The 144,179-nt window shown below is 37.4% G+C and overlaps 7 protein-coding genes across 16 annotated transcripts; 1 reads left to right on the forward strand and 6 right to left on the reverse strand.

The window, feature by feature from the left end:
- Window positions 1-4,359: 4,359 nt before the first annotated feature.
- On the reverse strand, window positions 4,360-19,345 carry BckdhB (Branched chain keto acid dehydrogenase E1 subunit beta). 2 transcript variants are annotated; one of them, XM_031978586.2, is made up of 8 exons: window positions 19,017-19,345; window positions 18,301-18,378; window positions 17,869-18,071; window positions 17,539-17,694; window positions 14,185-14,356; window positions 11,704-11,849; window positions 6,647-6,733; window positions 4,360-4,741 (listed from the first exon to the last, which is right to left on the reverse strand). In XM_031978586.2, the coding sequence occupies exons 1-8, from the start codon at window positions 19,156-19,158 to the stop codon at window positions 4,601-4,603; spliced, it is 1,125 nt and encodes a 374-aa protein (XP_031834446.1). In that variant the 5' UTR covers window positions 19,159-19,345; the 3' UTR covers window positions 4,360-4,600. The 2 variants fall into 2 exon arrangements, with proteins under 2 accessions (XP_031834446.1, XP_031834447.1); XM_031978587.2 differs by lacking the exons at window positions 4,360-4,741; window positions 6,647-6,733 and adding an exon at window positions 6,798-6,818 and having other exon boundaries at window positions 19,017-19,343.
- A 1,117-nt stretch (window positions 19,346-20,462) lies between these two features.
- Window positions 20,463-26,290, reverse strand: LOC116427815 (uncharacterized). The gene is made up of 9 exons (XM_031978595.2): window positions 26,052-26,290; window positions 25,604-25,726; window positions 25,402-25,519; window positions 25,031-25,274; window positions 24,835-24,933; window positions 24,613-24,703; window positions 23,544-23,689; window positions 22,813-22,945; window positions 20,463-22,726 (listed from the first exon to the last, which is right to left on the reverse strand). Exons 1-9 carry the CDS (start codon window positions 26,181-26,183, stop codon window positions 22,673-22,675), a joined length of 1,140 nt encoding a protein of 379 aa, XP_031834455.2. The 5' UTR covers window positions 26,184-26,290; the 3' UTR covers window positions 20,463-22,672.
- Window positions 26,291-26,621: 331 nt separating this feature from the next.
- On the forward strand, window positions 26,622-72,585 carry Cep290 (Centrosomal protein 290kDa). Of its 7 annotated transcripts, XM_076371131.1 has the most exons (26): window positions 26,622-27,665; window positions 27,983-28,077; window positions 33,146-33,454; window positions 33,666-33,750; window positions 33,875-33,921; window positions 34,000-34,074; window positions 34,140-34,275; window positions 34,348-34,484; window positions 34,561-34,799; window positions 34,883-35,015; window positions 35,084-35,274; window positions 35,338-35,479; window positions 35,561-35,801; window positions 36,226-36,391; window positions 36,768-38,108; window positions 38,518-38,815; window positions 39,146-40,281; window positions 40,830-41,028; window positions 41,645-41,859; window positions 42,193-42,340; window positions 42,446-42,832; window positions 43,346-43,512; window positions 43,594-43,795; window positions 44,394-44,651; window positions 44,738-44,822; window positions 72,426-72,585. In XM_076371131.1, the coding sequence occupies exons 3-25, from the start codon at window positions 33,275-33,277 to the stop codon at window positions 44,810-44,812; spliced, it is 6,198 nt and encodes a 2,065-aa protein (XP_076227246.1). In that variant the 5' UTR covers window positions 26,622-27,665; window positions 27,983-28,077; window positions 33,146-33,274; the 3' UTR covers window positions 44,813-44,822; window positions 72,426-72,585. The 7 variants fall into 7 exon arrangements, with proteins under 7 accessions (XP_076227246.1, XP_076227251.1, XP_076227249.1 ...); XM_076371134.1 differs by lacking the exons at window positions 26,622-27,665; window positions 72,426-72,585 and adding an exon at window positions 44,919-45,662 and having other exon boundaries at window positions 27,688-28,077; XM_031978482.2 differs by lacking the exon at window positions 26,622-27,665 and having other exon boundaries at window positions 27,689-28,077.
- Window positions 28,072-32,662, reverse strand: LOC143174944 (uncharacterized). Of its 2 annotated transcripts, XM_076371138.1 has the most exons (9): window positions 32,229-32,662; window positions 31,800-31,919; window positions 31,568-31,685; window positions 31,159-31,402; window positions 30,495-30,593; window positions 30,274-30,364; window positions 30,048-30,193; window positions 28,741-28,873; window positions 28,072-28,669 (listed from the first exon to the last, which is right to left on the reverse strand). In XM_076371138.1, exons 1-9 carry the CDS (start codon window positions 32,367-32,369, stop codon window positions 28,619-28,621), a joined length of 1,143 nt encoding a protein of 380 aa, XP_076227253.1. In that variant the 5' UTR covers window positions 32,370-32,662; the 3' UTR covers window positions 28,072-28,618. The 2 variants fall into 2 exon arrangements, with proteins under 2 accessions (XP_076227253.1, XP_076227252.1); XM_076371137.1 differs by having other exon boundaries at window positions 28,072-28,873.
- Window positions 44,589-49,648, reverse strand: Eh (Eclosion hormone). The gene is made up of 3 exons (XM_031978486.2): window positions 49,451-49,648; window positions 46,509-46,607; window positions 44,589-45,871 (listed from the first exon to the last, which is right to left on the reverse strand). Exons 1-3 carry the CDS (start codon window positions 49,566-49,568, stop codon window positions 45,705-45,707), a joined length of 384 nt encoding a protein of 127 aa, XP_031834346.2. The 5' UTR covers window positions 49,569-49,648; the 3' UTR covers window positions 44,589-45,704.
- On the reverse strand, window positions 55,059-87,846 carry cysu (peroxidase homolog). Of its 2 annotated transcripts, none has more exons than XM_031978484.2 (17): window positions 87,394-87,846; window positions 77,829-78,014; window positions 71,503-71,582; window positions 70,569-70,662; window positions 69,993-70,184; window positions 69,399-69,595; window positions 67,036-67,288; window positions 65,358-65,503; window positions 62,934-63,175; window positions 62,541-62,673; window positions 62,188-62,315; window positions 62,004-62,113; window positions 61,834-61,926; window positions 60,899-61,068; window positions 60,659-60,767; window positions 60,111-60,201; window positions 55,059-56,841 (listed from the first exon to the last, which is right to left on the reverse strand). In XM_031978484.2, the coding sequence occupies exons 1-17, from the start codon at window positions 87,399-87,401 to the stop codon at window positions 56,695-56,697; spliced, it is 2,379 nt and encodes a 792-aa protein (XP_031834344.1). In that variant the 5' UTR covers window positions 87,402-87,846; the 3' UTR covers window positions 55,059-56,694. The 2 variants fall into 2 exon arrangements, with proteins under 2 accessions (XP_031834344.1, XP_031834345.1); XM_031978485.2 differs by lacking the exon at window positions 55,059-56,841 and adding an exon at window positions 56,895-60,052.
- Window positions 87,847-113,776: 25,930 nt separating this feature from the next.
- LOC143174855 (uncharacterized) lies at window positions 113,777-117,005 on the reverse strand. The gene is made up of 2 exons (XM_076370420.1): window positions 116,865-117,005; window positions 113,777-115,988 (listed from the first exon to the last, which is right to left on the reverse strand). The coding sequence occupies exons 1-2, from the start codon at window positions 116,922-116,924 to the stop codon at window positions 115,767-115,769; spliced, it is 282 nt and encodes a 93-aa protein (XP_076226535.1). The 5' UTR covers window positions 116,925-117,005; the 3' UTR covers window positions 113,777-115,766.
- Between the last annotated feature and the right edge of the window lie 27,174 nt (window positions 117,006-144,179).

Raw genomic sequence — 144,179 nt, forward strand, 5'->3', positions numbered from 1 at the left:
TCTCGCGGGCGCATCGGTTCACCGTCGCCGTCGGATTAACGCGTCCGAGAATACATCAGGTTTCGACGGCCGCGAGCGCATCGGTGCCATATGTTAGCGTGCACAGAACCGTTGCTCTATTCCCGCAAAAATCGACTAATAAAAAGGCAACTCGTCGACCTTCGATATAGTCTATGCCTTCGCGGCGATTGGCTCTCGCTCTCTTTCCCTCTGTTCCTTTCCGCGCCGTTCTATCTCTCGTCCTTTCTCTTTCCAGCTTGCCCGGACTGCAACGATCCGTCCCTCTCTTTCTTCTTCTTCGTCGCTCGACCGGTTGTCTCGCTCCTGCTCACCCTCTTCGTTCCTGCGGCCGGTGTGTGTTCCGCCGGTGTGTGCGCGTCGTTTGCCAACTTTCACGTATCATAATACACAGTGAAAGAATGTAGTTTCCCTTTCAAATTACAAAATACAGCACGGAGTTGACCGCGTGCTGCACACCTCGCTCCCACCCCCGTTTATTTGGTACCTCTCCTTGTCCACCGCCATTTTGGAAGCTATACGGCCCATCGTCGATCGGAGCTTTTACTCGATCTTCCATTCCGCTGCACCTGTGCTCGGGCTCCAACGAGTTCCAGCCCACGCTGTAACGCCAATTTACGAGTCGACCCGTTATCAAACGTTCGACGACGTTTCGTTAACCCTTTCGTCACACAGTACGCCCGCATGTGGACAAAACCCCGAAATTCGACTATTCACATAACTAAAGTTGAAGGTTACCAATGTGTTGCTAAGTAGTCCCCGCTATACAAAATGATTTTCATTTGAAAAGTAAAAATGTTATGCATATAAATTCCGTTTCTTTATTTATATAACGTTACCATTGATACGCGAAGTATCCATTGTCATTTGAAAAACTTCTTAATATCTCTGTAATGTAAAAGAAAGTATAACCACCATATGTTTAGCTCTATACCCTACAACTTTTGTTTGAAGCATTTGTCTGTATCACTCATACTTTTTAAGTTATTGAGTGTTGTCCAACAAACGGCCGTTTGGCACCCTCGGTCGTAGGAAATGTTTTGTTCCGTGTGAATCTGTGCATGTGTGTTTTAGTGTTGTTTGTTTTAACCATTTGTGAATGATATAGATATTTTTAAGGTATTCGCATTTGTAACTGAAAGAAGTAACCGAATAATTTAATTATTTAAAGAAGAAGAAAGTATCTGTGGATCTTCCCTTTATTGAAATGTTCCATGCAATAGGTGGAATAATATTTTCATGTTGAGTTGATCATAGTTCGTTTTACTATTAAGAAATTATCGAGGAAAATGGAAGGGGAATTTGTAACTTAATGACTCGCCATGTTGATATTGTTTTATATGAATTATGTATTTCAGTTCGAGTTACTACTAATGCTTAGTAATAAGCATAGGGATTAAGAATATTCTTGCTTTCCTTGTTTGAGTCCTCCCTGAGTACAATCATTCGCCAATGGTTTCGACGTTTATTGGAAAGTACTCCCTTAACCCTTTACCTTATACTATCTTATGAATTCAAATTAAATATTATTCTTCAGTTATCAATTATTATACTTCTTTAGCGCAAATATTCCTAGAATTTGTCTCTTTTTTAACGAAAAAGTGGTGGTATCAATCACAATTGAAAAAGAAATCACAAGGAAAGGCTTAAGAAGACAGTTTCATCTGTATAGAATTCTGATGTGTGATGATACTACAATCAACACGTTAACCTCTTACCCTATAATTTCTTTCACGACCATACTCGGTAGAATTATTTTGTCGTTAATAATTTGCTAAAGAAAAAGGAAGAATTCTTTGTTTGCCTACGTCTATCCACATTTACTCCAACAACTAACAGTTAATAACAGGAAAACAATATCTCATTTCAATCCACTTGAGTATAATGACAGTTACATTCGCTAACCCCCGTTCGAAATTTTCGTCACGAGTCTTACATAATGTTATAAAGCAAGGGGTTAATTGGACCATTTAGAATCGGTCGGAGTAAAATCGGTCTGTCAGCTTCGTCTCGCCTCCGCCAAGGATACGCGGGACCCGACCAGGCCCGCGCAACACCTGAGCCTGAAGCCTTGATTAAGATATTACGTTGCCACGCATGGTCCGCGCCGATCGGTCGCTGGATTTTACTGCTAAGGACAGACTTGACCCAGTTGCCCCGTAAAAACCGGCAGACACGTCCGTTCTAATTGCGAGTATCGATTCGTCGGGACTACTTGTTGCCGCGTCCGATGCCACGCTGTTGTCTACGACTACCATTGAAAGATGGGCCTGATTGGTCAATTTTCATCTCATCTACAGTACTAATTTGCCATTTATTAATACGGTTATGCGTAACCAATCGCAGCTAGGAACAAAACACAGCGAAATACCCATGTCACCCCTGTTCCATCTTGCTAGACATAAAGACATCATCCAATGGTACTCTTAGAAGGTCACTTGATGGCTAGGCTGAAGAATTCCGGTCTGATTAGTTGGTTTTGATTTGTTCTCATCTCATTTTCGGTGGTAATTTAATTTTCGTTAATATAGTTACACGTAACCGATCAGAACTATAAATAGAACACTCTTGTTGGCAAAAAACGCCTTTTGTTCCTATGTCGTCCTGCTAAACATCAAACATCATCAAATAGTATTATTGGGAGATGACAAGGTTAAAGAATACGAGCTTAATTAGTCAGTTTTTATCTTATTTTCAATGCTAGTTTGCTATTCAATAATAAAGTTTTCTAGCCAGCCTGCTAGACGTCGAGTCATTGTCCAATGGCACATCGACGACGACGACGATGCATGTCATCTTTTGGCCGATTAATTCCAAACGGGAAAGTATTTCACGCAACTGGTGAATTGGGACAGGGACACGGGTTCCACGCCAACGCCAGCGAGTCGAACAATGAAAAGCTGGGCCACCTTTCATCTCGCCGACAAAGAGGAACCGTGTAACGCCTAGGCGAGAATTTATTGTGACAAATCGACGTACCGGTGAGAGAACACTATTGTTCGCGGCACCGAAAATGTCGGCGAATTGCATTTAGATGGTATTTTTAGAAATTAGTTGTGGCGGCACCTTCCTACTCTGCCAATAGAGGGCTACTGACAGCTAAGCGCCTTTCTCGCTCAAGTCCTTTCCGATTTGTATATAAACCTCAAATACTCGTCCGCGCCGAACAACAATGTAAAAATTTGTTGAGTTTTAAGTTTGTATGTTACTGTAATAAGACGACAAATAATATTACAATAATAAAATACAAGTTATTTAGGGATTGTAATTCAAAGGAAAACAAAGAAAAACGGAGAGAAAAGAAAAAGGTTTTTCATTTCTAGATATGTGCTACAACATGCATACGGTTTCATTCAAAAACAGATTTTTATGTCTGGCCCTCTCCTTGTAAGACAAGTCTACTAGGATGCCTTAATGAGAAATCCACCGCTAGATCCCGGACGAAATGTTTTTTCCCTCTTTCCTGATCTTTCAAAATTCGTTCTTCCTTCAATAGTGTTACAGGCCTATTTCTGCTGAGGATTTGGAGACTATGTTTGTATTTGTTTGAATGTTGTGGTTGGTGGGATGAATGCACGTGGGTGACTCGAGAAAATTAAGAAATTGAAATATTTCTAGTTTGTAGATGCTGTCTGATTTGTTGAGATAAAAAAATTGTTTTAATTATTTGGTATTCGAGCAGGACAGTGTAATATTGAAGAAAGGCCACTTTAAAATAAAACTAGTTTTCTCTACATAACGAAGTTCCGTTGAAAAGTGTCATTTTACAATCGTTATATATCTTCATGATATAAACAAGTGTTTTTCATTCATTCATGTCCAATAACAAATTATACAACGTGTAAAACGCAAAATAGAATTTTACTTGTCATATTATTATATTAAAATTCACTGATTGAAACTGTAAAAGGTTTGTCTAACACAGACGGGTTAGATCTCGCAGGAAGTAGAAAGAATAAGTTATGGACAGACACGTAGCCGCTACCTATCGAACAGCACACCGGGCAAATTTTCAAACGAGATTACTTCAAAAACGAAGTATCTTACTATAAAATGTTATACTATATTTTTTACTGAGTTTTTTATACAGAATATTTTATATTTAATGTAAAACATAAATACAAGAAAAGAACATTATTTTTACGAAAAAATATCGGTCCTCTGAAGGTTAATTACAAACGAAGCAAAAAAATGTTTCAATTTCATTTTGAATGTTCAAAAATATTTAACATTTCTCTATCTGCCATTTTAAGCAAACAATTCCACAGTCTGTATTTATAAAAAATGGAAGTGCCTTCAGGAAGCAATTTGAAATAGTGAACAGTAAAAAGCATAAATATCTCGTGTCAATTGCATAATTTATTTTAAAATAAAATCTGAACCTCATGGGATAAACAATCCATACAACTATTTTGGTTCAGTCCAGGGACACGCGATACGGTGTCAGTATATCCAGAATGACAAAGATCAATGTTGTAGCTGGTGCATGGTCGTCTCGTGTGGGCTCTGTCCGACGAGGCAACAGGTTTCTGGTATATTTCACTGCACCGTGACCCAAGTGGAGAACATCCGCAGTCCAGTTTCAATAATTTAGGACGTTTCTGACAGCGGCAAAGCACCGCCACTTATCGGGCAGGTAAAATGGCTCGTAGACACGTGGGAAGGGAGAGTCCCAACCCGTCACTCTTTGTATAGGGGCTTCCAGATTCAAGAAACATTCCTCCTGTTTCGGAATATTAAGAAAAAAATATTTTAAAAAATATTTAAGGAAAGAATATTTAAAGAAATTATTGTTTCTTTCAAAATTTGTAAAAAAGGATTGCACATTACCATGAAATATCTCAATTATTGAATAAATTGAACCATTTATTTTTAAATTGGCTTAAATCCTGTTTCGGGATATTCAAAGAAATATTTTTAAAAATATTTAAGAACAGAATATTTAGAGAAATTATTGTTGTTTAAAAGATCTGTAAAAAGAGATTGTAAAATTATTACAGTAGGTACAATCCTATATTATCTTCATGTTTTTAAACAATTTTTTTTAACGGACTTAAGTCACTTTCAAAATAAACGGCTCGATGATAAATTGCAGTACGAATTCATAATTGGATCCGTTACAATTATGCAACGTTACATTAAAACTGCTATAATTAAACGCACGAATCCAGAAATAATTCCTTCTAAATCTGACTCAAATATATCTCGTTAATCTCATGACTTTGAACCCTAGTTATCGAAATTGATGACATTAACTTTTGAGATGAAACAAATAAATGTTTCGCTTTTTGTTCATAATCGTTTCGATAACCAAAATTGATGACGTTAACTTTTATAAGAAAAATACTGTTCGACTCATGTTTTGCTCATAATTATTTCAGTAATTAAATTACATTCATCGAAATGTTCGAAGCTTCAATTTTTTTAACAAGAAACTGTGCTGTTTATTTTGAATATCTTTATTGAAATCGTAATATCGCCGTGATTGTTACTTTCATTCACTTGTAAAGGTTTTTTGGTCGTTGGCGATGGTATCGAAAATAATTTCGATTCGAGATTCAAAATTTTGCAAGGGGCGCGTTTGCACATCTGAAACAACCCGGAGCGTATCGAACCGTCACGAAGTGTGCGCGGTGACGTAACAGAAACGCGTATAATGATATCCTGCCACATTCCGACGATGCATTCAACATGCATGTAATGCATTTTAGGCAGGGAACTAGCTCACGCTTAATACGTGTAAATAATTTCGTAACAAGGATACTTAAAATTTCGTTCGGTCATTAGACATACCAACGTGTCGATAGTCGGACTGAATTATTATACCAATGCATGCATGCTTCAATTAAGTCCAGTTATTCCGTGTTACAAGATATAATTGCTTCGATATTTCAAATATTTTTGTTCCCGTTTTTTCTCCCAACTTTGCTCACTGTTTATGCACTTCAATCGAAGTGTAAAAGTCCTTGAAATATATTATCATTTTGCTAGAGAGACGTCGTTTGAAGATCGAAGTCAATCAATCATTGTCGGCTGTATTATCAAAACAACAAATTAATTTGAAACCATTTGTAACGTGTTTCTGTGTGGGAAGCAATGTTGAGTATTATTTGAATGTAACTTTATACAAGTAACAATGACGATATAATTAATCGTTATTCGGTAATTTGTTGTTTAAGTTATTCTACGTGGACAACCTTTATTCGTTATTTATCATTCGCCGTTTCTCATTCGAGTTTATAAATTCGGTTAATAACGAGCCAAAAAAGGGACGAATAAATTCAATTTATTCATTATTTATGAACTATGAATATATATTATATATATTTATTATTAATAATTATATATATATATATAATTATTGGTTACTCGGAGATAACAACCAAATTAAATTTATTTGTTACTTTAAATAACTTTCGATACTGGTGAGAACTGTCGACGGGAGAAATGTAAATTATACACAGGCTTGTTGAAGACGTAACCGATCGAAACGAACGATCTCAGAAAAGTTTGTGGTCAAATGGAAAAAACCAAACAGAAGCATATATGAGAGACTCGGTTAAACGCGATGGCGTCCTTTATGGTTTGCATTTAAAATTGAGATGTCGGCCGTGAAAAAGATATTTACCTGAATGGTCGACGCTATTTCCGCTCCGAATCCGTTCGTTAGCGGTGCTTCGTGTGCAATCACAACTCGTCCCGTTTTCTTCGCTGACTGCAACATTATGCGTTACATTAAAGCGTTTGCATAATGAGATCCTTCCCGAGACTTCTACCCTGCTATATAAACTGCGTTATAACTGAAAGAGGAGGATCAGTAAATGTATCTCAAGGAATGTATCATTCCTTAAACGCTTATAACCGCAATAACGGTGCTTCGTCGATATTGAAAGTTCGAAGAACTGTTTGCATTCGTCGATAAAAATCTTAGAAATGAATGATCAGGCAGCTAGAATTAAATACACTCGATGACCACTTCGTAAATGGTATTCGAGAAAGAAACGAGTGGTTTCTCACTTATGTTATTCAAAATACACAAATCTTGTACATGTAATATAGAAATAATATTCTAGAATAATTTCAACCCATTTCAACGAACTAAATTATATAACTCATCTCGAATTTATCTGTGAAATTCGAATCTTCTATCCAAATATTCTTTAAGACCACATTTGTTGTAAAACTCAGACAAAACGATTGAACTGAATACGAAACCTAAATAAATGAAAATTCCATTGAACAAGTATTAAACTTAAAAACAGCCTAACCTCTCTCGCCGAGACTAATTCTCGCTATGAACAATTACAATAATTTTTCACCATCATTTCGTAACAATCCTTCTTTCTCAATATTTCGTTTATTCGCTATTTCTCCTGGTCTCTAATCTAACGTGCAATAAAGCCATTGATTAATTAGTTTTACGTTTCATCGATCCAGTTTTAATAACAATATCCCACAGTTCTAAACCTCAGTCTTCATGACCATCTTTAGAAATCCGTGAACCGTCAGTCTCGATTCGCGAGTGTCTCGAGGTGTAGAATAAAGAAGTATTATTATCATCATTTTATCCAACGTTGCTCGACGATTTAACATAATTGAAGCTGCCGTATTTTCGAACTGGATCGTAAACGGTTGCTGCGTTCGGGTACCCTAACACGTGTCACGAGGAAGCTAATTCGTTGAACGGGCCACGGGCACGGATCAATTCGTGAATGATTTATGCGCCGTCCCATACGGGCCAGCATAATAATAATTTATACGCGGCTCGATGCTAAGCGATGCATTAATACAAACCGGCCGGCCGAACGGATCGTTTTGCGGCGAGCCTCGATTCCGCGGGCGGCGATAGACATTAGAAACGAGCGATCGGTGCTCTGTAATTAAGACACGTAGGCGCACCTGCGTGCGTGTCCCGTTGTAAATCATTAGGAACGGTAACCCGATAGCACGCATGACTGTGCGCCGACACCGTACAGGTTTCTGTGACATTTCAGATTTCAGCTGACCTTCCCCGTCATTTTATGAAGTCACCGTTGCGGTTCGACCTCTCCTTCATCCCCCATCCGGTTCCGTTCTTCTCGATCTTCATCTGCTAACCCTTTGCCCTATGATATCGTGCCGGATACCTGCTCGAGATTTTCAACTGGATTAGAGGAATCAAAATGTTATATGGGTTTTTGGTATATTGGTTAAATGTCACTGTTTTGTTGTCAATCGGTAGCTTCTGGAGTAAACGTATACGTAGAACAAATTGAATTATTTTCTTTTGCTTAGAAATTATTAATGACAATGTACTACCTACCAGAGTAAACCTGGACATAGTAAGTTGAATTATTTTCTTACTCTGATAAACTATGAACGATAGAGTATTAGCTTTATCAAGCATAATTGCGAAAGATATCATAGGAGAAGGGGGTAACCATCGGACAAGGAATTCCGGATTGTTTTACTTAATCTCTCGTCTCGATGACTGGTTATGTCTATTTATATCCACGGAACACACGTTTATTTTGTTGAATGTAGCTTAATGATCTAGGGTTAAATATATTCAGAATTTGATAATTCTGGAGTGTGGTAGTGCCTTAACATTTTGACACATATGCACATATAATCAAAGATAAATAAAAAACTCGGAAAGATGTCGATATAATACGGATGTTTAACGAAGAAACTAAACATACTGGACGTTTCAAATATCTGCTGAAATAGAGTTAAATTAGAATATTCCTCCATCTTACACATACAAAAATATAAGATTATTAATATTATTCTATATACACGTTAATGTTATTCCTTATAATATAATATTATTCTTTACACACATTTCCCTCGAAAAATTGTAGTTTTCTCTAGAAAAAGTTCCCCAGTAGCAATCAATTTGTTTAACATTCTCACGAAAACACCATAATTATTAACAGTCCGGCTCTACCGTTTGTTTTTTCGTCGATCGTTTTTCAAGATCAAGACGTTTCGTAATCGGAAAACATTCAGGATTCCCCGAAGACGATTCGGCTCGACTTTCCTCGTTCGACGATTCCGACGCGGCGGGGACGTCGACCGGCCACGGGGGATCCGTGAACGTATCGAAATTACGCGAAACGGGTTTCCAATTACGCTCGCCACCTCGAGCGCGCATTCGCGGCTCGCCTGTGTGTTGCACGCGCGAGAATAATGTTACGGCGTGTAAGCCGCGAGCGCATACCGTACAATCGGCATATCATTAAGCGGCTAAAGATCGATTAGCATAAATCAGCGCGATATTTAGTGTCCACGCTGTATCCACGGGTATCGTAATTCGGACGAGTGAATGTCGGTTCAGTTTGCTTTTTCGCCGCCGGCTAGGACGGAACGGCATCGGCCTCTAACATTTAGATAGCAGACCTTTACCAATAAGCGAACAAGCTTATCGAGTAAGGTACTGTTCGATACTATTTGATAGTATTTATCTGAGAACTTTATTTTAGCACTGTTGGGTACAGTCTATTTTTAAACTTCGTTTTAATGCTATTTCAGAGACTATTTGATACTATTTACTTGAGGATTTCATTTAAATACTGTTAGATATTAACTAATAATATTTATTATTAAAGGAATTACTTATTCTATTATTTATTATCGACTAGTATCATTTGAAAACTTCTTTCTAATGCTGTTTGATATGAATTGTTTAGTTGACACTAGTTGATAAGATCTATTTGAAGACTTTATTTTGATACTATTTGATGCGATTCATTTGAAAATATTATTTTGAATACTTTCTATAACGAGATCAAAACAAAATTTACGACATTTTAATGGGCGTTCTTCTGCCATTTTGTGAGCGAAGCTTTTTCCCGTTGGTATTTACGGTTTCCGGTTTAAAGAAGTTTTTCAAGTAATTTCTGCGGTCTATCGATGATGGCGAATTGTATTTAACCCTTTTTTTAATTTAAGTGAATGGTCATTAAACAACGTTAAGTCTTCCTGTTCGTCAATTCTGTTTCCTTCCTCTCGGTTGTTTATGTTTGTCGCATTTATTACGAATAATAGTTTTAACCGATGGTTTCGAAATAGGAACACATTCACGCGATTGGTCAATGTTGACGGGTAAGAATTCTTTGCCAACAGCTTAACGTCAAAAAGAAATGTAATGAAAATACTGTTGTGTTACTAATTGAACGTTTCATTAGCGACAAAGATTAAGAGAAGTTTTAGTAATCGATTAATCGATAAGGAGAGGTGTATAATGAAGCCCCGCGCGTTTATCTCGTTTCATAATTATTTAACAATCCCCCGGTCGGCGTTTAATCCTTTCCGCGGATTTCAAAATTTTTCGACGAGATTTGGAAATCGCCGCGAAAGAAAGCCGATCCGCTATCGTTGCCGGATTTATAAAAATTCACCCACGGAACCGCTTCATTTTTTGTTCCAATGTTTTTGCGACGATACTTTTACAAGAGCATTATTTCGTCACCTCGTTTTACGCTCGGACGTATTGTGCATCGTTTCTGCCCGCTCGGCAATAAAAAGCATTATCCGGGTACTAACCGATTGTTCGACGTCTCGTGCAGATATTATTGTGAAAAAGTCGTAAAATATAATATCCTTTCACGCGATTCTATTATTCTGTTGCGCGCCGCATGAAACGGCACCTTTGAGGACGACGGAACAGAGTTGTTATACCGACATAAACATTCTTTTTTCGCTGTAATTGATACACCACGGGAATTATTGACCTGTAACGACTGGTTGACCTCAGCCAGCGAAATTACTTTATCGTTACGACAGCGACAAATTATTGTTTTCGCGAATAACTGTGTTGCTGGGCCTTACTTATTAAAGCCAAAGAAACACGGTGTTTTCGTTGTTCGTTCGACGGAGTTCCTTTGCTTCGTCTATTGAAATTCTTTAAGTATTATTCCATGTTTAAATTATACCACCGTTCTTATAAACAACAATGGAACCATTTAAAAACAGGCATTTTTTGAATCGATCAAGACAAAAATTAGCTTATCGATCTGTTCTTAGCACTAGTATTAGTACTTGGTACTTAGTATTCTGGTACTTTCCTTTTTGTACTTTCATTATCGGGACAACTATTCCACAAAATTCATCTCACAGAACTACGAGTTTCCATATCTTCAATTTTATGCATTTTCCATTGAATACGGAAGAAAATGCTTGAGAAAAAGATCTTTTGGGAAATATTCTTCCATTAATTCAATACTAATATTCCAATGTTATTGACAATACTAATTATTATGAATGATTAATGTTAATAATTGTAATAATATTAACTATTACTAATCATTAATATTAGCAACCGTACGAATATTAATCATTATTAATTATTAATATTATCAATTATAACAAGAGTATTCAATCTATCGAGATCATTTCACAGAATCTTTCGTTCCGAGAGCTCAGATATAAAAGTTAGGCTAATATTATACCGAGCCACTCATGCACGGCCCTTTTGAATATTCTGTCGCGTGTCCCTAATTAAACAAAACCGTTCTTCCCCAATAAACGGTGCGCACCAAGTGAAATGCCGGGTGTAGCCGCCTCTCTCCGTCTTTGTTACGCGAAGGACACAGGCCCACGTAATACGCGCGAGCGTAACGCACGCGCTTTAAACGTAATGCATGCAAACGATCCGGTTACATTAACGCATGAAAACAGAGCAAATTATAATGACGAAATTACCTTGCAAACGAGTTCCGCGTCCCAAGGTAGGATAGAAACGAGGTCTATCACCTCACAGGATACGCCGAGCTTCTCCTGGACGAGATCGGCCACCTCCAGCAGTACGTGCACCTGAGTGCCCCAGCCCACGAGTGTCACTGCATCACCTACGTGGAAATTGCACACGTGTAAATACACGGCCTCGCTCGTTTCACCTTACACCGTCGTACGGCCGGCGTATCGCTCTCTGACAACTCTGTGACGCTTGTCCCCCTCGGACGGGGTATCCTGTTTCGGTACCGGTCATCGCGTGCACCGCTCGGCCGATTGGATAATGAAAGAACGATTGCGACCGATATGGATTATAGAGAGTGTCCAGTGACTTCGGTGACACTGTTGAATCAATTTGAATATTCCGTTTAACCGATTAATTGTTGCGAGCTTTTTGAAGTGCGCCTTGTTCTAACATGTGTACGTGTTCGTATCTACGAATAATTTTGTCAAAAATTTTCATTCGAGTATCGTATACCTATAAAATTGGTTGTTTCGAAAATGAATATTCCCTTGACCAGTTAGATATTTTTGGACGAGAATACTCGTAATGAAAAATTATGTTGACAACGTTGAAATATTTTCTGTTCTTTGTTTCATGTCGAGTGGTGGTCCTATATGAACATTTCATTAAGGTGGTTACGTCGAAAAATTATATTGACAACGTTGAAATATTCTTTGTTCTTTGTTTCGTGACGAGTGATTGTTTGATACGAAAATCTCATTTAGTTGACTTTAGATGAAACATTAAGTTGACAACGTTCAATTATTTTTCGTTTGTTTTAAAGGAAACTTCAAGTGATACAATGTAATTTAACATTTTAGCAAAGGATTGAAAACTTACTCGAGATTGTACTGGTTGTACACTCGATGTATCGCTAAAAAATGCTTAGATTCCTCATCCATGGAAATAATAATCAGCCGGAGGACTGTCACTTGGATAAAGTCCGTCCGAGTGATAGCTTCATCAGTGAAAATCACTCGTCACCAGTAATGCCAGCAGGATTGACGTTTACGGACGCGTAACGCATTATTTACATGTTCAATTCACTGGCAAGAAACCGGACTGTAAATGTCACTGATCCATCATCAACGATGAACACGTGAAACTTAGAGCCCAACAGGTAAAAGCTGTTACGACGAACGCACGTTACGTGTACGTGAAAAAATGTAAATAATTTACGTCGATATTACACGCGTATACTGCCGTTCAATTGTTTCTAATCACTTTTGCAAAACATGAAATGAAAAATCTTGTTCGTTAACTGTTCCGCTGCAGCGGACGTTGTTTAGTTGGACAGCGCTAAAATTACGACACAATGAAAGGTGAAATCACTTTTATGCATATATAAGTATAGCACTCGGCACAATGTAATTGCCGGACTCAGAACGTTCGTACCTGCGGGCGCCAATTTTCATGAGCTATTTTACAAGAAACGAGAATTACAGACAGAAAATCATTTCAGCTATTAAGTGATCCATTAAGTGACAGACAAAATGTGACATTACTAGATAATTCGTCAAATTAGCCAACGGTTTTACTTCAAGATTTTCCCTACACGTTCACCGAACGCTCCGTTACCTAAAAATACCGAGTATGTCAACGACTGTATCAGGAACATGATCTGGTCCATTTGAAACGCAAGTCGAATCGAATATCACGTACGTAAAACTTCCTGGATACTGTTGTATTTATGTGTACGAAGATATTTTATTTTCGTCATCTTATCCGGCACTACTCGCGTTTTTCGAATCTGACACGGAATTTGAGTATTTAACGCGAGAATTTAATCTTCAACTCGACATTTTCAGATCGACTCGACCAGTAATCTCATGAACATTCATGTTCAATGGAAAAAGTTAAAATCAGATGTGGTTTAAAAAGACTTGGAACTTCGTAATTATTTTAGCGCTGTTGCTAAATTATAATAGCTGTTCGTTAAGGGTCTTTAACAATATAAATGTCATGTCTCTCGAATTCGGAAAACACGAGTAAGCCTAAAACCTCATTAACGACAAAGTAAGATCTATCCAGCATAATTCTAATAATAATCATAAGACAAGAGGATAATAATTGTCTCAGAAAGTATCAGGTCCTCCCCTAAGTAACGTCGTTTCTTACGAACTTTTTAATGGAAAACCACATTGTCTTCGGAAATGTCATTTAAAAATTAATGGAAAAATGGGGAAAGGTCGTGCGTAACGGTAATCCATACATCGACAATGAGAAAGAAGGAACTTAAGTATTATTAATCCGGTATATTAAAAGTTAGCATCAAGAAACGACATTACTCGGGATTTAATATTATTTCCGGAACAAACGAAAATTCGTTAGCGAGGTATAATTTAACGGAACCACTGAATCTGAAACAGTTGGCCGGTAGTGTACATTACACGGGCACGAAAGTGAAAACTTATACCGTGGTCCCGTCTATCTTTCCGTACGCCCACCTTCTCTCACAACCTCAGCTTTGCCGATCTCTATCGTGTAATGGGCTGTCGGCACCTCGTCGATCGCCATGCGGTACAATATTTTTGGCTCGAACATGATGCAGGGGTCCGGCTCCTCTATGCAGCTCAACAAAAGACCTTTCGCCTGTCTTGCTCCGCGGGGTATAACGACCTGCAAAAAGGACGGTGAATTACAGATTATCGCCATCGAGCTTTTCCGTGTTATCCGCGCTCGTTACCTATCGAACGCTGAGAGGGACGACTGGCGCGAGGGGGGAAGTGGGAGGTCGAACGATGACTGACCTTTTACATGTTCGAAAGTATTCGTGTCATAAGAGCGATCGTAGTTACGGTTAATGCGTAAGGAAAATGGCATCTTCGCCGGTGACGTAATACGTTGCACGGCTGTTAGGCCTTTCGTATTAGGAATGAACATTATGGAAGAAAGTGTAATCCCTGACGTAAGGTGATTATTCGGAAAGTATTGTGGTCGAGGCAGATTCTGGATAAAAGGACTTCAGCTCTTCCGCCTGTAATCTGCGAATTCGTATAATTTCCATTGAAGAATTAATCGGAGTGATGAAATATAAAATAACTGGAAGGTATGAAATAAGAAAAAAAATATTTGGTTTTACTGGTTAGGTATGAATATGGTTACGGAAATTTTAGTCCACAATATTCTATGGAAGGCAGATTTTATATTTTGCGTAGAAACTGTGTTTGTCCATTTCTGTTTAAAGAATTTTCTGAATTAATGTAAGTGTGAAACAAGTGAACTTTCTGTATTTTTCTTACTCTTGTGCATTACAAGTTTATGAACACTCCGTATGCAGATATTTAACCGAATAGAATTTATGCGAATCGTGGTAGAATACTTTCGAAATGGCCGTGTCTCAGCAAGGGGCAGTAGAAAATTCATTTTTTAGGCGTCCCGTATCCGGTTAAACTTGTCACGCGGTGTTCTAGGAGCGACCACCTCAAGAAATTCGTAGGTTCCGACTAGAAGAAACGAATTGAACGTCACGAACTTTGCTTGGCCTGGAAACGTTTATCAAATACCATCGTTTTTGTCATTTAGTCGATGAACAGAGAATGTACCTCTTTAAAAGTCCGCGAAAGAGAATCTTTCATGTAGGTATTTCCACAGTTACTATAATATAAATGAAAAGCTCCTACCCTTGCTTTCATTCACAGTATTAACAATATTTTTCTACTAATCTTCCAACAATTCATTATTCCTAACTTCACAATACACGCACTTTTCAAGATGTCAAATTTTCTCGTCAATCGAGAGACTGGTTATTAGATCTTCCAAAACTATCAAGAATCTAATATTTCTTCTCTAACGATTTTAGAATCAGTAACTTTACATCTAAAAGCTAAATTTAATAACAATGTTATGAACAATATTATCAACCAAACGTAAATATCAGAAGACATAAGTAAGATAGCTTTAGAATAAAGCAATGTGACTAGATCTATTAAAATCGCAAACTATGAATACCGTTTGAAGTTAGGTTCCTTTCTAATTACCATCGTTTTATTGCATCAGTCTCTAAGCTTTTACAAATTATTCTGAATAGAGAATATATATACATTATCACTAAAATTTTATTATATTCCTTAACATCTCGTCAGCTGTAAGCACTCGTGACCGCGGAAAGACGAATGGGGGTGGTTGAGAGAAATATGAGGGAGTGCTCGCTCCAGCGAATAAGGCTGCAAGTTTCGGGAAAATGGCCGCGAGCTTTCGTTGCGCCTGACACGGCTGATGAATAAACGCGTAGCCGGGTTTCGTTAGGTTCTATCTTTGTTTCCATGCCAGGTGTGCTCTATTGAAGAGGACCGTGCGATCTTTTAGCTTCAGGAAATGTCGGCGCAATGTTGCGCGGCGGGCTGTTCGCGTAATCGGGATGTATAGTGGCCGGCGCGGCGCGATGGCGCTTTGTGTACGTGAGGCAAAACTTTCTTCATGCATACGCGGAGTACATGTGTCGTACAATATTCATGGAATCTCTTCCAGAAAGTTATGAGCCGGTGACTATAGACGACACGCAACCTAGCGCCGCGAAGTGTATCCTTGGGCGTAGAAATGCGCTCGTCATTGCACACTGACTTCTTTTTACTCGCATTCTTTAGCTTCACTTCGCCGTGCGCTCAATTTGGGAGTAAATGGTCGTGTAAAGAAAAATAATGAAAATTCCTAGAATATGATAAAATAGGTATTTAGAAGAGAAGAATTTAAAATGATGGATATTATTATGAAGTGTATGTTATAAAGTGTAGTAGAATAAAGTGACGATTGTATACTGCAGGTAAAGGATATACCTGGACAGATTAAAATTGTTGTTAAATTAGTTTTTTTTTAATTAACCCGACGACAAACTGTTTTATTGTCTATCGAGCAGAAATAATATATACGAACTTTTAACCGAACGTTCGACTAGGAAAGTAGTTAAATTTGGAATATAAAATATTCGTTTATTTCCCTCTATTTTATCGTCTATGAACGTTTTGAAAAATTTCTAACTGATTGTAGATACTAAAGAACATTTCTGCAAATTTTTTCTACATTTTTTGTTGAACACGATAATAATAAAAGTTACTGTGAAAGTCTAATTAATATTATTTTAATACATTAATAAGAAATATTCACTTTAAACATTTTTTCATAATCAGAATTTTTTATAGAAAAATAGGGAAATTTTTAATAATTTTTTATTATATTGGAAGCATCAATCAGTAGTGAAATGGACTTATATTGCCATCTATGATAAAACACCTGAACTAAAATTTCATTTCCAAATTTGAAGGGGTTGAAACTGATTTTAATGAACTAAAATTCAAATCTGTGGAAGATAAAAGATATGAAATGTAGCCATGGTTACACTTCATTCGAATTGACATTTAATTGTAATTAATTTCTCAATGATACGTGTTCCCGAAAGATCAGGTGGTGCCATCTAGCAATAGAATATGTCTAATACCAGTTTGGTAGCTTTTACCACAGATGACTCCAATTCTTTTCTCCACGTGTTTCAGAATTTGCAATAAATATGAATATTTACAATAAGGAATGTTTTTAATAATCCTTAATTACTGTACTGCGATAAGAGTTATAATTTAAATAAAATCTTTAATATGGTGTAGAAAATATCAAGTTAAAAATTTTTATCTTTCCCGCAGACGTTTATGCATTTAGGTTATACTGACATATGTAAAATACAAATTGCTAAACTTATTTCACTTATAATACATATTTTACCATTTTCATAAATTTCATCAAATAATGTATGGAAATAAAAATTTACTGAGAATTTAAATAAAATTATCATTGCAGTGATTATTGCGCACCTTTAAGCCTGGCGTGTGTGCGAAATATGCTTCTGGACTTTGCGAGTGATAAAGTCCACCATGACCGACAGCTCCGGAAGGTGTACGAATGGTCAATTTGCCGCAGTCGAATTCACCGCCGCTTCTATATCTATATTTGGCAGCTTCGTTTACCAACTGATAGTAAAGTATGAATTAATCAACGGAACTATCAACAATCGTATTTAATTTTCATTTCAAAATTTTAACATTAAATATTACACTAGACTATAAATCAAATAACAATATGATAGAACACTTATGAATTTCTTATACTTTGAACGAAAAAAGAATAATGAAGATATTATATACCTGATCGAATGCGGGATATATGTAATCAGCGAACTGAATCTCGGCAATCGCTGTTACACCGATTGTAGCTAAGCCAATTCCAAACCCAGCGATGCCTTGTTCGCAAAGAGGCGTGTTGAAAACGCGCCCTTTGCCGAATTCGTTTTGAAGATCGACCGTGCATCGAAAAACGCCACCGAATGCTACATCCTCTCCAAATATCACTGGTCATGAATCAAAATTGATGAAATATTATTTCATATTTAGCAAGATATCTATCATATAAGACACAATAACGCAAATATTAATTTTTCATATTTTTAAATGATAAGAGAAAGAGTAAAGTTTAATATTTTCGTTATGACCTTATAAAACCACTACAGGATTTATTGCAAATAAATTTTGTATTTCTCTAAGTAAAGTTGGAACATATGGCTGCAATGAAAAAATTACCTGCCGTAGGATCCTTTGTTAACACAAGTCGAAGACCGTCATTGATAGCTTGACACATATTCATTTTTTTAGTTTCACCTGAAATAAAATCGTTGATACTTTATGTACCTACGTATAAAATTTTGTACACCTACATTACGTACAACATCTTTAAAGTCGCCGTGATTATATGTATAGTATTTAACAGACTCAAAGAAATTATAAACAAAGTCCAAATTGATGTCTATAAAATTTACCAATCGAATATCAGATATAATAGACGCACACAGATTTATTGTCAAAAAAATGAGTAGTAAGAGACAAAAGAAAAGATTATTTTATATGTACCTAATTTCTAAACTTACCAAATACCAATTAAATAACAACAGGAAAATCATCATTAAACTTAGCAATGATATTCAATTTAATCATTTCAAAACGTCCAGTGAACACTAAAGAAACAATATCAGCGTTAAAATAAATGGATCCATAAAAATGAGAGCAGAAAATTCTATGAAGCATTCAAATAACATTAAATACACTTCGTGACATAATCGACCAACTAATAAATAGTCTTCCATTATTTTCTGATATCTCCAAATATTTTCGTCAGCACAAGTATATTATCTTGTGATGTAGTATTGCAACATTGATTCGAATTAAACAACCTTCTGCCATTATGTTGGTTTCCATAATCACGACACATTACGGTCGAAAGACATTTTATTTACACTTACCGTTGCCGTTCCCATTTTTCTCCTCGTGATACGTAAAGTGTAAACAACGCCCATTTTTTATCCACGTGTTTCCGTTCACTGCATTCGAAATGAAAGATACACTAGTGATTCCCGATCGTGCCGACAATTTACTGAGTATCATCGTGAATAAGTGTCGCTCGTAAGACCGTCACGATAATGTACGACATTATCTACAGTCTGTTATTTACATACAATATGATATTCTAGAGCTCGCGAGCATCCGAGTGCTCGACCCAGCAATGAATTTCGTAATGAGCTCGAGATATGGGACGTACACTACTATACACAACGTTCTCTTGATTTTTGCCGTTCACAACTGCAAAGATTAGGCCTCGAACGGCAAGTATTATCTGTTCATTAATCGTGAATAGACATTCGCATTTTTTTTTCGTTTATATTTACATATATTTTCAGTGGTCTTTACTATGCAATGCTTAATGGATTCAAGCTATTCCGTATTAAGTGATCGCCGTTGGTTATAAAAATTTCGGTTAAATTTTTCTGTTATTGCTGTTCTTAATTTTAATTGAATCTTAATTTTTACTGTAACAATTTCTTCACCAGCTTCTCCATCTTCCACTTCTGTTCCATTTATTTCAACATGAATTCGGATTGAATTTATTCGCAGATTTACTTTAACTTTATTTCAGCGTAATCTTATTCTAACTTAAATTTATTATCATTTTAGTTTAATTTTAATGTAATATTGATTTCTTATTAATTTAATTTTTATTCAATTTTAATGCGATTAATTACCATTATCCTATAATCACTTTAGAAATCTGTTACAGTCATAAGTCAGCCTTAGGAAAGAAAATATTCACCAAGTGATTTAATATTAATTGCAAGTACGTTATTAATAAGATCCAGAATAAGAATAGGAGATCGATGGAATTCAGTTTCCATTTACCTTTCTTGGTATCCCTCGTGGTAAGCTCGACTAAGGTACTAAAAGACGTAAGGTATTAAAAGGTGTATTCTTATTGAAAAATTAAGAGTAATACCGAGCTAGTGGTTGCGAATTTTAAATTTGTTTCGTCTGTTGTATGACATAATGCAAAGTAAAATATTTAGAAAGAATGTTCCATCTTGCACAGTGCAAGACTACAAACTTAGGGAAGTATTAATCACAGTTTTATTTTTAATACAAGAACTTTAAACAATTATAAATGTTATTATAGTGACATGCCTGACGACAAATCTTTTGAATACGATCAAGTTTGGTCTTATTATGATTATTGAAACTACAAAAAATACAATCTTTCATTTGAATAGAATTCAATAAAAATCAGCTTTTTACGTTTTCAAATTTTACTAACTTTTATTTTCACTTACTGTAAACTTACTGCTACACTGTGTATTATTTACTGGCATCGCAATTTATATGAAATCATACCATCCGTGTAAAGACGCGTAACCTTTGATTAGAAAATATCCCGTTATAAAAAGAGTTTTTATTATTTGTTCTATCAGGCTTCATTGCAAACTTCATTGCAAGGACAGGATGACCCATCCTTTCAATTTTCGATAGAAGGTCGTCGTGGAATGGCCAATGTAGCCCATTGTACTTTAATAAAGAGTATCAAGTTTTTTATACTCGTCAAGTAGATGAAAAACGTCTGCACGGTAGACTCTGAGACACTTTGAAAGTGCGTTTAGTCGACCTATTTTATTCGTGTTATTTGATTTAACTACCGTGCGCGGTAGAAGACAGCTGCCTCACCTGAATACTTGATTATACGACTGCAATACAGAAAAATCAGTTATTCTCACTCAACTCTCGGTTATTAGCGCCTATGAAAGACAGAAAAAGTCCTGTAATGTCGAGGAGCACACTGTCTATATAATAAAAGGAACAAAGAATACTGTGTCACAAAAAATCAAAATACACGCGATGTCTTTACTTTCCTCCTGGCAACCAATATCGTTCACAATTATAGTGAATAATTGTTACCAATTTTCATCTCACGATTTTTTTCACTGTATAATTTGCATTTGAAGTAATTTTTAGCATTTATTATTTTGATTCTATTAGTACTACAAAATAATAATGTAAAATTTCTGCATGCACCAATTTCGAAACTGTCTATATTCAAATGGTCAAAATGATGTTAGTTATTTGGATTGTGACATTTTGTAGATGATTTGTTTAAGAAAGTACGACACAGTCAATTTGATCGTTGGGTAAACCTAACATCAAGAATTGAAGTTGAATTAAGGAAAAAATTTTAGTTACTAAATATCCTAGGTTCTCGGGTTTGCTAGAAGATCTATTGACATTCTGTAGTGTTATTTGACAAGTAATTTTAACGAATCCTCTGTTACGTTTTCTGCTAAGAAATTCTTTCAGAATATTTCATTGGCAAATACAGTTTGATCATTAGCTATTTTCTCGACAAGAATAATCATAAAACAAAATGCGTAACATTATGCTTTCTGTTTATTGAATTTGACTAAACATTTATGGTGACGAGATCTTAAATTTGTCTCTTACTATGTACACATAAGAAGAAGATTTTTATCTCAGACATAACACTGTATTATATTATCATACACTATCTACCATGCACCGATAGAATATTGGCTTTGGCAGAACATTGGTGTTGAATGATTCCCTTTGTTATTGTGCCTCTCTAGCTCTTAGTAATCGGCCGATACTTGATCCATGCATGGAATTTTAATTCACGTTTTTATTTGCGCGGGTGACACTAATGTACCTAAATACATACTCGAGTAATGTAGAGTCTAACATGGGTAATAAGACAGATCGGAAGTACAGTGATGACTCTAGATTAGCTTCAATTAATTACATTCCTAGTAGCTACTAGGGTAAGTCAAGGAGAGATGGCCTACTTTTTTTGAGACAACTATTACATCATAAATATCATTGGTATTGTTACGGCGTGAGCAAAGTTTCGCGACGCGATATGAGCTCTACGTTCTCTAATGCTCACCTCCAACGCAAATTTAATTGTAATAGAAGAATTTTATTCGTAGGAGAGGAAGACGTGACTTCAGAATATATAATTTAATGATGTTTAATGCAAACTTTAATATTCGTAGTCGGTTACAGATGAATGAATGTTTCTCGGATTTCGCTGTCTCGTTGCGCTCTGCCGGTTTCTGAATTTTTCTGGTCCTTCTCGGTGGCGTTTTTGGTATACCGCTCTTGGGAAAAATTTGAATGGGGGTGTGCTGCATACTCCCTTACAATGATAACGTGACGTGTAACGGAAAAACCCAAGGCCTGCATAAATCCAGAGGTCTGGACATCGTTTTTTTAAGTTAACTAGATCCTATACTATGTACATATGTCCAGAACCCCTGGTTTATAGAATGTCAGACGCTAAGGGACCTTCTGTTGAGCTCGCTTGAAAAATGTTATATTTTTTACTGCGTCATAACAGAAAAAAATTATATTTATAAAACTACATATGTATAAGAAGAATAATTGACCTCTATGCCTGATTCAGTACGCCACTGAAAACAATCGAAAATATAGATATTTGACAGTCTAAATAAGATCGAGCCATCTCACCCGGAATTACCCTATATTAATAAGAAGAATATAGTCTGTAAGTGCAGCAAAATCCAAGGTACTATGATAGTTACTGTCTCAAGAGATGTTTCATAATTTACGAACGGGTCGAATAAAGAACTGTGAAATATGAAAATGAGGAACTGAGCATCTGAAACAAAGAGAACATTGTTTTATCTAGAAAAATGCTTCAAAAAGGATCAGTATTTAGAGGACAGTGTCGTAGCAATAAATTACCATCGAAAATCCTTCGTAACCTGCGATGTACAAACCGGCGATATCAATTTGCAATACGTCCGAAGTCTTCATCATAAGGAACAGTAGCAACTTCTGCGATTTCACTGGCACGTAGTACCATAATGCATTGTATCTGTGTTAATTATAGGTTTTGTTGTATTAGCTCCTTATAATGAATGATTATCCATGTATTGGAAGTGCAACTTTGAATTCACTTTTCAATTGAAATTAACTGGTTCACTATTGAATTCCAATTTCAATTAATTGATTAATGTAATCGATTAAATGAATTTTGATTGATTAATTAATCGATATGAAATTATCTCCCAATATGTAAATTGATTTCAAATTATCAGTAATGTTACCTTATTCAATTAATATAAAACTGTGAATTATAATTCTACATCTATTGGACCGATTTGATTGATTACTAACTAGCTCTGTAGTATAAACTTCTACTTTTCGTTAATTCCTTGATTTATAGTATCGCGTGAGATTCGCGTGACGAAGATTTTAAATTTAATTTAACAAACCTGAATATCGTTAATTTTATTGCGATTAAAGTGCAGTACCATATTCTTGTTACCAATATTCAATGACTACCGTGTGGATTTACAAGGACAGTCGAATTCCTTTCTCTTCGTGTAAATTATTAATGATAAAAATATTCTGATGAGTGCAGTTATGAAAGAAGTCTTAAGACAGGTGGCTGAATGAAAATGTAGACTTACATGTCTCGAGAAACCTCAGTACTAGTATCAATCACTACCTGTCCACAGTGATTAGTCATGAACGCCAATATAAAGTGTGCTATCAGAATTAACGTAGGAACTACTGCTTCGTCCAGTTTATTTCCTTCCGTGACCACGGAAAAAACCTACAAACAGAGTGTAACTTCCTTTCGAATTGCACAGTACATTCAATTAAATAAAACTGGATGTTACTGATCCACTCCAACCCAATTTACTTATAATTCTCTAGGAGAATTGATTGTATTACGCATTAAAATGAAGAAAAGGAATATTGTCACACTTAATTCGACAGAAGGAAGTATTAGAATTGTCAAATTCGATTTATTGATATACCAGATGAGTTACGGTGAACCATTTATGTTTTTTGTTACCAGGTTTACTCAAATTTCAAAATATATAGACTAAATAAACTATTGTCATCTAAAGATGTTTTTATATATATGCAGACCATTTTGTACAAATTTATACTATTTTTTACAAATTTATTAAAGAGGTTTATCAATTAATATACTTATAATCAAATTCACGCAATATTTTAATAAAAAAACTCTTGTAAGTTTGACAAAACATTACAAGGTAATTATTTACACCACATTTTTTAATTATATTTAAAATATGTCATGGGGGACTTGATTCTGAACAACTTTTTCCTATACATGTTATCGGCGCTCTTATTTACAAACCGCTTTCGTTCTTATTTACGAAAAGAATAACCTTCATATGACCTTGATCTTGACATATATTGTTAAGACCATTGTTCTGTATATACAAAACTTTATAATTTTGGGAAGTGATTGTTAGTTTGAATATTTTCATCTTCATTTTGATTATTTTAAAGTTGTTCCGAATATTTGGAAAACTAAGGCCGAGCGGCGGTCACATATCTAGGGAAAAGTTGTTCAGAATGATGACTTTGACAACATGTTTTAAAGTCATCATTCTCGATGAGGAATTAGTATTGTAAATAATCACCCATTACAAATCTGTCGCATTCAGTTGGCGGTATCTTTAATATTAACCTTTCCCATTGAATTACAGCGATACTTACACGGCACAAATTCAGAGCGAAGGAAACGACAACAGCTGATATTGTGAACGTATACGACATTGCTAAGTCATCTATAATAGTGTCGCACATTCTTCGTCGGCATATTCATATTGTTTTCGTATATTCACAGTTGATAGACGCAAGATAAATGAAACACGCAATAAAGCAATAATGAGATACACACTACCGATATTGCCTCAATATTTGAATGAAGATACCAACTCGATAGCACGCAGGTGTAGTTCTGTAGCTGGACGAATGTTTATTAGATTCGACTTAACTGATTTCGCCTGATTCTCAACTGTGGTTTTCACACGGTAACTGGAAATATAAACGTCAATCGACATTGGAATCTTTATCATATATCGAATTTTCTATAGTAGAACAAAGAAGTTCGTAATAATGATTTCAAACGTACCCACTGATTTTCAATAGTCCGCTTGCGTGGTAGGAAACAACGCCGAACGCTGTTTCCGTTCCTAATACGGAGAATATGCCAAACACAAACACAAATAGAACATGTAAGCAGATCCAAGTGGTCATTAATCCTGATTCTTGGTAATAAAATCCGAAGTATCGAAGGTAACTAGCTTGATATTTATTTTGTACTATTATAGGGAGCATAGCTATGGCCATTAACCCAGCTACTAGAGACACTAGGCCTAAAATCGATAATCTTTGCAGGAAATGAATGAATAAAACGCAACAAATGTTATTGCTAATAGATTGAATTAGGATAAAATTAAATTTGAACTATATTTAGTTATGTTCCTTCTTATATGTCCTTACGTATATAATACATCAGCAATTGTTTCGCTCCATTCGTGAACTCCATTAACAAATCCACTTCTATGGTGTCTTTTATCTTATCATAATCGTCTTGTATCATTAGAAACAAATTGTGCATCTGAAGCCACATGTAAGGAAATCCATATGGTTATAACGGTGCCATAAAACGGCTACAATCAATTTGCTAGTGTTCATCTATTACCGTCCGGATTTTAATAACAAAACTGACGTATCGAATAAGGAATATCACCATTGGACCGCTAAATGATACTGTCTTAAGTATATTTTCCATTGATTTCTCATCTCCCATAATCAAAGACGAATACTGAAAAATATTTCAAATTCAAATTCAATGGTACGTTGAGTTCAATTGAAAATGATAAAGTACGTAAAAAACCGATGGTATTTTCAAACCATATCTACATATAATATTTCACAGCATTTCGTTTATGATGGTATTTTAATCTATAAATTCTTGAATTTTTCCGACACATCGCAGTTGAAATAGAAGCAACTTTCTGTGCACTATTAAAAACAATACTTCGTTTTGAAAAATAAAAGAATATTACAAAACTGTTGTTGATATTGAATATACTATTGTGAACATTAAAACTTTAAAAATCAAATTTTCTAAATAAAATATTCGGTACCTGAAACGCCATACAGCTGCTTATCACAATAGGAAAGCCGATTCTCTTAATTATATCGTTGTGGAAAGGCCAGATGCCAGTGATGTACATCAACTTATAAAAGGTATCATAGACATTTTGAAACTCGTCCATCTTGAGAACACCGGTGAGCGTTTGCCAGAAATGGCCGAGATACCGTTAGAGTACACCTCGATACAATATTTTATTCAAGTTGGTCTGTCAGCATTGGCAGGTGATACGACAGCTGTCTATTGTCCAATTTGACTATAATATGTTACACACAAATTTCACATATCATATGGATAATGAAAAGACTATGGTTTATATGATGCCTTTATTGTCATCTCACGTGACAGGATAATGACGTACTACGCAATCATTCTTTCAGTTCAAGCCCTTTCGTCTTCCCGTCTATAGCGCGATAGACAGAAAGAAAATTGTACGAGCGTGAAGTGAACCACGCGGAATTCCTTTTCAGTCCATCTGGAGGTTCTGACTGTTTGTTCGCTCCGCAATACCTTTTCGTGTGAAAAGCCACATGAATTCTAATGTAATATCGCTTCGCGATCGATTAACCTGTTAATCGTGGAATTTAGTTTCAAGAATCTCTTATTGTGGCCTGTGGGTGGCCGGTGTCGCCTTGCAACAGGATAGCGCCGGTTTGTTTGGAAATATGGGTGACTGTGTGTGGAAAAATCGAGTGCTTGGAAAAGCACGAGAGAAGAGTGTCTGGGACAGAGCAATTGGAACGGTGAAAATGAAGCGTGTACGTGATCGCGTGAATTTTGATCTTGGACGAAAGATTGGGGTGCAAGTGAGAAGGGTGTAAGTTTATTGATAAACTGTTTTGTTGCCGTTTCTGTTATCGACTTTGAGTGTTCTGAACATTAATTATCACCAACAATACCAAACTTCCTACAATATTCGAACGACAAATTGAAGCAAAACAAAGGAGAATTACGTATTTATCTGAAAGAATAAAAGTAAAAAAGAAAAGTTTTGTAAGGTGACGTTTATATTCGTCAAACGCAGTTAACTGTTTAAGAATTTATCGAACGAGACGAGCCTGCGAACGAATATTCCTGGATGCTTATTAATCAGTGTTTTCAAATACAATTTGAAATTTCAATTCACGAGTTCTCGTAGGTTGTTCGGTGATTCGTTTGTTGTCGATTGATCGTTAGTGAACATAGGGCGTTGAACAGTCGAAGATTGATTATAAGGAAATGGCAAAAGTGATTGTTAAATTTCGTCGTGAGTGATAGTTTTGGAAGTGAAAAATTGTACAAAATGCACGCAATACAAAGAAATATATGAAATATTCAAACTGCAACGCTTTTCATAGTAGTTTTTCAAGAAAAACTATTTTCCACCGTAATTCTATTTTTCTAATTATGTCTTTAAATATTTGAATTTGCATAAAGATTCGCAGTAAATTTGTATCACAGTGATATGAAGTTGAATGAACCGACACGAACAAGCATATAATTTTCTGAAAGGCATGACATCCCTTTGAAAAATCATGGAGAAGATCAGCTGTGATTATGGCTGTCAATGAAATTATCACTTTATAAGTGACTGTAATGTTTTCATCGTATGAGCAATGTTTCTATGGTAACGTTTCAAGGAACTGATATTAAATTGAAAGTACATTAAAATCGTATTAAAGTTTATTATAATTTCTATTTTATAAATCGTTGAAATATAAACCATATATATATGGTCTTAACATATATGTATTACATTTGTATTTAAATACAAGTGAAATAGAAATCTCTCTTAGGTGTACACGTTTTATTATGTTTAATGAATCGATTGAAGAAAAACAGAACAAACAATGATTGCATTAAATTTACCGATGCTTACTTTCTTTTAATTCAATGATTAGTGGTATATTAATATATAATGAAGTACGTATGATTATTTAATAGGATACTGTTCCAAAGAACTCCTCTTGCCGATTAACAGGAAATTCTGAGGGGTTGTAGCAGATAGTGGGAAGACTCCAAATTTAATTTCCCTTCAGGTAATTTTTTACTTTCTGAGATATCAATAAATAACTTTCGGTGCCATGCATTGAACTCTGCTTACTATATAAACGTGACTATTAGTTTGTTGAAAATTATGACGTAAAAGTATAGAATTTTATGTGGTTCGGTAGCTGACAGTTTAATTTGGATAGAGTCTACCAGTGTACTGGAGCATTTCTTATAGATGTCGGTATTTAAGAACAATGGCCAGAGGGTCATTGCCGTAGAGTTATACCTCGTATGTCTAATGGTGCACATTACCCACTTCAATCTTAGAGTATCTTCTGATAAATAGAGTGAATCTCTAGTAGAGTAATATAGGTGAATATATTGATTCACATAGAAAATAGAGCAATCGCGGGTACAAGCTCACGAATGATTTCAGCAAATTAAAACTAAATCAAAATAGTATCAAATACTAATCGTATTTCTACTTTTGTTTTCTGATGTATTTTTTGGAAATTCTCATACTTCATAAGTGTAAAAAATTGTAAATTATTGTTGGGATTGTACTCTCAAACATTGCTTCATTACGTTCTACTGGGTCGAGTAAAGTACAGTGAAATATGAAAATGATGAACTGATGATCTGAAACAAAAAACTTCTTTATTCTGTGATCGGTGGACTCGTATCGAAATGCATTGATCGTGATTAATTACCATCGAGAATCCTTCGAAACCTGCAACGTATAAATTGGAAAAGTTAATTTCCAGTACACTCAAAGTTTTCATTAAAATGAATAATACCATTTTCTGCATCTTCACTGGTACGGAGTACCATATTGAACTGTATCTGCATCATTTAACAGTTTTGTCTCATTAGTTCCATATGATACGTGCTACGTTTGGGATTTCATACATCATAATTAGCCATTAACAGGTTCCGTGCCACGTGGAGCGTATACGATTCACGCTGGACTTTCCGTTCAGGCCGCTTGGAATTCTCATTGAAAAACGAAGAATTTTAAAAAAATTTATTGTTGAGTCAAATATAGGCATCTTAATATCATGTATACTGCATTTATTTAATTTCATTTGATTGTAAGAGTGTGGGTCGTATACGCCCCACGCGGCCTGAACAGAAAGTCTTAAAAAAACGGTACAGCACGTGCTAATGGACTATTAAATTGGACTAATATAACGGAACTATTAAATTAATCGGATTTAATCTATTAAATTGAGTATGAAGCGGTCTGTGAAAAGTTCTTAAGGCAGAGGGAGAGAGCGTTTCGTCCGTGATCTACGAGGAAAATTTGTCGCGTGCTAATAAATAACCATGCGTCGAAAGCCGAGAAGACCGGCCTAAGCATCGTGAGTGAAAGAGGTCCTCTTTGCCCGTGCACTTTTATACTTATGGTCGTCGGCTTGGCTAACGTGAGAGCAGGACACTCTATATATACCACCAGTGGGGGGACTCGTCCAGTAAAGACATTCTCTCTCTCTCTTCTAGTAACTAACTACCACCACACCATCTGTTGCAGCGAACCTGGCACTCTCGTCCGAATGGTCAGATTCAAACGCGCTCCGCCTTCCCCACACGAATGTTCTGTTTCTGGTATATGATTTTGACCGTGGCGCTACGCACACTAATTCGGTTCGCGCGAGAAAAAATGGGGAGAGCCGTTTACGGACTCACAATTGGTTATCTCGGAGCGACTGTTATCCGCCCCTATGACGTCACGAGTGCCAGTTTCCTATCAGCTGACGGTACCGTCCCTTAGACAGTGAGACGAATGTTAGAGGTTTATAGATAGTATATATGCAAGTCATGAAGCACTGGGCAGAAGCGAGAAAGGCTCTTAGCTCTACGTAGCCCTCTATTGGCGGAGTGTGGGAAGCTACCTTCACAAATAATTAAATCGAATAATTGAATAATTCCATTTTTGCGAATCAATCCAATTTCGTTTCTGTCGAGATCCGCAGTTTTTGAATTTCCATTCCTCGTTAAACGAAAATGCAGAGCTTACGTGTCATAAAAGAGCTCGTTGCTAGTGTCAATCACTATCTGCCCGCAATAATTGCTCAAAAATAAAATTGTTATATGCGATATCAGAATTAGTAGTGGAACTATTACTCCGGCCAGCTGCTGGCTTTTCGTAAGTATCACACAAACCTGTTGAACATAAAAGAAAAGTAGAATAATTATCAAGTCTGATTCATGGATGTTTCTTAATGAATTGTAGTAACACTCACATTGCACAAATTCAGGGAGAACGAAATGATAACTGTTATGATTGTTACTAAATAATGTATCTTCGTAGTGGTTATGAAAGTGTCGTTAATCCTTTGTTGGTGAATTTGTAATGTTTCCGTGCGTTCACGAACGTTAAAACGAAATTAATGAAATACATTGTATAACAATTATGAAATACGCTTTGTCGATACAGTCCTCATTTTTAAATGAATATACTAACCTAATGGCGCGCTGGTGTATGTCCATAGTTGTACGAATATTTAATAGTTGGGACGTAACTGATGTCGTTACATTGTGAAGTTTGGTTTGTAGTTGGTAACTGGAGATGTAAGAAATAGCTGATACTTTATTTTATTGTTGAAAGTTCAAACAAGACAGTTTTAAAATATAGACAACCACTGATAATAAACTGCTACAGTATTATACTTGCAGGCTTTCTTAAAAAAAATTTTTTAACTTGCTACTTAGTTAGAAAATTAGGACGTATCGAAGTACATGTATAAATTTGATAAAAGGCAATTTATTTAGATTATATTTATGCATAATGTTATATTCAGTACTTCGACATGAAAATGGTGAAACAAGATTTCTATGTGATTTTCATACTATAAATATGATTATTCAGCTGTGAGAAAAACGTCAGTATAAGGGCAATTAAAATCAAATATATCGAATAAAGTTTATCTAAAAGTGTCCGAAATATATTCTAATTTATACAAACCGTTTTTGTAGAAACGAACAAAGTTCCTATATACATCTATTTATCGAATCGTTAAAATAATGTCACACATCAATGTTATGAAATATAATGTAAGATTCATAGATGTAAGTATGATATACAAATTTTTACCAACGTAAATTTGCGAACAGTATGTTGAACATACGCTGTAATTTTTAATAATCCGCTTATGTAGTAGGCAGTGACGTTGACCAGTGATTCTGATGCTAACACACAAAATGCACCAACCACAAATACAATTAAAATCTGCATTAACATCCCAACGGTTATTAAGCCTGCCTCGTTATGATAAAATCCACAATATCGAAGATATTCGACGTGATATTTCTGTACTGCCATTATAGGAATCACTGTTATTATCATTGTTATCGATACTGCAGACAATATATCTAAAATCGGGAATCATTGTAGGAAATGAATTGGCACGAAAACTGTGGAATAAAACATGTTATTTTTTGCATATTAATTTCTAAATTATTTGTGTGCAGAAATTACAATTTAATTTGCCATTTCATTATGATCGTTTTAAACAGGTATTTGTTAAACGTCCTTACATAAGTAACACTTAAACAAATCTCTCGACTTTCCCATGCGTTCTATTAAAAAATCTATTTCGATTGTATCTTTAAATGTCTTCAAATCATTTTCTATAGATGTAAATATCATTTTTATCTAAAACCAAATGAAAAGAAATTCATAAGGTTATAATGTTACAATTTAATAGCTATAGCATTTGTGGTACGCACGATTATCGCGCAACCGAAAAAACTACCACGCGTAACTTACCATTGGGAATCCTCGAATTAAAGCAAAGTATCGCAAAGCGAATAGAATCATCGGACAGCTAAATGATAGTGTCTTAAGTACATTTTCTAAAGTCTTTTCTGCGTTTGTCAGAGATGAATACTGAAAAATATTTCATTTATTTTTAAAAAAAAACGATATCTGTCAGTACAGTTGGTCAGAAATGTGCAACAAGGAGAAATGTTATGGTTCCTCGAGTAAAAACAAATTGGTAATCTTCACTGAAGCACAATGTTTCATATGCAATATTTTACAGAATTTGTCGCCCTCGTTTACTATTGTTTTTGAGTTTTTCTACTAACTATATTACGTAGAAACAGACAAATTTATTCTAGACAATAAATTTTTCTATCTTTCATTGTTTATTTTCAAACCACTAAATCTACCGATATAAGTATAAATATTTATCACCTGAATCACTATACAGCTGATCGTAAGTATCAAAATAACGAGTCTTTTAATCTTGGATCGAATAGTATCGTGATAGGGCCAGAGGCCAAGAATGTACAATAATTTAAAGTAGGTGTAGTGCACATTTTGAAACTCTTCCATTTTGCCGGGTACCAAAGAACATCTGCAAGGGAAACCAAGGCAATGTCATAGTATGTACACTCCGATACCATATTTTATTCATGGCTAATTATCGCTACTGAAAGGTTACAAGACAGGTGTCTAAGCCATGATCGTTGATAATACGTTAAGGAATAATTGTAAATGTTATACGAATGCTTAATGTTAAGGCTATGTTCCAGAAGGTAGTTGTTTGTCATTTCATGTAACAGACAGGTCTACAAATTTACTTACTTTTAAATGTTCTTTCTACTTTTTTTTCCTATTACAGTCTTCCTGTCTTTATTCTATTTCCATTTTTATTCTGGTAGTTACAGTTCGTTGTTTCATGGGGTAGCACATTGACCAACGTTGTATGAAAATTCAAATGAATTCTAGTTTGATATCGTTTCAAATTTTCCTGAATTGTTTGATAGCTGAACTATGTATGTATGTATGTATATCGTTTTTCATTTGCAAAATATCTATCGTTGAATGTGAATTAAATTGTGAGTTCATGAATCTATAATTCATTGATGAATCGTTTATACACTTTTTTTTTACATTATCTATTTGATCTTTTTTAGATCTTATCCTGATTCTGCTACTTCGTTTTTTAAAAATACGTGTAAAACATAGTTTTATTTTTCATTTTTAGTATAGCTTTGAAAGCTCCCTTCATTAATTAATAAAAAGTTTATTTCTGCAGTATTATGTACCATAAACGCCATTTCCAACGTTTAAATATGCGCGCTTTATAAGTTTGTAACTGATCACAGGTATCTTCAGTGTCACAACAGAGTTACCATGACAACCGTGAGTTGTCTTCAATAGCAAACGTCAAACAATTCATTTGGGTACAAGTTGTGTGGTTATAACAGTGGCAATTGATAAGATAAAGTGGAAAAATGGGTCGGACGGATTGGGAACGAATATTAACTGCAGATCCATCGTCATTGACGGATGATGATATGGAGGATTTATATCCTACTATAATCAGTTGCGACGTCGATGAGATTGGTGATGTACATAACCTACGAACGCTGATGAAACTTTCTCAAGAAATTCTGCAGTATAAAGATAATCAAGTAAGAATAAGTATTCAATATTTTCCTTGATTAAAATAATATTGATTGATTATTTTTTCTGATATTCGTGTACTACTTGCTTATTAATAGAAAATTTATCCCTAATTTTCTTGTGATATTTTCTTATTGACTGTAGTAGACTGCTTTAATAGTTTACATGAATTCATTTTTGAGTAAAACTATGTTTCAAATATTAATATTTTCCTGTTAGGTAGAATCGTTACTTTTAGAATGCAGTGAATTAAAACAAAGTATTTCTTCTATGAAACCTGAACCTGCTAAGCGTAAAAAGAAAGGTAATATTTATATTGCATTTCAAACGAAAATGAATATTTGGTTATTGCTTTTACCAAGTATTCAATAATTATATTAATTGTCAATTAAAATATTATAAAAATGATTTGATGTTTCATCATATAGAATGGGATACAGCTAGTATACAACATGAAACCAATGATTTATCTAAAGTAAGACATTCCATTAATTGTGTAATAAGTGTTTACTGATAATATTTTTAATACAAAGGTTTATGTAATCATTTTAAGCATTTGGATACACCAGATAACAGTGAATTGCAAGGGAAAAATAAAAAAATAAAAATTCTAATGTTAGAATTAGAGGTAAGTGTAGGTGATAAGGGAGTATTAGTAAAATGGTTAGTGCATTTTATTTGTACCGCTTGTAGAATTTAGAAAAGGACAATGTTATTTTGAAAGAACAATTGACAACATTAACTAGAGAGATGGAGGATGCTACACAAAAAATGAACGAAATGACAGAAGAGTTGTCTTCTGCACGAATTAAATCTGTAGAATATAAAGGTTGCTAAATATGATTCTGTTTAATCGTAGTGATAGTATGTATAGTAAAATTATAAGAAATTCTCTTTTTAGATAGGATATCTTACTTAGAACATGAAAATGCTGCATTAGTTATTCAAATTGAGGAGGTGACTGCTCAACAAATAGATAGGGATAGAGTGATAGATGAATTTGGTACTGCGATTGATGCTAGAATTAATGAATGGAAGGTATAAGATGTGATTTTTTAAATGAGTAGTCAATGGAAGTTAATAGCCTTCATATGCTCATAAGAAAATTAATTAGGCTGTACTAGATGAGAAAGATGCAGAAATTCAACGACTGCAAGAAAATATATCACAAACATTTATGCAATCAGTGGTCTCCGCTCAAGAGCAGAATAAATCTGAAATAGTTCATTTAAATGAGGAAATAGACTGTCGTGATAAAATTATAACTGAATTAAAAGCAAAGCTTTCAGAAGCTGTTGTGGAAATTAACGAAAGTGCCACACTGATTGAAAAATTAAAAGTAGATGCCCAAAAGTATGTACATAATTTTTAACGAAAAATAAAAATAATAATAGTAGAGATTCATTTATAGATATCTTATTAATCTTTTTATATAGAGTTGGAAAGAATAGCAAAAGAAAAGAGGTCAAAGATTTATTAAAAAGACTGCAAGATGCAAACGAACAAGTATCCAAACTGCAAATGAAATTAATAGAGACAGAGGAAGATGCTAATTCAAAGAGTAGTAAAGTCAGTTTCTTATGTATTTAATACTTGACAATTACTATCACAATTTGTTTACTAACATTTCGATATAGTTGTGTGAGGTATTAGCAACATTAAAAAAATATGAGGACGAAAATGAAGGATTAACAGATGCCTTAAACGAAATAAAAGAGTTGAAAACTGATCTGAGGGATAAAAATGAACATATAAGGGAATTAATAAATATCGTCAACAAATTAGGAATGTTAAATTCTTATCAAGAAATGGAAATTATAACTCTTAGGTAAATGTATAGTGTCCCTTCCCGTTATCGAACTTTATTATATTTTAACGATACGATCTTTAGAGAAAAGCTAGGAATCCCAGAAGACGAATCAGTATCGATACAGCATATTTTAGAGAAACGAAAGCGTGAAGCTAAAAAATTAGAGGAGCTCATGCAACAGAATAAAATGCTCGTCGAAGAAAATTTAGAATTGAAGTCAGACGTAAGAATTCAATATGTATAATTAGTGAATTTTTATCTTCCAATCAAAATATATGATCTATGCAAGGCTTCCTTTTTCTAGATAAGAGTGTTAAAGTACAAACTAAGTAAAACTTCCAAAGATTTCGATTTTTCGTGTAGTGAAGTCGATGGTAGCACCGAGTTTCTCCATTCGACGAAACTGCTGGAGTCTGATTCTAAATTACCGTATAATAAGACAAAACTGTCTGCGTTGCAACAGAACTTGGAACTGGTTATAGAAGAAAACGAAGCTCTTAGAACGGGCATGCACGAAATTTTGGACTGTATCCGTAACCAAGACGGTGAATTTCCGCTAATTTTAACGGTACTTTATCGATGCACTGTTTTCTTCTTTCTGTTCACCCAAACAATTCATTCTCCAATTTCTGACTATCTTTAATTCACACAAAAACTATGAAACACACGTATACTAACCACGTTTGCGTTTTATTAAGCTTGTCGGAAAATTCTGTCTATATTTTCTCTGGATCGTGAATACTTATATCAATTTCGAATTACATAGACTATTTTATATATGTCATATTTTTAAAAAATTGTGATACTTAATATTATAATATTAATTTTGTTTTCTCATCACCTACAATCAAGCATTGTAAGTGACAGGACATTCCCTCAGTCCTCGTACATTAAATCGATATAAATACTCATCGCTAGATTCGTACATAAGCAGTTTACAGTCCAACACTTAATTATTTAATACCTCAGGTAAAAGCTTAGTCGAAATACAATCTAGTACATTAGAAAGACTACTGGAAGCATTAGATGTGAGACATTTGGCTGGCTGGTACCATCCAGCAATGAGATTACAGGAACACCTAAACGTTGTGCAAGGCACTAACTCAGAATTAAGAGTGCAACTCAAATTGCTGAGGTATACAAATGAAATATTAAATATTTCCAGTAACTATCCCCATTTCTAGCTCCACTTTATAGATTATTGTAATTTGTACAGTTTATTACTCTAGTTTCTAAACTGAAATTAAAACAGTTATTGTTTCAACATACTAACTCTCTTTATTATACAAATAATTTCACAACATCTGTAGTTACCAAAGTTTCGTTCAAAATTGTCGTAACTCTCGAAAACTGTTGAAAATTTGCAATCTTAATTTATGCAAGAGGTTTTAATGACAAATCCTATGTAACAAGAGAAATAAAAATAAAGTTAATAAAAATAATGTTGCGTACCCAAAATATTTAATCGAACTGTCAAATGGATTCAAGTGAAAGGATCGAACTAATTGCAGAAAGGAACTGCAAAGGAAGGACAGCATACTGCAAACCTTAGCATTGAACAAAGACACGAGCATCGAGAAAATATACGCGGAGGAGTTGGATAATGAAAAGATAGCGGTGTATCTAAACGAGACGAAGCAGTTGCAGGAGGCTTATGAAAACGAAGCTGAAGAATGGAGCAGACAAAAAGACTCGTTGACTCAGCAGAACGAGGAATTAACGAGTGAGATCGAGAAGTTAAAATTACAGCTCGAAGTTTATGAACAGACTATGAAGGTTTTGGAGGAAGGGGAAGACGAGATTCGAAAAGCATTCGTTGTTAAAACCAGAGAATACGTTGAAGCTGCCGGCGAGTTAATTGTCGTGCAAAGAAAAAACAACGCTTTTCAGCAGCTGCTAAACAAAGAGACTGCGAAAGTGTATCGGGAGCAAAAAGAAGCCATAAAGAACGAAACCAACTTAAGAAAATCTCTCGCAGATGCTAGTAAGCACAATAAGATCCTCGAACGTGAGATTTCGACGTTGCAGAGTAATCTATCGAACTCTATCAGCAAGGCGGCATACAACGAGTTGAACGAGAAGCACGAGGAACTGAGTATACGATTGCGAGATTTACTAGAAAATAGCATTGTGTTGCAAAACGATAAAGAAGTGCAAGTCTTGAGAAAAGAATTAGACCTGATGAAGCAAGAGAAGGATCAGATCATCGAGCTTCTGAAGAAGGAAGTTGTTTTCGAGAACGAGGAAGATTTGACCAGTCAGTTGAAGGAAGCTAAGGCAAATGAGTTGCTAGAGAAGCAACGCGCTGACCATGTGACTAGTTTGCACGAGATCTTGCAAGTCCAGTTGTCGAAGTGCGAAGAGAATGTTAAAGAGCTGGCTACGGCGAAGTCTGAACTACAGGAGCAGTTAATTATACTTCACAAGAGGCTGTCGAAAGAGATGTCTTTCGAGAATTCTGAAACATTAAGCGACAATAGAGTACAGGAATTGAAGGATAATAACGAAGAACTGAAGCTGGAGATCGAGAACCTGAAGAAGTTGCTTCAGATTTCTCAAGACGAGGCTGAGAAGCAATACTCGCTGAACTCGTTGAAGATCCTGGAGTTGGACAGTCTGAGGCATCAGATTCTGGACTTGCAAGCGATCAGCGAGGACAAAGCGACCATTTCAAGGCTGGACTTCGAATTGTCGAGCAAAAAAGTGATGGAGATGGAATTGAACGCGCAGAAAGTACAGCTCGAGAACGAAGTGACGTGTATGCAGGTGGAATTGGAGAAATTGAGAAAGACGTGTGAAGGATTGCGTAGTTATGTTCAAGATTGCCGGAAACAGTGCGAAAGTCGATGCAGGTGATGATAGCTTTACAGAATTTCAGCTCCCTCTAAGCAGTGTTTGATCCAATTGCAATCAAGTTCGTTTTTTTTGTAATGTTTATTCTTGGTAGATTATGTTCGCAAATTTCATGGTAAATTTTAGTAAAATTGATATCATTGGGTTGCAAAATGAAAGCTTAAATAATATCCTGCAATTATATTAATTCGAATAAAATTTAACGTAAAAATGTTTTTATTAAATAATGAGGATTACTTTCCAGTAATTTTGAACAATAAATTATCTTTTGCCAATTTAGTATTTTTCAATTAGCGAAGCATATTCCACTATTTAATGTTTACAATTTTTGAATCGCTGAGGAGTTATTATTAGAAATGAAACTTGAGATTTTAAACTCTCAAGGTAACAATTAGAATTTATTTGCAGAATGTATATAGATGTTATGGGATTCCTGCAGAATCAATATGCAGGTTGCACTTCAATCAGTGCTCTCGACAGAATAACATTGTTATCCTCCAAATTGAAGGACGAGCGACAGACTATTGATTCTGAATTAGCGAACGCGAAAGAGTGCCACGAGAACGCTAAATTGCAACAGGAAATGCTAATAAACCGTTTGCAGATTGTCGAAAGCTTGAAAGATATTTTGGAACAACAAATCGGAAGTAACAGTGTTCAGGATATTATGCAGCATTTTTCAGAGTATTCGCAGTACACTTTGAACGTACGTTCCAAACTTTATATTCTTATTGAGAATATTCTGCAATCATTAAAGATCGTTAATGTTACTATTTCATATTATTTTTGGTCAACTTTTTTAACAACTAGTTAAAAAGTTAATTAGATTTTTATATATTTTAAAAATTAAAAAAACTGTCTTCCCCAAAACAAATTTTATATGACAATACGTTAATCCATTTTCTAATCTAGTTTTATATATAAAACTATGTTATACGTCATTGAAATTCATTTTAAGACTATACTCTTCTTTCTTTTTCTTTCACTGTAAAGAATTACTTTTAAATTACAAGTACTCAATCGAATAATTCATCAGGATTTCAAGTACAAACGAAAAATAACTCGACTAGAGAACCAGTTACAAGTTGCCAGAAATAAATTCACGGAATACGAGTCTCTTATAACTAGCATGGAACACGAAATGATACGAATTCAAAGAGCTTGGGGTAAGACTCAAGATCAGCAATTGAAAATCGATACGCACAACACGGGAACGAGTCCGGTATCACCCGAGAACAAGCATGAATCGGTACAAGCAACGACAGTTACCAAATCAGACGAAGTACAAACAGATCCGTACACGTGTTGCTTGGAAAAGAAGACCACTAGTGAGATGGAGGTACAAACAACTCCGCCAAGAAACATCGATCTCGAAGAAGAACCGCATTCACAGAAAAACAAACTTGACCAGACTGAGAAAACCAATCATACAGATCCAGAAATGGACCAAAAGGAAACAAAAGAGAAAAGGCAAACCATAGGAGAATCTAAAGAAGAAATCGAAAATGAACAAGAAATATCCTCGCTCCGTGGTCAATTGAATCAAGCTCTAAAATTAGCTTCCGATCGATCTGCGGAAATAGTGAAATGCGAATTGCAAATAGCAGAGTATCGGGCGAAGGTAGAATCATTTACCAGGACAATAGAGAACAAGGATCTACAATTGAAGCAAAAAGAAAAGCTACTGGAGGAGTGTAGCAAGCAAGCCCCTCAACTGGAGCTCACTAGTACGGAGAGCAGCGACAAGCTAGCTTTAAAGTCGACGATAAATAGTCTGCAGCAGTTGATAGGAAAGAAAGAGGAGACCATAGCCAGGTACCAGAGCCTACTGAAAGAGGACAGAGACGAGCATAGCAAAGCTGCGGCCCGCTTGCAGGAGGAAATCAGGAGCTTGCATTGTCGTGTCCAGTCCATGCAGGCGGAGGCTCATAAGGTTGCAACGCGAAATGGTAGCGGAGCCACCGAGTCGGAGAAGTTGACTAATGGTAACGTGGAAGATACTGTGCCAAGAGTCGAAGTCAAGAGCAACGTTATGCAGACGGAGGAGATCGCGCGGCTGAGTGAAAAAGTCTCGACTCTCGAAGCGGATCTGAACACCACGAGAGAGTTGAGCGATCGGTGGCATTTATTGGCCGAGGAAAGACTGAAGCACATGGACCGCATGAGGGAGAGGTGAGTTGCAACTTTATAGAAGCGTTATGTAGATTAGGTCAATTCAGACTTGGGCTAAGTTTGTAAAATAAGGTAATATACCAAGCATTTTTTGCTATGGTCTACTAGAGGTAGCTATCTATTTTTCTATCAAGGCTTTGAAAGATGAAACAAGATAAGAGATATTATAAATATTTATGTATCTATTTATTTTGATTTTTCTTTGTTTATTTGTTTCATTGTATTGCACATAAAAGTTCTTTCACGTGTATGCTCATATTATGGTGTTAATGGAACTGTTGAGCATGTTATTTAAAATAAATAAAATAGTTCGAAGATATGCAAACAAATTATTTGTTTGGAATTTCTTTTGAGGGAATTCAATTTGAAAGTTTGTTGGCTATATTTGCTAATAGGTTTATTGTCAGTAGTTAATGTACAGAGATTATTCGTATAAGATTGTAATTCAATGTATAAGAATGATAAAAGTGAAGGTACGACTTTACGCGGTTCGATGCAACGTTCCTCTCGTATCAGAACGCTTCCTAAGTATCGTTGCTCCTTACCAGACTCGAAGAGCAACACAAAAGTGAATTGGAAAGTTACCGTGGTGAACTAAAAAAGTGGCAATCCGAAGCTGACATGCTGCGCAAACAGTTGTCCGAGAATCGCATGTTGCTGACGAAGGGAAACATTTCTTTGATGAAGGAACTACAGGAAAAGGAAGACAAGATTCACGAACTGAGTCTCACCTGTCAGCAGCTCCAGGTATTGCAGCCATTACGGAGGAATAGATAGATAGTTATGGTGGGATATACATCGGGAGAGACCAAAAAGTTGAACATTTGTAGAATTTCTTTTATAGAAACTGTAAACACTATTGTATTCATAACTTTTTCATTAATTTGATTATGTCGTTGTATATAATAATTGATTAAATAATAATGGTAATTAGAGTTATTTTCAAGTGCATTGTCTTCTATATTCACACTTTTGTAATTTCGTTGACAATGACAATTCAGTTCGTTTTTGAAAATGTATGAATAAATGGCAGTTTTAGAGTGATAGATTTCATCGACCCTTTCACTTGAAATTTCGTCCCTTTGTCCTTTTCATACGTTAAAAGAAGTACTAATTTATAGTGAAAATTCAGTTCGAATCTTTCCTCTGATTCTCTTTACTATGCTTTGAAAATTAATTGTTAATTAATTAATTCCTTCATATTTCTGCAAATTTCCGTCCCAAATTATGGGATAACCTTTTTAACATATCAAACATTGGAAATGTCTATAAAGTTTTCAATTTTTACATATTGAGATATATATTCTTCTTGAATCACAGCGTAAATGAATTTGTAAACATATTGTGTTATTTTTGCACTAAGAATGAAGTTGAATTAATGGAGTCGGCGTCCAGATCGCAACGAGCAATAACACAGGCAGAATCGGAATCTAAGGTGCACGAAATTACACAGACAATAAATCTTAGAGAGCAATCGCAACACGTAGATGCGGTACGCAAACAATTGCAGTCGTCGTTGGAAAAGGAGAAAGCCTATAAACAAGAAATTTGCGACTTAAAGCAGCAACTTAGTCGCAGGTATTTTTCTGTTGTAAGAATGTAATTATCCAATTCAGGAAAGTGTACTCGTCGGAATTTCTGAATAATACATAGCACATTATTATTAAAAAGGAAGAATAAGTACGTTACAGAAAACTAGAACATATATTTCTAAATTGTGTCTATCGCTTGGATAAAAATTTATCAAAATAAATAACGTAAAACAGTTTCATATTTAAAGAACTCTAAAGTATTATAAAATATATGAACCAATTTACTCATAGAATTTCTAATTTGCGATTAAACTTTCAAAATACAGCGTTCACTGCAACTCTTTAGGTTTTAAATATTTCTTATTAACTTATATCCCAGATACATGGCCGTAAAAGCTCAAGAAAGAAAAGCTTCGCAACGAGAAACGCAACTAGAAAATAAAGTAAAAACTTTAGAGACGGAGCTGGAAAAGGCGAAGGCTCAATTAGATCGCGAGTATTTGGCCCAAGAGGCGAAAAAGGTTAAGGTACGCGTAAAACGTTAGTGTACAATCTAAAACAAAGTGAGATATCCATTCGTTCGTCTGGTTTCGATGAATAAATACAATAAAATCGGGATCATTTTTCCTCAGACCGCAGAAGAACTCTCGCTATGGGAGAAACAGAAAAAATGGCAACAAACCGCCGAGAAATTGAAAGAGAAACTCAAAGACAAAACAGAGGAATACAAAAAGTTGCTTTCTAATTATGAAAAACTTCGATCGGTGGTGACCTGTATGGAAAGGGAGAAATGGTACTTAAAGAGCAAATTGAAAATGGAACATGGCATCATTGCCGGAGGTTTGTCCGCTAGACCTCCGCAGCAAAACGTGATGGAAGATCTGCAAAAAGAATGTCACATCCTTCGTGATCGTATCAAAGAGTTAACTGACCGGTTAGAAAATGAAGACAATGAAAAACTTCTGCTAAAAATCGAGGAGCAAAAGAGACGTATCGCTGCTTTAGAAGTTATTTCTCAGGTTAGTCATAACAACGGTGTATTTTCTTCGGTAAATTTCGAGGACATACTGTTGGATTGTTTAACATTCTTTAAACCTTTTGAACATAATCTTGTTGCGGATTATTCCTATTCCGGCATTCGAATATTATTACCCGAATACTTGCACGGGATATTCATGACAAAAATATGCATAATTTTTTACACACCTGTAATCAGCGAACGAAAGAACATGTAAATTGCAGTTTATGCGTTTTAAACGAGCCATAAGGTAATAAAACTTTGTGAACGTTCCTCTTGCGAAATTGAAGGGCACTTTGAGATTACCTCGGGATTATTTATAAATTCTTTGTTACGTATACAAGAGAAAACAATTAAGATTAAAACATGCTTATTATATTTTCCATGTTTATAAGTATAGGTTGAAAAGTATGTGGCAATAGAGGGCGAATTAATTTTTGAATACTCGCGTAATTGAACGAATAATTAAGTGGGTATTGCTTAACAATAGATTTTTCCGTTTATAAACATGTAGGGCAGCAATTGCGTTGCAACGCCATTAGAAAAACTAGAAATGACCAAGGATATACTCGAGAAAATGAACCTGGCCTTGGAAAGCGAGAATTTCGAGTTGCGACTTGAGCTAGAAAAGGCGAATGCTGATACGCCGAGGTTGCGAGAGAAAGTTGAGCATTTAGAGAAGTAGGTTCCCGAATTGATTTATATAAATCAGATGGTCGAGGTGCGTATGTATCTACTTATCAAATTCTTATTTCCGTTTAGATATATAAAACTATTGAAAGTGGAACAATCGTCAGATTCGACTCCTAGGTTATTAGACAAAGAGTTACAAGAGTACAGTGCGAAGAAATCCAATTTGGAAATGGAAAAAACCATTTTCACGTTGAAACGAATTATCGAGAAATTGCAAATGGAGAACAAACGTCTTAGGGTCGGCTCGAAAAAGAATCACGTCATACATCAGGCACGGAAATAATATTCTAGTAATGCCTCCCTAGTAGCTCGTGATTCAGGAATATGAACGAGTCTTTATAAAGCCAGAATACCTAATAGTCTCACTCTTCCATAATCTTCCATATCTTCAGAAGAATTTTAAAAAATTGCCTAATTGTAGAAATAGAAATTCAATTCCTACGTTAAAGTTTTATTTTGATTAAAAATAAAATGAATGTTGTATTGTACATGATTCAAGTGTCTTTATTATTTAGTGTTGTACATTAAGAAATTCTCTCGTCGTTTAAAATTTATAATCTATTAATATTTGGTAATATCTAATCATTTTTCATTTAATCCTAATATAATCTTCATTTTTTAATAAACAAGTCTAATATATGCTTCGAATCTTTTTCCAAAACTTAAAACGAAAATTTCAGATTCTCATTTTCCCTCTCCATCCAATTGAAAATTATTGCATTTATTTCATTGTTACTTTTTTCCTATTTCTAACGTGACGTATGAGTATGAAACGGACTAATAGGGAGGCTATGCAATATTATTAAACTGATTATAATAATTTTACTCAGCGTCCACAAAAGTGACCATTCTATTGATTCTATTTCCAGGGTAAATTATCGGGCAGGCAGAGCGATAGTTTGTTACAGAAACAATACGAGGAAGCGCAGAAGCGCGTGGTTGCATTGGAAGCGGATTTGCAGTTGGCTGAGCAAAGATTAGCCGCGCTGCAAGCCGTCCAGAGGGAGGACGAAAACGGGGAGGTTAAGGTGTTGAGGGAACAATTGAGCCACAAGTCGGAGCTCTTAGACAAAATGAAACATTTATTATCGAGAGCAGCTCTGAACGAGAAGACCCTCCGACAACGTGTAAATATGCGCTTAAACGAAACGAAACAAGATCGTAGCGGTAGCAACGATGCGACAAAGTTCACGTGACTCTTTCTCTCCTTCAGGTACAACAACTGGAATCGAGGCAAGCATTGTCGACAATACCGGAATGCTACGTAGCGCCTCCTTCTCCTGAGTAGTCCACTTCCGGTGAGTGAAATTATTGTACTTTAAACGTTGCTGCCTCAAAAGATGTTCGATTTCAATATAAACATCTGTCGAGGTTCGGTACTTTTTACTTTTCAGGTATCTTTCGTAACTAGAATGAGTAGGTCGTTTCAATGAACTCTCAAAGTTGACGATCATAATAGTGAATGTTAGTTTCGACGCTTTGTTAGCGAGAACATTTCGGACACTGTATTTATTGACTGAAAATTAACGTGTATAATATCATGATTATGTAAACTTGGTCGGTTCTTGTGTTTCCTTTTCTTTTCTATCCTACAGGTTATCTTTTACCCTATTTTCTCCGCATCGTGTTCTCTTCTTCTGTTGCCTTATTCATTAAGTAATACCTTAAATATATAAATGTTTTGAGTATATTCGAATACTGGACATTGAGATGCAAAATACAAAGAATCCCTCGGAACGCTTATAGTTCTCGATTATTGAAAAAAAGAATCCTCGCAACGCGGAATGTCTTACAGGTATCAGACCTGTAATTATAATCTCTTATCGCACGCACGCGTACACACTCATTCAAACGGTTCGAGTCTGTCACAGTCACGTGTGAACGTCGATCACAGTGTTTCGTGTCACCGAAATTTCATCTAAATATCCCTCTGCGTTTGTATAAAAAAAATATATGTATATGTATATGTATATGTATATACGTGTATATATCATTAAAAAGAAAAATTAATAAGAGAATACTGTAAACATTGATCACGTGGAATTACAGGCGAATCGCGTCAGATCTTAAATTCCTTCCATTGTGGATTACACGCACACGCAACACATACATTTAGCGGACGTTACAAAAATATCGACGCGAACATAAATTGCTAGGAACTTTACGCAAGCGGTAGATAGTTAATAGTCGCTATCAAGTGCTTGGAGGAACGGCTGAATCGAACCCTCGTCCTCACAGTCGGGGATGAGCTTTCCTTTGTACTTAACGCAAGAGTCAGCGCACTTCTGGCCCAAGAAATATGGTCCGAACATTTTCTTGCATTGGGCGCAGTTCCTTATGCACACCCCTGGAAATCACAGTGACAAATTAATTGAATAGAACAGTCGAACGAACCTTCTGCGCACTTCATTTCTCTTGACTTTCACTTGCTCCCGTTTTCTATTTCTTTTTCACAAGACGAAAATTGAGCACCGTTGACAAATAGCTTGTTGCAAACTTGTCGTTAGTGCTATTTGATCGTAGGGATTATTAAACGATCCAATTATCGGAAATATGAGAACGAGATCGTTTAAGAATAGATATTTTTGCCTGTTATGTAGAGGTATTTGCATGAGGTATCGATTATTAAGATTGCTGGCCTTTCTAACTGTCTAATTGCATTGATTTGGAAGTGTAATACGGGTACTTATATGAAATTTATAGTGAACGTTATATTCCTGTTATATCTCTGTTTACGCCTTATACCGATCATGTGATATCTCAATTACTGTATGGTCATTTCTGTTCTTACGTTCGTATTCGTTAATATTATCAAGGATTTATATTTATTATGCTCGTCAATTAATATTTTGGTAAGGAAGTGATTGAAGCAATATGTAAAGAAGTTCACTGAATTAACGTATAGGATTAATAATATAAACATTTTGGTAAATATATACTTATAAACGTCTTCAAACATATAAGTTATAAAATGATAAGCTTACCAATGGCTCGATCAAATGGAGAACTTCCAGCGGTAAGCACGAAGATCATAGTAGAAGCTACGAGGAGTACCAAGAAGATGCGAGTATATGCGTTCATGGCTGCAAAAGATATAAATATAGAATTAATCTCTCGAAGATATCAATAAGAATTATCAATAAAAAAATCAATAAATCAATGGAAAAAATAATTTCAATTAAGAGGAGAAAAAAAATAAGTAACGATTAAACATTCTTTCGAAATCTTTTACGACAGTCATGCGGCTGGTAAACAGTTGACATCAAGTATATAAACAAAACCATAAAGTTCAGTCTCCAAATGAACAACGGAAAAATGAGAACACTTGTTGTAAAGCGTTCGAAGTTTCCAACACAGATCGAAACACTTTCATTCACAGTTAGTCTCGGTTTACGATTATGTAACTTCCAAGGAAGAATAAAAACGTAAAGGAGAAAAGGAATGATTGATCGTACGACGATTAAGTAGTCTCGTCACCGGACCGATCGACGGATGTAACAAGATCTATCACCGACAAGATAACGAATCCCGATAACCGTACCGTCAATCGGCTGTAAAAATTTACCGGTACGTTTCCAGTAGAACGCGAGTCCTAGTGAAGGCAGTGCTAACAGGATACAAGTATACCTGACTAGCCTCCGGCAGGATGTATACGGCTGAGAGCCGCATCGATATCATATTCACTTTCCTCGATTAATTACCGGTCCCGTGCGGCAGATAAGGCGGACTGAGAGGCGAGGAAAGAGACGGTGAGAGAAATCCATGAACTTTCAGGGATAACTCGGATGTCGATGCCATCGAGCCGGTCGATTGCGATACACGTTAATTATACTTTCGGTGCACGCCGGTTGCAACCCCTGGCGAAAAGTATTCTTTAAACGAATCCATCAGTTTACTACGCGAGCCTATCGAAAGTCGTGTGAAAAGAAATTTTGTAGATAGGTTTGTGGATGTTTATATAAATAGATGACTCTGTCGATTCTTGGAAATACGTTTGAAAACGAAATTCGTTATTCTCGATATGAACCTTGTTAAGTGGGATGAGTATGTTCATTGCAGATTAAGATTTGGAGATTCCTATTATTAAGATTTCTTTTTACATTAACGAAACAATCACTTGACTTAGCGTGCTCAAACTATGAATCTGTCTAAATCAATCAGTCTAAACTATTAAGCAAAACGTTAAATTCTATTCATTATTTTATGTATTCTACTACCCTAAATTCAACGTACTGATACTAAAGCAAAATTTGTTTCTACTACTATTTCACTTGGTGTACCAAACAAACGTACGAAGTTCACTCTATATTAAACCAATCTACAGTCTCGTCTTCAAAAAAAGAACCCAGATACCTCTATATTCACTATACCTATCTACTCCACCCCAGCCACGCGATTGCTATCAACTTAAAACCTGATAAAACGATTATATAATCCATACTACACCCACGATAAATACATCTAAGTAACTTCCCCGATCACTGTATTAAAACGAGTCTTTCCAAAATGTTCTCACAGAAAACTGCTGAGTGCCTTGTCTGTTCATATTTGCATTCATCACTTACGAATCGTATCACTGAGTACCGGTCATCCTATCGCCAATAACACTGTCACCAGTTTTCACCCGAATATTTCTCGCCAGGGGTTGCCCGGTGTTACGATGCACGCAACGTCGCCGGACAGAGGTGTAGCTTCTGTCAATAAGTCCGAATTATCCTTCCGTTCCCGCGGACGTCGGGCATATATCGCCCGAAGGCGGCCGTGTCACTCCGAGCGGTCCAGCGTGTCCGCTACGTCGGTGGCCACCGTCGTTTTTTCATCGTCTCTCCACTATACCCGTCGCTTACGTCCCGTCCGTGTTTTACGCGCGTATTCGCCTTCCTTTTCCTTCCTTTTTCCCCTGTCCCCGCTCCGATCCCCGTCCCTCGCTCCGTCTCTCTTTCTCAAATACACCGTGTCATTTATAACCGGAATCCCCGACATATCGCGTGCTTCCGCGTTCTCCTTAACGGCCGCATTGTGAACACATAAAGATAATAAATATGGATGGTAGGTGTCTCTTTGTCCGGCGCCTCTCGCCGTCTCTCTTCCTCTCCCTCCGTCTCTCAGGCTGGCCTCTCCAGGAAGCACTTGAAGATTCAAGACCAAGGATCGATCGATTCGATCGTGCGAGCGCTCGCGAGAGTAAGCGGCGCGGTTCGGTGTGGTTGTTAAACGCATGATCGCGGATCATGGAAACGCCATTGCGGATCAATGGACCTGGCAGCCCAGCTTGATACTCGGCGGACGTGATCTCTCGGCAGGCGAGACCGATCGCCGCGATCGAGCACGTATCGCGTGTTCATGGAAAGTTGGCGCTAGTGGCGGGGTTACAGGAGGGTCTTTCCCTGCGCATTTTCCTCGCGGTATTGGTTAATTACCTTGTGATCGTATCGATGAATAGCATGTTACTGCTGAAAACGCTTGCGAGAACAGGCGTGCCCCCTTCCAGTCCGACCAATTGAACTTGAATTCTTTTCAGGTGACTTCTTTCCGTCGACGCAAGGCACGCCTCTTCTCACACGCGTTTTCGAAGATATGCCGCGTTACCGTGGAACCTCGATTATCCGAACCTTAGTTATCCGAGATCATCTGAATCGGTGATGTGTCGTTTTCCATTTCTTTTAATATTCAATTGTGTGAACTATTTGTTCATTGATCCGAACCACCCTGGTTCTAGTTACTAATAACCGAAGTTCTACTGTATTTGTTGATGATCACACGGTAATTAATCGGTACCGCGAACAAAACACAGTGCAAAACTCCTGTTGCCTCTTTGTCAGTTGCAAACTTTCTGTCAACGCACGGTAATCAGTCCGTATCGGCGTCCGTTCACGAAAAATCGTCCGTCTTTTAGGCCGGTCGCGACGCGTCTTGGTGTGTTTACCTGGTCGTTCACGATCGGATCGAGCCGAGGCTGCTGGGAATTGATAAAGCCAGACGAGTGACACTGAGCACTGGTACGATGACGGCCTTATATATGTATCCGTTGAGGCCAGATTCATCCCTCGGACGAGGGAAACCCCGCTGCCTATCTTACCTTAATTCGATTTCTTCGATTTCCTGCACTCAGAATCGCTCGAAACGCCTCCGATGGGATTACGCGTGGAAATTTCGTTCGATCGATCGATACGCCGGCTCCGCCGTTTCTAATTGGTTAAAGGGGGAGCGCTGTTACCGCCGGGTGCGTTACCGTCAACGTGGAAATCGGTTCTGGTTGCTTTGCCGTCGCCTGCTGACTCAATCCGCGGAGATTTCATTTCGCCACTGGGTTATACGACATTATTGTTTAGCTTGATTTGTTCATCGATTTTAACGAGTTTATTGGGCGGCCTTCTTCATTACTCGGTGGTGCGTAGTAAGCAGAGGCGGGTATTTGCACGTTCATGATATGCGATTTATCCAAGATTTAGTATAGCGGGAGGATCGAGGCATTTTGATAATGTTTTTGGCTTGATCGAAGATTAGCGATGCTTGTGACAGGTAAAACAAATGTTTGATTAGCTACAATTTCTTGAAGATAGTTTAACATATCTGTAAATTTGATTATAGAAATAATTTTGAAAAAGCTACTTTTAATTTAAGACTGGTTCTTGGCTCTTGGTTCTTCAAATTTCCTAAAAAGGGAACTGATTTTATAAACTTGTCGTCGCAAATTTTTCGTCTCATTGAAAATAATTACGCTATTTACTACAATGCGATGATCGCGAAATTCTGAAAAAAATTCATCATGGATGCATTGATTCAGGGAATTCCCTGCGCGCACGCGATCCTTTTAATGCGCTGTTCTTTTCCTACGTGATGTTGCACATCAACTTTACGTGTTGTTATAGGATCAGATAAGAATTCGAAATGTCATGATTAATTGGAAATATCATGGAACTTGCGTATCGTATTTCATAAACGTCAATAAGGGTTAGTCATAACGAATAGTTTGCATCTTTTATCTCAGTAACATTTAATATGATACTTTATTCCAACCGAACACATTTTAACAGTCTTTTCTAATAATTGTTGAACATCTTTCCTAACAATCAACTTATCGATTAGTTCTTATTACTTAATTAATTTGAAATAATATAATGAAACAATGGTTACATTTTTTTCAATTTCCTCTTCGAGACTTTCATAATTATTTTAACAATAATTCTTTTGTATCGGCTCGTATATTGTCCGAGTAACAGTAATCATCCGTGCGTCGCGTATAGCAATAACATCTGCCATTTTCTCGTTCTTACACTTCCACGTCGAATTTCTTGCGCGGAAATTCGTACTCCCAGGCGCAGAACTTTTTGCAATCGAGCTCCTGTCCACCTCCAGCTTTGATCCTTTCATCGACGTTCTCATTCAACTGTAGAACACCCTTTTTCTCGTGCAAGATAGTGGACAATGGGCGGTACCAGTCTTCTTTGCTTCGATCGTTTCTTCTATGATTTTCTTGGACGTCCGTATCTTGCGAATTCCTGGCGTCACCGAAGAAATACTACGACAGAAATTCTTCCTTTTTACATCGAGATGTTGTATCAACCTTCTATTCTTTACCTCCAGCCCACGGAACCTGGAAAATTTTCGTCGCTGCCATTTCTGTTGGAAACTTTACGATCTCCTGTTTCTCTGTTTTACGCGTTATCTTTCATTTCCTTTCGTATCTGTGCATCGTAGCACAAGAAACTTGTATGTTCCATTAGATTAATATTTTTAACTCTTAAATGGAACTTGCTTTTAAATAGGAAAATCATTCAACAATTAACAAGTCAAACATAGTTCCTAATGGATATCCATTTAAACTTATTTTTACAGTTCATTTCATTCGCAATTAATGAACTTATATTAAACTTTCCAAAGATAGAAAAACAACGTACAGATATCTGATTTCCCTTCGTAAACCTAACCTCACATTCTTTATTGCATAACTACTCCAAAGTTAAATATCATAACAAGACTCTGTTCGCCAGTGTGATCAACAAAATTATTCACAGAATAAATATCTCTATACATTATAATTAACTTAAAATTAAATAACGAATAATCCCGTAGGTTCCCAAAACCGACGTAATGGCCGTCAGCCTTCATCTCCCAATTACATCCACCCCAGACCGCCGAAACCCCTGTAACGACGCGATTTCCGAAAATAATCGTCTCGATCCTCGTCTGAGTCTTCCCTCGCCTCAACCGATTCCCCAGAAGCATTATCACTCTCGGATTCATTAAAGAGGCTCGTAACGCGTTTCCTGTTCTCTCCGTACATGGCCGGCGTCTCCTTTCCAAGCGACTCCAGCTTTTTCATTATCGGATCGTCCTTAAGAAATTCGTCTAAATTGAACGGCTTTCTGTACTCGTTTACATCGAAAATCGTTTGCTCGAACTGCGCCGTCGTATTCCCGCCCTCTGCCCTTTCGACCGAGTCATCCGGCGATCCGTCATCCTCGCGTTTTAATTCCACCCCAGGCCCTTCGAAACTGTAAATCCGCGAATCTCTTCGCTCTTTCCAGTCTCCCACATCCGACACCTCTTTTGCTTCGTTCATTTCCTTCGAATCAACTTCAGAACCACCGTACGACTTCACCTGACCCGATATTTCCGGGTCAACGGTCTCCGTGTCCGTTTCTTTCATTTTTTTCCTGCTCAGCCGGCGATCTTCTTCGTCCAAACTTTCTTCTCTAATGTCCGAGTAATCCGGTACGTCCACGTAAGGGATTTTTCCCGGATCGTATTCTAGGATATCAGAGGACGTCGTCGTCTCGGTGATCGTCTTTTGATGATCCTGTATATTAATGTACGTTTTCGCCTTTTTTTCATCCTCCGCCGAGCTCGATGTAATTGAGCGATCTTTATTTACTGATATTGCTGGTCGAATAATATTTCTTGATTTTCCCCGGGGATTTTTGTCGGTTTTCGACGTTTCTGACCACGTGGAATTAAGGTTTTCGTTTTTCAGATTGTTAGGTGGATTCATCGGATTTTCTGTAACGGGTTTGTTGAGGTCATCCACTTCGGAGAATGCAGCGTTCGGTTTCGGATTATCTGGAATTTGTTCGTGTTTCTTTGGTTCTCCAGATGAAAATTGGAATTTGTAGGAATTACGTGATGGGGTTAACGTGTTTAGAACTCGTTCTTTTAATGCATCTCCGAGGTTTAGGTTGATTGCTTCTTGTTGTAGCGTGTCGCGAAGTTTCTTTTGTTCGTAACTGAGATTTGGGTGACGATAGAAACTGTTTATCGAGGTACTTCTTATTCTGGGATTCGTGTAACTTGAATTTTTGTCCGTGGAACGCTTTGAGTGTCTAATGGCAACTTGATTATTTAATATTTGATTTGTTTCGACAGTTTCTTTATCTTTCTGTGTTTTGAAATTTGTAACAGGAGTCATTTTTGAGTACTTCGTCGATGAACTTGAATTACTATTTATATCCTTCGAATCGTTTAACTTTCGAGATATGCTTTTAGCCAGGATATATTTAACAATATTTGTATCAATTTTCTTATTTGCTGCGATCAACATTCTCTCAGCTACGTTATTTGCAGGTAATAGTTTGCGATCTTTTTTCTGTACGTTTTTCATTTCCTTCAGATTTTTCTTAATTTCGTTTAGGGAGCCCCGATTGGATAGTAAATCGGCTTTTCTTGAATCGGAAATCGATGGATAAACTTCAGTATTCTGAAAATTGTTAACCTCTGGTGAAGAATTGTACCTTATTACATTTACGTGAGAATTTTTGAACGTTTCTAATGAAAATAAAATTACGTTTTAATTAATGAAATACGTCTAATGAAACAATATATTTATTCTTTCATTTGTCGACAAAATATAATTTTGGTCTAAGAGAAAAGAAACTGTACACGATCTCTCTATATTTTCAAAAATTCCCGAATTACAAGATTAAAAATAACCTCGCAGAATGTTGCGTGATATCGATTGAACGATCCAGTGAAGGAGATATACACCCGCGTGCCCCGTAACTACCTTGTAAATCATTCTTTCCGACATTGCTAGTAAATTTCACGCGGGTTAGATAACTTACCGCGGTGAAATATTTACACTGCCATTGCATAGAACACTGAACAACTCCCGTTCAATGTACAACCTCGATGCATCTTCTCTTCCATTTCGAGGTGCGGATTAACCATCAAACACCGGATGCTTTTAGCTATTGAGCGGTTGCCGTGTCTGGGTCACCAGAGACCCGTACCTATCATTCATTTTTTACCATTCACGAAAGTTTTTGTTTATAATCACTGATGATTTATAATATAGCATTTGTTGTTTTTATTAGCATAAAAAATAATGAAATGTAAAGAGAAATGTCAAGAATGTGTAAAAAAAGATGGAGAATATAAATATTAAGCATTTATGTTTGATATGATTTTCATTGACGATTTAAATTATCATTTAACTTCGGGTAAAATAAGTCCAGACACGGCTACCAAAGGGTTAATCAATGCGAAGGAGGGTGAATTCAAAATAATTAATAGAGGTTCCATAAATGGCACTCTTGTTAATGTGACTTTATTCGTTGTCGGTACTTATGTACAAAATACAACATATAAACAGGGACTGGGTGTATAGTGGCTCGGGAAATACGTAGTCACTCTGTCTTCATCTTTTATGGAGAACTTATAGCATTGGTCAAAATAATTGGAGGATCACTGACAACTGTGGTTATTAAATTGTAAATTTTTACACAGAAATATATTTTCATACTGAAGTATAGGTAATACGAGTTAAAATAGCATGCTACTTGTTATATTAATTTTATTTCTTACACTAACGGTTTAAATAAGTTAAAAGCAGTATAAAAAAATCATAATTTCTGTTTTACTTTTTGTTTACCGATTAAAATATTACTTCTTATCTTGTGGAATCGAAGTAAACTTCATATTACGAAAATTATTTAATGTTGTATCTTACACTAATCATACGTCTCATGGTCTATGCACAGCGTGACCATGAGAGTTTATGATACAATCTAAAAGAAATGAATCGAAAATACTGTAGTAATTTAAATATAAATTAACTTATAGTTTAAAAATTTACAATTTAAGGTTATCAAATACTTGATTTTAAACCTAGAAATAAAATCATTGGATCCTGCAATTATTTTGAATGCAACACGATGAGAGATAGAAACTTGGAGTCATTTAGCCGCAACCACCATGCACACGTATATACATAATACAATATAATAATACTCGAAGCGATTTAAAGTGCTGTTCCCGTATGCCAGACTCACACTCCACACCGTCAGGCTTCTTCCTCTTATTTGATAGTCCTCAATTAAGGTAAATGTACTAATAATCAACTAATCAAGACTACAAAGATAATATATTTATATTATAAATGTGAATATGCAATATAACTATAAATGTTCTTGTATATAAATGTAAATATTTATATTAAATATTAAATTTTGAATATTGAATATTGAATATTAAATATTAAATATTAAATTTTGAATATTGAATATTGAATATTAAATATTAAATATTAAATATTAAATTTTGAATATTGAATATTAAATATTAAATATTAAATATTAAATATTAAACATTAAATATTAAATATTAAATTTTGAATATAAAATGTTTATATGACCTTCACTGGTTAGTTATTGGTACATTTACCTGAAAAAGGAGGAAAGTGGTCTAACAACAACGACAAAGTGGCGTGCCGTTTTGATAAGTGTACGGGGAAAATAGTCACACCATGTTACATACGTAAATGTATTGCATAAATTACTACATGTATTTAGTACTATTTTATAGTTGTTACTGTATGGGGATTTCCGCGGCTCATAAAGGGATAATTTATGGCTCAACGGTCGATCAACTTAACACTGTAAGATCCACTGTTTAAAAATTCAACATTTGACTTCAACTTTTGATAAAGATTGAGTCGAAACGATGCTTAAATGACATTATTAATTGTTTCACTTGACAAGGCATTCGAGTGGCTACTTTTATAACACTTGGCTGAGATAATTGTTCATTTAATAGATTATTTTTACTTACGATATATCCTGTAAATTCGTATGGATTACCAACAGAATTTAATTAATTAAACAGAAGTTAATTAATTCTTTTCGTTCGATTAATTATTTTTCTTTCCGGTGTATCTGATGTTCCGTAACTTGTGACAAAATAAGTAAGAAACCACTTTCTCTTAATAGAAAAGTAAACGAGACTTTCATTAATTTTTAGAAATCAACTTTTTCATACTGACTGCTTTTCAAAAAATATATATCTTTTTAATTAAAACGTTTTATCATAAATTACGGAGACAGTCTACCTTGTCCACCTTAATCACAAGAAACATTATACAATCATCCCTTTCTAACCTCGACAAAACTTCCTAAGCCTATAGAATATCCAAAAATAAGGGACACGCATCTTCTTTTATTGCCAGTACCACAAATTTCATGGATAAAATCACTTTTCACGAATGACCGCTTACAAACTGATCTCAAAAACTGTTCAAGCTAGGAGTATACCTTAAACAACCAAATTCTACACCTCCTCTCATATAACAACACAACAAAAACAATTTCTCGAAAAATCAACGAACCGCGCTTATCTCAAATTCCATCTCTACCTCCCACATTCTTCAAACTTTCCCCAAAAAATGTCGTCTTGACACTATTATCCATAAAAGAAACAACTTGCCTCGCCATTCAAACTACATTTTTACCTTACACACTTTCCAGAACGCCATAAAAAATATCAATCTTAAAAAGAATGCTTTCATCTGACTCGCATATTCATCGATAAAAAGTACATATACGCGTCACTTATTTTCGTTGTTCCACCGCGGAATTTTCATCAAAATCAGAAGGGGATTGTCAACGTTCCTTGTCAGTGTTGAAACACATGCTGCGCGATGCGCGGTTGAGAGAAGCGATGCGCATCCTTCATCGCGCTTCGACGGTGACGGAAATGAAATAGAGAGACGGATACGTTGCGCTGTTTATTCAACCATGGATATAAAAGGTGTTCGTGTGTGTATGTTTGTGTGTATGGTTCGAGCATGGGGCTCTCAAGCTGCGTTTCTATCTACTGGGGTGGGGGGGGGACAAATCTCTGGAGTATTCACCCTCGTGCACTCGATGCTCCGAATACCTGCTCGTGGGTGCGGGATTACTTTCTCAATCCCAGATACGCGGCAACGCCGTTAATACTCTCAAAGAAGAGGCGCAAGATCTCCTCTCTGTTGTAGTTGTTCCGCACCTTCTTCGGCCTCGCCTGGCGTCTTCGCGGGTCAAGCAAGTGCTCCTCCACCAATCGCTACAGTACAATAGTTATACATTGTTTGGTGCTGTACGGTGTCGTCGAATCGTCCTGCCGCGATACTTTGTCGGTACCGTGTGATTTCGCTCGAGATTTCATGTTGGCTGTGTACTATGGAACTGTCTGGTACTTCGTGTAATTTTATTTACTGTCCATAGGTTGCGGATTTTATACGTTTCAGGGTAATAGGTTTCGAGAGATTTTGTATCGGTTTTCATTGAATTATTGGTGTAGGAATGTAGGAAGGTTGTGACTGTTTACATGAAACATTATTGTGTTATATGTGCGTGTGGTTTTATTTTGTTCTGAGTTTCGTAGATTGGCGTAGTTTTTGGTTTGTTCCGAGTCTTGTAGATCGGTTTATGAACATTTGTTGCTGTGTGAATATCCGCAGGCTAATTGTTAAGGGAAGAGTATAAATTAGGACGTTTCGTAAATCTGTGTGCTTAGTGTGGGATCTGATTCATTGCACGATGGTGTACAGTGAATTGTATTCTGTCAAAATTAGAGTTCAATGTGGTTTGCTGCCTTGATTGCGATAATGTTAACAATTGTTTTTTACAGACACGTAGCTTAACCCTTTACAGGGTAGAATTCCTGAGAAATAAACGAAATTCGTTTGCTATCGAACATTCTTTTAAGAGCTAAACAAAATTAATTGTTTATTTTCCATTTTTGAAAATTCCATTTTGATTGCGCATCAATTTAATTGAGAACTAGCAGAACATTACTTCGAATGAAAGCTGTGTTCATAAATATGTCTGTCGACAATTTAAACTTAAGTTGTACTTCGTGTGCGCGTTCTTTCAATAGATTCGTCTAAGTTAAATAAAACTCAGACTTACGAAACGATTCGATGTTTGCTATGACAGAGGCGAAGACTAGACGTTGCTTCAAGGGAAATTCGATGAAGGAAATTATCGTTAGCTACGTGCTACTATATACATCGTGTGCGTGTTCTTAATATCTGTTATGATTAACGTCTACCACGTACGAGTAATAAATTAAAAGTTCGACGTATAAAAGTGTGCGAAAAAGGGCGAAACTTGAATGTATTGTAAGGGTTGCACGTCAGTAAACATGTTCTTTTCTTTACTCAGCGTTTTCGCAAAGTAATATATTGATACTGGAGAATTATGCAAAATCGTATGCATCAATGTTGACGATTAAAAAATTCCTACATTGACCTAACGCAAAAGAGGGCGTTCAACAAATAATTTCACCTTCCACAATTTCGTAGAACAAACAAAGAAGTTATATTATACATATATCAACTTAGTATACTGCATTGAAATTATTTTTGCATCCTCCGAATTAATCTCCGCGATAATCACAACGGGCTGTAAAAACTTCTAATTCATTGAAATCGATTGATCTTTCGTGGATTGAAGATTGTTTGAATCGAATTTGAAATTAATCGTGTCTCTATCGAGTGTAATGTAAATAACAATTGTAGCAATCGTGTCCGAGAGAGAAATATAATGATTTCCCGACGTTTAAGGTCCGTTGTATTTCCCAGATTAGTGATCACAGAATGGAATTCACGAGGGAAGGGGCAAACGAAGAAGTGTTTGCCTGGCGGTATAAATATTCGAGTATTTATCAGGTAATCGAACGCTATATAACGCACGACGTTCTACCATCGGGTAGGTACACATTTATCTACGTGCACTATCTACTAGCTAACACTAACTAGCAATAACGAGTGATCCTGTATGCAAGAGTATCGATCGCCTCGCGACCTGTTAACCCATGCAAATATTCGCAACGTTTCAACTGCGATGCGACACGGGAGCAACTAAACTGTTCTACTGTATCAACTAAACTACATTGTCGGCCAAAAGTATTAGGCCTCTGTATAATGAATCCTTTCCAAAAAAAAAACAATACCGCCAGTTTTATAAAGTAAATTACTTTTTAAACGACCACATAAAAATGTGCGTTGTAAGGATGATTGTTTGTGTTACGATATAAATGTTATTTATCATTAATAACTGAATCATGTTTCATTTACTAATAGCGATGAAGAGGTAAACTGCAGAATTTGTAAAATGTAAATGAATTTGTACGAAGATGTTTGTTACTCGGTAACTAGAATTATTTAGATTATGCTAGATTGTTCTCTGTGATTGTTATGTATGATAAAGTATATCGTGTGACTGGATCTTACTTTGCATAGAAGCAATTTAAGCAAACAAATTTTTCATCGAGCCTTTAAGAATTTTTCTAGATACTTGATGGATAGCATTTCCTATTTTCAATTACTACAAGTCTCGGTCTTATACTTTTGGTCGATGCTGTACTTTCAAAGCGATTATTAAAAGCAGTCAACGCGGAATGTTGTTTTACGTAAATGCATTCTGGTTACGCAATGGTCGCGATTGCAACTTATACTACGTCCTTGCTATTTCGGTAATAATCACTAGCAAATATACACGAAGAAATTCATACCATTTCAAGTTTGATGTGTGTATACTGTTTTCCGTGTTGGAAATTGTTTACCATTCGAATTTCTTTTGCCTCTGTTCATGAAATGCAGCATTTCTGCCATCGATGCAGAAAACATTTAATTTATTCTACAATCTGTTTTAATATCAGAAGTTTAAATATACGACAATCATCTAGGTATTAACGATTGGTCAAAATAATTCAAATATGAATATTTCTGCTTACATTCATTGCATATATTAAAAATCTCCTCCGATTCTTATTGATTGATCCCCTAAACGATTTCCAACGGGAGCAACAATATAAAAGATAATTGCAGCAATTTCGAATCAAATTTGCCTTGAAACATCTTGAGACTTCTTAACTGTCTACTTTGACACACACACAGTATATACGTATAAAAATTAAGGATAAAAAAAAACTGCAATAGAAACTACAATTGAATTATAATTCATATTCAGGCAGTAATCGCCGAATGTAAATTATAATCCGGTTTCTAAATAATAAATTAAGGCTACGGTGTTTCTAATAAGTATCCGAGGTTTATAATTACTCAAGGCCGCTATGGGGTCTATCCGTCCGTCTGCTATGTGTCCCTAAGGTGATCCGAAATGCAACGTGCAGACGCAACTAGGGCTTAGCTATGCTACAGTACCGTAATGTGTCTCGAGTAAAGGGGTGCCTAAGGGTCGTGCTTCTCGGCTCGTGACTGTTGTTGACTACGTGGTGGTGTTCGTCTAGGCGGTTCTATACTTTATGTCTAAAAAACAGCCTGTTTACTTTCCGTATGGTTCGTACTGGCCCTCTAGATTACTCACATATTGCGCTTGACTCGACGTAGGATAATCGGCCCATTTGGTCAGGTCCATGCTAGGTAGAATGCCGCTTCGACACGGAACTCGGGGATTTCTGTGAAAAAAGCAATATCCAGTAAAATGTTTATCCTGCAATTAATATACAATTCACTCTTGCTACACGAATATTCCTTAACATCACTTTCTTTCGAAACATAGGATGCGACAGTTTTGTTTCAATGAAAATATATTTCGAATATTCATTAGAAATTATGTTTATAGAGGTATATCAATTTTATGAAAGAAGTCCTTACTTTTGAAATTCTAATAACAAGGTATTACTAAAGGACTCAAAGAAGGATGCAAAGTTCAACGATAGATAATACTCATCAAAACTTCTTTCATTTAACAATGATCACCTACCAAACTTCTAAATCCGCCTATATCAATTACCTGTGTTAAATTCATTCACACATCTCCATAATAAAAGATTACAATTAAAACCGAAAGGTCAACTATCGTTTCAAATCAACCTCAATAGTGTCCAAGATTTAGCTACCAAAGTCACGTACATTTCGTGGTCGGGCAAGACCATAGGGTAGATCTGTATGGTATCGATCAGATCGGTGTTGTCGCAGATCACTCTGGCGAGCTTCACTTTCCGAATCTCGTTCAGTTGTTCTAGGGGCAAAAAGAGGAAAGTGAAAGTGGATCCGTTCGTGAACAGAATTTCCGGGCATTACACTTGTCCCACGATCGGCGATCACGGCCTTGGATCGGATCGTGATCCCCGATTGGAAAGGTTCTTTTACCGAGAGTGAAGGACGATGGCTGGTTCGGCAGCTCATACCAAAATCGGTCGCCGCGACGGGAATAGCTGAATTGCGTGGCAATTATACAGGCGAAGGTTGGTCCGAGCATGCTACCCGGAAGCGGCCTCTCGGACACACCGCCGGACCACAGATCGACGTCAGCGGGATGTCTGAAAAGATCGAGTTGAATCGCACCGTTAGTTCCGGGAATTCTGTACGGGCAGTCCGCGGAAACCGATTCGTTGATGCGTAATCCTTCGCGCATAGGTCGAAAACCGGTGACACTTTAAATTTAACACGGCTTGAATTATTAATAAGGCATGATTGATGAGTTTCGCTCAATGTATCTTCGTCGAGCGGTTGCCCGGAACTTTCCGAGTTCTTTTTTTTTTTTCATTCGTTCGGTTGAAACGTTTCGCAGTTGGATATACCTACGACTAGACCGCGGAAGTTCATGCAAATATACACCGTTCCACGCAATTTCAAGGATTTGACATTGAATAAAATTGAATTTTTTTTTTGCTAAGTTCTTTTGGTGGATTCACAGTTATAGAAGTAAGTTTTTATTTAGTTTTTACTGTACTCAATTGCACCCCCTGCTTTAAGTATGATTCTATTTATCATTTTTATAAATATGTAGATCACTTTCTCTGTAAAAACAAGTTAAAGTTCATTGTGCTTTTGAAAAAAGTAGACAGTGAAGAGTAGATAGAATAAATTGGGACAGTTATATTTGAATAATTTATAATCAGTGCACCGTCACCGGTTCACGAGATTATTCTAATCGTGTTAGTACTACGATCTCGATTCAATTTTGCATTCTATACTAATTGGCATTTCAATTTGCCTTGTGCATTAATTTCACGTGAAAATGAAAAATGGTGTATTCCAGAGAAGCTGAATCGTTATTTCGTTAGTTCGGTTCGTCTACTCACTCGAAGATGGAGCTGTAGCGACTGATAGTCTCGTTCGGCATTGAACCGAATAGTTCCTCGAAGGTGTCTGCCCAGGGAAGGCCACAGAATTTTCTACAATGCAATTACCGAGATACATACATGTATTATCTTGTTGCCAGTTTATCATGTGTCACGTAAAATTTACTAACCTGAATTCCATGTAACTGGGTATTCCGAATTCACGACCGCGTTGCATATTAAAAGAAACCAGGTCTAGACCAAACTTAGCTCCAGCCTTTTTGAATAAATGATTGGTAACCTGGAATCACGATGAATTACAGTAGTACGTGTCTTTAGATCTTAATAGGAAATTCTACTAGAACGTGTCAATACTTCTTGCGTGATGGAATCATCCATAGCTTGGGCAACCTGGTTCATCAATCCCATAATGTATTCGTCGAAGACGCCAGCTCGATACAAGTCGTAGGGTCTTCTGATTAAATCTGACAGTCTCTTGGATGCTGGATTGAAATTAATAGTAGATTGATTTTATTAAAATTTGTGAAATATAAGAAAATTAAATGTTATTTTTAACTTCAAAATTTTGTTTTTCATATTCATGTTTCATACGGTCATATAAAAGTGTGCATAAAAATAATTGTAACAAATCTTGACTCCTTAATTACTGTTTCATTAGATAAATCGCTTTAACTGTATGGAATTTTAGAGAGTAAAAAATAGATTACCTATGAATTTATGAGCTTTGCTCCATCTTTCTACCGCAGTCGGTAACAACGAGTGGCCAAACCTAAACGCCGCGGACGCGAAAGCATCAATCACTGCTGGATTCACACTTTCATCGTAGCCGTCCCAGTATGCCTTTGGAAGTTCATTTAAATTGATTAATACAATTATTTAAAAAAGTTCTGGTTGTAGAATATAGTATGATTCGTTTAATTTGAAAGTAGTTTAAGTCCATTAAAAAAAGAACCGTATAAAATATAAATAGATAATATAGAATTATAATTATTATTGCTGTTAACTTGATTTCCTTGAATAATTGTTTGAAAAATAATCTACTTTCAACATAAATGACATACATTCTTTATTTTTTAAATTTCGTGCTAACATCTTCTTACATTTTTCTCGAGTATAAGTCCAAATTTCTGCATTACGTCCTTTCCAAGCAGAATAGGCAAGAATTCATTGTAAGTGATGTGCTGTATTTGTGCGATGATAATCCGCCTAGCTTCCTGGAACAGTGTTTCGTCGTCCCAATGCGGATTAATTTGGTTCAGGCTCTTGGCAATCCTGTTGTGCTCCCTCGCCATTAAAGTGTGCATACAAGTCAGCACTAACTGTTCATTCACTCGTATCTCACCTGTAGACAAAAGTCGCGGTACGTTCAGCAAGAATGTTGACCAGTATCTTTTAAAAGTGCGTTATATTTTTTCCACGAGGGAAAAGTGGGGCAACCGCATTCCTCGGTTAAAAAACATTGTGAATCGAATCGAATATCGAGAGATTGAATTCCAATAATTATATTTAAACTATCAATATTCTGATCCTGATCTCAGTGTTTCAATCGTAACACTAGAAATTTTTTATTTTTTCAACATTAAAAATCTTTAATTAATTCAAAACTATAAATTATTAGTCGTTTCAACATTAGAACTGTTTAATCATTTCAAAATTCAATATTTTTAATCGCTTTAATATTAGAAATTTTTAATTATGTCCTCATCAGAAATTGTTAATCGTATTCTTAATATAAAGGTAGGCAATAAGCCGGTACTTCGAAAGGAGCGAAAGAAGCGTGTCGAATAATTGATTGCAGTCTCCCATTAATCAAATAAGATGCATTTATTTATCTCGGCAGAGGCGTTTATCCGAGCATGTTTCCTGAATTAATTGCCCCGATAAATGATGCATGAATGAGTATGGTCTTTTTGCCGATTATTCTGGCAACTTCACCGATGAAGCTGTCGACCTTGGTTCCGGGCCACTCCCTTTCTACGCCGATAATCGACCGATCGAACGGCTATCAACGTTCTTCGGCTCAACGGTGCAGAATGCGACCGTTCTGAAAGTAAATTTCGACACTGCCACCGGTAGATAACGCGACGATTATTATCGTTTATCCGGTAGCAACGCGTAACTCCGTACACGGTTATTAGTTAATTACGACATGCGAGTAGTTCCGTCGTGCGACGATCGATTCCTTCTTATGTTCTTCTACAGTGGGATTAATCGACGCCGAGCGTTTCGTCGTTCCAAGAACCGACGTATGTAAAGTGAACGCAAATATTAATACCACGATCGAGCAATCAACTTTCAATGCCTCGAACAGCGTTGTTTTTACGTACATGAAAAAGCTTTATTCGCAGGAATTCTACAGTATTGATGCAAACCGTAACATGCATAATTTTAGAAAATATAATGTTGAAAGAGGATTATTTTGCTACTGTATTTTATACTTTGATATGTTGACCGATTCGGATTTATTACGATTATTCATTTAATCTCCTTGTTTCTTATAAGTTTTAATGATATTTAGTTCATTCGATGCACAATCGTAAAGACTAGTATTTATTATAGCAATATAAAATTATAACAGACATTTTTACTGAAGAGGTACGCTACGTTTTTGTGTCGTTATAAACAACGGAGATATTTCAGATTCTAGTGTTAGTTGATTCTTTCATCGATGAAATAAAATAGTAGATAAAGTCATCGTTGCAATTGAGAAATTGTAACAAAACTTCATTTTCCAACCGAGATTAAGCATTTACGACCGCTAACTATTAACTGCGGCTAGGTAACTACAGGTTACTGTGCTCGAGCGTATTATGATTGAATTGTTTCTTAGGTACGCGTGATTATCACGTAGGATAAACGTGATTTTCCTTTAACCGGCTGAACAGAACGTGGGAAAAGTTGCTGCTCTGTTAGCGAACGTTGACGGGGTTGCGATAACATCATGAACGGTAATGACTTTTTTTTGCCGCTTACAATATAACTGTCTGATCGAATCAGGAACGTAGAAAATTTTGATTTGTACGTTGTTTGTACGTTTTATCAGCGTGCCTCTTAGATAGTATCACGTTTGACCATTGCAAACAGGTTTTAATGTATCGAGAAAACTTTCTTCTCTTTAAGAAAATTATTACAGTTCAATATTAATAATATTAATAATATAAGAATAAAATTATTACACCTTTTCATATCTGTGCATGAATTTTAACTGTACGAAATGAAAGGTAGTCGCTTGCAGTTCACTTAACACTAGGATTACCGTACCAGTCAAAATGACTAATTCCGGTTTTTTTGTTTCGCAATTATTGAATATTCGAAATAATTTTGAAAATAAATAGTTTCATTTGAATACTATAATAAATTTCTGGACAAACTGAAAATAATCTATTGTTACAATTTTTATAGGGATTACGTATGAATCGTATTAAATGCTCGGTAGATCTAGTGTCAACGAATAATTAAAGTCTTGTTATATTACCATTGCCGCAGAAGATTAAAAAATACCCACTTGGGGAAAATAGATTTACCTGCTTCGAAGCAGTACATCGATCGGTTTGGTCTCGTGCAACCCTCGTCCGGGATGTCTAGTTTCAACGGCAGTAGATCTTTCAGACCGTACTCGGAGAAGACCGGATTCATACGTAATAGTCCGCCATATCCAGTTCGAAGTTTCCTAAAACACGAGAAGATTTGAGTAAATTTCATAAAGTACAGACCTGCTTAAACCTTTAAAATCATTATAGATAAAACCTCATCCTATGTGAATTTTATTTTAATATCATTAATATATCGCAATGGATAATAAGATTAGTTTCTACAATATTCATTAAGTGTCTCTCTTTAACGACGAGTTCCAAGAATAATTGTTACATTCAGAAGTTCCATGATGTTGACTTAATATCGAGTCGAGTTTGAATATTTAGAGATATAACCGAAAGTATCCGTATTTTAAGTCAAAAAGATGGAACTTAAAAATTAATTTCTGTCAGTAGCATGAAAATTATTCGTCAAGCATTTCCCAGGGACATCAACTATCAGAGTCCATTAGATGGACCTGTCTGTTCGTTAAGTGACGTCCAGTTCACAGACGCGTGAAATTTCGTGTTGTGGAACGCCTTAAGCGTCGGAGAAAGACCGCGGGTGCCCGATTGGGAAACCGTGGATCTCATAATGCGAGCGGACTAGAAAGTGCGAGAAGTATAGAATGTATGTGTATCCTAACGTTAGAAAATATAGAACAAACGTAATGCTGATTTATTGTCGCGGATGACGTAACGGACGTGCGCCTCGTTCTGGAGCCGCATCGAAGGGACTAAGGAGGCAGCCAGCCGCCACTTTGGCAGCAGTGTTGCAAGTGTGTTCAATAACCGAACGCCCGGCTATTATTGTTCCGACTATTATTACGTTGTTCGTTTTTCCCTTAAGAGACGCATATTATGAGGCAACCGAGACACTTTGTACCGTGTTCCCATTATATCTTTAAGGCAGGATTTATTGGGAACAGTTACGTATGATAGCGACGATTGAAGACTGAGCTTGTCAGCCTGCGTTCTCTCCGCTGGTAATCCCACAGTTTATAAGGGAAATCGGGAAGTGATTCAAAAATAACTTTGTTGATGTCTCTAATATGACTTGTCTGGATATAACGGATGATAGGCTTGAGGTATTTATAAGAAATGTAATTAACATGTAGTTCGTTGGATACTTATTACAGGAGAGGAACTAAATCTGTTGATTTTAGCTTCGTCTCACGAGAGAATGTACAATTATTTGAACAAGCAATTGGTGCTTACCGTAGTACAAACGGTAAACCGTGAATAGAAAATAGATTTCTATTGAGTAGTAGATTTTTGAATTTAGTGTTGTTGAAAGAAAAGCATTATACAAAAGAATTCTGTTCTTGCGACTTATGTTCCTATATGAAAGAACTTATTATCCTACTGTACCTTCTCATATATTACTAGTCTTCAAAAATGATTAATTATAACTTAAACTGTTATTAAATTGCTGCTAAAAATAACTTAAATAGTTTAAGTAGAATTTACCGGTAGATTTAACTTAGAATAATTTTGTTCAAGCTATTTTTGAGTAACTCTCGATGAGTACCAAGTGTAGATAGACATCGTTAATTATAGGTCCATATGAACTTTGAAATCAATGGGCAGAGCAGAGTAAATTGAATTTGAGTTTCCAACGGACTATTACCTGCCAAACGTTTCCGTGACTCCGTAGACAGTATTTCCGTCCAATACTCCCGTGAGAAGATTAAAAGGCACGCGAGATCCGAGACGGCAACCGGGTCGAACGGCTGGAAACGCGCGAACGAAATCCATGCATTTCACGTTGAACAACCTGTAGAAGTAATCGTCTTCCGGTATGTAGATCTCGTTGCAGTAAGGATTCTTTAGGTGCGGAGGTCGATGGCAACATTCCTCGGGGTCGTTTCGGTTCAGGGGATCTGAAACAGCGAGATCATTGATCACATGAAAATTCCCGGCATTCCGTTTCCTGATAGCATTATTTATTTAATTCCAGCCCCATAGGCGTCATTAACTTTCCCTGTCGATCTATCTAGATACAGGCGTATGTGCGGCTCCGTTGTTGTTACGTAGAAAGATTTTATAAAGAGCGAAGGTGCGAAGATTAACGAATGATCGCTTTATGCGGTACTCAGTAATATTTACTTGGTCGGTACTAACTAGGAAAGTAATCGAACCCGATAATTCAAACAATTATGGAACCTTGTGTAAGTAGAATAAGTCAAGCCTAACACATTGCAATATTTTTTGTACTGAATTTCACTTCGATGGGCCGGTTTCACATTTCAAAGTGAAATTCGTAAAGTAGTAAATACTCGATTTACACGCAAAGTTTCATAATTTGTTGTATTCCCAAGTCCGATAACTTCTTTCGTAAGTTATGTTTAAGTTTTGAATTCATGTAATAAAACATACAATTCCAAGTAGCCTAAGATCGAACGAAATTCATTTATCAACTATCCACGAATATCAATTCAATTATATCATCCTATCATTCGCAAATCCTCTAGTTTTCAGTTCCCTTCGTAAACAAGAACTTATTTACGCCGCCATCTCCGACACGCCCCGTAAACCACGATTCTCTTAAATGATCGGTATCTTCAGATTCCCATTCCCTGGGTAAACACGAAATCCCGTTGATAAACACGATTCTCATGTCGTATATCATTTTTAATGTACCTCCGGTGACACTTTTCTCCCAGAAGTATGCACATAATGAATTTTTCTGCGGTATCGCGTAACAACTGCCACCCTCCTCCTCCCCCTCCTCCTCCTCCTCCGGCTCCCCCCTCCCCCTCTGCCCCCGCCCAGCTCGCCAATGTGTTCCTGCGGTTAATTACCGAGTTCCAGGATAAATGTGTGGACGCGTGCGATTTTGGCGTGGATCGCACGGTCCGTGGAAACGGTAGTCACATGATCGGCCCCCCGGTTATCCGTACGGCGATCGTTCGCTTTCTCTGGCAGTTACCCTAGTTTCGATAGGCGGTAAATATTCGACGTAGAAGGGCTTGGGAGCTGTCTACGACGCTTACTATATATGAACCTCCCCGACACCGCTGATGTAATTGAACTGACGTCGGTTGCATAATTTGCTATTGACTGAAAATTAGGACTCGGCTGGTTTCCCCGTCCGCGCGTCAAGAATTCTCGGTCGCCGGATCCATTCCAGGCTACCGAGCCCCCCATTCTTTTCCCGCTTTTGTCATTCTGATCGGCTTTTTCGAACCTCCGCCGGTTGTTTCAAGGTTGCTCATCTGAGCCGCGTATTTAATTACCATGACGAATTTATGACCAGACAACCATTTTAACTTTCCAATAACTGGTTTAGCATTTTACATAAGTCCGTTGTGCCTTCATTTTGTCCGCCGGGCGACGAATCATTAAGTTTTAATGACTCATGATTTGTCGGTTTAGCGCCTCGTTAATGTTAATTCATCGTACGCTCGTAGGCAGATCGTACGTTTCTCGTAATGGTCCTTTTTCAGAAGTTTTCTTTCATTTGAAATGGATTTGTGGTAAGTTGTGGTTAGCAATGTTTTTATCCCTAGTTTTTGTGAATACGTTTGCATTGCGATTCGTTTCTCGCTCGAGCTCTTGAAATTCATTAAAATTAATCGAAATTTTCGTCACGTGTTTAGCTTGATTGTATAAAGATTGAATAATACCATTGATACTATCTAATTTGGCTGTAGCAGTCTTGAACTCCTAATTTCAAGTTTCACAAATTTTCTATCAAACTCAAAAGATCTAAATTATAGGGAACGAAAACGTTCTTCTGTTGCATTATTCGTTAATTTTGCAACCTGTTGCTCTATGCCGTGCAAGCGTGAAATAAACATTCCATCCATCCGTTTAATCGCTGATCCTACCGCACGTCTTGTGTAACGAATATTTCACTTTTACCAGCCAGAGGTTAATTCATCTATTCTTTTTTTCGGTGCGTTATCAATTCCTACGATCAATCTCGATAAATCGTATGCGTGTAAACTTTACTTCACGTCTCGAGGATTATCGGTGTTGCGATCGTACCTAGAGGCGTTCCTGTCAGCGTATAGTCGTGGTCCATGAACTGTCCCCAGGCGATCACCATAACCGTGCCCGCGTGATCGTGATAACCCTCGTCCGGATGCATCGTGCGGGACACGATGCGCGACAATGGCAGATCTCGGCCGGTCGTTGATATCCTCGGCGCTGTTAAACCATCCGAGAACCGTGGAGGCATCAGTCTGTGAAAAATAGAAAGATTCGCCGTTGAAACACTGTAGAATTATGCTGCCAACAGATCAAATTAATTCTTTTCAAGGAATACACTGAGAAAGTATCCAGAAATTTTGGCGAATGTTTAGCTGAATGTAATTCTAAAAATATTTCATACGTATTTCCCTTTATCGACCTTAGTTCAAATTAAAAGGGTGAACAGACCTCAAAGTTTAGAAGAGTGGAAGTGAAAATCATATTTGGAAACTACTCGTGCTAGAAGAATGTTGTAGAGAAGAATATTGAAAAGTATATTTTCAAATTCCAAATAGGAATGAAATGGAACCTCGATATTTATTTCATAGAAAAAGTTATTATAATTGAGCTTTTTGAATACAGTACTTCTTATGTAGACTAATAATTCACCTCTGGAATGGTGACAGCGTGGAACCCCAGGTTGGGTTCCTCAGGTTCGTGCAGAGAGCATCATTTCGTCGATACTTTCCTGGTCGACACTCCACCTCGCTCAGGAAAGCTGGGCATACGTCCTGGATCAGCGTCTTCGAGGTGTCGATCAGGGGCAGACTTTTCTCGATTTCTTCGACGGTTAGCCCGTACCTAACATAATTCAATTTAGTAACCATAATCTATTTTTCAATTTTTACGTAACATACTATTTGTTTCTATCATAAGAATATTTAAAAATTGCTTAAAATTGAATAATTAAAAGTTTTTAGTCACATTTAAAGTGCAGTTGTAAATTCTAGTAGGGCTACTTAACGAATGGTTCGATAAAAAATATTTGCAAGAAAAATAGATGAAGGAAGTCGAGGCTCAAATTCTAGTCTAGATATTTAATCCACCAACTTTCACTTCTATATTTCATACGTTCCAGTAATGTAAGGTAATCACTAACGATTAAAGAGTCATTCTACATCGGCAAGGATCTATATATAATAAATAAATTAAAATAGAGAACACAATTAGAATGAAGGTTCTTACGTTTTCACAAGGTTCGCGGTAATGTCCAGAAGAAGTTCACCGACCGTAGCCAAGTCTTCAGGTCGCCACATTTTAGCTTTCGGTTGCGCTACATCTGTGTCAATCATCGGGACATAGAAATATCGAACATGTGAAATATTAATGTTGGTAGTTAAGTTTGCAACAATCGAATTTTAAAAGGATTTGACTCTATAATTAAATCATCACCTCCAGCATGTATAAGAAAGACTAGGGCAATAATGTATATGGAAAAGTTTTATAGCCATGGTGGTTAAAGCAGGGCTAGCATGCTCGGCAAATCTGAAAAGCACGGATTCGAACCCCCCATAATGATACGGTGTTCCAATTTTTCTCGAAATTTTACTATTATTTACATTGTTTAGTTATAATACCTTCATTCTTCACAAGTTTTCCCTGATATAATTAACTAATATAATAATAATAGTTTACGAATTTCGAATAAATTTCTATTCAATTAACTCGCAATTAAAAGTTGTATGTAATATTATAAAGTTAAATAAATATTAAATAAATAAATATATACAACATAATTCGAAAAATTCCTCCAAAGGAGTCCATAAAAATAAATATAAAAATATGAATGATTGAATATTTGGTTTAAATCCAAGCGGAATATCTCAATATATCGAATGAAATAATAAAGCAAAAGTAGTTATCTTCTTCGGATAATTTTAAGTCAAAATGAGTATCCGCCATAGTATTCGGTTTCCAATCCAGCGAGTATTCAAATGGAATTCAGGTTTTAAATCAAATGAATATCTAGGTATATTTGAATTCAATCGAATGGGAAACTTATTTGTTATATAATCGGAGTAATTAAAATTCATTCCGAAATTCCGCACACACTCAAATAATTACAGAAGATTCGGAAGTATTTAAGTGTATTATTCTGTCACTAACTGAATATACTCACTGATACGTTTCCTTGCTTCAAGGTATGCGCGATTAATGGCATCATAAGTGATGCACGTCTGCGATCCGCCGGTCGTCGGGCTGAAAGATGAAAAAAACGGGAATGAAAGTTTATACCACGTGCTCCCGATCTTCGAATACGATCATATTATTTATAGCTTCCCATTCTCTTCATCCCCTACCCCCATGTTCCTTTCGCATTTTTCACATTTGAGTTAATTGCCTAACCCTGTAGCCTACTTTCGTGAGAAGCCAGGTGACCATGCCTTCGCGAGCCACGCATTTACCGTCTCTCAGCGCTCTCGGATATTCTGTATCAAGGTAACCCGAAACTATCATACGAACCGTGGCTTGTGCACTAGCGAGCGCACATGAATTGACATATCCTGTTTCTTGCAACGAAATAATACTGGCATTGACGTGCCGCTCGTGGCTTTTACCTTCGAAGGTTGACCCGGCGGTTTCGTCGCCTTGTCACCTTGCTTTCGGTTTAGCCAGTCCCCGATCATTTCCTCGTTTAGCTTCTGGCACGGTCGATTGCCGATGCCGTTAACGTCGGGCAACTATTTTTATACCTTTTCAGGAAACCTCTACATTGTTTTTATACAGGCATTCACTAATCATGCGGTTCAAATAAATTGTAGTATTACCTATCAATAGAAAGAAAGCTAGTCCTAATTGGTAATGGTGTTATGAATTAAATTTTTGCTCTTCTTAACACAACACACATTTTATTTATCGAAATAAATTCTTCTTTTCCTATTTTCAACGAGTTGTAACGTACATTAATTAATATGTAACGTAAGACATGTAACGCATAAAGATTTTAAATATTTATATTGCATACTATTCTAACAACGGATCATTTAATTGTCAACGAGCGTCTTCCATTATTAGTGAAATCGAATTTTCTTTTGATTTCAGTTCTTCATCCCTTGAAGAATGTTGCAGTGTCAGCTATCGAAGATTTAGAATAAATAAACTATTATAGCAGAGTGCCTTTTCAGACTCGATGAGAAATATGCTTTTTTTTATTCATTGATTCTTGTATTTTATTATTTATAGTAAAGAAATGTATTTTTAATCGAGTATTGTTCGGATTTATGAATGTTTATGGTAAGTGTGAGTGAAAATGTGAAAGTGTCAGAAATATGTGGTTATGAAAGATGACGCCAGGACGTATGAATGAATGTTTCCAGATGTGTTCTACTCTCTGCGCCTTGGAAAAATACGAACCACAAAACGGTGAGTACCTTTTGTTATCTGTTTGCAATGTCATCGAAAAATTTATAATAGAAAGTTGTGTAATATTTTCAGTGAAATTTTTGTACACAATTTGAGTTACTCAATAGTTTTTTATCGCCCTCTATATGGATATTATTTTTTATGATTTTGAGACTATTTATAATTAAGAACTGAATGTTTGAATAATATTTAAGAGCATAAAAAGTATACTATATCGAAATCAATTTTTTTTAACTTTTTATTTCATTGTATTCTAAAAATACATAGTACAGTATTAATGATTCTCAACGATAAAAAGTATTTAAGCATGTACAGCCTTTTTAGGATGAATTTTATTGACTTCGAAATATGTTAGAAATTTTATGAATCTTAAAACTTTGAACATTGACGCGAGTATCAAATTAAACACAATTTAGAAGTATGAAAATGTTCGCAAATCGTGTGGACAACTAGATAAGCAGTCCCTGTGTTTTAATATCATTAGTATTACCGCACATTTATTCTGTTCGATTGCGTGGAGCCATAGATGGAAACGTCACGTTCAAAACAAGTTTCCCTCCACAGCCATTTACATGGACCGCATTGCGAGTAACGTAACAAAATCGACTGAGGGCAATTTCAAAATGGGTAGAAGCTGTTCTTAGTTGCAATTTCACAGTAACACTTTTAACGACATGTGAGTTATATAAATTGTTACAAAATTCCACAATAATGACATTAAAATTTTAAATATCCTGTTCTAGAACTATTCAATGAATTTCGTGCTTCAATAACAAACCGATGAAACCTTACTGTTTTCAACAACTTTAAAGTATTCATAAATACTGCCTTAATAGATTCTTATCGAAGTATAACTAATAATTATTTTAATCATAAATATAAAAGTCCAAAAAAAGGTTACTAATAATCGATCCATATAATCAGCAATAAAAAGATACAAGAACCTTAAAAGATCTGAAAACTACATTTCCATTTACGCGACTCGAGCTCTATAAATAATAGGAAATTACACATTTAATTATCGATTTTACACGGGCTGGAGTATATCCAGTAATACAAAAAAATCGCATCCATATATGAAACATATCTAAAGCAACACTACATTGCAGAATGTTCAGTAGACGTTGCTGAAGTAAAGAGCACTCGATCTCTCCGTTAATTGCATAAGTTATAGATTTCCCGTTTCATTCAGTATCAGCTGTCAGTGTATCGATACACAAGGCTGCATTGTAACGGTAGTAACGACACGCGAACATTTTTTCCGCAGCAATAACAAGCATAAATTCGAGAATTTGTTACCCCTCTGCCGCGTAAAATAGAAACTTTCATTACATAGAGACTTGTTAATAAAGTATTCATTAATCCAATCAAATTTCAACAATTGCGTATTGCCGATGCTCGCGGGCGATTCATCGCGGTCAGCCTACCGTAAACACAGAAAACTCTATGGGAAATTCTTCGATCGGTTCGCTAGGCCAGTTGCGAAAATATGCGAAGTGCACTTTAGCCGCATAAATGCACGCTGATCTGGCTTTCACTGTGATTGGAAACGCAATGTCTATAACGCATGGGTCACTTGTTTCGTCTCGGTGAATTCTGAGGTGTATACCATTATGCCTTATCCCCTGGGCAGTTCTAAACTTCTTTTTCATCCTGCGTTTTTCCATGTTTCAAGTAAAATCATTGGTAAATAAGCAATTCAGAATATACAGAAAAATCTAATTTCCATTGATTTACATAAATGTTCGTACGTTGAACTGGATCTATTGCGAGGTTACTTTGTGCAGATTGAAATACATTGCATGTAACTATAAACTATACTTTTTTTTCGTCGTTAATAACAGAACCGTGCATTTTAACGAACTCTTGAATGTATACTGAATTTTCAAATAATATGCATGGTAAACGAATAGAACCCACAGTTCAATTATGACAGAATCTAATGCACCGCTTCAAAAATGTCAAGAATTATCGGTATTTTTCATTTAAAAGAGTAAAATAATATCTTTAATTGACACAGGTTGATCAAAATCGGTAGTGTATTATCGTTTCTCTCAAAGAATGTTGGCGTGACCACGTGACAGATCCGTTTTGAACGTTTGCCCGACAAAGGAATCGATCGTGAGAGACAAAAAAGTCCGCGCGGTGAAGTAAATTCTCATCGGCCCAATTATCGGACGCATTTTCGCGAGTAATTTTCTCGTTATCCTCGTTAGATTCCTTGGTTTTCGAAATTCTCGATGATTGTTGCAGCTCCATTTATCCCTCACGTTTCGCTGGGCTTCGCGCCGCAAAGGGATCACGACTAACCGTGACGGCTCCTTTTTCTCTTTATCTTCTCGCCGATTATAAGCTTAATCGTGACTTCACGGCCCGCTGACAAGAACACACGTCCGACCGCGCGAACGTGGAACAATATTTACGCGGACACGTAAGCCAGCTCGGATCTCGTAATTACGAGGAAACGACGACGCAATCGCGTTACGCCTTGTCATGAACTAACCGGTACATACCTTGCCCTGGCGAATCGAAATCTTCTCAAGGAATTATTAGGTTGTGACGGAAACAAATTAGGTTACATACAATATTTCTTGAATATTCCAATAGATTTGATTTATAATTATGTTTCGATATTTTTGGTAGTATTCTTACGAAACAGCGAATGGATTAAACATGAAGATAAGTTCTTTTTGATCGTAGTTATACACATTTGTAATGAGTCTGAGTGAAATTCTTAACATTAGATAATGTTTATAGTTGAAACTACACTTATTTATGCTGAAATTTAATAATTACTGCGGTACTGATTGAATTTTGTGATATGTTTCGGATTTAATTTCATTAAGTTTGTTTCAATTTCCTGGTTAAGGAATTGGACTAATTAATAATAGATGAAGGATAAGATTGAATTATTTAACTCCTTACACTCGGAAATATTATTTTGAATTTATAATAATATTGCGCAAGGTATTTTATTTTCACGTGTACAGTAAAACTACGGACGAACGCTGTGAATCATAATTACTCATACGTCTGTAGGAATTTTTACATGAATCGTAATGTTTCCATTTAAAGTAATTGCAGTGATTAAGGAAAATAACTTCGAGATGCATTTCTCATAATATCTTTTAAAAGTTAAAATATTATTCTCGATAATAAAAGCAAATTTAGGTATGTTAAAGAATTATCAATAACATATAAATCTAGAAATTTGTATCTGGTACATTTTTTAATGTTTTAATTTTACCAGTAATTCTGTAATTGGTTAATGCACTTCTTAGAGCTCTAAGCTACACAAAGTCGCGATTTGTTTCAAGGTTTTGAACTCAGGAATTACAACAGTTCTCCATTGTCTTATCCGCGATGATAAACAAAAGGAGACCTGGTTTTCCAGCGGCGCAGTCTCATTATACGAACGTTCTCACGATCCGTTATTCAGATGCAGTTTTATTCAACCATGATAATTTATCATTGGTCGTACAATGTCCCTGACGAGCTACGGAAATACGCGGCTAACTGTGAAGTTTATTTCTGGCTTCAACTTTTGAACCCTGAAATGTTTAAGATTGATCGAAAGAATGCGACGAAGTATTTGAAACATGAGATAACCGCCATAAATATTACGCGTGCATTATCATTTACCGATTAATCTTAAACTGCAGTAAACCCCTTAAACACTTTGTACATCTGATCGAAAGAATTTTCACGCGAACTTGATTGGATTGTTAATAATTTCACAATATCTTTCCTTTTATATCGTGTAACATAACTTATAATTTGTACTAATAAGGTTTCAGCATTCTCTGAAATCAGATTACAATGAAAAAGAAAAATATTGTTTTGTAACAATTTAATGACATTTATAGACCACGTTTTAAGCTTTTTCTTCAGCTTCTCTGCTTCGTTGGGTAAGCTGAACTAATTTATCTAATTTTCAACCTAATTTATACGACTCAAAAAGAACCACATGGAACAAACGTTTCACATAAATCGAGGGATGAGTGTAATATCTTTCTCCATCAATTACAACAACAGGACTCTTTGGATAGTTAAAAAGGACATACATACATTTGGTATTAGTGAAATTTATTAACAGATTATAACGTCAGCTGCACAAGCTTATATTTTGTTATGTAAAAGTCTCGCATTTTCTTCCGGCAGTGCATATCTCACATATTCGAATTTGATATCGTTACCTAAACGTATTCGACTCCCCGTATTCGATTTTCTGAAACTTATCTTTCGCAACGAGAATTTTAAAATGAAATATATCATAAGTAATTTATAGTGAATTTTAAATTTATATTTCCTCTGAGAAGTAGTATAAATAAAAAAGTAGTCCTGTTTCCCAAAGCAAATGTCGCAGGAACAAAGGTTAGATGGCAGTGAAAGTACCGATCAGTGCTTCTGACCAGAGTTCCTGCTTTCTCTACACTTTGAAAACGCTGAAGGAGGTCTTGCCCCGGTTGTGTAAGATTACGCTTCGTTTCGGTTCTTTTATTTTTTCCCATAGTTCCAGACTTGATAAAAATGCCAAATTACACGGTGCACGTGGCTATTGAATTGATCGGCGCCGATCGAGGCGGAAGATTGACACAGCGGATAAAAGGATTACGGGGACAAATAAGAATTGTCATTACAATCTTTAAGGATTACTATAGTAGGCGTATTACTCGAATAAATGTTTAAGCAAATGAATATTCAGGATTGCCTGATTTAAAATGTCTAAAAACTTCTAAAAATTATAGGCAAAGCACAAGCTTTGAATTTTTCATAATAAATATTTATATAGAATTAGTTACTTGTAACAAACTTTCGCACACAATAGATTAGAGAATTATTAAATTTACTTGAAAAATAACAATAAACTTTTCTATTCGTGCTTTCCGTTAAATTTCTGTAATAATATATATAGCAGATTACCGCAAGGATCTTCTAAATGTATAATATAATATAAATAAAAAAGCTATCATCAATATTCAGCTACGAAGTGTCTTCTATAATAAAGAAACATTCTAAGACACAGACGCATAACTTCATTACCGGTCTCGAACGTGTCAATTAAAAAATATGTCCACTTACAAGGAGCGAAGTACATTATAGTTGTAGTCGTATGAGTTCGTCCTTCCTGGCCCGTTCAGAATCAGAGCGCAGTCGTCGCCGTTCGCGTAAGCCTCGACCGACTGATATTGCAGTCCATTGCATTTCCACGCGACCAGTAGCAGCAGGAGTCCGGTTATCGCGGATCGTATCCGACCTATCGCGGATCTGCAACATTATAATAGGAACGATTATCTTCACCGGCCATCGTGGTACCGCGCCGGAATATTCGATCCAGCAGTGTTGCTTATAGTAATACCGGTGTATCTGTCACGAATTACTTTCGGCCGATCGTGTAAGATCAATTTCTCGGTTCAACAGACTTCTAGATCGTTTCTCACACTCGACCGATTGATTCCTGAATCTTGTCAGCTGAGAGAATGCAATTTTTCTAACTTTCGTCATTCTGCTGATTTTTTCTATAAACCAAGTTCCCACAGTTCCCGTTAAACGATTCTCTGTCACGTTCTAGCCTTGAACGGTTTTCATTTTCCCTATATTGAAAAGGATTGAAGCGATTGAATTTCAATGTTTACCATTTCTTCTGCGCTTATCGAACTGTCAGAAGACTGCGTTGATTTTATTAGTGTCAATAATATTGTTTGTAATATCGTTATTCCCAGTTAAGTAATGGTGGGCAACAAGAAAATGGTTCATCTTCGAGTTAAGATTAACCTTGAGTTTACAAACTTAAAGTAGACTTAACGAAAAGTAGCGTGAAATATTTCTAAATAATTTAAAGACTGAATACATCTGTATTATCTCTATGCATCATTTGTACCAATGAATTTTAAAAAACTGAAAAAAGTCAGGACGCCAAATGATGTTATCCGCCTTCAATGCGTTAAACACATGTCCTTAAACTGCCCACGTTTGTATAGGTTAGGGTCGAGTCTATTGTGCCATAAATAACGTCTTTCATGTTGTACAATATTTTACAAATTACGTAGGGACGATTTTCTCTCGGCTTTTCTCTCGATCTGAATTTCTACGGGGTATTTTTCATGACTTTCACCAAGCTTGCAATGATGAAATAATAGATGTAATCGAAGTTTTATTTAAATTTACGTACTGATGCTTAATAATCAAAGTAATTGCTGTTGTTACTGTTGACATTCTTTTATTTTTTGGAAGCCTATGAATACGATAGCGACAAAAATTAGGTGTCCATGGTAAAATGAATTCTAGTGATTGCATGAATTAACTAGTGAATTGGCTATGTACCAATTGATATGTACTATCAATTACATAATATTGGTATATACTATTAGTATATAATTGACTATATACTGATTAACTTTTAATTCTATTCAACTGGCTATATACTAATCAACTAGAAATTCTAATCGATTGACTATATATTGTACTAATCAACTAGAAATTCTAGTCGATTGACTATATACTAATCAACTAAGAATTCCGTTGAATTGACTATATACTAATTAACTATAAATTCTAATCAACTGAAGTTCACCGGAGAGTACTTTTTACTACTAAAAGGACAATGCCTTCGGGCTAGCCGTGGGCGCACGACAAAAATGATCATCAGCTATCACTGAACGCGTTAGAGAATGTAATTATCGGTGTCCGTGGTTAGGGTAATCTGCATTGCAAAGCGCATGCTAATGGATATTTTCCACGTCTTTCCAATATCGCTAGCTTCGTTTGTTGACCGAGAGAATGTCCACCTTGATGCGAGGTTCGAGCCGATTGAATGTCGATTTGTTAGCGCGCAGTGATTCGTAGGAATATTTTCTGGTTCGTTCACAGGGAAAATTATACATACGGGAGCGCATGGCGTTCCAATGGCCGCACGGCCGTTCACCTTTATTTTAAACCGCGACAATTACTGGCCGGATTAGAATATATTTACTGCTCGAGTGTTGAACGGGTGCAAGACTGGATGATATTACAATTTGTTTCCTCTACGCAGGTTTGTCGCTTCATCCACTTCATTTATAGATCGGACCGTAATATCGGTGGAATGGTGGTGCGTATTATGTAACACTTCGCTTTTGAAATACAATTGCACTTTTTGTCGACACGAGTTCACACTTACGTTGGTCGTTCTGTAGAAATTGGAATGTAAAAATGAACTTTCATTGAAAACGTCATATTGTTTATGCAACAAGTGCTTCGAAAATATTCTGTAGACACACTTTCAGGTACTTCAATAAATTCATATCAATTGTTAAAAATCGTTACTGAAAGTATGGAACTTTTGTGTTACAATAATTTATCGAAAGAATTGCAGTCTGTTAAAATTATTTTAATTGGAGTAGCAACCAAAATTATAAGCATATGTTTCCATAAATTATATTATTTCAAGAATGAAGAATATTTTCCGATCATTACGAATGAAAATATTTTATCCGAATAAAATAAACGATATTCGTGGCAACATTAAACGTTCGCGTATAAATGAATTAGAACTTTCAACGCACCAGATTAGCAAATTATGTAGTAACAAACATATTGATAGCATAATCACGTTCGTAACGCTTCAATCTTTTTTATCGTTACCATACGTTCGTTCTCGATCTATAAAATACCGCGTTCTGGATTCCGCTCGTAGAACTGGTATATTTTCAAATCGATTTCCAATTTGAACGTTACCGTTTCGAATGGTTTGCGTAATTCCTCGAGTGCCAACCCGATCGCAACGCTCAATTAAACCTTCAAATTTTACAGCATATTTTGAACGGCCTTCAAGATCGATCCTTTCGATTTCACGTCGACTTATCTCGATGAACAATGTTCACGGATTTACGAGGAGGATGTGAATGAAAGCAAGCGCGTTCCACATATTAATCAGATAAGAAAGGCGATGGACATTTGAAACGGTTTCGATTTCTTTTTTTCTCTTTTTTCGTTTCTTTCGATTTCTTGTTTCACTCTGGTCACCTTGTGCATTCTGCACACCGCTCACGGACGGAACGCACCGGCAAACCGGTCGCCGGCACGGTTTCATAAGTCCTATTAAAACGACTGCTTTCCGTCAACGGCTCCGGCCGGCATTCGATCGATACAATTTAAGGAATCCTTCGTGGCATGCGTAAAAAACATCGTAAAACAGCTTTCATGAGAGGATAGTTTATTGTTCGCTTCAAGCATTTACGATCCATCCTACGTTAAGAATTATAGGCACTTTATGCCTGCTTATAATGGGCATAAATTTATATATCCATAAATTAATTTAAATAATTAATTGTAAATTAATGAATAGCATTAATATAAGGTGTGTTTGTAATTGGTTGAACCAATTGAATTGAGATTTTGGAAATTTCGTAAATTAAATCTTCTATGTTTCCGATTTATTTCTAACAGAAATAATCGAAACTCACTGTTTTGCCGAATAAATAAGGGAAAGTCTTTTGGAACTTTAACGTTCAGTGTGCCACTGGAATAATATATTAATTGGCCACTTTGTATTAATAGAGAATTATTTATTTCTATGGAAATTCGTAGATCTATCGCAGAAAACTGGATTCATATGTTATTTCGCTCTTGACATGTTCATAAGTATTACAAATAGATCATGGTCCACTAATATTACGAATATATAACATAAGTATGAATATAAATTATTTTTAATCTTTATTCGATGTTTAAACCAATCTAACATTAATTATGCTAAATTCCTCAATTCTTGTGCTCCATAGAAACTTAAGATTTTATGAAATATTTACACATTGAACACAACCATGAACGATCACGTTTCACCAGTTTAGTTTAATGTCAAATGCGAAAACATACAGTTAACATTTCACCAGTTAAATTAAAAACACTCTAGACAGACAAATTTCTTCAGTTCCCTGATCATAAACAAACCCATAAAACTAAAACATTGCATAAACATCCGCAATCCGCTTGCCGCTTTCGTCTAAAACCAAAATCAAACAAAATATTCGAAGCGCGGTCATTAAAATCGTTATTCATTAGTCTCGAATACAATTTAAAGCGAAGCGAATCGTTCAGCCGCGACGTAAAGCTGCGTTTACATTGCAACTGCATTGCAGAAGCATAGAAATATATTCCGTCGTTTCACTCTGGAAACATTTACGTTAACTGAACAACTGAAACCATGCCATTATCACAGCTCCACTATAAACACGCCGGAGAAAATCATTTTAAACGGTGTTTGACGAATATATTCGTCATCGTTTATTTTCAATTAAACGCGCAAATAAAGAATATTAAAATGAATTTCCACCGTTAAAAGATTACAAAAATTTCAATGTTTATAGAAAAGGTAATTAGTTTTTTTTATGACGAGTATACTCGTCTTCGCTAAAAAACTATTCATTTTCTCATGACGAATATACTCCTCATTACGCAAATTAGTCGTTTTCTCATGGAAAATACAGTTATTCTTGCTCGAAAATTCATCATTTTTCCGTGACGAGTATACTCGTCAAACACCGTTAAAGGGTTAAACAACTTTTATCAGCAGTACGATCAATGCTGCGATGTAAACGGAGCCTAACGCGCCGGGGCGTCCGGTAGAAAATGAAGTCATGGAGACTTGAACGAGCGTTTCGAGTCACGTGCTGCGAGTCACGCGCACGCATCCCGTGTTTTTACGCGCGCGGACGCTTCTTTGTTACCCCCTGTGGCAGTCGGAGTTATTCCGCGTTTTGCAATTTTAGTTTCTCTCCGCCTTATTCGCGCCGCCGACGAAAGGAGTAAGGTAACGCCGCGGACACGTTCGCTCCGCGATAAAATCCAAGGCGGACTTGATCTTGATTGTTTCCACGGTAAATTGTTGCTCCGACGTCCCTTCAACCCTCTAGCCGACAAATTGCGCCATTTTCTTGCGCGTCCGGATTTTCTCGACGGTTTTCTTCGTTTCGGAATTGTGCAACGGATGATCGACGGTGGAAAGTGTAGCGGCAATTATATAAATTCAACGCAAGCGACGCTACCTCTGATCTGTACGATGATAAATCTGTGTTTCCGATGTACGGGCAAACCGAATTAACACGCTCACTACCAGCGTCGCATATTCGCGACGATCAGTGTTTCATATTTTGTGCGGGGAAGAGTAAATTATATTTACGTGTGTTCTCATTTAATATTGTAACGCATGGTATAATGTGCAGAAAGTCGAGGAGATTTCTTCTCTTGATTATTATTTGTATTTTGTAAAGGCGATATGTTCTATTTAGTAAAATTATTGAAAGATACGATGGTAGAGAATGGTTGAATATCACTGATCGATTAAACACTTTCGTACACGCGTTTCCGCATGTGGCTTTCTTTTTACGTGCGTGACGATTGTAATGCAGTACAAATTGCGATAACACTTTCAAATTTTCGTTTCGAGCAGCAAACGTGAAACTCTTATTTATGTTATGTTATACAATATTGACCGTTATATAAAGCATTGATTGTGCAACGGTAATTACGTGCCCGACTGTTCTTTTGGTACTTGCATCTTTTAATTATAATACCACGAATCGGTACTTAACGTTGCGTTCCAAGATTTTTTGGGAATTCTCGCACGATATTAACTCTTTTCTGGCAAAAAGAATTCTACGTGAAACGAAGTGTCAGGAAATTAAACGAAATGTATCGTCGGAAATAAAGAATGTTCGAATCAGAGCAATATACATTTGCAAGGTATACGAATTTTTAAAATCGGGTAAAATCACTAATTTTATTTCAATGGTACAGCTTTATTAATAAAAGTATTATAAATACATATTTTTAAGAGTATTTTTATGAAGAAGCATCTATAAAAAAATGTTTTATGCGTAAATTCGAAATTTTATTCTGATGGTAACGGGACCAATCTTTGCCACCATCGTCAATATAATTTGAATAACTTTCCACGGAGTACCGCGTCCGGCACGTCGATGATTTGGCGGTAAGCCAATCTCATTATCCGTCGATCCCTTTTTTCCCCGTTGAAAGTGGCGGGCCTCTTATTCTTACGAATCACCTGAGTTGGCCCGATATTCTAACCGCGTGACAGCGAGAAATCGGATCATGGGAACATAGGAAGTCTTTCGCCGTACCGGAAACCAACGCGAGGTCGGTGAAAACTCGAAAAGAAGTTACCCGAAAAAAATACGAAACCGCAGCTACTCGAAGCGAATCGATTACGACGCGCAGCGTGACTCGATTATGCATTATGTATCTCGCCCACTTCCAGCGCATGACAATTAAAAGCCAGTTACATGTTATTACAATTTATACCATTCATTCATAATGAAGTACACTTTATTCGGAACCTCAAAAGATATTTTTATCATAATTACAAAAGTTTTCATTTAAAAATTGAATATTAAGATAAGAAGCTTCAAAAACATACAATGTTAATGTTTTTAATATTATGTTATTCCTACAGTAAAAATCACTGGTTTATCATTTATTTACTCAATTTCAATTGTAACTAACTCTTTAACTTCTCAGAGTGTATAGTTCCAAATGAAATAGCGATATAAAACCATTTGTTTAACCCGTCAATTATTTCTAGTATCTCTTCATCGCAGCAATCTAGTATGCTATTCGCAAACAAATACAATTACCACTAATCAATAAATCTCCTGCAAATATCTAATTCCAAGTTCCCGAGAACTTCCGGTTAATTGCATCGATAAAAGTAAAAGGCGCTATAAATACATTTCCATGGGAAGACTCGATCAAAAAAGATCCGTCGATTTCTTCGTAATTTGATCTCCGTTCCATCCGTAATTTCATAGTGCACGTCGGTTTCGGTAATTAATGAAGAAAACGAATTTCCAGCAATTGTCGCCGGTGAAAGTTAAAAAAAAAAGTGCATCGAATTCGAGAGTTACGAAACCGGATCGTCGCTAATTGTTAATTAACCGGGGAAAGAATCGGCACGTGATAACGTTCTCAGGCCGCGGATACGCGTAACATTGCGATTCAGATAAGAGTCGGCGGCAGGCTGATCGGAATAAAAGATCACAAGTGGATTACTTTCTCGTTGCGTCTACCCGCGGATTCTCCTTTCACTTTCCTTCGCTACACGATGTAAATGCGTCTCTCGGCCCAATAGAACTCATTTTGCAGCTTTTCGACAGGCAATATATTATACATTCGATCCGGTTTCGCGATAACAGGAAACAGCCTCGATAGTTTCAAGTTTCCCAGATAATATAGATCCTTACGACACTTCGATTAATACCGATTCTTGCGATTTTCCGGTAAACATTAGTTGCTGCTATCGTTTCGATTTTTCATTTTGTAGTCAACATTGATCTCTGTGATTATTTAGTTAATATTGATTCTTACTAGTGTTTCGACATTAATCAATATTGATCCTTGAGATTGTCTAAGAAATATCCTTACTATCATATTACCACGTAATTTGATCCAGAGGAATTCATAAAGTTTATAGAATTACCTAATTGTTGAAGAGATTTTTATTAATTTGGTAAATTAAAAATATGGAGCTCATTGTGATAATTTTGATTAAGGATTTTATGGTTTACGCTAGTCTTGGTATTATTTAAGAAATAAAAAACTGTGAAGCTAAATCTTTAATAAATGGTTTGAGAAAGATTTCTTAATAGTTTCTTATAAAACTTGAATAATACAAATATTAGGACACTTTAGTGGTTCAATTATATAATGGAATTAATCTTAAAAATGCATCGGAACGCATAGCGTTTATTCAATGTGAAATCTCATATGTTTATGGGTTCTACTTATTCGGATTGGAGATACTAAATTGAGTATAACTTCTTCAACGATCTAAGTATTATATCATCGATGAATGTATCATTAAAGTTCGTTATATTTCTTTTAGCAGCGAGTTACGAGTGCGTGAAGCAATTGTTGGACTGAGGGTATAACGATCCTTTGGAATAATTGTGGCACTCGTTGTAATCGTGTCTTACATCAGTGCTTTAAAACCGTGCTCTTAAATACGGTAATAAAAGCATTGCGTTGTAATAGTTGAGTTAGTTAATTGTGTTGTTAGGTTTAGTACTTGAATGTAATTATAAGTGTACATTTGTTACTCGTCCGGATGCACGGTATGGTAAAATGGGTTAATAAAATGACTTCTTCATGAATTTTTACGAAACATCGAAACAATTAGACATTCCTTGGAAATCAACTGGATTATTCAGTTTTTGCCACGTTGGTTCAAACAATTATAGTAATTTCTGTGTAATTTTGTAATTATGCACATTTCTTGCAGCACTTTCTCCGCTAGGAAGTAGTCTAATTGCGAAATTCTGTTCTCGTTTCAATTTAATTATTAAACTGACGAATTCAAATCTAATATGGATTAACTTTAAATAAAATGTGTTATAAAAGTTATATTAATAACAATCTATAATGGTACATTCGTCAGAGGTTTAATTTCATAAAAAAAGCTTCTTCGATATACTTTTATCTTTGTTTAATGAAACATTAAGAAATTTTATGTACTTACGCAGCAACTAAATATCAGAGCATTGAAAGTATCGAATACCCGTACAAGGTAATAAAGAGTCTGTACTAATCTTAAGTAGCAGGCAATGACGTTAACTATCCATTGTATCAAGTCGTTATTAATACCTAACATAATCACTTCGTTCCCTAAACAAACGAGCCTTCTATAAGAATATTAAACATCCGTTCTTAACACTATCCAAGAACTTCGTTCTTTCTTTCCATTAATATTTTTACTGTAAACATCAATTTTTATTTGTACCCAATAAAGTTTACATCAATGGTCTAGCTGTTAAATTATATAACTTTTAGTTAGTGAAGATTTAAATTGTTAATGGACAATTGTACTATTCGTAAATAGGATGTTTTGTTCACAAAATAAAATAATAACATACAATTAAAAGTTTACAGTACCTAAAATTTCGACTTCAATATAATTTTTACTTTTCGAAAATAGAACTTCCGCATTTTACATTTTTAACATAATCTAATGTCATACACCGTAACATATCTTATTACAGTAATTTTATTAGTTAGAAAATATTTCCTATCGCGATATGGCAACCATCACTATTATCTTTTTAGTTCTTCAAGATTATTTAATTTCACCCCATGCCAATTTCATTTTATCATCATACATTACATCAAAAACATCATTTCCCCTATTTATCAAGAAAAATACACAACGTTTTTAACTAAAACAGTTGCTTATAATTCGTGGTTTCAATTAACTCATTCCCTTACAATTTCTTCTGAAATTGGATTCATCAATAACACGTTGTCGTGAAAAGTTTATTACAAGCAAAATAACTTTCTATTCATTCTAAACACAGCTATAGATCTATCTATATTCGTTCAACATAAAAGACGTCCAAAATAAAACCCACATTTACCAAATCCAATCCCAATTTCCACCACAATCGTGCCATAACGGTATAAAACAAACATTGGAAAACAGAGCAACATTTTGACACAGCTCCATTCAAAGTTCACCTTCAAAATCCAAAATGTAAATTACAAATTGTCCCGTCATGCAATCTCCATCGACATTTCCTACAAACCCACAGAATCGACGATCTACCAGACCCCAACCCCCGAAACAGCCATGAGAAACGATCCCGATCAATGAACTCACCGGTGCATTCTGCAATAGCGCAGTCCGCGTCGCTGCGGCAAGGATCCAACAAGCAGGCAGGATCAGTCAGAGATCGTCGCGGATCGATACGGAACGTCCGTCGCGATGCACTTCCGATACACTTTCCCGCGTCGTCCGGTCGCGAGAACAAACGTACAACGAATCAGTCCCGATGTCTCGAGCGACGAAAATTAAACGAAAGAAACTCAGAAAAGAGAGAAGAGATGAGGATCGGAAAACGATGGTCGGGTCGATATGGCTGGCCACCACAGTCCCAGGAGCGAAACTCAAAGAGGGTGCGTCAAAAGTCGGCCACTTGTCGAGTATACTTGTTGCTGGCGGTGTCCGGCGCAGTTGTCCAGTGACCACTGAACTGACTTTCGGCGGTGCACCGGTTGTGTTAGGCGATTCCTCAGTTAGATGCTTACTGGCCGAGTGTCTCGCATAATGCGAGTAACTTCACTCCGCGTCCTGTCGTCGTCCGCCGCGTGTATAGTTCTTTATCGCGGAGGCTAACCCGGCCTCTCCACATGGTGGTGGAAAGCTCCCCAAAACCCGTGGCTGCCGGGGAAGGGGAAACGTTAAGCTGCCTTACCTCGAGGTAACAACCTCCAGGTGAGAGAGAAGTAAACGGCCGATGAAGAGGAAAAAGTGGCAGAGCGATAGAGACCGAGCGAGAGGCACCACAGAGGAGGGAGTGGAGGTGGAGGAGGCGTAAACTCCCGTCTACGTTTTACTTTCCTTTCTCTAAACGAGCCGCGGCGGCTGCTGCCCTCGATTCGACACATCGATTGTGTCTCCGCGCTCACCGAAACACATTTTTTTCGCTGTGACCGGCCGGAGCGGTTTCTAATCGATCATGATTGTTTGTTTAATCGAAGGTTGCTGGTCCGTCCGTGTGAAGACGGAGAGCTAGTTCGGTTACGTGACTCTGGGGCTTGGGGTTGATCGGTCATGGTACTGGCGCTCATAATAGCGGTTAGGCCTGTTTCCTTGCAGATTTTTGGAGTTGTTTGGTTGGCTTCCGGTGGCTACTTTTTTTGGATTATTTTTTCTTTGTATTTTTGGTTAATTACTCTTCACGCGGATATGAATCAGTCTCAGACTTTATTTTTGGCTGTATCCAAATGCTTTACTGAAAATTCTGGCGTGTGTGTTTTTTTAATGAAGACTTTGTTAATGGAAATTTATTAGATTGGGCAATAAAACTTTCCCTTTAATCTTATTTTTATAGAATATGTTATGAATATCGTTTTTGGAATGAAAAGGGTAATATACATAAAGTTTCAAAATGAAGTATTTAGCTAGTATTTGTGATAATATGATAACTGCTCTCATTCTTAGATTTTTTGTACTCTTATTGATAACTTAATTTAAGCAACTACTTCATTATTAAATTGTTTGACGTGAGGAAACTAATTTAACAGAAAACTTATCCTAGATACTTCACTCAGATTTAATAACTTAACCGAACAAACTACTTAATTACTCGGCTTAAATGACACAAGATGAAACTAAACTCAGACACTTAACAAACAAAGCATTTTTCGCGGATGGTAGCTCGATAGACAACTGAACATTATCAGCGTCTGCAATCACGGCGGGTACGAGCAAAGTGAAACAGTATGCGTGGCAGGTTAATTACTCGGAGACACTAAGCGAGGGGGTCTCGTTAATGGACGATCTTTCGAGCGAGACGCTCAATAATTTAACTTGATTATATAATCAATTACAATATTCTATACCCTGTGCTCAAATTCATATGGCTTTCATAACCTTGCGCAATGAAGTTTGAGTGCCGCTTATGCAACGGGGACTCAAGGTAGATTTAATGTCGTGAAAAGCTCGTGTAAGGGTTCTGTAGATTTTGATCCAAATTGCTGCCATAATAATCTAAGGCACACTGTGAAGTGTAGAATCGTATAACTAGAAATAGAATTACGCGTACATAAATATTGTTTCATATTTTGAATAGATTGAAAACACAAAAGTCTATAAACATGGAGCTTATTTAAGCAATTGTTTTCATATTATTTAAAAGTTTGACTAGTTCAGCAATTATTTAAAATACAGCATTTAGCAATTATTTAAGTGATAAATTAGTAATTATAAAAATATAAATTTATAATAATGAAAATTATACATTATTACAAGAATGTATACATTTGTATCATCACTGAAGGAAACAATATCTTGTTTACTATCAAAAACTGTGAAAGTTAGGAATGGAATTAATAAGCTTCCTAAGAATGTGTCCTCGAAATACGACGACCAGACGGTGAACGTGTTTCGTCTCGGGTTTACAGCGCCGTAGCTCTGCTTTTTTTTAATACAGACGATCGCTTCGGATATCCCGACTTTCATCAGAAATAAGATAAAAAAAAAGAAAGCGTCGGCAAATCCGGAGCACCAGCTTCGCAACCTTCGTCGCGAACCCGAGGATTATCTAATAGATCCGGCTGGCCCGAGATCCATATGCCGTAGCAAAGTGTAGCAGATCCTGCTCACTTGCCGCTCGTGTTACGAAAAAATTTTTGGAACGTATCATGAGTCATAGTATCGACGTAAGAGACAGCGTCAGATTGATTTCGATTTAGATCATGTGCCGGGGAAAAAATTTGATTAATCGAAGGATCATGCGGGTCAACCAAATTCTCGTAACAGAGCGTGCGTTAAACGATGATTGCGAATCGGCAGAAAGCGAAGCGACAAGTATAAATCGCGATTGCCGTCCCAGCGGATCATCGAGCGCCGGGTGCGATCGATCAACGAAACCGCGTTTAACGTTTCATTGTACTCGGATCTGTTTAAGACCTTAACAGCGATTATCGACGGGATGCAACTTATTGTCGAGTGAATAGCCACGCGAGGAACAATGAGTAAATAGAAACGTCGTGTTCAGAATTAATGAGCTCCCTTTCTATTACTTGAACGTTTATTTATTATCAAGTATAATATGTTTATAGATCAACGACTTATCAGACGAATTATTTACACGTTGACTTTTTTGTTTAATCGGTCGCGACAGGTTAATTAACCTGTACTAATTTTTCACTACCGACTAGTCAAACCTGATTTAGTTTTGCATTGAAAATAAAAATTTTATTTTTTAATTAAAAATGATGCAAATGTGGAATAATGGTATTGAACTAATCGAGCTTTTTCCTGCTAGCAGATTTTGTGTAAAATTTGTTAGAACTACTGTACCGATGCGTTTGACTCTTATGCTCCGTCGAGAAGCATTTCACATTAATTATATCTTTAATATACGCGTTCAGAAAGTTACGTAAATATTTAAAAAATATTTATGACCTGACAAGCTTCATTACGAGTGTGTATGTATACCAGAATAATACGTGTAAACGAATAAATCAGTGGCTCGTAGCAGTGTAGTAAAAGTCACTACACGTCATGTGCTGAAATGAGATTTTGTCTGTATATCATACTTAAGTCTTCAAAGTATGTTCCTTTTGTTGTTTATCAAAGAAATGCAATATAATTCTTTCTCCTTTACCTTCTATGCGCCGTCTGCGCCATTTCCTAACAACTTTAATTGTCCAACGTCTCAAGAATCGTTTCATTGAAAAATTAGACTTCTAATTTCCTACAACCAGAAAATTGGATTACGTGAACTATTATTTCTCATTTCTTTATTTGAATTGTACGTTTAAAGTCGTATCAACATCATAGCGTATTAGCGGCCATTAGCAGAGTTAGAAAATCATAATCTTTCTCAATTTGTTAAGCTCCGTTGGATTTCTTTGCAATGTCCCTTAATTCATAGGAAAATGATTGTTCGCTATTACTCGATACCCTTGCGCATGACGTCGCGCACACTGGAGAAGACGTTTGCAACATAGTCACTCGCATTAAGACGTTCATATCCGTACGTAAGGCAGTCGCCATCGGTATGAATTTATCATGCTCGGGAACTGGGCGCCTTGTTTAATAATATCGTAGCAGAAATAGAAAGATTGAACTACGATCTATACTGCAGTACACGATAAATCAGTCGCTTCGTACGTGGATGGGATCATTCCGCATATTGAACGAGATATTGATGGTTGCACGCGATTGGTTTCTGTCGTTCACCTGGACAGCAAATATGAAAGCACTAACGGAATACATCATCTGCACATTTATTGTTGACAAATGTTGCAAGAATGTTCAAATGTCTTGGAGTACATGCGATCAAATTAAAATACATCGTACAATTTGTAATCGTAACTATTCGATACGAAGATTGAATTTAAAGAGTTCAAAATGCGGTTGACCATTTAACAATTTACATTTCAACATTTTAAGTATTCCCTTGATTGACCTTCTTTCTCTACAGTTCTCTACAATTTTATCAAAATAGTAAATTCTATAATGTATAGAATTATATATTAATTCCTTTTATAATTTTCAATTTCTCCATTCCGACATTGGTTACTAATTCACTTATCAATTACCTATAACAATATTATAATTTATAAATCTGAAACTACCTTAACATTGAAATTTTTCACTAAAATACACTAACCCCAAGTATTCAGTAGCCATACCTTACCGTTTACAGTTCATTACAAAAAGCGAAGAACACCATGCTCGTCTTACATCCACGTTACCCCTAAACCACTCAAATTGATAACAAACCAACAATAACTAATTTGAACTGGAAAGAATTAATAACATTTATGCAGCAGTACCTACAAACTTAATTCATTCCACTCCGAAGTGCACATCTCGAAAAGTATGCATCTCAAAACCCAGTTTTCCTTTATGCTAATACATTCCCTAGAAAAAGCCTATAAAATCATCACAATTCCTTTCTCGAAATTAAATTCGCATCTAAAGGTGCAAATGGAGTACGAGAAAACTTCGTATGTCGAAAAATTCATATGCAGAGCGATTCGTAAGTCGAGGTACCACTGTATTTGTTAAATTTCGTTTGAAACCTTCGCCAGGAGTCCGACATTACTATAAGGCGAGGGGCTCAGGAAAGATGAGATCACAACAATATTCAACAATGTATCGCAGCATGCATCTCCGCAAGAAAGCAAGATGTTGTAAAAGCGATGCTGGCTAAATTTATACCTAACCTAAATAATGTCGTGGATCCTCACGTGACTCCGCGTTCTCCGTTCCCCACGGTGGTCACCGAAGGGTAACCGATCCTCCGATCGCGGACTTTCATGGCAGCTTTTCGTTCGGCAGCCACTGGACGGGGAAATCGGCGTGACGGTTGGTAGCCGGTGATTTAAGATGAACATGTCGAAATCGGTGCTCCATTTTATTTTTCCCCCGGCCAAGTAGCGGATGCGCGGACACAATATAAACGGGCGTTGCGTAACGAGTCAAAAACGTGATAAGTGCGCGATGCAGGTGCGACGGTGCATCCACTGTTTAATTAGCGACATTATTCGCTGCGGATCACAGAGATCGGGACGTCGTGATTGAATAAACGGTTCAATTATATACCAATGATTTATCTGCTTACGCAACTCTGATGGGATCTGGCCCGGCCTTTGGAACGCTCGCTTTGTGTACTGGATGTTTCAGGAATAAAAGCTTAGACTTTCGGAGGCACGTGTATTTATCTGTAATAAAGAAAGGGAAGCGCGATATCCTGTGCGAATGCTTCTCTTTCAATTATTAATTACTGGTGCACGGAGATAGTCATGTATACATAAGGCGTATTAAGATACTCAAAATGGAAAGAAGAGTAATTTATTTGCAAGTTTATTGGGTAAATTGAAGTGAAATTAGACGTAAAGGTACATGAATTTTTTCATTGATTTGTATTGTGATTCACGTTTATATAATGTAAGTGAATGAAATTTATTTATTAGGAAAAATTGTGAAAAGTTTAATGGAATGTTCAGTTACATTTGATACTATGAATAGAAAATTTGAATAGAAAATTCGAAGACCAATGTTTGTAGAATACTTGGTCTTACTTTTGCTGATAGAACGTGTTAGTTTAGTTGAGCGGAGTATTATATAGTATATAAAATAGTACAAAATACTATAAAAATCTGCTTGTTATTACAAACAGGAAACAATTACACGTTAATTGAAATATATCTCTAACATTCCGTACAAATAAGCCGAAACGCAGTGGGCCCGATTTGAGCGGCTTAATTTTTGGAATAGCTCGGTACTTTCCGAATGCTCGAAGGACAAAAACATTTATAGAACATTGTTCCTCACATATTCAGCTATCTCAAACAGCAAAAATTGTTCGGTTTAGGTAAAATTTTTAAAATGGACTTTTGGCCGGCCAGATTAGGCGAATACCGCTACTATGCAACGATTACTCAAGTTCTAAGTCAAGTAAAACTGCATTTAGATGGACCTTTCGAGAAAGCTGGCACGCTGTTCAATTTCGTTCATTCTTCGGTAACTTTCTCGCCTCTGAAAAGTCACTCGTCGAGCTCGTTCCTGGGCCCATTAAAAACAACCTTTCAAAAGGAAAATTTATTCAGAGCCGCTAAGAAAATCACGGAGGAAGTGTAAAACACAACGTGGCAGGTATCTCGATCGAACATGCGGAGCATTTTATAGTATCCCTTCTACGCTGACGTAATATTTTCCAGAAATTCATCATTGCAGTCTGCCAACACGGAACCATTATTATATCTACATGGGTAAATATACCGGTTAGTCGTCCTACATTCTTAGAAACAAGTTCAAGTCGTGTTTATTTGCAAAGCCGATTATCCGTCAAAGGAGTATTTTATTATTGATCCTTATGTATTGTTTATGATGACATTTAGTGTTTCTACAAATAACAAAATGAACACAGTGATCGAATTTAAACAACTGAAAGAATATGTTAAAGAATACATTGATGAATCAGAAGTTCAGGAATTAGCAACTTCCGATGCTAAAGGGAACGATAATGATAACCTGATTAATAAAGCACATCCTCTATATCGAGGCAAGAGTTATATAACTACTATAATTATAAATTTCTGCACTAATTCAATTTAAAAGAACGACGTTAAAAGTTTGATACAAGTAATTTTAGGAATATGCACAAGTGACTTTTTTTTCATCATTTTTCGCTTTTCCAATGAAATTGCTACAGAAATTTGCTGAACAAATAAAATCCATTTCATTTCTTAGAAAATATAGTCTACTAACTTCTAATTATTACCATTAGCTAATTATTACAAATATACCATTCAGTGAAATTCCTTCGCGAGATCGAACCAACTCAAAGAAGCCGCGTGCGTCGTTGCCCAGATATTTTTCAGTATGACGTAACGCGAACGGTTTCGCGTCGAACGGTATCCCTGGGAACAATTAAAGGGTTCTGAAATCCTTGAGTTCCCGCGGTTAATGGGCAACAACCGGCTGACAAAACCGCTCGAAGGCGAAATATGTGTCCGCCCCTCCAGGATACCTTTGCTCCTTCGGCGACGAGTAAATGCATGGATGTGGAGCAGAGATTTGTCGCACGGGTCCGCAATTCGGCGGACTTGCTCCGTTGCACAACGACCACGTGGACATTTTTTTGACATGCACTTGCTGGAAATGTCAGCCTGCTGGCAATCAGTGATAAAGAAACTGGAGTCTATCTATCGGGTTTCCGCGGTTTAAGATACTGAACCTTGCTTTAGTTCGCGTGAACACGCTGAATGCTGCAAGATTTCGCAGAAAAAAATACACAAACTGGAAAAGATATAGTATTAGGTCAACTGATTGAATGGTATTACTATTATTACACGTTCATGTCGCTGAATGTCACCGCGTTAGCTAACATTATGTATAATATGGAAATGTTCTCAAATAATTGTCGTTTAATTGAATGAACTACGGTAATTCGATTTGGTTCGAGATCGCCGGTGAACCCCTTGACATTCAACGTGTTAACAGTGAATTAAATGCACGGAAGTATTAATATTTCAAATAGGTAGATAACATTTAAAACAAGAAGCTATGAATAAGATATTTCAGTTTTAATATCGTACATGTGGAGCACTGCCTGCTAAGTGTGCCAGAGATTCAGTTCCAGAAATGATCTAATTCATTCCTATACATATTGACAGTAGACAATTAAAATCCTAATAAGTACATTCTTCTAATTTAAGTAAACTCAAGCCAATCTATATATAAATTAAATTCAATTTCAAACGCAATAATCATAAACTCCACTCGACGCAAATAAACATAAAACGCGTTCATCCTCAAAAACAAGCCTCACCCAAAATTTCATTCAGCAAAGATCACCGCTCTCGTCAAAGGTTAAAAAGCAACAGAAACGGAACGTCACCGTTCGCAGTTTCTAAAAAAAGACCATAAGCTCCGAGTGCAAGGGGTTCAAACTTGTTCCACCGCGTTCTTTCCTATCTCCGATCAAGCAAAATGGTTACCGCCGATTCAGCCGCGTGATTCATTCGCCGCGATCGTCTTCTCGATGCTTTTTTTTCCTGCACTGTTACGAAAAGAGAATGATGTCAGTGGTATTTAGCGTTCCGGCGAGCGGTCGCGTCCCGTCCAAGGAAATCTGGTGCGTGAGCCCCGCGAGGTGCGTTCCCGCGATGACCTCGTGACACCGCAAGTCACTTTCGAGTATCATGAGTGCGCGGAGAAAGTACTCCCCCTTTTTTTCGCCGATTCTCGTTAGACCCAGGCGTCGGCGAAATGAAACTCGTTCTGCGTAGCCGGCCGTTCCGTTCCGTCCGTTTATAAATCGCCGGATATCAGAGGGTTCCCGAAACACTGCTGGCTGCCCTGTCGCCATCGGTGAACGGGGGGATCGATGATCCGAGCGAAATCGTAACGACCGACGATTTATCGGCGATTTAAGCAGCCCGTTCGATCGAATTAAGCGGTTCGGTGAAGATGGACGCGATCTAATGTCGATGAAGATGCGACGCGTCGATTAAAGTTGGTAGGAGCGGTGATGGTAGGCTGCGAACGGGCTGAAACGGTCAATTTGTGTTACAAGTAGAAAGCTAAAGCGCACGCGGTAAAGATAGCTTCTTGTTGCTTGTTGTGCGAGCAAACGTGTCTGGGATCCGATGATCTAAGTACAATGATACGCGACTGGATGCATTTCGGTGTCGATAAAACTGTGAACCTTCACTTTCTCATGCAGCCACCGGACTGAGAATGCTTTCGCTAAATCACGTGCCTATAGTATTTTTACAATGGTTGAACGTTTGAATGCCAAGCGCCGCGGTCGCGCTTCTCCGTTACAGTGCTTAAAAGTTCCAGCCTATCGGTTCGTAGAATCAAGTTAAGTTTATTTGTTTGTTTTCCTTTTAATCGTTGATTTTCATTTCCTTTATTGTGTGTGGAAAAATTAAACGTTCGTACTGTTTCGAATTTTTTAATGTAAAAATAGGAAAGCGTAATTCGGTTTCTAAGCTGACACAGAAGCACAATGTTGACACTTTTCGACTGGGTTTTTGCAAAGGCCCGTGGCATTCAAACGGTTAAGGGGTCATTTATTTTCTTACGAAATACATTCTTTGAATGCTTTAATTTTTTGTCTTGCTTTATTTTATTTGAGTTAGAGCTAATTTCGATAGTTAGTTTTTACGATGCATCGTTGCATTCGAGGATTAAAGTGCAGCATAGTTTTATCTTCGGTTTGATCATCGAAATTTATAATCCGATCGGAATTTATTCTTCCGAAATTGTATGGCTGTTGCACCGATCGGTGTGCTACAAAAGCTCGTTTCGCAAAGCGTGATTTAGTTATCTGCCTAATTAACCATTGTTTGATTAAAATTATAGACGATCCTGTTTTACACTGCTATTACCGAGGCCTTTCGTAACTTTTGCTCGAAAGCGAGTTATTACGCTCCCCGACAACATTGTGGCAAGGTTGCTACAATCGATCGACGAAGTGTTTAACCCTGTTGCAACCAGATTAAATATTTAGCACGAAACGGTCTAAGCGTTAAAGATTGTAATTGAACGTCATATTCGAGTGACTTCGTTTCACTTCGTGCCTTCGAATACTGATTCATGGTTCAGATAAAAACTTCAGAGAGGCTGAATTTAATAAATGTAAATATGATCAATTCCTTGGTTTCGAAAAGAACGCTCTCTTGTCATCGCTATTCATCAAGAAACTCTAGATTAGCAGAAAACATAAAAATTCCTTTCTCCTTCCATGAAATTATTAATTACAAGGTGCTAATTGTATTCCCTTCTCTTCCAGTAGATTAAAAACTACAAGTTACCAGCACGTTTGTAACAGAAATCGTCTATATTTCAAACAATTTCACTAATTATATTCAAATCGACTTTCCTTTGATGAATCCAATAACAAGATGAATTAGTATCGCAGCTTGTTGTTATATAATTTTATTTATAAAACGATACATACAGTGTGTACAAAAAGTCACGTTGGAGTCGTAAATCAAGTAAAACGTATTTCCTCTATAAACTTAAGTGGAATATAATTTTTACACGCTTAATTAACGTGCGCCTAATCGGGGACGAGTTTAAATTAGCGTATCCATGTATGAAGATTTAATTCTTAATGGCGATGACATGTGCGCGCTCGCATTATTATTAACGAAACTACTCCACGCCCATGGACTTTTATGTCGGGCAACAGTTGAAAAAACGGTAATTGGAGCGCCATTGGGCAACGGAGCTCTGCGGGGCCGCGTTTCGCCGACTCCAATTTGATCGACGAACGAACGACCGATCGATCGATCGGGGATCAAAGGACTCACTCGATGAGTAAATAAATAGGCCGGTATTTGGCACTCGCTGGTATTATTATTCGATATCTCGAAGAGGCTATCGCGCTGAATATCACTGTAACGAGCTCGCTTGCGCGTAATTTATCGCGTACAAGAAAACACCTTTCTTTCCTCGATCCGATAAATCGAATGATTCGCGCTATTCATCCATCACGTACCCGTTTCGTCTTGAAAGATTATCCGGGGAAAGAATTGATTATTAAAAACGAAATGTACACTCGTGAAATTGAATTTCCTTTATCTCGAACCGATCGTGAATCCACTGCTCCTGTAATTCATTTATCACCTTTTTTACGTGAATATTCGAAGCGCCGACGACATTGTCGTTTCTATGGTAATTTGAAAAAAATATATCATGTAGAATGTAGTTCATAACATGTAGTTGTACTGTGTGCTATCTACTATTCTTAAGAGTTACATATTCTGAAATCTTATGTAAGTTGGACGTTAAGATTGTTTATGTGTTAGATAGCCGGATAATTATCGTGGATATGACTTTGTTGATTGACACGGCGATTGTCCGCGACTTTTCTTTCGATAAAAATTTCAAATTTATTTGTGTTTCGAAATCGTTGTACAACTTCCTTGTGCTTATCTTCGATTTAAACTGGTTCGTTTGAATCGCAGGTTGATAAACATACTACATCGACTGCATTCTACTGACTGTGAAATAATAATAGACTAGTATCTTTTATGCACTTGGAATAGTAGTAACAAGTTTAACGAGAACTTAACAATGAGAAAGAAACGATTAGATTATTTATGTAGTCTGCATTGAGTATGTTGTTTTTGCAACAGAAATTTGCGTATGTTATATAATAGAAAATGTAAAAAAGCAAGGAAAAGTAAAATAACAATTTCAAAACATGAAAAGTAATATTCAATTATACATAGAAAATAACAGTTTAACCAAACTCTTCCATAAATAAATCCAATTTTTCTTTCATAAGTAAACTTCTCATTGTTAACATATTTCACCAAGCAAAAACACTAAACCTTAGAGTTGAGTTATATAAAAGGCATTAATTAAAAAATAATTGTTCCATTATGTAACTGTTCATACTTTAATTTTACTATAAGACATTAACTAGAAAAGAAATTGTTCCTCTATGTAAATTTTCATATTTTAAGGGTAATAAAAGACATTACCCAAAAACTGAATTGTTCCTTTACGTAACTGTTCATACTTTAATCTTACTACAAGACATTAACTAGAAAAGAAATTGTTCCTCTATGTAAATTGTCATATTTTAAAAGTACCAAAAACTGAATCGTTCCTCCACGTATATGTTTATACTTAATGATACTAAAATACATTAAGCAGAAAAATAATTAAACCTTTACGTAAACTTCAATATTTTAAAAACAGCAGAAAACGTTAATCATAAAAATAAGTTGTTCGTTCACATAAATTTTCATACTCTAAATACACCGAAAGAAAATCAGAAAAAACAGTTCCTTTATGTAAATTCTCGCATTATAATACCAGAATACCAGACAGGTCAAAATAACCAGTTCGTGGCTTCTTCCTTTTACAATTATTGAAAAGGTAGCAGACGCTTCTGTGATAAATTACTAAAGACACCGATTTAACAATATGCAAACTGTGAATCGATTGAAATCTCCGTAGATACATGTTTAGACTTTCTATACAGAAACTCCAAAAACTCCATCTGACTGTTCGGTAGTTCTAGCATTAAGGATATCGTACTAAAAACAATATCGTGCACACCGAACAAAGACTTTCTGCGGGCACTGTACATCCTAGATCCTTTATAAAGTTATCGCCGCCCACGTGGCCCAGTTTCAGGCGTACGATGATGCTGAATGATTCGCGAAAGCTCGCATGCTTGACGGGAGTCAGGGCGGCGCCGGAAATTTCGTCGAAAAATTTCGTTCAACAGGTTTGACCGGTGGTCACGCCGGCGTTACCGATCCGAGCGTGTGCGAGCGTGCAGGAACGCGCGCTGTCGCGCCGTTGAGAAACGCCTTGAATTCGGGACAATGATATAACGCGTGTAAACGCGCTAGCGCACGCACCGACCTGCCAGACCCAATTGCACACGTGTCCGAGCATCTGGCAAGTCATGTACAAACCGTATCGATACGCCGAAACTCGGGCATCGAATGGGAAGGACAAAAAAAGAAATGGGAAAAAGGAGTGAAAAGAATAAATGGCCCCGTGCTTTGGTTACATTCGACGAGTGGTTGCACGCTCGATTCGCTTTCAAGTGTGTTTCCAATGCAACATTACACTCCGGAAAAGAGAAATAACGATCATTTTCTGCCGGTACACCTGTTATTTTACATTCGGAGGTACTCGGCGAAAGTATCCTTTTATTATCCATTCGAATGCACCGTGAATCATATCCATTTTTTCAGGAATGTACGGGTTGCATTCATTACTTTACCTGTGTTTGGAATATCGTCACTCTTTTAAATGGTAATAATGAATGTTATTTGTGGAAGTTTCGAAACTGCTTTTGAAGAGGAGAAGTTGGATTTTAGAGACTATACATATTTATATATGGAAACCTTAATAGTCTTACCTTAAAACCTTAATTATTATTGAATATTGTTATAATCGGTTAGAAAATTGTTATAAATTTGATTCGAGAAAGGTGAAGACCGTGTTTCTACAACTAGAGTCGAATTTCGAATAAGAAGTGTTGAATTATCACAGGTGTTGAGGTGAATTTAATTGAGACATTATTTTAAGTGGAATAGTCTGCATTATGTCAGACATGATACAATATAACGCACATTTTTAAGCATATTTCTCCCTTCATTGGGAAATTATTCAATATATATCGCATTCGATTACACGCTTACACTTTTAAATTATATGAAATCGACAATTGAGTTCCCGTAAAATATTCATATCCCATTCCTTTCTTGCCCCCCGTGAGCATGTAGGTTATGTTGTCCTTTGATTTAGAAGCTTTTTTATCGGCGCGTTTCGCAATGATCATGCTCGATGCTGATCCCGCGCGAAACGAAACGCGCCGCAATTATTCAACAAAAGTATTTCCGAGGAAGACAGATATTCTGCCGGCGCGATGCATGACGTTCACTTTAATATAACGTTTGTATTAACATTTAAATGTATTTACATACGTGTCTGGCAACGGTGATGGCACACGTGCACGCGGTACGCGGCCGAATACATGAATGGGAAGATGAAGTTAACTCGGCATAAATCTCGCCATAATATGATGCATATTTCATTGTACGGTAGTCGTGTAGATACAAAGAGATTACGTTCCAGTTTATCACGCGTTAATACTTGGATAATATACCCGGTCATCTCGAACGTTCAGGGGAATCGTTGTATTGCGACACTGAAATCGACTCGCCTTAGTGAGATACGTGTCCATGAGCATGACTGCTATTAGAATGTGTAATTCCGTTAATTAATCTTAACAAGAGAATTCTTTCATTCTTAAGAACTTAATAACGTAATAACCAATATCATTTCTTTGATGATTCAAACTCTATTTGCGTTCGTGCTAATCCAACGAATCCTCTGACGAAGTTCAGTGAAATTTTTCGTCGTTACTAATCAGTTCATAAAAATCTAGATTATATGGAAATATGAAAATAAAGTATTAGAAACGTAAGAAGAAGGTTTATAAAATAAAATTATTTAAATGGGTATTTAAAATAGAATAGAATGTATATTAAACTAGGTTGAAGTTTCTATATTGTTTTAATTGGTGGATAAGATAAAAGAAAAGCATTATAATTTGTGTACGACATACAAAATGATTCATTAATATTGAAAATTTCTCTTCAACTGTATTAGAGTCTATCGAACTTCAGAATTAGTTCAGCCAATCCCTAGACTAACAAACTTCCCATTATCTGTTAGCGAACAACTTCTATGTTCACATACTGAATGTGCATTACACATTATCCTGCATCAAAGGACCATTACTTAAGTATATTACTATATCATTAAAATATACAATCGATTACATTAGATTGGTCAAAAAGTCTTGTCTTTTTCTTTGCCATGCGACATTTGTCTCATAATGTACTAATAAATTTTGCAAGTAGGCTATAATGTGACAGAACATTGTCGAATAAAACACGCAATGCATTATTCAATGAAGATTAATTTAACATACTAAAATCTTTCTTTAACACTAAGACTACCGAACAATTAGAGTGATTAATTTTCAATTCTTTAGAAAACTTAAAACAATACGTTTCTTGAGATTCGAAGTCTTCTAGTCTTGTATCTATACAAATACAAAGTTAATTGAAAATCTTTCGCAAAAACGCCTTCATAATTTATATACTTGCAAAATAAAAATTCTGAGACAGTTCTATTTAGCCCATCCGGCAGTTTTAGTGTTTAACTTGAAAAATGTGAGGAGACTTTTTGGCCAATCCAATAAAAGTCTCTCGCTGGCAGCCATACAATTCGTGGAACAGTATCGAACGAATTTCACCGTTAATACAACGCGTCATCTTTCAACAGGCGAAATTCTATATAATATCATAATTAAGTGTCGACGGTGTGATCGGAATACCAGCTAACACGGACATATTTATTATACATTAACGGATTCGATATGGCCCATTGAATTTTCGGCCGGAGCCTGCAAAAGCCACGATTAATCAGTGCACCGTCATGTAAATTAAATGAAGCGGACCTTCGGCCACGTTTCACTAAAAAACAGACCTGTGCAGCATTGTTCGCAGATGTCCAATAAATACTGATAACGTATCTGAAAATACGATGACTTTTCTGTTTCTACTTAAAACATGATGTATACATTTAATTTATAACATTTGCAACTCGCATGCTGCATGAATCTTCAATGGAAGCGAATTATGCTTGGACAGTATTCTGCCTCTTGAAATTTCTACAACATGTATGCAAACTGGAAAGAGTTATTCTTGGAACAACCATAGTTTTTATTGCTACCGCAAGTTTCCTGATAAAGGGCTCGAGCCACAGAATTCAGTAAATTACAGTTAATTGAATATACAGAGTTCAAAGATATTGTGGCATAGTAACTGAACAAATACGATCTTAATCTTTCCTGAGGACATTCTAATTTCTCAAAAATGTCACGGTTTGTGCTAAGTTTAAATCAATATTTCACAAACTGATGAACTCGTTAATGGATTCATAGCATTACCAGACTAAGTACACTGAATCTAACAAGATGATTCTATAAGTTTCACATTATCAAACGAAGAATACAAAAATTGTAAAAAGAAAACAAATTACCGATTGTTAGAAGCAAACAAAAATTTTCGAAATATAGTAACTCTACGTATGCACCCTCAATTGCGAGAAATTCCACCCCGTTGTCGACGATTGGATCACGAGGGTTCGGCTGGAACGCGGATCCCAGGGGTGTATCAATTTTATTGAGACACAGCACAGTCGTGTAGTAACCGATAAGGCCACGCATTGTTATATAAGACTCGTGTGCCATTCTTTTACCCCGGGGTACGCCCACCCATTGCGAAAACCTGATTACGGACACCGAAACTCAATCGGGCGTCGCGTCGCGTCGAGGCGAACGCTCAGTGGCCAGGCCTACATATGGGGCACCACCGTTCCGCCGGTAATACACAGAAAAAGAAATGCACTTGCCCGGGACAGAGGCGTAAAGAACAGAAAGGGTGAAACCTTGGCATTCTCCGCGATTCTGACCCGAATAATGTCTCCGGCCTTCTGCGGTTTCTTCTCACTTTCGCGATTTTCGTGACCATCGTTCGGTTTTTCGAGATTGACTATGCCTCGATCACGTGTCCGGTGTTCGACGATTCTTAATTGACGACACCATTGCGTGTATCAATATATTGTACAGTGAATTTTGCCCTATTACGTATTTATTTGTTCAGAAACGTGAGAAACTTTAGTTCGTTCTAATAAAATTTGCTCTTGTCTTCTCTCGGTTGTTTGTTGGTTTTCTTTTGTCCTTTTTGTGTAAGGTATTGTTATAATGAAAAGGAGAGGATACGTGAATTTTGAGAGGTAATATTGGATTTGCTAGTGGAAAGTAAAGGTTTACAGTTGAAGAGGGAAAAGGTTTAATGTTTCGAACTAGAAATTTATTGTTCGTGTTCTTAAATTGTTCGATACGTCGAATTAGAAACATGAAAGTGGAAGTCTAGCTTGGAGAAGGTAGTTTAAGTAGTTTGACTTTGTATGCTGTTTCTGCATAGATTTGGATTGCCAACCGTGAAATGATACAATACAATTAGGAAAATATTTTTGCGAACACTTTGATTGTTTAGTGTAATAACCGTGTTGTCATTTCGTACGTGCCGCTTCTTAGCAAGCTGCGACGTCATGCCAGTTAAGTGAAAGTTGCCCGGTCAATTCGCGAAAAAAGAAAAAATATACTGCTCCCGATTATTTACAGACGTTACGTTCCCTTTAATTTGGCCATTTTTTTTCGGTCGATTTGTGGATTAAGTGACGCGAGCCGTTGCTCACTGTCAGGCGTTCGTGTGAACTATACAAACAGCGACAGCGGTAATAATTTCAGTGGCGAAAAGGCGGTCAAGTGAGCCGCGAGAACAGGTTGCCAGTCATTTGTCGGTATTTTTTGAAAAATTACAGTAAAGTGTGATATCTATTTTAAACTGTGCCCGAGAGACTTATACTATACTTAGTAGCCCACACTGAGATTGATTTCTTTTTGAGTGAAAGAAATCATTCCATGCATCACAGCTACCACAAAGTACTATGAAAGCAACATTTTACTCAAGATATATCCAACATATCCAACATTGTGGTATTCTTTTTCTTAAATGTGTACAACATTGGTTTTCCTGCTAAAATTGGGTACATAATATAAATAAAAGACATATAAAGGTAAATAATACAAATAAACGTAGATATTTATAGAATATTTTTCCTTTATTAAATATTGCAATTAATAATCAATTATTTCATATGAAATCGATCTTTATTTACAAAACAATATGGTACATATTAATACGTCTAATACTAACTATCCTGCATTACAAATTCGTCGCAGGAATTGCAGTATAAATTTTTCAATTATAAGAAAGGATGTTAACATTTTTCAAGCGATTATATAAAACAGCCATCGGAACGCGGGATCGTTTTATAGATTACGAGAATGTAACGGGGCTTACAAGAACGGCGTATAATTATAAATGAGTGTTTAGAGGTTTGCTCCAATGTATCCTAGTGGACGTGAAAGATGTTGCGCGGTCAGGAAGCGGCGAAGAAAAAGGGAAAGGATTCCCTGACGGAGAGTAGCAGGATGATCGAGGAACGCGGAGGAGGAAAGGCACGGGCCTGAAATCAGCCAGACCCGGTTTCACGATACAGTTTCTTCGCCAATTATCTCTCTATCAGTCGGATCCAAAAGATATAGTGATTGATAGGTTACGTGTCACGGTATTGCTTACATAACACTTTCTTAAGACAGTTCACATGATCGACACGTGGTTGTTGGTTCCCCGAAGAAAACTCTACCTTTCTCGCAAAAAATAAATATACTTCATTTTAATCATAGAGTATTAAGAAGGAATGTATAAACAATATATTTCTTCAGAAGAAAGTTGTTAGTTGTGGAACAACGAATAAATTGTCTACTTGTTAGTAGATGATTCAATGTGTTAAACGAATTGTTATAGATAAGAAAGTTTCATTATATTTGGTGTGACATTTATGGTCAAGCTGATAGTTAAATTTTGTAAAATGTCAATTTGGTTCCAGAAGAAACGAGTCAGTTGAAAGCGTTTTTTTTTGGAAAGTCCATTATTAATTAAGTAATCCATTGTTTCTTTTAGTAAAATGAGTTTACTTATGAAATAAACATAAAGCAACGTAAAAGATGAATGACTATATATATCGTAAAGATAAAAATCAAATCTATTCGCATGATGCCTTCAGAAATAAATATATTTGTTGCTTGAAATCTGATAGAAATATATAGTTATTTATAATATTGTTCCCTGTAAAATTGTGCATACTACTATTATTAAAGATGTTTTAATTAGGTAAAATGTATTGAAAATAAGTGTCTTCATTTCAATATCTTACATAATAGATGACCAAAAGAAGTCACGCACATGTGACCTTTTCTTCCACCTTCGCTTCCTATAAACCCGTTCATAACAATTTACACGTGCATAAACATCCGCGGCCCAATTACAACTCAAACGGATGAATTCTGTAACCGCCAGCAGGTATTCCTTAATTTAACATACACCCACTTACCTCAGACCCAAACGCTTATGGAATTCAATAAATATGAATATGCATGTTCCAACTTTCGCAGAAAAAGATATGTTCATACACGTTCGACTTTCACAAAAATCATGTACACGAATGTACAATCAACTCCTAACTCCTTTAACTCCTTTTTCATTGACAAAAGAACTATTACAAACCTATCTGCAAGGTAAATGATAAATATGACCTCACTTAACCGCTACTTTCCACGATCAAAATTACCCACAATCATAATCAAATAGAAACATACTAATTAATTAACAGTCAACCGACCAACTGAATTTTACAAACATGTTTTCAAAAATTTCTCCTCCGCTCTCTATTTATCTGAACCATTAATCACCCGATCAAATCAGACAATCGAGGTTCTCCACGAACACGCGAGACGGACAACCGCATCGAATCAAACAATCTCAATTCGAAGTAAACGAAAGCTGATCCAACACCGACGCAATATCGAGTATCTGCCGAACGAAAAGAATCGAAAGAAAGAATCATTCGATTTCATCCATGCGAACCCGATATCCTTTCAAAGGACACCGTGCGCGCAGAGTGGATCGGCCAACAAATGCCGCTAATCACCGGTGTACAAATGGTTTTCGCTAATTCGACGTCGCGTCGATCGGATCTCCGGCCAATCCTTCGGGAGTGTGTGCGCCGGTGTCGACCGACCCTGATCGCAGCTGCTCGAACAGCCGCATTCTGGCTCGTGCGCGCGAGGATCGACTTTCGCTAAGTCACATGACGCTAAGTCACATGCGTTCTGCGCAATCCTGCATCACGATGCACCCGTGCGATGAACAGAGAGTGGAACAGAGAGAGGAGGACACCGAAAGAGAGAGGGGAAGAAAGAAAAAGAGGACTTGCTACCACGGGAGAATCGTGTTTTCCCTGACACTCGTACAGGTGTACAGACGTTGCTCTCATGCGGTCTCGCTCGCGCGCGCGCGAAAGAGGTCGTAGACACGGGGATCGATCCTTTACACACAGCGAAGCAAACGATCTTTCTTCTCGCCTTCTTCGTTCCCCTTCACAGTCGGAAGAATAATAGGGTGGCTGGGGAAATATTTCGTCCGCCGATCTCCTTTTTTCTTCTCGCCGAATTTCAGTCAATATGGCGGCGGATTTGCAACCGGTCGCGCGGCGTGTCTCGCTCCGAGAGTTTCTCGGCAGATCAGAGACGTTCAAGGAGACGAAAAAACTGGTAAAGATCGGTCCCGTTCACTGAATCGTGCGGACCAGATACGCGCGTTTTGTTTTTCTTCGCATGAGACGGTTATTGGACGTGCCCGTTGCGTCACAGATAATTCGCCGGATTAACATATATTACGGTATACCGATTTTCGGCTTCTCCTGGACACCGTCCGTTTTGTAATTGATTCGGCATTAACGTGATTGGGCGGTTGCGGTTGCACCCGTTAGCCGCGATCGACGGATCGACCGTGTAATTTGTGGCGATCAGTGTATTCAGCTACCTTATCGCGAGTAATTTGAATCGTACAATTAGCAGGCTGGCTTGACCGTCGTGCGCGACGGGGAAGATTCTTTTCCTATTTAGTTGAGAGACGGATGTGTCTAGTATTCTCGTTAATATACGGTACAATTTTTTATTGAGATTCGTCGAGAATTTTCAGTAGTCCTCACGTTAAACAAGTATAATACGTAACTGAGAAAGCATTTAGTAACATGATTTTACATTACTTTTTACTTCTCGCAGGGACTAAAGTTAAAGAGGAATATTCTTTTGGCACTACATCATTGTCTGTCCTAAAATCTTCTTAGTATGTTCTATGGAAATCGTTTTTCTGCTACAATCCATTTTATTTTACCAACAAACTTTTCAAACAACAATAGTACAAAACACTTGAAAGAAATAAAAAATAAATTCGCAATTAACACAAAATCCCTTGAAAACACGATCCAATTGAATTTCTAGCTTCCGTTTCCTCGATACAGTAACATCGCGCAAAGTACAAAGGAAGCCTACACTTTCTATTTTTTATTGTTTCAAGTACAATCACTGTTCCCCATCCAGTGTGCCATTTATTATGAAACGCTCTTATAAACATCGATAATATCGAGGACTTTCGAATGTAAGGGGCACACGATCGAGCTCAGAAATGATTAAATAATCCTCCGGGTACAAAGGATTTGTCGCGAGAATGAACGTGATAAGAGGATCGCGCGGAAAGCGAATTTACTTGTTCATCTGTCGACACGCGGGTGTCAATGGCACTTACCCGTGCGAAGTTATTTTCGCGTCGCGGATCTCGATTAATTTTCGTTGAGACCGCAACACGATATATCTGTTCTGGTTTCGTGACGGTTTGACATCACCATCGCGAACATAAAAATGTCAACCGGCCGGCATTCATAAAAACGTGGCCGCGCATCGCTGCCTTTTAACAAACATTAAGATCGAATCATCATTAATACCGCGGATGGCGTTTCTCGTTTCTCCACTTTTTCTCCTCCTTCTTCCTTACGAGCGTGGTCGTGGGCACAGCTTGCGACACGGAGCAATTATTAGGCTGTTATACATGACACCGTGCACATTTTAGCAACACTTCGCAGCGATACCGGGAATTAAACGGATTTTTATTGAGCCCCGGACGGTTGTAACAAATTCTTCACGCAGCCGATAATGCTCGAAGAAAAAATGACGGTGGCCACCACTTACGTCAGACGTAATGGAATCGTTTCATCAAAATTCATTTATATTTAGCTTCGTGCCGCCCTCGGTACTGATACGGTAATAACGTTTCGCTGAGCATTTCGTTATGACCCTTCAATAAAATTTAAATGCTCGCCATTGCGCAATTCGATGACGTCGGCTGAAGGAGGGAGGAACAAATGAGTGAATTAATATCCGTAACTTGCTAAGAACATTTCTGAATGCTATTTCCCATTTTAATGGGTTGTTTTCCAGAAATTGAAACGAGGAAAAAGTTCCGCCAGAGATCCTTATCGTGCAGATAATACTTTGATCTGTTGATATACACGGTTTTTTGAATTTTGCAAATCTACATATGCCATCAATGTATAAAGAAACATATTGTAATTAGTGATATTAATAAACTTGCAAATTTACTTTACTTGAATCAGTTACTTCAATCAATCATACTGCCAACCGGCGCACAGTGGAGATTTGCCCGATCTAAGCGGCCAAAATTGAAGACAAGTTTATGTCGAGCTTTTACAAGACATTTCATTCTGTACAAATTCTGGCGCCATTAATCGAAGTAAAAGTCGTTTAAACGATACATTCTGAAATTAACCAATCTTGTAAATTTCTAAACACTCTTTTCACAAGAAACTAAATCATCGCTAATCGTTGTATATATATATATATATTAATTATTCTATTGTTATTATTTGCATACAGAAGCCGAATCAATACTCATTATTCAAACAATAAAATCACTCATTCGCAGCTTTCTTTTATATATCGAGCCTCGAGTTCGCCATTACAGCGGCATGCGGCCGAAAAGGGTGAAGAATGAGAAGAATCTGAAATTAACCGGAGGATTCCGGTGCGCGACAGAGCCCGTTAAATCCTCGAAATGTTCTCTTTACGACGGACGGGTACTCGATCCGGCGAGTTTGTTCGGATCAATTGAATACCGCTTAATTTCACGCGCGATACCATCCATTGTTCCTCGGAGGCTTTCTCCTCGCCAGCTCCTCGTCCTCGCGGAGGAGACGCGAAAACGAGAGCGAGACCAGTTATCGGCGCATTGATCGATAACGATCTAAATGGCTCGTTTGTCTCCGGAAAGTAAATCTCTAGAGTTAGAGTCCGGCCGTGATGCTTGGAGGCAGGAACGCTCGCGTACCACACACGCTCGAAACGTGACTGATAGCTCGACGGCTTCGAAACCAGAGAAAGAACGTGAACGACTGAGAGTGACGAAGAAAAAGGAGAGCAATGCGAAGATATAGAAGAGAGAGAAGGTTTTAGTAAGCACACGTACCGGTTGCGTATTCTGACCTAGTTTTCTTCCGAACTGAGTAGTCAACGGTTCGAAGTTTCCCAGGCCATTTGATTGACTGGAAAGTAATTTTCCTACTAACCTAATCGCCGAATGAGTTTTCTAATCATAAATACCCGCGAAGGTGTAGCTTGAAATTAAAGTGACAAACGAGAATAAAATACCAATGATTTAGTCTAATGTGGATATTATGATGTAATTAAATGGGGTAGGTTAACGCGTTGATTGCTGTAATTTATTAGAGTCCCTGATGAGGGTAAATTACAATGTTTAGAAAATTTTCGGTGCTAGAGTTGCAGCGTGAAGATAAGTGTACAAAATGTAATAACATAGTGTTCGATAATTTTGTACAATATATTGCAATTATTTCTTTTTAATTATGTTTTTAATTTTTTGTACAATATGAAAACCTGTCGGTAGTCAGAGTGTTAACCCTCGTAATACCATAAAGTATTCACTTTGAAGTAAGTACATTTGGTTCACAGTTACATTTCAGTGAAAATACTTTCAGCATACGATGTGCTAAATAAATGTTTCGATTACCTAAGTATTCTTTGAATAATACGAAAATGCAATCTTCTGGAATGGCATCGAAAACGTTGATCGTACAGTTTGACCGGGGAATCGAGTTTATAACCAGGACATGGCGGAACTTTCATTCTTTTGCATACCTTGGCGCGTGATTCACAGCAGGCGAGTCTAGACTATGTATCCTATGTATCCTGAATCGGTATATCCTGTTATGTCCATTGTTCAATGTCCTGTTAGTGGTCGGCCAGTTATCCAACCGCCTGATCACAATTTTAGCCTTCGTGAATCATATTGTGTTATGTTTTCCTCTTGCGATCACTGTTTCTAGGAAGAAATTTGAGAAACTCGGAAAATCACTCGGATTTCCTGTTGCGGTATAGTCAACAGGATGTTTAGTTGCATTTATTATCTTTATGTGTTTCAATTTGATTTTAACTCTGCGATCAATGTCCGGAATATTTCTGACAAAATATTTTTTCATTATAATATTGAAGTAAAATGTTCTAATATGTTATAAGTATAGTACACATATTCTCTATTATTACAATACACTAACTTAATTACATACAAATTATAGGGCTTCTGCGACAATTAATTGCATCTTATTCGAGTAAAATCATTCTAATATAATCTCTTATCTAAAAAATATTATAGCCATAAAAAATTAATTTATATCGTTCGAAGATCATTACACATAATAATCTAAAAATTTTCTTCCTTATTATTATATATCTTGATGCAGTCTAAAATGGAATTTGTAACCCTTATAACACGGTTAATATAAGTGTAATTGATGCAAGTAATTTCCTATCTCACTAGTAATTAAATGTCGAACAAAACATCGTAAAGTTGATTCGCGTGTCTGCTCGCGATTTGTTAGTTCAATTTGTCGCGGTATTTTCGATGCGTGATAGAGCTATACTAAGATTTTCCTTCTTCTCTATGTACAATCCAAACGTTACGTGATAACATTTAAATTCTACAGTATATACGACTTCGCTGGTTTAAATTTAGATCGACTAGACGTTCCACGCAGATGATAATGGTACCGGTCATTTCTATGCTCCCACGCAAAGAGCTTCGATACACGCGTGCATTGCGAGCGCACGGCTCTTGTTTTATTGGAGACCGCTTCAAGATCAGCTATCAAGAATTACATCGTTTGTTGTAGGGATTTTTGTAGTTTCCCATGTCAGGAATGTAAAATGCACTATAAAACGGAAATTCGAACTGTTCGATGGTCATTGGTGTTTATTGCAACACCGAGGAGTGATACCGTATTGAGGAAGTGAAACTACTCTAGAAAGTTTGGCGTTGGGATATTAATAGACTGAATATCTTGAAAATAAATATAGTGCGTGGAAAAGTATCTGATATTAAGTCAAAAAGTCCTTCGATCTAGTTTCATTGGAGCATAACGCGATGCAGGAAAAAATGACTGTCAGTTGGAAGCAGAAATAATAATTCTGAGCAAAGAGAAAGGTATATCCGATAGAGTGAAATCACCTCAATAAGAATCAAGTTGAATTCATCCAAGTTAGAAAAAATCGAATTGGTTTAACTTCTGAAGGTATATAATTAAGGCTGAGGGAAAAGAGTTTCGAATCACACTGACAGACGTAAATTGCAGAACTGAGAGACAAGAATGAGTCAACTTTTAAATAGCAAGAAAATTTTTGAATTGAATTTTGAATTGAATAAAAAAATTTAAGTCTCAGAATGAAGAGGCATGAATGAGATAAACTTCTAATATATACGAATAATTAAGATATTACATAGTATGATTAATAATCATCGCAAAATTCAGTTAGAAAGGTACCTTCATTTTCGAATTTCCTTACAAAAAAGAACTTTCCTTTTTAAACTTAGTAACTCATAATACACAAGAATTATATCCCAGGCATTTGATCTGAATCCTATAAACTTGATCAAACTTGACCATGACTCTGGAATCGGTCTGGAGTTTGATTTGGATCTTGTAACCTAACATTTATTTATTTACAATCCTTTGACCCTGTATTATAAGTACGTCAAGATCGTAACATTTGAGACATTAATCATTATTATGTAAATAATAAATAAAAATCAGTACAATTATTTCCCGAATTACTTGGTCGCGTCAAGCAATTAAGTAATACAGCGAAATTCAATTTTAAGCCACAGCAAAAAGTGTACACTGCATCGACATTACGTATAAGAATGTGCAAGAATGTCTGAAATGGATAGATTCACTGAAAAGGAATCACGTGGATAAAAAGAGTCTTCGATGGACGATTCATCATCGTTCCTGCCTCTTTCCAATTAATCGCGGCCGCCTTTTACGGTATTAATCCTCGTTTGATGTAATTCGCCCAGCAGCTCATTGTGCGCTCGTATGCAGAAAGTGAGAGGACATACGCTCCTCGTAATAGGTTGCCCGACATTACTTTCACAACGGGAGCAAGGTCTTATTTTTTCGCATGGATGCGTTGTTTGTCTACTTTCGTAGTTTCGGCGGGCATGAACATTGCACACATTAAACTCAATTATACCTAATTGTACAACATCAAAATGTTCAACCAGCAAGGTAACAGTATCTTTTCATCCTACTACCACAATATTAAAATTAAACTGTATGTAGGTCACGAGAATTCATAACGAAATGAATTTTTTGGAAATGCTTTTAATATTCTTTGGGGGATGAAATCCGTGTGAAATATTTTATACGAAATTCGACAATGAAAATGATTTTTTCATTGCACTTGTGACTAACAGATATAAACGAAGTATTGTTATAAATATTTATATAAAATTAGTAACAAGAAGGGGTTTCTTTTTTAATAAATTAATTCTGAGTACATCTCCCTGTTTTATTATTGTTTAATACAAAATATGTATATTTTTCGACACTTTTTAATCTTCTTTGGATATATATTTGAAAAATGGAATTTTCTATTAAGTGTATTATGAAATTAAACTTCGAAGGGTTAACATTTTATATACAGCATTGATAAACTATAATAAAGCAGAGATCTGTTATAACCGACTGCAAGTATCAGCATCAGTAACGCCATCCAACGTTCAGAATCGAAACCGCTACGTTATAAGACACGATATCAACATTAGATATTTATTTTATAGATGAAACTGGTCTATAGTGCAAATTGCTTATTACCAACGTAACGAATATATTTTATCAAAAAGTGCTAATGACCTAGTGAACCGCATGACACTGAATATTTCAGACGAACCAGCAAAGACGAGAATATTTCAGTAAACTGCAGGGCAGAAAGGACTCCAAATATTTTAAAATTCTCATCTGCCCTGGCAACTGGCTAGGATATTCAAAGCTTCATCTCTTCACATGCCTCTGATATATTCCAACTTTAGTCCATCGCCGGATGAAAGCGAAATAATTCAACAAGCCGCTAGAATGCACGGAGCTCAGAAAAATTACAAAATTCAAGCTGTTCAAAGAACCTGCTAAAATATTCTCAATTTTATCGAGTTTAAAATATCTATTTTTCAAATGTTTTATGTCTTACCGATTCCCATGTCGTAAGTACTACAAAGTTGGATTTTTTACAAAAATTTCTATATCTAATTGCGTTGCAAGTTTTACAAATTTATTCAAAACGATTTTAAAATAAAAGGAACAATTTTTTGAAGATTTTGGAACGACTGGAGTGTGTACACGAAAAATTCTAAGGTTCCAATAATAACAATTTCTTGAGATATTTAAATCTCATCGATTCTAAAACTTTTGCGGTAAAAGTATAGTGGTAATAATATTAAATAGAACTAGAATATATATATCATTAGGATAATAATAATAGTAGCGTCTTCGTTAAACCACAACAGGTAAAATAAATTAAATAATGTTAAGAACAAAGTGACACCATTACTTCTGTTTTCTGTATACCAGACAATTATTAAAAGAAAAAATCTGGGAAGAAGTCTGATTCATGGAAGGGGGAGACGTGGCGTGATCTCTGTTCACAAGCTCCTAGGATTGGCCCCAATCTCTGATGCCTCATTATAGGGCAAAGCGCATCCGCGCCTTTACCGAGGTCCACATTACTACCGACATGCTGTCACTATACGAACGGTCTGCATAATAATTAGTGCCTTTCATAGTTCAAAGCATCGAGTTTACAGTCACTTATTGAACTAGTAAGTGAATCGTCTATATCTGTAGATCTCCGATGAAAATGTATCACTAATCATTTCCCATCATCAAAAATGATATTCAGTAACGTCAGCTATTGTCACTCACAGTTCCAGTTCAAGAAACAATAAACATTTACGTTCAATATCTTGTTTAAAAAATAATGTATTTAATGAACTAGAGAAGACTTTTCTTTAGAAAAAAATTTGTTCAGTAGAAAGAATATAAATTATTGTCATAGTAACGTTAGCTGGTGACGAGATGCGAAATTTATAAATAAAGAGAAATGATAACAGAAATATTGTTAAAGATAAAACGTAGTGAGTGTATGTTTCCCTTAATTCCGAGTTAATAATATTTAATAGAACAAGACATTGCTAATGTAAGTTCATTTATTCAAGAGAATTTGATCCTTCTCGTTAGAAAGATTGTTTCTCTAATTAAAGGAATTACAAACTATTTGTTAAGTGTTAGTATTTGTTTAAAAGTATTTCTGCGTATACTATAAACTTCAAGTTTCCATTAATAATATATAAAGCTTTACAATTGATCCTTTAATTTTTTATTAAACTAATAAAAGAATCAAATCATTTAATTGTGTTAACAGAAGTAACTTGTACATTCATTGTAATTGAAATTGTTACTGTTGTTAGAACATTCATTAACATTATATAATCTAAGCTAAGATTAAATAATTCAAAAATCATACATCTCTAACATTATGCTAGACTACAAAAATCCTGTTACCCCGCCATCGGCGTAGGTTGAGCAGTAGATGACGTAGATTGAGGAGTAGGTGATGTAAATTGAGGAGCAGATGTCGTAGTGGACATGTTTGGACAGCATAAATTGCACAGCAACTGCCATAATGCCAAAAATCCTCTTGGAGAATTGCAATAATTATTGCAAAGTTGATTTTTCCATGATTGCGGAAAGAAACCTGGGCTTATTTGTGGCACCGATGACTATATAAAAAAAATGAATTCATTACATACAAATAAGATTTTCTAGTAAATTCAGTCGATATCTACGGACACAATTACAATGTTAGTTTTAAGAAATGTTACTACAACGTTTGTTAATTTACAGATGAACATATTGAAAATACGAAAGATATTGAGTTGAATCACATTTATGTTTCCTTTGTTTCTCTATAATACATTTCTAAGTAACATTAATCGATTAATACAATAACGTTAATTAACATTCGCACTTGCTCTAATCATTTACACAATTAAAATTCGTACTTAAAAATGTAATGATAAATAATGGCAGAATAAGTACAGTATATATTTTCTACGAAAATGTTAAGCATTGTAAAAGAATTATTGCGTTCATGTTAATATTTAAATCTTTTTGTTCGGTGTTCAAAAACAATAAATTTAAATATAAATTGAATAATAACCTGGAAGTAAATAGTAACTGGCTTCGACGCAACAACGTATAATATTTATATTATTAATACTTTCTCTTAATAGAATAAAATTCACATTAACTATCTTATAGATCTTATAATTAAGATCACTATATATAAACGTAACAATCTCGAAACATACCTTTTAAAGATTACCTATTTTGTATCTAATTTGTATCTTATAATGTAAATACTATGACTTAAGCAATATACTCTCCCTCAAATAAATTCTGACTAATATTTAGAAAGCAACTTCAGATCTGTTAAACTCCTTTACATTTCCTGTTTTATGAAACTGAACAGTTTATCCGAGAAAGGGCTCAATTAATGAACAGTGTATACTTTACAGATATTCCTTTCGCGAAAGTATAATAATATAACCATGGAAAATGTTCACTTCTCATAATATAACCGTGGAAAGTCTAACCTGTGAATAAACTGATCCGGCCAATATCACTAAAGCAATCCATACAGTGAAGTACGACATGACGAACTCAGTTTAAAGAAATTCGCTCTGAACCAAATGACTTGGACTGTGTTTCGTGACGAATCTCTCGCCCGTCTTATATACACGCAAGTCGGAGACCATGAAGTATTGTAAAATTCAAATATATCCCGTAACCATTTGTTCATAGATAACACACACTCGTTATCGCGTCACATTGTGACAGAAAAGAAGCGGTCGGTCCAAAACGAACGATAATATGCAAATAATAAACAACAATACGAATCAGCTAATGTTACTGAGAATAATATAAAAACCTCAATTGGTTTTCTTCAATTCCAAGGAAGGTACATAACTCCCTAACCCAAATGTTCAGTACCAATCAATAAATATTACATTGAATTATAAACGACCTCTATCTTAGTTTACGAAATTTTTGTAAGTCTAATACGCTTCACTGAATGCTGATTTATTTTGTATTTGCAGTTCGATTCAGATAACATTATACATCATTTACAATACTATTATTATTTTATACCATTTTATTATTATCTACGTTTACCATTTCGTAGCTTTTGTATGTCTACATCGAAAATTGCCCTTCTTACCAGTATGATTAAAACGTCAGCTAATTTTTATTCCAGAATGACTAAGTCTTTTATGGACATAATGTTATCTTTAAGTACGGTAGAAGACGCTGAAGGTTATATTGTAAAAACAATATGTAATATGTCAAATTATTCTACCAAAGTTTGTATTCCTGATAAATAATGTGTATATGTTTGTACGTTTCGTATCTTTGACCAATGAAGTTCCTTTTTTTAGCGGTTTGAATGGTACAGACTTTTGTGATGATCCGGTATAAAATGCCAACGGTGCTATCGTGCTTTTTTCTTTTCAGCTCGGAAACTGAATTTTGCTCTCCTAATTCCACATAAAAGAATGATAAATGCTGCGATCGCTTCATTTTTCTATTCGCAAGCAGGCAATTAAAAAATCAAAATAAGTAATTAAATATAAAAATAGATAAACTCAATTCGACACCACTAACCGAGGCTGACACTTCACTTTCATCCAGTGAACCGAAGAAGCACTACAGCATCGCCTGGCAGTTAAACGGTTAACAACAATATTGTATTTTCTAAAATCTCTTTTAATCGTTGATACTAGTTTAATGCTACAATCACCGCAAAAATACATTCTTCATTTTCAGAATTGCAAAATAAGAAAATTAAGAGGAGACACTTTAACAGGTGTGATAATTTAGTATCAACAAAATGCAATATTCCTATGTATCCGGTTATTCTTATATGATCAAAGACGATAAATTGATGAGACTCCAAACGGTTAGGTCAACAACTAAAAGTTCATTAGAAATTCGTTCGGTGGAAATGTAACCAATAACATTTTCGCAATATAATTAAACTTCAACAGAACGATAAATGATATCAATACCGATAACTAAATTTGAATAAAACGTTCTCGGCTTTTGCTGTTTTTGTCTGCAACTATGTAAAGCGTCACGAACAGGTCTAAAGCGATGTACGTGACCGAAGAATGAAGACAAAAATCGTGTTATCGGTGAATATCGCGTGTGTCACAGGCCAGTCTAAAGCATGATCGGAATTTATTGCATTTATGTCCGTGCAACCCGAATCTGTGGTCACGTTGTTAATTATCATATCAAAAGCACGAGCGCTCCGCTATTTTCCATCCAGGGCCTAATTACATGCAACCTGGTTTGCATCTGTGCACAGCTCTGGATAGCCCGCCATTGTCTCGCGTAATTGAATCGTGTAAAGAAAATGTACGTTATCGGGTTCGAATCGTTGAACGATACGTTGCGCGTTACATATTTTAATCACGTGAATAATTGATATCCGTGAAGAAAATGAATGTTGTTACAATTGAATTGCCGCCAGACTCCGATCTCACTAATTGAAACGTGTTATGGTAATGATATGACTGTGACAGCAAATACAAATTAGTAATTTGAAATTAATTAAACTTGAACATATCTGTAACTGTAATAACATTTTTAGAACAATCCGAAACGTTTTACAAAAGAATATCCTTATTAGAATCTCTTATTCAATTAATAAATAAATCTTGAAAACAAGTTAAATATTAAAACTATTCTTGCTCTGTATTAACCGGAAAGAACTAATGAAAAATATGAATGATAAGAAATTCATTACACCTTTCTGTCAATCAAAAAGACAGTATCAGTTTGTGATAATCAGTATGTAATAATAGTTTGTTTGATGTATTGTTCGTAACACAACAAAACAACGATACTGTATTGCATCGAATCCTGGATGAGTGTAATAAACGACAGTGATGAGTGCCAATCAAATCATTTTTGTGTACAATTGGAAACTGGGGAGGCAACGATACGAAAATGCATATAGATCGTCAATTATATTCGAGTTGCGCCTATGACCTTTCACGCAGGACTGCTTAAAGTTACGTCAATGGTGTGCATTGTACGGGAGAGCTGACTGGTTGGAAGGCGATAGACACCACGTGATCGCGCTACCAATGACGCCAGGGAATACCAACGGGTCGATAACAATGAGACCGACAACGAAGCCTCGGGAATATTCTGTTTGCATTGGTCCAACGCCCTGTACTTGTATTTTTTTCTCGTCCCTGTTCTTCTATTACGATCACCTTCCACAACATTATCATGTCCTACTAATTTATATTCCGCCCCACTTCTCCTGTTATAACATAACGCGGAAAAGCAAATGGAGACGACGCTATACTCTTCACCCTAGATTGATGAAGTCCTCTGTACACTTCATAAAAAGTTAATTGAAGCATCAGCTTTTTACCTGGATTACTTTCCACCTGTTTTTGACAATAAGTTTTATGGCAGGTGATAAAGAATTATGTTGTTTTTATAACTTGCGTGACCTGGTTGGGATGGATCGATAATCTTGCATCAAGGTTCAATTTCTTGAAATTGTCCTTACGTAGACACTGCGCGAGGTCAGTACTGTGTGATTTGTTAATCTTATTCTCTTAGACAGAAATATTCATTTTTAACTGTGAGACTTGTTGAAAGTACTGCAAGAGTTCTTTTTGTTAAATTGTTCTTTCAAACTTTAGTAAGTTTAAATAATGACTCATTAAATATTTACAAAATTGAAAGTACACCACTTTCGAAAGGAACAATTTATATCGTGTAATTATATCATTGTTAGAATCTATATTTTCCTTTTCTTGAAAAAGTGTTCGATTTTATTGATGCCATTCATGTCTATCGAATCCGATCTACTACAATTTACTTCCATTTGCTTCGGTCAACTCTGATCTGTTTCATTCTGGTGCAATTTACTGCGATCACCATCCTTTAGTACCCTCCAATCTACTTCCTTCTGCTTGGGTCTGCTCCAGTCCGCTTCAGCACGCTCCAACTCATCTTTGGTACACAGATAAAGTATACAGATGCTAACAGCACTTAAGTAGGTGTTGTCGGTAACGTTGAACATGACTATAAAATAGTACATAGGCACGAGGAACCCCTGTTAACAGTGTCATGAAAACACACTGCACGATTGGTCCATTCTACATTTTGTTTCTAGTGAGATTTGTCATTGGTCAAAAGTTGAGAATCTCTAGGGGAGTTATCTTCTGTTTGGTCTCCTTATCGAGTGTTGGTAACGCAGCATGATCCTTACGCCGCCATTATTATAATAACAAATGACTGATAAAAATAATTGAAAAATTAAAAGGCGTATATATTCGATCGACTACAGTCTCCATTATATCAAAACAATGTGCACTCGTTATGTTGCAATAAATTCCACGCATGTCGAAAATAATTTTTCCTCGTTCTCGAGTCGCGGCTCTCAGAATACATAAAATTTAAGCAACTGGTTCCAGAAGAATTACAAAAGAAATGTAAAATTCTGAGGAATATCGTGAAGAAGCGGAATCGCGATGGATTTCCACTAATTAAATTCAGTTCTTGTGAGTGACGGGAAGGATTGTCATTGCGGAAATTCTTGAGCTCGGCAATTAGCTGTTTTGTGCCGCCATCGAGCCGGGGGACTTCTAGCAACGGGGGATATTATTCGTGAAAGTAATTGAACCCGTTATGAAACTCGTCTTTCAAGAAAGTAATTTAATCACGGCCAGGGGTTTCGTAATTCTCAGTTGAACCTCTAATTGGGCTCGCATATGCCAATCGATCCTCCTTCGGTCACGCACTGGCTTGCGCTTCCAGTCGCAGAAGGGTACGGGGCAACAGATGGCTGCCAATCGACATTTAAGTTGAACTTTTCAATGTTCAACGATCGAAGAATTCCTGGCGAACCTGCCAATCGACGGACCTCCGTTATTAGTAGCTTTAGCCCTAGGGAATTCGACATTCTTGTCTCCAACGCACCACAGGTAAAATACCTTAGTCCCTTCGCACAGAATCCTGACAGGTCGCATTACCTGCAGTCGATAACATAGCGAGTATCAAAGCAATCATTATTTTCTAAACATCAATTTATCAAATAATAGTCTGTACACAACATCTAAATATTATACTAAAACATTCATCTCTATAAATTGACAACTCTCCGAAAGCACATAAACACATTATCCCTGTCGATAATAAATTACCCATCAAACCCAGAGAATCTCCACGCCGAAAATAACAGATGTTATGTCTACTACCCAATCGTCGAGTGCACAGCGCGACGCTGTTGCACGTCGAACAAAGTAAACTTCTCCGAATCAATCTTCGACTAAGCAACTCCAGAATCTTCCGTTGACACGATAACGGCTGGAAGCCCGCCTAAAACCGTAAATCCTCCGGTAACTGGCGGCGGCGTACGCTGGTTAATCCGGACGAGAGTAACGTCTTGACATACAGGTAACCGGTCGCGGTGTGCGCCGAAGAAAGAAATCTACTTCGGTTGATAAGCTGAATAAGAGGAACGAAGATCGAAAGAAAAAGATAGAAAAACAGACAGAGAGAGAGAGAGAGAGGGGGGGGGGGGGAGGGAGGGAGAGAGAAGAGCCAGTTAATTAGCCGCACAGTTAGATAACGCTCTTTATCTAGATCGTGCAGAACGATCAGAGAGGCAGTGCAGCAGGAACAGTAGCAGCAGCAGCGCAAACGTGCACCAGCCAGCAGCCAGTCGACACTCGATTGGCGGAGTGTGCGGCGAGGTTGGAGGAGAGGCGAGAGCGACTGACTAGGGGCTGTTAGGGGCTGTAGGTGTAGTGCGGAGGCGGAGGGTTCCTGGGGGTGGTAGAGGGAGACTGGTGGCGGAGTTCTCGTTCTTTGCAGAGAACTCCTCCGGTAGTCGCCTCCTTGACGTTCCTCTGGGGGGTTTCAAGCTCGCGCGTGGGAGTAGAAGCTGATAGTAGCGTGGGGTGCATATCGAAGGGAAGATGAGAGTGGGTGGAAAGGAAAGGCAGGGTGGGTGAAGCCGGTAGGTAGGTAGGTAGAGTAGGTGGATGGGTGGCTGGTCGGTCGGTCGGTCGGTTAAGTGGTTGGGGAGGAGAACGAGGAGGCTGTGGAGGAGAGAAACGATAGAGGAAGAGAGACCGGCGTACGTAAACGCGGAGAGAGTAAGGAGCGTGGAAAAAGGCAGTCGGGGAGGTTAGAGGCTGAGGGAGTGAAGGAGGGAGTAGCAGCAGCAGCAAGAGGAGGCGGTGGTGGTGGCGGCGGCGGCGACGACGACGACGGCTGTAGAGGAGAAAAGGGGGTAGCGTGGTTGTCGAGGCGTGGGTGAGTCGAAGCCATCGGTTCCCGAGGGAGAAAAGGAGGAACGAAGAAAAGGAAAATACGCCGTTTTACGAGGGTATGAGAGACACGCGGAGAAGACGGTGGTTAGAACGAGGCGGGAAGAGGGAGGGCTACAAAGTGGAATGGAAAAAGAAAGGACACGACGATGAGAAGGAGATAAATGAACGACGTGGCGGACCGGGGGGCCGCGCGGAGGGGTTGGCGGGAAGGGGGACGCGGCGGGGTGCGAGGGGGATGAGATGGCTGAATAGAGATAGCGAGCGGGAAGACGGTGCGGATCAGAGTGAGAAAAGGGAACAGGCTGTTGGACGGAAGGTGAGAAACACGGGGGAGGCAAGGATGAACGGAGACGGAGCGGAGACAACAGGGACAGTGATACGGTGTAAAGACAAATAGAGCAGGAATGCAATAAGGAGAGACGCAGTCCGAATATACATATTCCGAGGACGGTGGGAGACCGCCGGCAACGAGGGGAAAAGAGACTGGGAAAAGGAGGAAGAAGGAGAAAGGATAATCGAGGGAGATAGTTCGAACAGATAGGCATACTGTGACCGTGCCAGACAGAAACGGACTGATCCACGGAGAAAGAGGGTACGAATGAGAGTGTACTCGTTGAGTGAGTGAGAAAGGGTGGGCAGGAAAGAGGAAAGGAGAGGGAGAAAGAGGGAGCGATAAAGAGAGGAACAGGAGACAGATATAGAGATAGAACATGAGAAAGAGCGAGAGAACGACTGCGGTGTGAAGGAGACGGATGGAAAGGGTGGGATGGAAAGATAGAGAGAGAGAGAGAGGGAGAGAGAGAGGGAGTGAGAGAAAGAGAGAGAGAGAGAGAGAGACGGTAAAGCAGAGAGTCGACTCGGATATGAGGGTGTCGCGCAAGCCGGTCACGCCGAGGTTTCCATGGCAACGACAGGCGATAAATCAACCCGCAACATCCCCGAGTACCGCCAGATAAAACCGCATACACATATGTGTACGTACGTACATATACGCTCTGAAGATACTGACTGGTAACTCCGCGCCCAAAAAGTTTTCCCTTCGACCGATTTATGCCGCCGTTGCCTGCAACACTGAACGCCTTGCCATCGCGAAGAACTCTTTCTCTCGTTTCTTTCTCTCTTTTTACCTTTTGCCCACCTCTTCGTGCGCCTCTCTCCTCCGTCTCTCTCACTCTTCCGCCTCCATGTATAAACTCCTCTTTTTCTGCCTTTCTTCTCTTCATTCCAGTTCCCTTCGTTTCCTTTTCTTTTATTATCCCCCTCTCTCTCCCTCATTCTCTCTGTTTCTCTTCGGTCTCGTACTCATCCACTGGTCCTCTTCATTTCTCTCGGCTCTCTTTTATCGTTCACCTTTTACTCTCTTTCGTTTTTGCGGGGGTCCAAGTCTGTTCTCTCTCCTTTTCCGCGTGCCCTCCTCACCCTCCGCCGTTTTCCTTGTTCACTTGTAACCCTCTCCCTCTCGCCGGCTGTCCTTCTCTCGCAGCGGCCTGTGGTGTGCGCGACACAGGTATGCACACGCGTACTGTATATGCATGCACGGTGGCTGGGCCTATCGTGGCGCATGCCACGACCTCAAGGTGTCCCGTCGTCCTTTCGGCGGCACCGAGACCACGTAGACGTTGCTGCTCACGATCACACGGCGGTCGGTGTTGATAATAACAGTTCATTTCGCTGGATGTGCTTCCGAACCCGTTGCGCAACGACACATGTTGTAAACGGAAGCGGCAACGGTGGCAGCGGACCGTTCTGGTCACAATTTTCTACCCAGATGGTTTCCTGTCGACGAGCGCGCGCACGTTGATGGGAAAAATGTCACCTCGTGAGAACAAATGAAGCGTCGGGTCGCCTTGCAAATTCTTACTCATCCCTTTCAACATCTTCTGCGGTGTTAAGACTGGAGGTGTTAACAGGCTTGTTGCATCTGAAGCGAAAGACGAAGTTTCTATGTTGTTGATGGCGTTGAGAAAATATCGTTCGGAATTAAAATTTAACAGATTGTGCGTGTGACTAAATACCGTACGAGGTAACAGTTGTACCACAATGTATGTAATCTCGTTTCCTTTCGACAGGTATCATAATACTTTAGCGTTAAAAATGTATTTTTACTTTATGCGAAAATACGTTAACTCACTCTTCCGTTTCGTATGCCTTTATTTGTTTCGTACGGTTACTGGACAATTAGTGTAGAACATTTTTAAACCGTTGTAAAAAAATATTGTTAAACGTTATACCTTCTAATCTATTCGACACTTTCGACTTCTATCTATGAAAAGTATTATAACGCACCCAGTAATCGCCATGAAATTTATTACACCCTCTATTCTATTATATTTCGTGCATTAGAAACGTTTAAAAGAAAATCCTGAATCCTAACACACAAAGAAAGTGTTAGAAAAAATGTCGGTAAAAATTCATGGATTCGATACAAAAATGGAAATTCTTTGACACGAATTTACGGAGTGACCCAATAATATCTAGCCGAAAGAGTTGGTTAACACGAAATTGAAAAAGTAATTCCGCTCGCCGGTACGACCTACTTCAATTCCCATTGATTCGAAGGGAGGATCGAGTGTCAAAGGGTTCAAATATTGTTCGCGTTGAAAAACGAGTGACCAGTGAACTCGGAACACAGTCGCGTTGGATGCAGCATTTCAATTGGGAACCGGTAGGCGACAAATAAGCTGCCGCGAATCTAATCGGGTTTAGCACGCCACTGACGTCACCGGGGGCGCCCTCGTGACGTTGGCCGGTCGTCAGTGACGTATCGCGCCTCTCGGAGTGCGTCCTTGCTCAGGATACTTGAGGTCGCAAGGTATAAGGGGACGCCTATACGATCCACGTGTACGTGACTTTTTTGTTTAAAAAGGTCGACCACGAGGCTACCTCTTACCCTTTTCGATCGTAAGGAAATATCGCGATTCGATCCCTTCCCCTGTTAACCCCTGCACCTTCGAAATTGATCTGGCAATGGTAAAAAGCGTTCGGCGGATGGAAATTGTGTCTCGAGTATAACGTTCCAATAAACTTTAGTCCGTTGAAATATTGATAAATCATAAGTGATGCGGTTATACAATGAACCAGATAATAAGGATTTACTTTATTCTTAGGTTTCTGGAACTTATTTGTTCGTGGTAAGAATATGGCGTATAAAACATTGAGACAAACTTTCAAGTATGAGGATTTTTATTCAATTATATAATAGTAATTAATTTTCAAGAAATCCAGATTATAAAGGGATTTCTTTAATATCTTTGCAATGGAAAAGAAACTTTGCGTTACCTTTAGAAGAGGAGGAAAATATTTGCCCGGAATGTTAGACTGTTGCTTTAACAACAGTCAATGTATATTATTGATATTCGTAACAAAGGATTAATTGGATACTTCATTTTTAATAATAAAAATTATTAAATTAGTATTAAATATTATAACAATTGCAATGAGGTGAAATCTGTGATTTACCAAAAAATTAGTCATACATAAAAAGATCATAATTTTCACGATAAGAATACGATGTAAATGAATTTCCAATTCCGTTCAGAACATAAAGGAAGCGAATCGTTACGCCGCGCCAATCGATACCCGTTCGATTCCGCCGCATCGATTTGAATCCCTGTCTTCCAAGCAGTCAACCCCCCGTCCCTCCATTCGGCCTTGTAATAATGCTCACTTTTGATCGAATGAATACGCGTCGGTGGCCGTCATATCACGTCGCTACTATTTTAACGCGGAGTACATCCAATGATCAGCAGAGACACCTGTTGCTCTTTAATTTGACGTAACGCGTATGCGATCATAAGGTCGTTCGGCTTTGAAAAATTGCTGGCTCATTACGAACGAGGTGAGGTGAGGAAGAACGAAAGCAATAAATACGCTAAAACCTCCCCGCTCAGATAATAATTCTCCCGCTCACCCCTTTCGCCTTTGTCTCACTTATCCGTGCGTTGATTAACTTAAATGACCCCGTGCTACAGGAGAAAAAAAAGGCGATCGCGTTGAAGGGATTTATAAACCGATTCCCTTCCATCCACGCGGTTTCGTTCGCGCCGTCAGATGATATTACAAACGTTCACACCCCTTCCCAATTTCTACGTTCATTAAGAGGATTGAAAACTAAAGAAAAGAGAATACAGATTCGAAATAAAAATTAACGTTTCGAGCACCAGCGACGTACAACCTATCCGAACAAAACACTTAACATCTGAAAAAAATACATTATAGCAATTTACAACAAAGCATTCCATAACCTGAATCCAGTCGAAATCTAAATTTACCCAAGATGCTCTACAAAATCAAAACACCGAGCACTTCATCATATCAACTAAACCAACTTTCCACATCAAAGCAGATGGCCTCAATCGTCCCACGAATCTCAAAGCTTCACCCCCTCCATTAAAACCGAAGTTCCCGTTATTAGCAAGTCATCAAAGAATCCCAATACACTGCTCAAAATCAAACTCCTCATTCCTCGATCTCTTACGAGCGGCGCTCCCGAAACAACAGCCCCCGCAGATAATCAAGCTGATCCGAAGCCACGCGCGTAAGCGCGCTCCGGAGGGGGTGAGTTTTCGGGCAAGCGGCACGCTTTCGCCTGCGTTCCCATTAAACATTTCTGGGCACTGGTAGCGACGGGACTCGGGGTGTTCGATCGGGACACAGAGAAACCCAGAGTCCTCGAGCATCGCCGCCGCCACCACCGCCGCCTCCGCTGCCGCCGCCGCTGCTGCCACTGCCGCCGATGGTGGTGCTGGTCACTCGATTTTCGGGGCCGTTCAAAGTGGACGGATAGAATGATAATCTGGGAGCAGCTTGGTAGTTGGTAGGTATTGATCTGTCGGTCGGGGTGTTACTGTGTGGTATGGTTGGTCGGTGGGCTGGATAGGTGGGTGGTTGTGCCATGGTGGGCGAGGGTGGAAGCGGCACCGAGGGAGGAGGAGGAGGGAAGGGAACCCGGTGTGGAGATGAGGCGGCGCGGAAAGGGGGTGAGGGGGTCGGTTAGGGTGGAGGTGGAGACAGGAATGGGGCAACGGGGGATGAGAGGTCGGGTCGGGACGCCGGTAGCTATACACTTACGCTCGACTCTGTTTCTCTCTCTCCGTTCCTCTGTAGACCTGTCTCCCTCCATCCAGTCCATTCCCCGTTCCATCCTTCTCGCTTCAACTATTTCATCCTTTCTCTATCTGTGCTAATTTCACCGGTCTCGCTCGGATCCCGCCGGTTTCATCCGCCATCCTTCTCTCGCCTCCACCTATTCTATTTTTCTTCTATTCACGTTTCCCCCGAATGCCTTTTTTCTTTCTGTCTCTGCCGTTAGTTTCTGCTACTTTGTCTCTCCCTCTGTCCCGCTCTCCGTCGCTCCCTCTTTTTTTCCATCCCCGCGCCGGCCCGTTTCCTTTCTATACACCCATCGCACTCGTTCTCCAGGGACCTGGTCGTTCCGTCTCTCTTCTATTTTCATTTCCACGTCTACCCGGTTTTTTCCTCCCCAAGCATCATACCTCTTCCTCTGGCCTGGCTTCCTCCGTTCCAGCCCCCCTCGCCCATAGTCCGTTCGCCTCTCTCTCGTATTTTCATTTTCATCTTTCCTTTTTCGCACAGAGCCGTCTGCCCTCTTTCTCCGTCCGATGAGCACTGTCTCCCTTCATCCTTCTCTCTCGGGGGTAGCGCCTCCGTCTCGCTCGCGCCCACGGCCTCTATCGAGAGTGTGCGGAACGAGAGAAACGATTATGGGGCGAACGGGGTGGCTATGTCCCCCACAGGATATAGGGTGTCGGGGAGAGATTGGCAACAGAGTATACGCGCTCTCAGTTTTAACGTTTCCCTCTTTGTCTACTCGGCTCATCCTGTCCTGTTCCCTCTGCAACCCTGTCGCTCTATCCCTATTTGCTACCAACCTTTCGCTGTCTCTCTCTCCTTCTCTCCCTCTCCCTCTCCCTCTCTCTCTCTCCCTTTCTCTCTCTCTCTCTCTCTCTCTCTCTCTCTCTCTCCCTCTCTCTCTCTCTCTCTCTCCCTTTCTCTCTCTCTCTCTCTCTCTCTCTCTCCCTTTCTCTCTCTCTCTCTCTCCCTTTCTCTCTCTCTCTCTCTCTCTCTCTCTAACCCCCTGTTCACCCCCCTTACCCGTCCGGCCAACATTCTGTGTGTTACCCTGCCACCCTCTGCCTTGCATCCTGCACGACCCCGCGAACTTTGGATTCGGCGTCGTCGTGTGCAGCGCGCGCCACCGGATTGGCGGGCTGCGATCCCGCATGAATTATTCGGTAACCTAATAGTTTCTTAAGCAAAGAGCGCCGGATCGCTGTAGCGATCTTGTTTTCCATGGCGGCCGGCCTCTTCCTAGACGAGCCCGCGGACACTTTTCGGGGCAAGAAGAAAGAAGGAATGCGGTGAAAGGGAATCGGGGATTGATAGCGGCTTTCGAGATCTTCATTGACGCCGACATCGATCCTCTCAGAGGTCGCAGGATGATACGACCTGGAAGGATGACTTACGATTTTTTGGAGATTTTTTTTTGGTAGAATGTAGTTCGCATGAAAATATTGGAAACGTGTATTTCCTTTCGTATCAGTTGTTGTTCGTATTATAGGGATTAACATGGAATTTGAGGTTGCAGGAAATAAGGGTGAGAAATGTGTTTGAATATCTCGGGACTAGTAGGGCTAGAGAAACGTTTAAAATTGAAGATTGTGTAGTTGTTGACGAGGAATCTGTCTGTTTACGCAGATTCTTGAGAAGTTTAGTTTTTCTATTTCCGTGTATAAAAATTATTATTTCGATATGAAATTAAAGAGTAGGTTCTACCAATAATAAAAAAATGACCTGGTTCAACATTCGAATCACTCGTACGCAATTGCAAATTAATTGAAGTGAACCATACAGCAGAATAAAAGTTGTTCGATCGGTTAACATGTAATCTTGCACTCGCAAATGCGAAATTGAAATTTAGAATGTTCATTAAACTACTTGTCGACGTTTACATTAAGCTTTTAATTAAGTCTGAACCTACTTCGAGCAGCATGAATTTCAATAATTATGGTATAAACAGCATGCTTCAAATTTATGAACAAATACACCTAGCCCGCGCAATCAATAAGATGCATTTAAATCTGAATGATCATTCGGTACCTAACTAGAAACTACATAAGTTTCTTTTCGGGCTTCAATATTAAATCGCACCGCAACATCTTCGCAACATCTTCGACCGAAGATACTCGGATTTATTCCTGAATCGACTTCCAGCGCCGATAAATCCGAGAAAATTGGCCTCGCGCGTTTCAGAGTCGCATAGATCAACCCTTATTTACGAATCGTGAATCTGTTATAACTTCGATCGCATGAAAATTAGTGGGAACGCGTCCGATGATAGGTTTGCATCGGCACAGATGCAGTCGAAGAATTCGGCGCGCAAACACGGCGGCGAAACGGCTCGACCGAAGAACAGCTTCGATACGGGGATGTATTTTCTTCTTCGCCGCGAGGTCCGCCGTTTCTCTGATGTCTATTTTCTGGGAGTCGCGGCGACCACTCGATGAACTGAATTCTATACCACATCAAAGCGATTTCCCGTCATCGGCTGTGTCATCGAGTCAAGCTGCCTTTGAAGATCAGTGTCGACGCTGTCAATGGCAAACTTTACTTTGCCGGCCCGTATCGTCTAATGATAGCCCGCTATGCGTCTAATAATAGCAGACGGTTGCCCAATAGTTGCCTAAAATTTCACCATGGGTTACCGGAACGCGAGCACCACGTTTCTTTAACGTATCGCCGCGTTTGTCTGGACAGATTCGTTCCTGAGGAAAATTGAAACAGACTTCGTTGACTTGGTTCTTTGTATTTTGTTTCTTGTATTTCATTAATTATGTAATAGATGTTGATGTCAACAGAATTACCGATTTGATGTTTTTTTATCGGATTGGAGTTGTGATTGGGAATTATTTATTTGATGGAAGAAGGTATATTCAAAACTGAAAATGTGTAATGTATAATAGAAATTTAATATAATTATTATTCAGAGTTGTTGAATAATAGTTGCAGGGAGTGATCAGAAATTGATCGACAAGTACTCGTGAAATTATTATATGTTCTACTATTTTTGACTAATTATTCTTCCATTAATTTTTATATATAAGGGACATTTTATTTGGATTACGTATGCATACTATGTTTAACCTTGTAAGTAACTAATTTCTTAAATGAGTCATATTTAATTGAATTACGTACGTTTTTTATTTATCTTTTATTCATCTGTATAAAAAGAGGCAACTGTTTTTAAGTTGATCTATTATTTATGATATATCCCGTATAATTGCTTGGAAAATCTTTTTATCCTCCGTCCACCTGTGAACCGTATGATCTTTTAATCACATCCGAGCATATCATTAAATTAACCCCCCTACGTTCACCATTTTATTTTAATCCAGCAGGATTTTCACCTTTCGAACTCCAATTAATCGAACATAAATAACGACATAACTGTATCTTTTCACTGGTTAAAAAATTATACAAAATGAAATTTTGCATCATCAACTACACCAAACCAATTTAGAATGATTGTAATTTTAAATAATCAAACGCCAATCAATTTAAACATTAACAAATCAACTCTCCAGCTGTATTTATTAATTCCTACAATTATTTTGCACTAATACTTTCCGTTTCCCGCAATCGCATTTCACTCGCATCTTTTATTTATTCTGGTCCCATCGTGAAACATTAAAAACGCCAATAAACAACGCACAACTTCCTCCAAAAGAAAAACTAAACGCAGAACAGCGAATATTAAAATATCGAAGGAAAAACAAGAGGATATTTCGAAACTACATCGCAAATCCCTAATTAAAACAGCGCGGTATTCATGAACCCGATAAATAATATTTACCCGTGTTGCGCGATAAACCGTATCAGATCCGGTTTATTCATCTTTAATAGATTCCGCGTGAATGTTTCGCAATCGAAAAATCACCGAGTTAACGGATTACACCGTTAACGGCGTTGCGCCGGCGATAAATTATTCGCGCGTCGGTTTACATTCGGAGAATAGATACGTAACAGGAAGGGAACGATACCATCGAGTTCTTTATATTAGAATTTGCCACTTGCAGAGAGTGAAAGAGAGAAAAAGGGGCGGTCGGGGGGGGGGGGGGAGGTCGAGGGAATATGGTTCTCTCCCAGCCAGTACAGATTATGAATTTCGGTGACGATCGGCGGCGGTGAGGGGCGGTGGTCGCGCATCAAGTTAATCCACCCTTGGCCCACGGGTGCGAGAATGATGCATTCCCCCCACGGATGATGTAATCATTCGTTCGAAAAGGGGGTTGGATCGCGCGGCGATAGAATAGCCGAAACGAAAATTACTTTCTCGAATGCGCGAGAGCAGCGGCGATGAGCAATTTAAGGGGGTAGAGAGGTCGATTTCGCCGGAGCCGGATATACAAGACAAACATTGTGATGTGAGTGGCGATTGGAGGCTGAAATTACGTCTGCGTTGGGATCTGATGCAATTAAGGACAATTAAAGATGGAAATTAAACAATCGCTCGGAACCACTCGTTGCTGTGCAAACATTTGCCGTGCGCCGGCCTTTTTTTTCCTTGCAATCAATCTGCTATTTTATCATTTTCGAGCTCGAATGATTTCGTGAGATCGATGCTGTTTTTGCGGACAGGCATAGGGAGATTAATAAGCGTGCCAGGAGAGATTTGAATGTTGAAATGTTATGTGTGTCTCGTACATTATTTAATTGTGTTAAATGTTTGTTTCGTAAATGGTGGTCGAACGTTAATCCAGTGTAACTTATTTTATTATAATTTAAATGTTTATTAATATTTGAAATATATTTAATAACGTTTTTATTGGTTAAACTTTTATGATATTTGTGAAATGCAATCGAGAAGTTGATTAAATTTTCAGATTATCGAGGTCACCATGAAATTTTGTAGAGATAAGAAGAAGAAAAAAAGTGCAGGAAGTAATATGCAGCAACGTGTAAATATTCATTGAATCTCGAACACAATTTTTATCACGTCGAAACCTCAAATCGTTTATTGAGCCAGGAATTGCAAAGGGGGAAAGAAACTGCCCAGACAAAAATCACCCCAGTAGGGTAGAGTTCTAGGGTTAAGAGTACCCTATTCCCATAGGGTTCAATCTCTCAGTATGATCTTCAAGGGTTAAATCTCTCATATGAAACACAGTGGCGAAATCGAGAATAAAAGAATGAACCATTTCAATGCATATTATATTATATATTTAAGATCAAATAAACGCAGTAAATTTGTCAAAGGGTAAGGGTTTTTATTATGAATACTTTCCCTTAGATGTCAATTTTTCTAAAATATGAAAAATTGAATAGGGTCTATCTTGTAAAAATTACTCTCTTATACAGTGAAATTAAGAGAAATAAAATAAAATACGTAAAGCAAAGAAGACACACAAATTTATGTATTTATAAAATCGAAAAATCTTCAAGAACTTATTATCTACAGAACTAGTCGGAAAACTAAAATTACAACCATGAATTTGATAAAGTTGCAAAGTCTACTACTAACTATTCAACAAATATAATCATACTATAATAACGGTCAGTTCAAAATACATCATTCCAAAATCTAAAAAGAACAAACACGATGATTAACTCTATCTTACACAAAAACAGCCCCAACGAAGAATACATATTTCAAAAACAATTTTCCCAAATATAAAAACTGACCGCCTTCAACGTCCAGGTCCGTGCACCGTGAACCGAAGCCAAACATCCAAACAATGTTCCGTTCCGAACGCAAACACAAAAACTTCCGAATACCGCCGAAAGCAACATCCGAACGTCACGCGCAAAAATCTCGTACACGCTGAAAATCGAGTGTTTCGTTCCAAGTGGATGCACGGGCTGCGAGAACTCGCCCCCATTAATGATCAGCCATCGAAGTGAAACCCGGTTGATTTCTGTGCCATCGGCCGGGTGCGGCCAATAAAAAAATCAAGGCGGGAATTAATTAAAACCCGGAACCGCCGTGGAAACTGCCTCGTGAAAGAGCGTTAAACTAGAAAACACGAAGGCAGATTTACATAGGAAACAAGTCGAGGAAGTATCCGGTCGGCGAGGGTGGCGGCGAACGAGGAGGGGGTGGGGATTACCCCTTACTTCTCCAACTATGCAGACTCGCGCGATAGAGGAGTTGTTGCCGCCCGCCGCCGCGCCACGAACGAGAAGAAGAAGACGAAGAAGGGAGCCTAACTTTGAAGACGGAGGCGAGGGAGGATGACTGATTGTGTAGACTGGCGAGATTCGGCGGAGGGTCGAAGCACCTCTCTTTCTCGAAATAGTCTTATAACTCGATGCCGCGGCCGCCCTAAAAATAGCGGGATTCCGTGGTATTCGTATACATTTTTCGTTTTTGAGCGTCTGGTCTCCCGCGGCAAGGTTGACGCGTCCTCAGCAGGGTTACGAACTTTCCGCAAGCGGAAAGTTTCGCCTAGTCCGGGAATCGCACGGAAAAGGGTTGAAACAGACTTCTGATCCTGCATGGACGTTTCTAATCAGAGGCTCGACGCTTTGGAATCGGTGGAGGACTGTTATCGGTGATTTTGCAGAGAAATATAGGGGTATGATTTTATTGGGTCACTGATGGTTTGATCTTCATTTGGATATGATCCTGCTTGGTTTAAAGGTTGATGGATGTTTGTGTTAGGATGTACTGAGAATGTTTATACTAATATAATAGTGGATTGTACACCTGTTGAGTATTGTTAACGATGATTAGATTGTGTTCTAGTTTTTGTGTGAATCGGGGATAAGCTTTTTAAGAAGACTGTAGGAAGTTAATGTTGAAAAAGACATTTCTGGAGTAATAGAACGCGGAGCATGTTTTAGACTTGAAAATATTGGGAACTTCTAAAATTGTACTTGATTTAATTTTGGAAGGAGTGTATATTATATTTTGATTTTGTGAAAATCAGCAGGTCGACTATTCATGTTTCTTTAGATTCTACGTAATGTTAACTAGTAACTATATAAATACACTCGTAAATGCGTGCATCCTAAGATATCTATAAAATATCAAAAACTCCTACTCTTCGGAATACTTTATCAATTAATACTTCCAATCTCCCGAAACTCTTACAATTTCATTTCAAATACTTCAAATGTGACAGGTGTACGTACACTTTTACAACTGACTGTACACCTGATGCCAAGGAAGTTTCGCATGGGGATCCCGAGCGTATCCTTCGATCCAATATCAAAATTCTCCGAGCGCCGTGTACTCTGAACTTATTCCATAGCAAAAGTAAATCAGATTCTATGAAATCTATCACCTGAAATTTACAAACGATAATTAACGAAACTTTTATCCAACGAACGTTCTGAGGCGAACTTCGGGATCCCCGAAACCCCAATATTTTCATGCCTCGAGGCGCTACGGGTTCCCGATGCAAAGTTTTACGAAGATGATCGCAGTGGCGCGTGAGAAACGGTTCCAAACGGTGTCGAAAAAAAAAGAAAAACTTTACGAGTTCATTATATCTGTTCCGCGAACAGGCAACAACCGTACAATTCCTTCCCGGCCTTCCCAATCCCAGCCCTGACGAAGGTCGCCGTGGCAGGAGCAAAAACGACGACGCGGCTCGATCGACATTGTGAACGCGCGGCGCGAAGTAAATCAGGTCATCGGGGTGGACGAGTTCAAAGAATCCGTAACGCCGCGCACCTGTCCCAGGCTTTCGAGGCGGAAAACGCCGACAGCTTTTCGAAAGGACGTTCTCGCGTGAGCGCGCGCGCGTGCCCGACGACACCGTTAATCGACGATCCGCACTTACTTACTAATTGGTTTCTGAGCAACCAGCGTAAGTCGAAAAAGATGTACAGTAGAGATGAACGTGAAGTACCGTACGCGTACATGTAGAGCAAGATTTAATTAACAAATAAAAGTGGCTTTGCTTTATTCAGTGAATCTACCATGTATTCAGAATGAAAATATGTGGGTATACAGATATTGAAGTGGTATTTCAATATGGAACTACCGGGTGAATTAAAATGACCTAGAACTATTCTACAACTATTGAAATGATACAAAAATTTCTAGGAAATTGTTAAAAGAACCCATGTATTTTTCTAGATCATCTAAATCTTCTAAATCTTCTAATTTGTACGAGAAATTAAAGAACTTTATTTATTAATACGTAATTCTTCTTCATTCTGCTTTAGTTTGTCATTGAAATATATCATAGGTGTAATTACGCTGTGTTTGACATATATACTCGTTATTACTTAATTTTATTACGACTCCACGACAGATTTATATAACTAGATTCCACGGTTAACAGGTTAAAGGTGAAGAAATGCCAAGCGTGTCGCCGATGGAGGCGACGAGTAATCGCGGAAAAAACGTAAGTCGGTGTTCGGCTGTACATCCTCGGCTCGATTCTAATTTATCCACGGTCTTTCGGAGACTGTAACCCCCGCGGGCGGGCCGCGGGTGAATAGCTTTTCGGAAAGGGGCCTTCCATTATTTCCCGTTCGCGGGGCGTAATTAGCTTTCAGAATTCGTGTAGGTGTCAAGCTGGTGAAAGTAATTTATAATGCTCATTATATTAAATTAATTCGATGGATAAATTTCCTAACGGCGCCGCGGACCGGTGAATAAACCTCCCCCATTGTAAACCGCGCGCTCCTCCGCCGCGCCCGCCACACCCGAAGGGATTATAACTCGTGGCTAACAAAAATGGCGATTTAATGCCCTCGCGATAGAAAGCGGCGCGGGGTGAAATTTATCGTGTAATTTTATTTCCACTGGAATTCTGTTAAATGATTTTGAACCGTGTTACGTTTGTTCAGTTTGCGAGGCTTTTTGTTGTTCTTGACCGCTGCGGGAGCGAGCGCTGCGTTAACAGTAGAATTACTAAAATGATAGGTCACAGTTTCCTTATTTTGAAATTATTGAAATTTTAACAGTGTTAAATGTTTGAAATGATTTTAAGAATTTCAGTTGGACGTTAGAATGAATATACAAAGAAAGAGGAAAAATCTGTTATTATAATTTTTACAAGGATTACGTATAAATCACGTTAAACGCTCGGTAGTTTCAGTGTTAAAGATTATGGAAGGTTTAATCATGGAATTTTTATGAATGAAGTTTCATGTTGGAAATAGTTTTAATGGTGGTCTCGTAATATTTCCGTGAGAATATAAAATAAATGTTAATGGAAAGGTAGGAATGGATATATCCATGGGAATTTTAACTTTTAATTGACTATGACGTTCAGCTGTTAAGAATTACTTTGAATTCTTTTAATTAACTTGTTAAGTATACGTCCAATGTACATTATCGATTGAGTTCATCCCTTTATGTACCCCCGCGTTACAACGGGCAAATAAATCTTGCGGAACAAAGCTAATATTAGATCAGCCAACAAGTTTTCTCTTGTCCATTGAAATTAAGAAAATAATTCGATCAGTTCATTTGGAGTCAAACGGATTTTCGACGCGTGACGCGCTTGAGTCGAACAGACGTGACTAATCGGAATAATTACGGTAATAATGATAAATAACAACTCCATTGTTACATATTTTTCCACTCATCAATCTCGTCAAAACGAAATATGTTTCACAAAATATCACTTTCAATCTTAAAACAGAACAGAATTCTTTACTAATTTAAAAATTCCTTTATCTCCTCATCACTCTAACTATATTCACTAATTCAAACGCCTAGCAATTCAAAAATCAAATCAATTAATCCCCAAACTATCAACATATAACCAATTCTTTAAAAGTGATAAAACTGCCAGTTCAAAAAATCAAATCAAATCAACAAATATCCTACTTTGCTCGCATTCGATTCATCAAAATATATTCCCATGATTAAAAGACATTATAAATCAGACAATACAATCCAACGGCCGATTCCATTGTCTTAATCTTCCAGCATCGATTCCCGTCTTCCCGGGTGGCCATGTTGTTTCGGATCGATACGAAATCAGCAAACGATAATTCCTTCGATTCTCAATGACAGATCGAATTCTTGCCTCTGCTAAAGGATCGTACCGGTGTGAGTGGATCCGCGCGTACGCGCGCACGACGTCGATGCCGGTTATATTTGTACGCAACTAGAATGCATGACACATAAGTTTGAAATAACTCGTAGAGCGTTCCATTAAACGAAGCACGTGACCAAGTGCTGTCAGGCCCGCGTAAAAACGAACGCTATTTTGATTCACGAAAACGCCGCCCGACACCGACACGAATACAATATACATCCAAACACGCTGTATTTGCGGGGCCGGTGCTATTTCAGTTGGGGTTCGATCCTTGCGCGAATCCGCGGATATATTTGCACGCGGCTCGATTAACTGACAGAGGGAGAGAGAAAGAAAAGGATAGAGAGAGACAGAGAGAAAGAGAAAGATAGAGAGAGACAGAGGAAAAGAGAAAGATGGAGATAAACAGAGGGAAAGAGAAAGATAGGGAGAGAAACAGAGAGAAAGAGAAAGATAGGGAGAGACAGAGGGAAAGAGAAAGAGAGAGAGAAAGCGCGCGCGCGCGAGAGAGAGAGAGAGAGAGAGAGAGAGAGCCGAGCGGGTTTGTTGCCGCGGATCGGAGAAATACTTAATGCTCTTGCGGGCGCCGCCATCCATCGCGCCGAATTATAAACAGAAGGAAATTATTCCGGGATTAATGTCACCGGCGCAGTCATCCGCGCAACGGTGTTGCGAACGAAACTGCCAATTTGTAACCGGACGCCGGATGTTTGTGCAAACAATCGGTTTCATGGGTTGTTTACAGGAAAAATAAAAAGACAACTGCAGCCCCTCGAAGTGGGTCACATGCGTATGTTACGATCGAAACGTTACGATAGATATTTATTTGTAGTTTAACGTGTGCTTAACATTAACGTTATTCATTCCGAAGCCTCGTGTTATTTGAATGAGAAGGGGGAATTATTTTCGGTTGCTATTAGTTTTTTGTTCATGCGTTAATTGGTGTTTTGTTGTTGTTCTGTTTTTGGAATGAAGGAATTATGAGACTGGGGAATAGAAAGTTGCATATGTTTTAAGGGATAGAGGATTTGTAAAGTAACTGAGTGTTTAGTTTTTATTTGAGAAATGAGGGGAGCGTTATTCTATATAAGTGACCGTGATTCTGATTTGTTCAGATGTGATATACGTGTAGGTGTGCTGAAATTAGTTTGGATTCAACAGTCTTTAAGAAAGGTTTTCATTTCTCTACGAAAGTAGATGCAGTATTTAGATTCTTGCTTTGGATTGGTTGAAGAATGTAGAAGTTGAGATACTGGTTTGAAAGATCGAAGGTAATCTACGACAGAAACAATGTAAATAAGGCAACTTGGCTAACACTAATCGAGCTAGAAACATTACTCTAGTCTGTAGGAATCCAACGACTTTTAATCTGGCATTGAACTTCAACAATCTAAACCATTCTATATTTCTTTGATAAAGTCCAACAACCTTCAACATTTCAACTACAGCAAATTCCAAATTTAATTATTACAATACAAACTAAACTTCCGATAACCCAAATAAATTAACAAATCATAAATCCACCTAATTACCCTCTATACTTCTTCTCAATCCCACAAACTCCGCAAAAATCATCAAAAGAAAAAATACTTAATCAAAGAAACCCAAAGAACCTCATCGAACGCTCATCCGTTGAACACTAACTAATCCAAGTTACCTTACGCTCTATCCGACTACCAACCAAAAGCCGAACACCGTTACGTCGCGTCTCTCGCCCAACAATCGCGTGCATCTGTTGTCGATTTCCGTTCGATATACCAATCGATAACGGTCGCTCAATGGGAACATCATCTGGGGATCGCGGCTGCAAGAACAAGGCTATACATCATTACTCTCCCGGCGACAAAACACAATGAAAATCGTCAACGACCAACAGAGAATTAAAAAAAAAAAACCAAAACACGAAACCTCGGTGAAGAAAATTCGTAGCCGGAAGTGGCCGATGCGATTCGGACGAGCGGGCATCGTTGAAGTGGTGGTGTGCTCTCGAGCGGGCGCCGAGTCTATCACCGCGCGAAATATGTTTCACCGTGTAAAAACCATATGAATAATGGGATGGCATATCGTGCATCAGTATGCCGGTGACTGTTGGCCCAGGTCAAATTGACTTGAGCGTCTCCATGGCAACAACTACTCAGACTTCCGGCTGGTCGATATCCTACCAACTTGTATTTTGCGGCGGACCTCACCTCTCACTCCCTCTTTCTCTCTCTCTCCTTCTCCCGCTGAACCTCTCGTGCTCTCTCGCATACGGCAGCGTTCCTATGTCCATCCCTCTCGCGCTTATAGGCTGAACGTCTATGCCCATCTCTCTCGAGCTCTCCGTTTCTCTCGCTCTCTACTGGGCTCCCTCAGTCACTCACTCACTGGCACTCTAAGCGAGTTTCTCTCCCTCGCACGCTCACTTGCTCTCCAGAGCCTCTTCCTCCCTCTCTGCGATCCTCTCTCTGTTCGTGCTACCATCAGTGCCCCCCGATTCTCTTCGTTTCACGAGCTTTTCTAAAGGAAAAGACGAACTCTCCGCCTTTCTCTCTCTCTCTGTTCCGCCCTTTTCACCTGTCTGTCTGTCTTGCTCCCCGTGGAGTTTGTATCTCTTTCCGTCTAGCCTCCCGGCTCTTTCTCTTGCTCGGCCTGCCTCTTTCCCTCGGTTTTTCTCTGATAACAGGCGTGGCGAAGCCCCTTTTCGGGAACGCTGATAAAATTCCGCTCGACCGACGTTTCACGTGCTCGAGGAACACGAGGTGTCTTCTTGCGTCCATGGTACCAATGGGTTCTTTCGATTAACGGGGATGATTGGGGTGACCTAACGTGGAGGTTTCACTAGGTGCTGGAAGTTCGCGAGTTCTTTCTTTGTTTTCTTTTTGGAATTTATTTGTTTGGGTTGATAGAATTCGGAGACTGGTTAGTGACTTTGGATTGGACTCGTTTGTAGTGAGTTTGTTACGCACGAGTAGTATTTGCGAGGAATGTTAATTAATTGACGTATGCTGGTTTCGGTGTAGTTTTATTGTTGTGCGAAATTCGGGGAACTGTTTGATATGGATCGTTTAATATTGGCAACTGTTTGTAGTAGTAGGGTGAAAACAGCCCTTGATGTTGCAGTTGAGAAACTTATTTTATTAAATGTCTCAGATAAACATTTTTTTCTGTTTATGAACAGTTAGTTTCTATAATAAAATCATTTTATACTGGGTGCGTAGTTTGTTTTGTTAATAAAATATTGTTAATAATAGAAACATGCTTGTGAACTTAATTGCGAAGAAGTTATAAGACGAGGAGATGAAATCGATGCCGTTGATGATTAGATTATGATAGAAGTATCTCATATCTAATCGACGACAACACATTTGACCAATTATTAACACTTTAAGTTAATTAATACTCGAATAATGTTATTTTTCTACGAGATAGAAAGGAACATTCGAAAAGGTTGTTTTGACAGTAAAGATTTAGTTGCATCTGGAGTTTAACATTAACACAGATATAATGATACAGCTAAATGCTAATGTTAGCAAGTTAATGTACATACTAGAAAGTGAAGAGTCACTGAAGAATGAAGTCGAATACAGATGATGAGTTAACACGCGACCGTCCACTCTAGCGTCCGCGCAACTTCCTGAGTAACTTCCTTTTGCAGTAGGAGTCCAATATAAAGATCTATTAATTTAATTAAGGTAATTACAAATGTGACATGGTATCCTTTGTAACAGACAATCTCCTGCATGTCAAATTAAAAATAAAATAAACTCTTCGAGTCCACAACATTCAGAATATATTATTCCATTCATCTAGGATACTTAGAATAATTATTTATCACAGTTAATGTCTTCAAAGTTGATTATCAAGTTTATTTTACTAATTCTTCAACGCACGAAAATCAACAATAACCATTCAATAAATTCCTTAACATAAAAAAGAAAGCAAAAGTCTCTTATAATAGTATTGACTGAACCATTACCATTAGTTGAGCAAAGTCACGCGAACGCGTCACCGGCCATTAACACTAAACCTACCGGGAGATTCGAGTCATTCATTTCTAACTTTCCATCAAAATTTCAAAAACTACGTTTTTTGGCATAAAATAACAATTCCCAAAATCACCCTCCCACAATTCTAACAATCATAAAGTAAACATTCACAAAATCATCTTCATTGTTCCAACAACTATGAACTAGGAGCCCTGAACCGAGTGATTTCCACCTATCGGGTAGTTCTATCGTTACGATCAGTTATCCGTCTATCAGCATCGAAGCAGTCAGCTAAGGCGGACGTCCGGCTTCGGGTACGTCTTATTTTCGTCGCCGAAAATTATTCGACGACGACGATGCTCCGACTCAACGGTCGATTATGTATGGTCGCCGTTCCTCGCGAGACATCTTGCGCAGCACGTAGCCAGGTACAGGTGCTCGCAACAGGCGGCTCTCCCGAGTCAAAGGTGTGCTCGAATTCTGCCGTGGCGGGCAGCGCCAGCAGCCAGCCAGCCAGCCAGCCAGCCAGCCAGCCAGCTCGTGGCACACCTTCGGGAGAGGACTCGGAAACCAGCCCCAGACCCCGGCCCGGGCACGTGGACAGTGTGTCTGCCGGGATGTAGACTGTGCACGCCGGCCGAGAAAACGTCGAGGAGCGTGCGGGAACGGCAGGTGGGAATGCCGCGTGAAACCCGCCAATTGCCGACGCTTTATCGGCACGTGTCTTTAAAAACACGTAAAATAATAAGAACGAACGGAGGGGATGAGCGGGAGATAGAAGGAGACCGAGACACGAGGTGAAAACGGATAATCCGTTTCCGCGTCTCGACACCGAACGACGGATATCCGGATATCCGATTACCGAACGGGGAGGGTGGCTGATGAACACGTGGACATCGGGCCCTCGAACATTTGGCAGTCGATCGTTTCGGTTGGCAATTAGAGTTTGTTCAATTTTTTTTTTGTTTGTTACTGTTTGGAACAAATTTCCGTTTATGAGCTCTTTTGATGATTGGGATGACGAGAGTTTGGTGATAATTATTCAGTGGAGGAGATTTGTATTTGCTATTCGGTATTCGATGTATTTGTATTATATTTGCGAATGTCTTTATAAGCATCTTGAATTTAGAAGGATTTTCAGTGATTATGTATTTATTTATTCTTTCAAATTGAATTTTCTTTGCCAATCGGTCACGTTATGTACATTTATAAAGAGAAATGGTTGATTTAAGTATTAATTGTAACTTTTTTATTGTAACTGTACTTTTTAAAATTAATTTAATAGTGTAATTTAATGCAATTGGTAGTAGCATGTGTTATTTGTGATTTAATTGAATAATTGCTTTGTTTTAGTTATTACTTCGTTTTAATGTTACGGGTGTAGGCAATTTCGATACCATATGCTTATATATTTATCATACTGTTAAATCGAAAAATTGATATTGAAAATGTGTTAGATGAAGTTACCCCCTGAAGCAATGAATACTGGGCTATATATAGAAACACAGAATCATCTTACCCAGTTGTTTCACCCGCATGAAACACCCAGCCACCCTATGTCCCCGGATGTATACCGTTGTTAAGTAGTATTGGTGGTTACATGGGAAGGCACTATGTGACAGGATTTATTTTCGGCCAGGATCTATTATCGGGAAGGATTGTTAGATTGGGAGTTTCAGATTAACGTGTTATTCGCTCACGGTTTCCTTGAAATACGATATTACACTAAAATTAAGTAAATATATATTAATTAGGTATAAATTAAATAATTATATTATAAATCAAGTTTGACCAATCGTTTCTAAATATTTTCTGTCATGTATGAAAGATACAATTCGATATAACATATCGCTGATTTGTCGAGAATTTATATTGCATTATTATAAATAATATTGCATTTCATATTTTTGGAAACTAAAGTTTCAGAATAGATTTTAATTTCATGTTAATACTTGTACAATGTTGAATGAGGTTCACTGGTGCAAATGCTAATGAAGGTAGACTAATTGTATAATGCACCCTATATATCAAGTATCATTGACCCCTAATTTCGAACGAATGATTGATGTCTACTAATTAAACGTCATTTCAAATCTGATATGCCTGTTATTTGCTCGAGGTAATTTTATTACCTACAAATAAGTTTTACTTTTCATTTCTGAGCTTGCACAGTACGGAATAGAATACATGGTTATACATAAAAGTGAAATTAACTTACAATTCAAAATAAAAATATAACTATAAAAGTATAAGTTAAAATCGTACGATTTTAAATAATGTAAATGCTTTCATGAAGTTTAACCCTTAGTAACCTATTTCAGTAACCCACATTTCTTCAGACAACGATCTTCAATACCACCCTTCCATACTTCCCAACTTCTCTAAAGAAAGTTCTCAGTCATATTCAATCCCCCGACAAAGCAGCAACGAAACAATTAGAAAAATCTACTGTTTCCACTCATATTACAATTTCTATTCCAAATTTTAGACAAAGATAAATCCCATTTAAACTACCCCTTAATAGCAGTCAACTTCTTAAGAAAAAGTTC

The sequence above is a fragment of the Nomia melanderi genome, chromosome 9 (genome assembly GCF_051020985.1).
Source record: "Nomia melanderi isolate GNS246 chromosome 9, iyNomMela1, whole genome shotgun sequence".
In the NCBI taxonomy this organism is placed as follows: domain Eukaryota; kingdom Metazoa; phylum Arthropoda; class Insecta; order Hymenoptera; family Halictidae; genus Nomia; species Nomia melanderi.

Bases quoted from the DNA above. Each gene is read 5' to 3' on its own strand.
- BckdhB (XM_031978586.2), bottom strand. From the start codon at position 19,158: ATGATACTCAGTAAATTGTCGGCACGATCGGGAATCACTAGTGTATCT. The intron at 18,379-19,016 runs GTAAGTGTAAAT...ATTTTATTTCAG, and splicing joins GAAAAATGGGAACGGCAACG to GTGAAACTAAAAAAATGAAT. The intron at 14,357-17,538 runs GTGCGCAATAAT...TCCTTTTTGCAG, and splicing joins CACACACGCCAGGCTTAAAG to GTCGTTATACCCCGCGGAGC.
- LOC116427815 (XM_031978595.2), bottom strand. From the start codon at position 26,183: ATGGACGAGTTTCAAAATGTCTATGATACCTTTTATAAGTTGATGTAC. The intron at 25,520-25,603 runs GTAATAGATGAA...ATGTGGCTTCAG, and splicing joins TTGTTATTAAAATCCGGACG to ATGCACAATTTGTTTCTAAT. The intron at 22,727-22,812 runs GTAATTTATTGC...TCTTTGTTTCAG, and splicing joins GTTACGAAGGATTTTCGATG to ATGCTCAGTTCCTCATTTTC.
- LOC143174944 (XM_076371137.1), bottom strand. From the start codon at position 32,369: ATGGAAGAGTTTCAAAATGTGCACTACACCTACTTTAAATTATTGTAC. The intron at 31,920-32,228 runs GTGATAAATATT...AATATTTTTCAG, and splicing joins TCAGCTGTATAGTGATTCAG to TATTCATCTCTGACAAACGC. The intron at 31,403-31,567 runs GTAAGGACGTTT...TCCCGATTTTAG, and splicing joins TTTGTTTAAGTGTTACTTAT to ATATATTGTCTGCAGTATCG.
- Cep290 (XM_076371131.1), top strand. From the start codon at position 33,275: ATGGGTCGGACGGATTGGGAACGAATATTAACTGCAGATCCATCGTCA. The intron at 33,455-33,665 runs GTAAGAATAAGT...TTTTCCTGTTAG, and splicing joins TGCAGTATAAAGATAATCAA to GTAGAATCGTTACTTTTAGA. The intron at 42,833-43,345 runs GTTAGTCATAAC...ATAAACATGTAG, and splicing joins CTTTAGAAGTTATTTCTCAG to GGCAGCAATTGCGTTGCAAC.
- Eh (XM_031978486.2), bottom strand. From the start codon at position 49,568: ATGAATCTGGCCTCAACGGATACATATATAAGGCCGTCATCGTACCAG. The intron at 46,608-49,450 runs GTAAACACACCA...TATCTTTTGCAG, and splicing joins ATCCGATCGTGAACGACCAG to CCATGAACGCATATACTCGC. The intron at 45,872-46,508 runs GTAAGCTTATCA...TGTGATTTCCAG, and splicing joins TCCATTTGATCGAGCCATTG to GGGTGTGCATAAGGAACTGC.
- cysu (XM_031978484.2), bottom strand. The intron at 70,185-70,568 runs GTAAGAACCTTC...GAATTATGTTAG, and splicing joins ACCGCGAACCTTGTGAAAAC to GTACGGGCTAACCGTCGAAG. The intron at 60,768-60,898 runs GTAAAAGAACCT...TTTTGCCCCTAG, and splicing joins GCCATCGTCCTTCACTCTCG to AACAACTGAACGAGATTCGG.
- LOC143174855 (XM_076370420.1), bottom strand. From the start codon at position 116,924: ATGTCGTACTTCACTGTATGGATTGCTTTAGTGATATTGGCCGGATCA. The intron at 115,989-116,864 runs GTTAGACTTTCC...TTTTTTATATAG, and splicing joins CCGGATCAGTTTATTCACAG to TCATCGGTGCCACAAATAAG.